The sequence below is a fragment of the Malania oleifera genome, chromosome 2 (genome assembly GCF_029873635.1).
Source record: "Malania oleifera isolate guangnan ecotype guangnan chromosome 2, ASM2987363v1, whole genome shotgun sequence".
In the NCBI taxonomy this organism is placed as follows: domain Eukaryota; kingdom Viridiplantae; phylum Streptophyta; class Magnoliopsida; order Santalales; family Ximeniaceae; genus Malania; species Malania oleifera.
Window position 1 is genome coordinate 79,609,110 of NC_080418.1, and position 144,179 is coordinate 79,753,288.

The window sequence follows — 144,179 nt, forward strand, 5'->3', positions numbered from 1 at the left end:
TGATAATGTGTTATAAAATATGTAAGAAAATAAATAGAAATGAAACATAAATTTTACGTGGTTCGACTATATCTAATTCACGGGTGGATGGAATCAAAACTTTACTATTTCGGGAGGAATTATATGATGATTTGGAACGGATCTTTTATAAAATATCTCTTATCTCTTTATCCCTTATACAAAATGTTTCTCTTCTCTTTATTTCTTTTCTTCTTTTATTTTCACTATATATCTACTTATATGAAAATATTAAATGTGTGTTTCCCAAATTGGGAAAGGAAGGATCATTTTTTCAGGGTAATAAGGATAATTAAACATTTATTGAGATAAAAAAGGTGAGATGACCTTCATATATTTCATAATAATTTTAAAATTATTTAATAAGGCCAAACCAGTCCACGTCGCTATTGGCCCTCGCGTATACGTTTCGGATCGAAAAAAATTGTACAAACGCTGCCTTAGGGAGTACGGTCTTGGAAACTTCGGCACTCCTTTCCCCCTTCCTCTCGCTGTTGCGTTTAGACACTGTTGCAGATTCAGATCTCTTCTGTCTCGCTGCTGTGTAACCTGTGTTTAGACACTGTCGCAGATTCATATCTCTTCACAATCCACCTTCTATCGACTTCAGATCTCCCCGCTTTTTCTTCATCTTAACTCTCCGCGCAAGTTCTTTGTTGATTTTAAGTCGTTTAGAAGAATTTAACGTTTTCATCTACGCAGAACAATGGCAGCGATTGCAGTTCATCAGTTTGCTCAGTGCATTACCTGCCACGCATGGAGTCCTGACGGCTCAAGTACTCTCCTACTTACCCTCCAATTTAAATTTTCATTTGTAACTGTTTGCACGCTTGTTTGGCTGAAGAGATACAATTGATAGAAAATAATTTTTTCGTTTTAATTAAATTTTCGTTATTGGTACCTTAAACCTTTGCCCATCCCTGCTTGATACAAATGTTGTTAATTTTTCCTCACTAAATCCACAAAGATGAAACGTAAAATTCAACTTTTTATTTATTTATTTATTTATTATTATTATTATTATTATTTTTGTATTCCTTGGTTTTCTTACCTTCCAAACAGGGGGTGGTGATCTGATTTGATAGATAGTTTGACTGATTACAGCAACCATTTTAATGGCTATAGAGAAATAATATTTGTGTATTTCCATTTTTTGCCTAATTTAATGAATTCTTATTATTGGTTGGAATCAAATGTTCCATTTTGGAGAATAGTGCCTCCAATGCTGCTGAGAGAAGGACATTTCTATTGTGAAGGTAGAAAAAGCACACTATGCCAGTGTAAAAAAGCCAGAGATTGGTTTGCTTTTAATGTGCAAAAAGTAATTTTATGTTGCTTTTTGTTTATGAGAGAACTTGACATGATTTACCTTTTTTTTGATTAGAAAAGAAGGTATATTAAGATAGAAAAGCAGATTACAACATAAAAGAGGATAGACAATCCTCAAAAATATAAAATTAAATAAAATAATTATTATGTTTTCTTTGAGTGCCAAATCATGCTTTCTGTTTATATTAGGGGGTGTTTGGTGTGTTGAAGAAAATTAATCGTCCCTTATGGCTCACAGGGGACCCAATAGGAAGAGCTGGGAGTGAGACTTAGTTGCTGTTGTTGTTGCAGCCTACATAGCATGTTAAGACTACAAATATAATATCCGAAAAAAATTGATGAGGCATTATAAATGAAGAGATATGCTCAATTGTAGTGGGTTTTAGAAATAGTAGGCAGTAGTTGTATAGAAGTCATTTAGGATATTGCAGTGGCAAATTATTAGTGTTAGGACTATAGGGGGAAAAAAGTAGGGATTTTCAATCACAATATGTGTATCAAGGGGTTTTCTTTGAGTTCTTATCTTGTTGCTTTTGTTATGTATGAGCTTACTAGACATATCACCAAAAGGATTTTTCATGGTGTATGTTAATGGATGATAGTGTCTTAGACTCTTAATAGATGAAACTAGAGGTGGTGTAGGATCTAAAAATTATAAATATGGGGAGAAACTTTAGAAATTGGAATACAGAGGTTTCAAGACAGCATAAATGGAACTTTAGTAATTACAGCAGGAATAATGAAGAAAATCTAAACTCAAGGGTCAAAAAATTCCCAAGAGTATTAGATTTCATTGCCTTGGATCTATTAAGCAAATTGAAGGAAAGCTTAATGATGTAATAGATAAAGTAGGATGAGTAAAAGATGGAGAACTGCATCTGAATTCTGACATGTTAAGAAGAAGATTTATAGAAGGGCCATAAGACTAGCTATGTAAATGGTAAGAAAGTTCAGCAACTAAGGAAAAATATCCAAAAAGGCATAGTTGTTCTTACAATTCCCGATTTGATTCATATAGTGTGTATCCATTCCATACCAAATCGATTCAAAACTTACTAGCAAATTAAAAATCAACTGAATTGTTGCCGAATCTATCGATTCACCTCATGAATTTATCGAATTGATCCGAAACTATCAATTCATGTGATTCTAGACCTATCATATCCTGACAAACTTGACTAGTTTGAAACCTCCAAAGTAACATTTCTTTCTTTTATTGCTCTCATTTTTACATGATTACCTTCTATTCCTTGTTTACGTCTGTTTTGTGCTTAAAAAAAAGGAGAAATTAGAACTTTGGGCCTTGTGTTACCTTCACAAAACCATTCTTTGCTCTATTAGCATAGTGCTCTACCATTGAAAAGAAGGGGCAGAACACTCACTGGCTAAGGTGGTACTGTTTCGTCGTGTTGTTAAGATTCAAAAGTCAAAAGTTAGTTCTTCTAGTAGTTTATTCAATTATTATAATTTTTTTGTTCAATTATTATCATTTATTTGGTTAATTATTATTATTATTTTTTGATTTGAGAAAGAATATCCATGAAATATTATTTTTTAAACCATTGATAAACACCAAAAGTTCAATTTTTAAAATTATTTTTTCTTGATTCCCCCGTTAAACAACATAAAGTTCATTATTTTATTAATATGTCCTGACTTATCCTCTTTTCATTTGTTTACGGAAAATATACACATGAAATGTGATTTTTTTTTTAATTGTCAAAATTTAAATGTATTTTATTACTTTGTTTGTTGTTTGTATACCATTATATGCATGTCATTTAGAATTGATTTTCGAAAATTTGCCAATTTGATGATTAGATTTGAGTCTCGATTATCGATTCCCAAAATTGGAATTTTGATTCACGATTCAAATCTTAATTTGGCAACGATGCAAAAAAGAATGTAGTTGAATGAGGATGGTGAGAAACATCGCAATATAAGAAAGGTAAAGTAAGGAATGTATGTGTTTGTAGTAAGCTAAGAGTAGCACTTGCAAAAGCTAACATAAGGATGACTAAAATAGCTTGGCCACTTTCAATCTACACCAAATAATGATCCTGAAGAGTGATTTAGCTGATGTTAGTGATTGTGGGAGGGGAGAAATGGGTACACCGAGAAGGTTATAAAACTTGGGTTGACTTAGTTAAAATGGATTGCACATCGTTCCAACTTTTTGAGACTATTGCCTTATATTGTGCATGATGGGAAAAAAAAAGGATTTATATATCTGAGCTCACCTTGTGGGCCTTAAGGCTTAGTTCTTGTTGTTGTCATATATGATATTATAGGCTCAATTATGGGATTACATGGATTTTTGTTAACTTCAAGTATCATTTACAAATTTTCAGTCGGTGAAGTTGCTCTTGGTGGTGTCTGAGTTTCTTGGGGTCTCTTTGTCTCTCTCTCTCTCTCTCGCAGGTTCTGTTCTTCATCTTCTTCTTCTTCCTCCTCCTCCTTTTCCTCCTCTCCTCTTCTTTTTCCTTTTTGTTTCTCTTCTGATTCAGCCTCTCACCTTTGTTCTGTTCTGTTCTCTTCTTTCCCTTATTTGTTCTTCTTTTTCTGTTCCGCCTCCCTACTGCTGGTGGTGGTGGTGGTGGTGCTTCTCTTCTTATTCTTCTTCTCTTTTTCTTATCTTCTTCTCCTTCTCCTTCTTCTAATAATCTCAATTCTATCAATATATATAAATTCTAATATCTGTCCTACATCAGGAACCTCCTTTCTTTCCTTTCCTTTCCTTTTCTCCCAAAGACCCAAACAAATTCAAGGATTCTTGTTTCTTCAGCCCTAAAATCATGAAAAAACAATAAAGATTTTATGGGTTGAGAAATCTTGTTTCTTCAATATTCTTGGATTTTGAATCTTGAATTTAGATTGAAGAATTCCTGCAATCCCTCATTGCTTAAATATTCTTTAATTGATTTTCGTTTGCAGCATCAAATTTTCTGCAGCAGAGACAAGAATATAGCAGCCGAAGCCATAGAAAATCAAATCCTGGTTGACCCAAAACTTTAAATTCATTTTCCATCCCAACTCCTATTTGGGCAGATTGAATAATTCTTGCAATTCCTTGTTGCTTAAATATTCTTCAATTGATTCTTGTTGCCAGAATCAAGTTTCCTGCATCAAAGGGTATTTATCAAGCAGTTGTCTTCACTTTTTTAGTTTCAGCCACTGGTGAGATTTTCTTCTCTTTTGTTATTTCTTTTCTTATTACTGTTATTAATTTTTTTTTGTTTTTTGTTTTTGTTTTTCCCAATGGTTGGTTAGCTGTGGTGATTTTGTATCTAGGATTTGTAGGCTTAATATTTGTATTTTGTGTTTTTGTGTTTTCACCGAGTCTTGGGCGGGCAAGAGACAACTTGATGAATTGAGACATCTTAGTAGCTAGAGGAAAAGAAGGCAAAAAGCGATTCCCTTGGTAGCGGCGAGAGAAATGGGAGCATCCTAAATCGTGAAAACAGGGTTGTGGGAGAGAGCAATCCAAGCGTCGTACTACTAGGTGAAGTGGCGGAGTGCTGAACCCTAGATGGTGAGAGTCCAATAGCTGAAAGCATCACTAGCTTATGCCCTAATGTGAGTAGCATGAGGCTCATGGTATCTGTGTGAATCAGCAAGGACCACTCACGGGTTATTGATAGAGAAGTAGTATTGTGACGGAAGGGTCAAAAGAACCTCCACTGGGGAGTGAAATATAACATGAAACTGTAAGCTCTCAACCAATGGGAGGAGCTCAGGGCTTTTTAACCGCTTGCGTATTGAAGAATGAGCAGACTACTCATAGGCGGTGACTTGGTTAAGGGTACCCACTAGTGCCATAGCAAAATCAAGTCTTTATAGGGTAGTTGTCATTGCTCATGGACCCGAACTTGGGTGACCTATCCATGACTAGGATGAAGCTTAGGTGAAACTAAGTGGAGGTTTGAACCGACTGATGTTGAAGAATCAGCCGAATGGGTTGTGGTTAGGGTTGGAATGCCACTTGAACCCAGAGCTAGTTGGTTCTCTCCAAAATGTGTTGAGGCATAGCAGTTGATTGAACATTGAAGGATAGAACACTGTTTCGGTGCAGATTGCCAAAACAGTACCAAATCGAGGCAAACTCTGAATGCCAGATATGACCTACCTCAAGATAATAGGGGTGAAGGTCAGCAAATGAGATGATGGGGGATATAATCAGTAATAAGATGATTCATGAATTTTCCATACAAAATCTATCTATGGATTGGACAAAGTGTCTATTGATAGGAAATAGGAAAAAGGAAAAAAAGAAAGATCTAACTGATATAACAAACACAATCAGAAGTCAAACATAAATAATTACAAAAGACAAGAAAAAAGGATTTATAGCGCTAGAGATGAATATTAGTCCTAGCAAAAGAAATATAATGCTAAAAGGTTAAAATCACCAAAAAATATTTGGCAGACTTCAGAAACAAGAAATGCTTGCTTAATTCGTAAATCACATTATTTTATAAAATTTTTGATGGACAATACATACATAGACATCTTTTTTTGCATCATTAATATTCCCAGTATCAATGCACAGCTTTTTTTTTTTGAATCAATAAAAAAAGTATTAAAATACATTTACAATAATGAAGCAAATCAAGAAAGAATGGATCAAACAAACTGAACTACAACCCTTGGTGCCTAATTTCCTTTCCTTCTTAACTGGTGGCCAACAAAATGCTGTCATTATTTGAAGGACACAATTTCTTGAAGTCCATTTTTATAAGATATGCTTTGAGCTGATTAGATATTAACTAGAAGTTGGAGGGAAGGGGAGGTGAGAATAGGATAAAGCTAGATTGAGTTTGACAAAGAAATGGAGCATTTTTCAATCAAGTTTTCTTATCTTATGGTCATCGCTTGTCTAGATATCGCATTTTGTTTATGATTACTTCCCTATTAGGTGATTTGGAAGGCCAGAACCTCTCTCGAGGTGGCTTTCAACACATGGGATGGGGTTTCTTTGGGAACACATTTTGATGTTGGACAACTTGCAAAGGTAGGGAAAGATAAATGTTTTTTTTTTTGGGGTGCAAGAATGATAAAAATATGGTCTTTTATTGTTCATTTGATGGAGGCCTTTGGAAATTGACTCATGGTATGGTGATAATTTTTTGGGTGTGCTCCGAGACCGCTCCAAGACCGTCAATCATGAGTTCTTTGCATGGCAAGGGCACTTTGGGACAAACGCAAAGGACTAGTTTTGGCCCATATTAAGGTTTGATGTACTGTGTTGTCCAATAACCTAACAACATAAGCTTTTAGGTAAAGTGGTGATTTGACATGATTAAAGCCTGGGTTTCGTCCTATGTTCTATTTTTTTTGCCCATGTTTATCATGTGGTTAATAAAATTATCTCATTTTCCCCAATGGTGTTACTCATTGTTTGTTTCCCTCCATGTGCAATTGGGCTGCATGTGTGGGGGATAAAGCCTGATCTATATTGTTGGCTCACAAACTAACAGCTTAAGCTTGTAGGTGAAGTGGTAACTTGACTGTCCAGGATCCCACTTGCTTCTTTTTTTTTTTTTTTTGGATATCATGGAGAGTAATGAACAATAGAGCTCTGAAGTGGTGGAACTCCCGCCCCCCCTAAAAAAAACTTTTAGAGGAGAAGTTGCTTCAAACTCTCTTTTGGGGATAGGAGAGGTTAAAGTTCCAATTTTATTGACCTTGTAAATTTGTAGATGACCTCCTTTTCTCCTAGTGTTTGTCTAGTTATACCTATCAGCAATCTTTGTACTCCTAAATGCTTTGCACGGCAATCCCTTTTAATGAATCTAGGAGTGGTGCTTTTTTCCAACTTTTAAGGGGCGTTTAGTTTGAGGCCTCTTTCAACATCGTAGGAATGTGTTGTCTATGGCATCTCATTCCCATGTTTGGTTTGGGAGTGAAATGCGATCTGACTGCAATCTCACATTCCCATTTCCCGCAAAACATGGGAATCCAATTCCCATCCTCCACCATGGGTAAGTTTGACAGGAATCCCATTTCCATGAGAATCCAATTTTTGGGACCAAATTACTCTTACTATTTTGGTTGGTTGAACATTAATGCCCCCATAATATAGTATTATTACTCACTATTATTATATTTAGATAATGAATTATATGAAGATAATTATAGAAACTAATGAAACTTAAAAAATGAAAGTAGTTTTATTATTATGTTATAATAATACAATATAATGGTTGAAAATTTGAGTCTATGTTGCCTCAAATTATTTCGAATAATTGGACTATTGATTGTTAAATATTTTTAATCTATGATGGTTGAAAGTTTTAGGGCATGGACTTAATTAGGTACATATTCATAGTTGGTTTTCTTGTTGAAGAAATATAATTATTCTTCAAATATTGTTTGTAGAGAGGTGGATATAACATTCATGTTCTTGAAACATCTGCCAGGATTCCCATGTTGAACCAAACACTGACATGATTGTCCTATGGACATTCCTTGGTATCTTATAATGTGAACCAAACAAAAACATTCCCACGTGGCAGGCATCTCATTCCAGAAATGTCAACCGATGGAAATATTTTTGATTCTGCGAATCAAATACCCCTTTAAAGGAGAGATTGCTTCAAACTCTTTTCTTCAATAGGAGTCAGGAGAGGTTAAAGTTCCCATGGTATTGGCCTTCTAAATTTTGTAGATGACCTCCTTTTCTCCTAGTTTTTGTATAGGGATCTCCTTCCTGGTGTTGGTGGCAAAGACAAAGGAAGTCAGCGAGAATATCAATCATGGAGCCAGGTGGCGTTGGCTGAGATGAACGGCATAGGTGGAGGAAGTAAGGGAGATAATCTTTTGTGGACAAGTTTGTGTTGGCAGAAAAATCTGGGTTGGGTATGTTGTGTGGTGGTGAGATGCAAGTGAAAGAATTTGGGCATTTATTGCTGGAAGCCTTGAATTCTTGTTTGGAGACGAGGACTCCTGTAAATGAGTCAACTAGGGTCTCCATCGGAAAGCTGCATGGATGACAGAGGCAGCTAGAGTTTCTCTTGGCGAGGGTAGTTCGATGAAGATTGGATTGAGTGGGCCAGGTTGCTTGATGATTGTTCCAGTCCTGGGCCAGTTAGTGGAAAGAAAAGGAGGATCACTTATATCGAAGGATTGGTTTGGATTATTTGGACCTGGGCCTATCTTTGGAAAGAAAAGGATGCTTACTTGTCTTCTAGATGGGCCATTCAAGTGAACAGGCCCATAATGTAATTGTTGCTGATAGATTCCTGCCAGGTATTGCAATAGCCTATTGATTTTATCAGCATTCATATGAGGGCTAGAGGGTTTCTAGATGTGGGGGTCTAAGTAGCAGTGAGGCTCAGAATGCTTCATATTTCAAGATTCCTGGCTAAATGGATCAGCGCAAAGAGCTGTGCTGTGCTCACAATGTTTCGAGTGGTGGTAAGGGCGTGTTTTTGCAGAAAGAGGAGGTGATTCTAGTGGGTCGTCTGGGTGTGCTAAATCATCTCCATATGTATTGACAAGAGATCTTTCTGTTCTTTCTGTTGAAGATGCAAAAGGGTGGAAAAACTCAGATAGAGCAAGAACATCAACCAGGAAGTCAGGATGAGGAGCGATTTAGCAATTGTCTGCCCTCAGAAGTGGTGCGTAGTTCTGCGGATGGCAAGGATCTTAATAAGGCTGTGGATATGGAGGTGTATAAGCATCAATTAGCAAAGGAAGGGGAGGATGGGTAAGAAAAATCTGCTTCTTAATAATTGTATAAACTCAAATATGTGACTGAGGAAATTTTGAAAAAGATATTCAGTTGGAAAGTTTTATGTTGAGGAGTCCCTGAAATGCTCTTACCCTGAATTAGAGAAGGATAAAATGGGAAATCATATTGAGAAGGAAAACAAATGGGGTGATAGTTTGGAGAATGACGGTGAGTACGGTAGCAGTTTTGTCTGGAGATGGTGGTCTGTTGCTGGATGGGTTCCATGAACAATTTGGTTACACTTCTGACTCCTCTGATACACTTGGGGATATTTCTCATGTGCCCCCTTCTCTGCTTGAAGGCTTGGAGGATGTACCTGTTTTGAGGAAGGGGGCTGTAGACTTGGCAGTCAGTAGTCAGTGTAGGGACGGGATTTTATCTATCCCTGTGGTGGTGGTTAGTGCACTGGGTGTTGATGCTCAAAAACACTGGATGAGATGGGATTGTGGCTGGTAAGCAAAGAAAGGACAGCACAAATTAGCAAGCTTACAGAGCTCAGTCAATTATTTTATCAGGTTTTGTGGTGATTTATTTCCTTTTCTGTTTTTTTTTTCTTTTTTTTCTTTTTATTCATGCTATGAGGATCTCTTGTCCTCTCCTAGGTTGTAATACTCTCTCTTCTATTTCTTAATATATTTCTTTTGCTATCAATAAAACAAACGTGCCTTGTTGTTTCTTTTGAACTTGCTTCCGCCTTTGCTTGTGCTTCGTGCTTATGGGCCTTCTGATATTTTATTGTATGACTCCAAAATTAGTATTCCATCACTGTCAATGTTTCATAGCTCTAATATTTATATGAGTTCAATCTCCATTGTTGCATGAATGAACTAACTTTAGTCATGTTCTCAGTGTTATTACATATCATGATTTTTATTGGAAAACTAAATATATATTTGTGCACTCTTTTTGCAGTGATTGCATTTTGTCCCAACAATAATGAAGTTCACATCTATAGATTATCACAAGACAAGTGGGATAAGATACATGTTCTTCAGAAGGTACTTTGTTTAAATTCTTTTTTTTTTAACAGAAAAAGAAATTTTCATTTACAAGAAGAGAATTTACACGAGGGAGAATGAGACATCTCCCTAAAAGGGCCTGGAACAATCCAGAAATAACAACTTATATATATCAGAAAAAGAAAATATCAGCATGCCACTAGGTTCCTTTCAATCTCTTTGTAACTCGTGGAAACTAATTCTTCTGAAAAATCCCAATCCAGTGCATTGTAGCGAGGCCAAATACTGAATTTTACCCCAAACCAGCACCACCAAATTAATTTCTTTCCAGTGAATATCTTTGCAACACTGCAAGTATTCCACACTTCTGTGGAACTGCTTTATCCTTCCTCCGGCCAAAGCCTGCAAAAGAAATAGCTAACGATTCTTCCACAGAAGAAGGGCATACCAGCTCTCTTCTGAAATACTAAACAGCTTATTCCAAATCCTCTAAGAAAATTCACAGTGCAAAAGAAGATGAAACTGTTTTGGAATTTTTGTAACAGAGCACACATACATCAGAAAGTGAGCCTTCAAAGGTCTCCTAATTTGTAGCAAAGTTATTAGTATTAATTTTATTGAGCACAACCAACCAAGTGAAAGCCTTAATTTTTGGGGGAGCCTTGGCCTTCCAAATGAAATGGTAGAGTGGGAAAGAAGAATTGTAGTGAGTCAAGAATACAGAGAAAGATTTGCAAGAATAGACTCCTGACTGATCCAAAGACCATGACCGAACATCCCTCCTGAAAGAAAGATTACTCTCATTGAATAGAGATAACTAAGTAGACAACTCCACCAACTCCCTATCGATAAGAAATCTCCTAAAATGGAAAATTCCAAGACACCAATGGGCTATTCAATTCCATGACAAAGAATGATATGGTTCTATTTTGCTCAGAGCTTAGTCGAGATAGATGAGGGATTGAAGTGGATAAGGATGCATTACCAAGCCAAGGGTCTTTCCAAAAACGGATCAGAGAGCCCCTCTCCACCTCAAATTTAGTGTGAGGGATAGAAATAAGGATAAATCTGAGATATGGACCTCCACGGACTCCCTAGAGAACATCTTAAATTAACATTAGTATCCCACCCATTTTCATCCAACTAGAACTTGTTCAAATTCTTTACCTGTATAAGTACAAAATTTTCATTTAAGGTCATTGTAAGCCGTATAAAGTTAAAGACACGATTTCTTATTGAACATCTAGGTTTGGCCCTAGTTTAGTGTATCCTGATTTTTTTGGTCTTGTCCCCTAACGACATATCCTAGAATTTTTTTTTCTTTTAATTCTAGAGAAAATTTGTATACTTTAGGTTCCTTTGTTCAAATATATTTTTTGGTAGCATTCTTTAAAGTTGACCTTAGTCAATTCATGTTTCTGTCAAGAGGTAACAACTTGCTTTAATGATAAGTTGTGTACTGAAAAGTGAAATGCCTCAAATCTTAGGACTATGGCTTGGACAGCACTTTGTACGAAAATTGATAATGCCTATGCATTTCAATCAAAAGAGGTGATCCGTGGCACATCTTTTGCTTCATACATACATGATGTGTCACAAGAGTGGAGAGATAGTGCTCATTGTTTTTTTCCCATTAATTTGTCTGTTACACATCTGTGGTGGCCTTTTGTGTATGTATTTTGTGAGTTTGGCTGCACTGCTCATATTTACTTTTGTATCGGTGATTGCCAGTCTTGGCAGAAGCAAGAGAGATAAATGCTTGTGGAGGTGACCATTCTTTTAAGATTTGAGTGATTTCAATGGAATTGAATGTTATAAAGCTAAACTATTGAAGGATAGACTTGATGACAATATGTGAGAATGTTTTAGGTTTTTTCTTCTTCCCAAGTGTTACTTGAAGATTTTTGGAGTACGACACTGATGCGTATGCCTGGGATTGGGTAGTGGCTTCTTCTTCCCAGATTCAAATATTTCAGTTTTATCCTTTTGAAAGCTTCTCCTACGAGGACTAAGTAAATTAAATCTTGATAGGTGCTCCTTGGGGATTTAGAGCGTTTTGCTGGTGGTAATGTTTTTAGGGATCATTATAGAGGATATTTCGTTCATATTCTGAGACATGATCTATGGTTAAAAGTATTAAATATCTTATAACACGTCAAGGAGGTCACTGATTATGAGGCAAGTTGAGACAGAGCAAGATTTTTTTATTGAATATCAATTATTGGTTGGGCTAGTAAAAAGGATTGATCTTATTGGAGAGATATTCCTTTCACAAAAATTTTGTTGATTCCTTAGATGAATACATCTGTAATTGTGAGGCAGAATTTTTGGCCAAAAGAAGGGCCAAAAGCTTCTGGGTGGTCTAGGGATCGCACTTACCCCTCTTTGCTTTTTCTTGCTCTTTGTTCCATTTTGGCATATTGATTTTATTTGGTAACGGCTGCATATTGCTTATGTTAACCAGAAATGACATTGCTGTTGTCCAATGTTTTGTATATTTCAACTTTTAGGCATTAACATAGTGTCCATAAGTTGATATTTTAAAGAAACCCACAATTATAGATTTAAAAAATAAAGTTGATTTTAATTTGAAATTTTTGATTTACCAATACAATGCTCCGTCATTTATGATCCAATAAATTTCCTATAGGCAATAAGGTTTAGGATTGCATTGAAATTTGACGAAAATTACCGTGGAATTTGCAAAATAGGCTACAAGGCAATAATCTATTTGAAAAACTGTTCATGGATCCATGGTACTTTGACAACCCAAAAAATGCAGTCTGGGAACAGTCTTCTTCCTTTGTTAGATATGGTCCACTTCCAATGTGTTAGACACTTGTTTCCTAATTTCTGGTGTATCATATATGGTTAGCTCAAGGCACTAATTTTTTGAAAGATTTTGTTCATTTGTATTGCCTCCGATGGTTCTTATTCCCCATCAGGACGTCATGGTGTGATGATGGGGTGTGTGTGTATGATGTCAATAATATATTGCTTTTCTTTTTCTATCACAGCATGACCAAATAGTTTCTGGGATAGACTGGAGTGCAAGATCTAACAGAATTGTTACTGCATCACATGATCGAAACTCGTGAGTATCTAGTGATTTAAAGCAATTATGGAAGTTCTTTTTGGAGTTAATATCCTCTGGAATAAAACATTTCTAGCATGACATTTTGTAATATTTTATCCATCTCTGTCATATTTTTTTTACTATTATTATTATCATCATTTTCTTAGGTATGTTTGGAATCAAGAAGGGGGAGAATGGGTACCTACCCTTGTTATTTTGAGGCTTAATCGAGCTGCACTTTGTGCTCAGTGGAGTCCAAAAGGTGTTGAAAGCACTATAGTTTTTCATTCTTTTGTCTTGTCTGAATGCTTGTTATTTGTGAAATTCCATTAATTGTGAAATCACTGTCATCAGTTTCTTCTGCTTCATATTTTTTTGCACGCGAACAGTTAGAATTTCTTGCACTCTTATCTTTTGTGAAGTTCAAATTAAATATTTTGTAGAAGTTTGGGTGTTGGGTAGGCCTACTTTATGTATGTGTGTGTGTGTGTGTGTGTGAGTGTATTTATTTGTTTATTTATTTTGAATGAAACTAGTATGTCCTTTGAAGAGGGTTGGACACATATATTGTTGGGGTCTCCAAACATATCTTGAACAATATGTAGGTGCCTCCCCAATCCCTAGTAATTGTTACCTTTTGTGATGCCCTTTCCCTCAGAAAATTAGAAATAAAAATAAAGAAAATAAAAACTTAAAATTTTTTTGGTTCCATCTTGTGTAAGACATCATTATGGGGCAATCCTTTTGCTTTCAAATATTTCCAATGATATAGGAACAGGGTTAACCCAATGGCAGGTACTTCTACCTAGGCTTAGGGTGGCAAAATGAGTCAATATTCAACACGTGATCTGTGATTTTTATGTTTAAAAGAGTTTGGGTTTAAGGAGTGACTTGTTTATATTTGTGTAAACTTTAACCCAACCTAATAACTTAAACGGGTTAGGTGGGCTTCGTTTGGGTACTCGTTCAATTGCTTGTATAAGATACAACCACTTAAAATTTTAATTAATATTCAAATTTAAGTGGCACAATTCTTTACTATATTTTATAGTGGTCAATAAAAAAATTGCAATGTTGCTGGTGCCGGCATGGGTATTATATTTGCTTATTCGCATCTCACATTTGTTTCAAACTTGAACTTTTAAGGAGAAAAATAATAAATAGGTGCCTTTTTGTTTTTTAAAATTTAACTCACATTTGTTGAAATATTAAAGAAAAAATAATAAATAGGTGTTGCTTTTTTAAAACTTAAATTCATATTTGTTGAAGTATTAAAAAATATAAATAAAATTATTATATATTTATTAACAGGTGTCTTTTATTTTATATTGAAATTGAGTGGGTTTGGGCATATGTTATACTCACCCATTTGTAAATGGCCTGAGCCCAACCCATTTAAATCCAACCCTTTAACCACTTGATCCAAATCCAATCCTTTGACCTGTTTTGGCCATCCCCCCAAATTCATGGCTTTAACTGACCCCATACCCATTGCCTTCTGCTCCCTTTTAACACACACACACACACACACACATTCAATAATATGTGGAAAATCATTGATGATAAATCCTTCTTTACAGATGTTAACACGAATTTGGATCCTTCTAAAATGTGCAAGAGGAAAAAAAAGGTGTATCAGTCATTTTTATTACTGGCTCACTATATGGTGCCACCTGTCACTTATTTGTTAAATGATAGCTTAATATTTGTGTATGTTAAAGGACGTGTAAGATATATTGCTATGATAGGGCGATTTTTTTGTTTGATTATCGCATTCGACTCCTGTTATTTTACGTTTTTTACTGAAATTCATGAATGTAATTTGTTTATATAACACATAGCTACATGTGCACATAGACGTGTGAATGCATGTGCTATATCTCTGTTTCAAGGCTTTGGAAATTGCATTGCCTGATGCCCTTTACACATGTCAAAAAAGTGTGGTACCAATTCCCGTTTCAAAATGGTTGCAATAATTTTCAGTAAGTATTTTTTTTGTCAGAAATTGTGGTCATAAACATAGAATTTGTTTTCTCATAGAACATTTATGTATTTGTTCTTTTTTTTTTCCAGAAAATAAGTTTGCGGTTGGAAGTGGGGCTAAAACTGTTTGTGTATGCTACTATGAGCAAGAGAATAATTGGTAATTAGCCTGTTTCACATCCATTATCGCTTTTATTTTATTTGTCTTTGTTTTTTGGATGTTGACTTGTTAGTGCTTCCACTTGATTATTACTTCAACCCACTTTTGTTTATTTGAATTTGCCTTTTTATGTAAATAAATTATTGCTACATTTTATCTTTATAAAGTATTGTATTTATCTTATCTCGGGTTGCAACTTGAACTTGTTAAATTCTTTCTTTTCCAACTCAATATACTTTTAGATCATGAGAATTATCAATGTAAACCAATTAAAAGAGCTATTGATTTTGTTGATAAATTTCAAGGTCAAATGAAGATAAAACCAATAACAGACATTTTAAGGATGTCTCAATCATGTTTTAAAATTTAATCCAAATTTAAGATAAATAATTAATTTTTTTTTATTTCTAATATTAAAGTACCCACATGCATGGGCTCTATGACCTACTTCCATGGTTCAAAGGGTGGGTCAAAAGTCAAGGTAGCAATCTATCATGTCTCATCATTACCTATCCTGCATTATTGATAACAGAAAAGGATACATATGGCTTGGGATATGGAGGAATGGAGGTATACTCAAAACAAAAGCTAGAAAATCGAGAGTTTCTTGTTAGGTTTCATTTTCGTGCATGGCCAAGATCTCAAGTTTGCTATTTTACTGTTTAAAAAAAAGAGATTTTATGAACAGTATCATGTATTTGAATCCAATATGATCTTCTCTTAATAATGAATTTTTAATATGAATGAACTGTAAAACATAAAAAAAAGTTGTGCAAAATTTTGATCAAAATTTGGTTTCAAAACAAACTTTTGCTGGATGGGAAGCTATATTATTTGTTTTTAATTTTCATATTAAATTTGCGAAGGGTTAATTAAACTCTCTCCCAAACATTCTTACTACAGAATTTCTTCATGAAAAGATTCGAGAGAGAGAAGACTGAATAAATCCAAGTCAAGCAGTAATCAAAGACTCCTATGAAATGAATGTCAACAATATTGCAACCCTACAAGCTCTTTAAGCTACTTCAAGAGCTTGAGTTCAACAAATTCCGCAACATTGGAATGTAATTTCAATATTGAGCCATCCATCCCGAAAGGACCATTCTTCCTCCTCCAAAGTCAAATCAAAACCCCATTACCTCTACATTTTCTTGAACTGCATCCTCATCTCAAATTTATCTGAACACTTTTATATCCTCTCTTTATTCTCCATTTCCTACTTTGAGAAACAACTTTCCAAAAGCCAATCATATGAACAAAGAATTCTTTATTCCAATCTCTATCATGAACCATAATTTTTCAATCCTAATATGTGTCAAGTACCCTTATATATCCTTCTAGCTTTCATTTCCTTCCAGAATAATTTCTGAAAACCCTCAAAAGTATAAAAATTCATCCTTATGGACAGCATTTGCACAATCCTGAGTCATATCACACTCAAGCATAGTTCTTCAAGAATAGCCCATTCAAGTGTTCAAATTCCCCGAATTATAATCCCTCAAGATTGAAAAAATTATACTCTAAAAAGGTTATCAGGAAGGCATTTGCCCCCAGAATTTTCTCATCAAGATTACAAAAAGACATGGTACAGTATATATTAGTTTAGAGTTGCTTGGGATTGTTGGCCAGATTGTTTGGATTGCTTGGAGAATGTTGTTCTGAATTGCTGTAAGGATTTTTTTTTTTTTTAAAACTTCTTTCAGAGGATTTGGAAGGACTGAAGGTGTAAGGATGCTAGTAGTGCAGTTATTCTAGTTTTGAGGGGAATTTTATTGGAAAGAAATATGCATATTTTACGTGAATAGGGTTTATCTTCATCATTGCTCTTGGATAGCAATCGGTTTTGGTTTCTCTTTGGGCTTTTCCGTGGGTTGTTTTTTTAAGGGGTTTTGTGGTGATTGGCAATCTATCTTGCGTGATTTATATTTTATTTTTATTTTTAGTTGTTTTTTCTATTTCTTTAGAAGGATTTCTTATCCTTTGTTTTATATATTCTTTTCTCGCAATGAAATTTCTTTGTTTACAAGAAAGAAAGCCATTTTGTTTTAGAAATTTTTATCACTCTTGGTTTTTCAATTTCATTATAAGTTTGGAGAAAATATTTCTTATTGGTTTCAATAATGGCAACTTTATGTCAAGCTCGTTGACAAATTTTGCTGCCTTCTGTCAAGGAAGTGTACGGGTAATGTAAATTGTAAAAAAATAACAAGCCAAAAGTGATTCCTTCACTCGAGAAATATATTTTTTTGGTCAACTTCATGGTCGTCTACTGGGATTATGCCCATGACCATCCTTATTCATTGAGTCTGAGTTAAATGGTGTGTCAAATTCGTCAAAGTTGAAACATGGTGCTTCAATGGAGTGAAGACTTGATTCCAACAGTGTCACCATCACTCAAGATTTCAAGAAGGATCTATAACATATTTCTCATCTTCAAAAGTTCAGTCTGTTGTCACCTAAACTTGCTACTCATTCAAAGATCACCAGTGCTGTATCATCAAGCTTCAAGCTAGATAAATAAGACGATTGTTCTGGTGTTCTTTAGCTATTTTCACGATTCTTTAGATTAGCTTTTAATACAGTTGTCTTATACTTTGATGGACAAAATAAAGCACTTCATTCCAAATCAAGATAATTTTTCATAATTGGACAAACGATTGGTCAATGGTCTCAATTGCCTCCGAGTACATAATACAAATATTTGGACCAATGGCCTTGTAAGGCCTCCAGTGTGCAGCAAATCAATAGCATTAAGCCTATTAAGAGCCAAAGTCAGTATAAAATCCCTGATCACGAGAGAAACCTTAGTCTTCCAAATGAAATGGTTCAAGGGAAAATAGGGGCTCAGTATTTTCAACGATTGAGAAAAGAAAATATTTTATGGAGAAAGAACCAGAAGTATCCCCTGTCAATACGTTCCAAAAGGCTCACCTCCACTGGGCTGAATCTTCGATCTGTTTCGACACAAATGATGAACTTAAAATGAGATTTTCGAGTGAGGTTGAGATATGGGTCAAAATTTATACCAATGGAGTCATCACTAACTTACTTTATATTAGGTCAGGTTGGAATACCTAATTAATTACTTTTGATTGATTAGTCAACTAGCTATTCTAAGGTCCAAGAAACGGATAGTCAAAGGTCTATGAACTTGAGCCAAGTTCAGGAGTGCAATTATGTGAAGGGAAGGTATTAGCACCCCTACACACCCTTACTGCGAATGGTACCTAATTAACCTGTGATTATCTTCAAATTCTATCCATATAGACTTTAATTCTTTTATTTTGGTATCTACCGACCCTTAATATATTGGATAAATTTGCACAAGACGGTGATTATCCTAACCTTGAGATCCTCGAAAGAATGCACAAGACACCATCTTGAGATCCGTTGTAGGATAGATTTTATCATGTGAATGTGCTTTGATGTCAATTTACCCTCCACTATATATTGGGTCAACCCCGAACAAGAATGAGATTACTCTAACCTTGAGATCCTCGAAGGTGTGCACAAAGACACCCTCTTGAGTTCTATCATCCGATTTATTAAAGTATTTTAAGGTTAAACAAGATGTTCTACATGAGAGAATATACCAAGATAAGTAATAAAACATGCACTCAAAGTTACCAAAGTAGGGGATGTTAAAAGGAGAATATCATTAATCTAAGAAAAAAATCACATGTAATATTAATCAAGTATAAACTAATCTTACTTTTCTAATTCCGAAAAATTAAAGAAGCAAAATTTGACATTTTATGTACAAGGAAACATTTTTATTTCATTTACATGGAAACTTTTTCTCGTTTCCTTTTGTCTTAAAAAACTTTCCTTCTCTTCATTTATCATTTTAAAGAAACTAGAAACCTTAATTCATAGTGAAGAGGCAAACTCTTAAAAAACCTAAAACCCTTAACCTTTTCATATCTTCAAACTTCTTTATTTTATTATTTTTTTAATTTTTTTTTAATTTTTTGACTTTTTGTACCAATTCTAAGGTTAGACCTATGCCTTAGAACTCCTAGCACTCAAATAAACTAATAAGAAATAAATAATTTTTTTGATATTTTGCCTAAATTTTTTGAAATTGTTTGGATTTTTTAATTAATTAATAGCCATTAAAATGAAATAAAATTTAATTAAATAGGTTAAATTTTAAAAATAACAAAAAAAAAAGCTATTATATATCCTAAATCATAAAAGACACTCCTAAAATAATTGATTTCTAATTAAAAGAACCAAAATTAAAGAAAATAGAAAATAAGGCATGATAATCACCACTTGTATGCACTAATGCGGCAAAGACTCAAACTTTAACACAAGCATGTTATAAAAATCAAAGCTTTAAGCAGTATCCAAGTTAAATCTCAACATTAACCTAGAATCCATGGAGCATTATACCATCATCTTCGAGTGCATGTTTCAAATTTTTCCACCAAATATTCTTGAAGACATGTAAGATACATAAGGTTAGAGGGAGTTTAGAAGCATACCTTGATCTTCAAGTTTTCTATTTTTAGCCTTGAACGTGTGGTTCCTCCTCCTTCTCGTGCCTCTCTCTCTTGGGTGAACGTGTATATTCTTGCAACACCAAAAGTGAGTGAATGTTCCTCCTTGAACATGTGTTTCCTTCAATTGAACATATCCCCCTTGGAAAGGAGGCTTGGCCTCTCTTTTATGGAGAAATAAGAGAATAAGAGTTGCCCTAATATCCCTTTTATAAAGAAATTAAATCCTCAACAAGTGAATTTGAGCACCCCAATTTTGAATTGCATACAAAATGACTTAGGGTAGAATGAAGAAACCTCAATTAATTTTGCTTGGCCAATTGCTGTCTCTTATCTTTCAATTAATCGAGGAATCTCATCTTGAACAAAATTGGGTGTCTACATACCCAATCTTTGATCCTCTAAGTACTTCCTATTTGAGGAACAAAAGACTTGAGCGCACTCAACAAAATAGTCATATCCTCAATCTCTCTCTTGTTGAGATTTTTGAAAAAATGAAAACCCCAAGAGAGCTCCCCTCAAACGAATAAGTAGTGTTAGTTTTAGAATTATCCAAGAAAGAAAGTCTGAAAAGATGAGGGACCAAAGATACCAACGAAGCCTTACCCACCCAAACATCCTCCAAAACTGAATAAGATTCCGATTTCCAACTCGAAAACAGGTTTAAGAAACATTTTCATTACCCCTTGTATCCCAACCGCTCAGATGTAATCGACAATTGCTTGTAATAACCATGTGCCATGAGGAATCAATCTCCTTAGGGAACTTTCATAACCATTTATCAACTAGTGACATGTTTTAAGACAACAAGTTCTTGAGGCCCAAACCCCCTCAAACTTAGGTCTTCTAACCTTCTCCCAACTAAAAACATGATCTCTTTTATCTTCCCTGTTATCTGACTGCAAAAAATCTCTCATAATTCTCTCTAGGCAGCAGCCACCCCTGCTGAACTCAAAAAAGGATAGAGAATAAATGGGAATACTAGAAAGAACAAATTTAACTAGAGTAATGCAGCCCTAGAAAAATGTGCCCTCATCCAACCTTCCAATCTACTACCCACGCTCTCCACCATTGGCTCCCAAGAAGCAGAAGAGTCAGGGTTTCCACTGAGAGGGAGACCCAAATAAGAGAGAAGCCAGTCTAGCATTGTACAACCAGCTAAGGTAGCAAAAGCTTCCAATTCACCCTACTAATATTCATACAAACAACCCAAATCTTTGACATGTTGATCATTAGTCCAGTAATTTTCTTAAAGATTTTAAGGTTAAAACCTTTTGAAACTTCACAACACTCTTTTGAGAAAAAGAAGGGTCTCATCAACAAATTGAAGGTGCGGAACTTCAACCTCCTTCCCCTCAAATCACATCCTTCTCCTCAAATCACATCAAGACCTTGAGCATGTCCAACACACGACTCAACACATCAACAACAAGTGTGAAAGAAAAGGGATAGAGGATTCCTATGTCTTAGCCTCCTTAAGGCCTTAAAACCACTCCCTATGATAGACATCATTATCAAGGGTAAGCACCTTTAATCCATCTCCTCCAGAGTTTAGATCCCCCTCCCAAAACCCTTTTTAGCTAGGAAATGGTCTTAAAAGCCTTAACTCACCACATCATAGGCGTTTTCAAAATCTAGGTTAAACAAGCACCAGTCCCTCCCCTCTCCTAACATCCTCCGCCACTTCATTAGTGACCAAAACAACATTTACAATCTGTATCCTTAGTGAAGATAGACTGCTCCAATGTAACTGTACTCCTTAATCTTGCATACTTTTTGACAAAACCTTAGCCAAGATATCGTATAGGCTAGTAGCCAAGCTGATTAGCTTAAGGTCTCTCACTTTCCTAAGACACTCCTTCTTAGGAATAAGGGTAATAAAGGTAGAATTCCTTCCTCACCACCCTGTTTTGATGAAACTTGTGAAAGAACCCCATAATGCCCTCCCAAATCACCTCCCAATTATCCTAAAAGAAATCTATAGTAAAGCCATTAGGGTTTGGGGCCTTATCTCTCTCCATCTAAAACACAACTCCCTTCATCTCCTGAATATTAGAAGGTCTCTCCAATCAATTGCAAGGTCTTCATCATTACAAAACCAATCGAAACCCTCGAAATAGTGTGTGCTTGAAACTCTCAATAAATTGGCTCCTATAAAGTTTTGTAATCTCCTCCCAATTGTTTGGTGTCACACACCATGCTTCCCGAGTCCAACTTCAATTCTTTGACAAAACTTTTTCTCCTCCCCTCATTGGCCAAACTATGGAGCAACTTGGTATTATAATCCTCCTCCTTCACCCACTTAACCCTAAATCTATGGAACAACTTGGTACTATAATCCTTCTCCTTCACCCTCTTAACCCTAGATTTTTGTTTCTAGCTCATGCCTTCATGAAACCAGATCAAACTGAAGTCATTGTACGGTGACCTCTCCTAATCCTATCCTGGACGCTAGGTAGACTGGCCCTCCTCCCATCTATCTAAGCATTCAATCTCATCAAGAATCACATTCTGTTATCTTTTAAGTCACCAAAAACATCTTTATTAAACAATTTCAATTTGTTTTTCACAAAGTTCAACTTGTTCATAAATTTGAAGCCCACCTACCCTTGAATGCTACCCTTTATCCACTAAGTATTAATAGACTTCTTGAAGAAAGGAAGCCTTCAGCCGAATATTTTCATATCTAAATGGGGTAGGGTCCCATTCATGGGTTAGCATCCAACAACATTGGGCAATGATAGGAAATTGGCCGAACAAGAACGTCCTAAGCAACATTTGGGAAAAAATCTTCCCAGTCATCAGAATACAGAAAGCGATAAATGCTGGAAGAAGAGAAGCATCCAAAGTAAAATGATCGTTAATCAATGCTATAACCCATCCATTAATCTTGAATGAAAGTGTCAAACAACTTCATATTGCTAGTGACCCTAGCACCCCTAACTTGTCACTAGCAAAGCGAATGACATTAAAATCCCCTCCAACCACCCAATGGTACTACAAAGGAGAAAAAGACTGGCCAACTCATAAAAAAAGGAAGCCTGCATGGCAGACAACATGGGCCCATAAACAAACATAAAACATCAATCCTCGAATCCCTCACTTTTGACAACAAGGAAATAGAAAAAGACCCCACCACACAATTCCTTATAGATGCTACCTTAGTGTTCCACACAATATTGTGTCTCTTAGGCGCTTTAGGGGAAGGATTAGGTGCCAGCATTTTTGGGATTCGATGTCTTATAGACATTTTTTCCATAATCTTCTCTTGAAGTGAGTTTAGAATTTGACGTTCCTTTGCCATCATATTTACCTTGAGTTTTAAATGCCTTTCTTCAAATTGAGCATCTTGAGGTGTTGCATTGGGATGGATATAATTATAATATAGCTAGGGCCCCATTGAGATCAAGTACCAACTCTATTGCCCATTTTGTTTATGAGACGTCCTTTCTTATGGCATTTATGCAGTACATTTAAAAAAATTGTCAACGGTGTGAGAATACCTTTTCTATTCAAGAAAAATAGAATAATATGATCAGTAATATTTGCTGACATCAATGGGTTCCAACTTTCGAAAAGCGTGCAACATGTATTCTTAGCTAGTGATGAACTGATGATGATGATGGCAATATTGAAGCTCAATAATTGATGGATGAAAACAGCCTGTTTGAAGTTTAGGTATTTAAATTTAATTGTTAAATGTAATGGGGTTGAAATTTTGAGAATTTTCTCAAAATCTAGAGAAGCTTTAAAAAAATGAAAATGGGAAAGCATTTGGGATCCAATGGCAATTCATATAAATTGATTGGTTATCGATGATGAAGGATAGCCTGGTTAATTATGTTATTTGATAAGGTCGAATATAAAGAATGTGCAGGCAGATGAAAGGCAGTGTGACACCTTGATATGTATAATACTAGAGAAGGTATTTAGAATTTCATTAAATTGCCATATCAAGATTATAAGTTACGCTAAAATCTTTTGAACAAATTATTAACGAATATGAGGGTGGGGAACATATTTCAACAAAATAAGGTTGGCTATTCTTGTTAAGCTGGTTTAAGAAGGGATTTCCAAGGGTTGTCTTAAGTTTCAAGGCAAGGTGGTTATCTAGGTGGCTGATGAGGATTTAGCGGTGGTTTCATTTGATTTGCAACTTATGAGCCACAGCTAGGCATAAACATGTTTTTTTGAGCCTTTTATGCCTGGACTTCTGAGAGGTGGGTGTGATGCAGCACAGTTGTACATCCCACCTCGTAGGCTTTGCGCTTCAGATCAACATGGAGAGAGGGGCATGCCCATGGTCTCAAATTTCCATGAAATTGTCGAAATTGCTGCTTTCCTCCACCCTCAAAATCGAAATGGCATTCAATTTATATTTTAAAAAATTTCCCTTACAATTTCCACAATCACTTGAAGTTTATTGAAGTCTCAAAATTTCAGTGAAATTTTCAAAGTTTTAACTATGGAATGAAATTTACTAGAAGGCTAGAAATTGAATTCTGAGATTCAAAACCCCAAATCAAAATTTCTGTTGTAATTTATCTTTTTTTTTTTCTATAAAAAATAAATATTATTACAAGAAGGATACGAATAGGTTTCAAATTTTTGAATAATAGTAAATAATTAAATTATCTCTATTTGTGTAAAAAACAATATTTAACTAATATATGTATTTTAGTTATATTAATTTTCAATAAGAATATTATATTATAGTTGCACTTGATGTATTTTATTTATAATATTTAAGTTCTAGATCTTGCATTATTATGCATATTAATAATTTCTAACGTTTCATAAAAGAATTCCATGCTTTACTTCATATTTCCATCATCTTTTAAAATCGAAATTGTAATTTTCATTGACATGGAAATTTCCATAGAAACTTCTGTATTTTTGAAGTCTTGAAATTTTAGTCGAAATTAAAATTTAAGACCTTGGGCGGCGTATTGACTTCATCTCATTTAGGAAAAAGAAATTTAAATTTTATTGGAAATTTTATTTTATTTTTATTTTTGGGAAGGATCTTAGGTTTGAAATGTATTTCCTAGTGGAAGTAGGATTCTCAAGCATGTTGTCCTACGTCAGTATTTTTTAGTTGCCAAACTATTGGTTTGCAATTGAATTGATTCTGGTTGGGGTTTTATTCCTTTTATGTGGGGATGTTTTGGTTTTACATCAATTGTTTTCTGAGCATAGGGTACTGCTGCCATGGGGCTTGCATGATGGACCACCATCAGCAATCTTTGAACCTACCCTTCATTCTGAAGCTTAAGTCTAAATCCTGAATTTTGCACCGAAATGAAATTCTAGCTTTAACCGTTGTTACAGAATCTTAATTGAAGCCAAATCCGAACTCTAACTCCCATAAAGGTCTAATCCAAACCCAAGCCATCCCCATACCAAACAGAAACCAGCCCCAACTGATGCGTCAAAACCTTCACCATCCCTTTGGATCCCTGCCGCTGACACCTGAGTTGGTGTTGATACCTGACTACAAGATCTCCAGCCGGGGACCACAGATTCTGTTCCAATCAGAGTCACACAGTGCAAGTTGGAGCTTCCAGCCTTAAGGTCCCTGTTGTCAAGATCCTGCCTGTGCCATTTTTTGATGCACCATCTTCCTCATCATGAGGCCTCCTTGTGGTTCAGAGATGAGTTGCAGCCTTTGAGTAGAATCGGCAGAGGAGTGAAGGGAAAAATGCGGTGTCATTTAAACAGCTTGTACACCCAGAACTGTGACCTTTCCGATTCATTTGTTCACCTGGACCAGATATCAAAGTTTACCCTACTCAGTTGATCATTCAACCCTAGATACAAGATTTAACCCGCCCTGCAATCTGCCCAGAATTATGACAAATTTAGTTTGGCCCCTGTTATATAAGAACTTTTCAGCTACATCCTGAGTAAAAATTGTGAAAATTTTTATTTTGATGCTCTTGATCGCTGCATTAAGCCGTTAATGAACCAGATGATAAGGTTGATGCTGGATATAGATAACTACATATACAACAGGAGCAGATGCAGTGCAACGCTAGTCAACAGCCATGTTTGTGAGCAGCTGATACTGTCACCGTTAGACTAGACTCCATGGACAAGCAAAAAAGAGTCATGAATCCCACTGCCTCTGGTATCATTTACCTTTTTGAGGTTACTGCTGGTAGTACGGATCCCTATTTTGAGTTTGATTATGGAATACAAATTTCATTACCTGAACTAAGTGGAGTTTGAGGACCTAATGAGCTTTTTGATAAGTTTAGACAAACTGAAAATAAAAACATTGGATTTAATCCTGTGGAAATGGATAACTTAGCTGTCTCTTGTCTCAAGGGCTATGTTAGTATATGGTGGACATGTGTCAGTATATGAAGTGCGAACATAGATACACAAGTACAGTACTTAGTTGGAACGAAATGAAAGAGTGATATTACAGAAATGCATACTGCATAAATATGTCTGGGACTTGTATGCTAGATCATGTGCACTTAATTAGCTTGAAAAATATGTTGATACATGTAGTTTCCAAAGCTCATTGCTAATTGTCATTTTGTTGAGATTGGGCCAACCTAATATTATATATATTGGACTTTGACAGAGTATCCAGGCTGAACTATATGGTGAAACTTTTATTTCGGTTAACCAAGCTGCTTCTTTTGCTAAATATGCCAAGAGGAAATTTAAATTTCAAAGAGAAGTGTCTCAGAAACCATTACAGCTTGTTCCTTCTTCTGTGTAGGCCTCATATTAATGAAGTTTGATAAGAACCCTCCGGAATGTTACACTTGTGTGAAAAACAGTTAATGGCTCTGTACTAAAAATAATTGGGTGAATTTTTTAGACTCTAAAAGAGAAGGATGATGATGAGAAGGTGACATTAATGAAGATACTTGGGAGAATTATCTTTATTAGGCAATTGAGTATTTTGGTTCTAAAGAAGAAATGGGAAAAGTTAATATTGAATTTTGGCATGTATCAGAGGAATGCCCTATATCATTTCCTTAATTCGTTTTTTTTTTTTTTTTTTGAGGGTACTCTTGGAAACTGATCCAGTGCAGACGGGGTGGGGGCCTGTAGCTCAGAGGATTAGAGCACATGGCTAGGAACCACGGTGTTGGCTGTTCGAATCCCTACTTGCCCACAACCTACCTAAAGGGGAAGGATCTTTCCCTCTGGGGTAGGAAAATCATGATTGGAATAGCGGACCCGAAGCTGTGAACTTGGGTATGGGTCTACATTTGCTACATCAGACTGGTATTGTTGTTAGGGATGAACAATGGTTTCAGTCAAACCGGAAAACTGACAAAAACAAGCACTTTGAGTTTGTTCATTTGGTTTTAAAATTGCTGTTCCTGTTACAGTTTAAAAATTTTGACAAACCAGCAGTTTGGTTTTGTTGTGGTTTGGAACATGTAAAAACCAACCCAAACCACTAAAGTATCTATATGTATTAATTTTTTTTTTTGTGTGTGTGTGTGTGTGTGTATATATATATTATATATTATATAATACTAGTCTAATATGTGCCGACTTAAAAGTTTGTTGGCCAATAGATAAGGGACACTTAACATTTTGTGCTTTTTGTCATAGACTATGTTTTAGAGTGCTTTAAATTTTTATGTTGACTTGTTTTGTATGCTCAATTTACTTAAAAGTTAACTTCAAATTTCAGATCCTAAAATGTTGACCCAAACCATGATTCATCAGTTTGCTGGTTCATGATTTGGGTAGTTTACAGTTTGGGTTCAGCTTTTAATTTCTCAATTCTGCTGATGGTTTATTTGGTTTTGGTTTCACAGTGAAACTGACCCAAACCAAACCACCTAATTGTTGTGCATAAAGGGAAATGTGATTGGGCTTGTCATATTGTTGATACAATAGTTTATGTTAATTTCATTTTGTTCTGAGTCGTCCATCAGCTTCAATTACCTCTGGTCGATCCCATCAGATCCGCTTATGTTGTATTTAGTCTAATTTTGCACCTGTTACTTATTATAGTGCGTTGGTTGATTTATGGTTCTGTAAGTTGAGCTTCCCAGTTCATTGTCATATTTGTGACGTGGATACATATGATGCTATTCTTGGACGACCATGGCAACTCAATGGTTTATTTGGTTTTAGTTTCGCAGTGAAACTGACCCAAACCAAACAACCTAATTGTTGTGCATAAAGGGAAACAAGATTGGGTTTGTGGTATTATTGATACAATAGCTCATGTTAATTTCATTTTGTTCCGAGTAATGCATCAGCTTCAATGACCTATGGTATGATCCCATCAGATCCACTTATGTTGTATTTAGTCTAATTTTGCACCTGTTACTTCTCATAGTGCATTGGTTGATTTATGGTTCCATAAGTTGAGCTTCCCACTGCATGTGATGCTATTCTTGGACGACCATGGCAACTCCAAAACCAAATGATTTATAATGGCAAAAGAATTCGTTGAATATGCTTACTGGTTTTTCAAGATATGATGTGCAGTTACTGTGAGTCATAGAGATGCCTTTGGTTATCTTGTGCAGTGAAGATCCATCTTCAACTTTTAGATCCTCTTCTTATTTGCAGTCAAACCCTCTGAAGCAGGGGTGAATGTCACAGCACTGTCCAACATCCTGTCCCATTGGCATTTGCTTGAGCTCGACTTGGAGAAGGGCATGCCCACATTGGTTACACTTATTTTAGGAGGAAGAAATTTTAATTTAGTTATTTTAATTTTTTATTGGATTTTTCTTTAAAATTTTGTTTCCATTTTATTTTAGGAAAGTATCTTAGGATTGAAAAATTTGTTTTGTAGAAGTAGGATTCTTTATTCTTAAGCAAATAGGCCTATTTAAATACTTGCCGCTGTAATTGAATGATAAGCTCGGGAATGCAATTGATTTTGATTAGGGTTTTATACCTTTTGTGTGAGGATGTTCTGGTCCTGAATCAATGCCTGTGCCTAACGCCGTTCTCTCTCTCTCTCTCTCTTTTCAATACTTCTATATATTTTTATGTAGTCATATATCATATTTTCATGGATATGCAAGAGAGTTTTAATTAGGAGGAATAAAAGCTACCAATGAGTACATGGAGAGCATCTTGTTGTGTTCTTTTTCCTTTTCTCATGCACACGTTTTTGTCCTCTTTATGCCTGCACTTATGAGGAGGTATGTCTTTCACTCCTATATATCTCCTTTCCTAAATATTTCAAGTGAGATCATGTGTCATTTGACATTTTTGACATATTCACTAACTGAACGGAAATTTCAAGGAGACGACACAGACGTGAAAACCAGGGACAACTTGCCAGCATATGTGGGGAGATTAGTCACTGAGTTAAGAAATATCTAATAGAGACCTATCATAACATGCTAACATGCTCTCTCTTTCTCTCTCTCTCTTGTATTTCGTTGTTATTATTATTATTATTATTATTATTATATTTTTTTATTTTTTATTTTTTATTTTGTTTTATAAGTAAAGGAAACTTTATTGAAGAGGCATCAAGGGGATGCCATCTTATGGTATAAATCAATCACCCTGAAGGGTGTCACACAAATCAAAGATTACATCATAACCATTAATAATGTTCCTACTATGCCAGCTATTGACTGCAGTAAACCAGTGTTCTTTGCTGATTTAGATTGTCGAGGTTGAATTTTTGAACACTTGCCTATTCCTCTCTTTCCAAATGCACTAGAAAATTGCAAGGGGAACGAGGGACATGGCCCTTTTCTTCTCCTTTGTTGCCTGAATCCCTTTCTAGGCCCAGAGTTCCCCTCCCACAGAGTTAGCTATGACCCACCTTTGACCAATCAGAGTCAACGCCATATTCTAGAGATTCCTCGTCCAAGTGCAGTGAAGGAGGATGTGCTCAACAGATTCTGCATCAGCCATGCAAATGGGACATCTGTTGGCTGCTGACAGATCCCTTTGCAAATTATCCATGGTCAAAATCTTACCATGGGTTGCCTCTGATGCAAGGAAGGCAACTTTCTGTGGGCGCTTGTCTTCCAAATCCAAGTCCAAGGGAAGTTAAAGTTGTTCGACTCCTAAGGGAAGAGCTTTCTATAGAAGGATCTAGCAGTGAAACGCCCTTTGCAGCCGACAATCTGAACTGAGGACAGGTTGTTGGAGTTAGCTCACCCTCGTGGGATTGCGACCCTTTGTCCTGACCATAGTAGCATGTGTGTCGCCCCTTCTTGTCTAAGGCCCAAATGGGAAGATTGGTGCTATTAGGGTGTTGGAAGCTGAAAGCGATAAAGGTTCGTGAGCTGTTTGAGTTCCTAATCTTCCACATTTTTGAGGAAGGGGATATTCCAAAAGAGCCTCTGATTTGAGTTTTGAAGGTGTTGACTGATGCAGGCATCTTTATCACATGTCAAGTTATAGATAGGTGGAATTAAAACACTAAGAGCTTGTTGATCGTGCCGTGAGTCATGCCAAAAATAAATGTTGTCTCCCCTCCCCCCCTTGAAATCTGATACAAGAAGTGAAATCATTCCAACCTTTCTCGATGAAATTCCACACCCTTACACCATGTGGTCCTTTGTTAGCCTGGAAGATCCAATCGCTATGTTCAAGCCCATACTTCACAGCAATGATTCCTTGCTAGAAGTGGTCTTTCTCAATCATGAATTTCCATAACCATTTCCTTAACTGGGCTTTATTGAAAATGTGGGGGACTTCAAACCCAATCCTCCTCAATGAAAGGGTTGTTTCACCATGGCCCATTTGACAAGGTGAAATCTGAATTCCGCCCCAAACCCCCTCAAAGAAATATCCTTTGAATTCCTTCATGTCTCTTGGTAACTGAATTTGGTAGGGGAAGGGGAGACATGAAGTAAGCGGGGAGATTTGTCAAGGTGCTTTTGATGAGAGTGAGCCTGTCACCTTTTGATAAGAAATTCCTCTTCCATCCAGCCAACCTTTACTCAAATTTTTCAATGATTGGATTCCATGCTCCTTTATCTTTATTTGGCACCAAAAGGTAGCCCAAGGTAGTTAATAGAAAAAGTATCCATTTTACAGCATTAGAGATTGGCGAGGAGAGGCCCATCTACATTTTTTCTCCAACTGGAATGATTTCACTTTTCCAAGGTTGATTTTCAAACCCGAAACCACCTCAAACCAGGTCAAGATACATCTTAGGTTTAGAATGTGGTGAGGGTCATCCTCACAAAAAATGATAGTGTCATTAGCGAATAGGAGATGTGTTACCTCCATGGACCTATCGTGCTTGCCAATTCTAAGGCCTTTGAGTAGCCCTTCTCCTATAGCTTTTATCAACATGAGGCTCAACACCTCCATCACCACGATGAACAAAAAGGGGGACCCCTTGCCCTAGACCTTTGGAGGAGCGGAAGAAATTAGTGGGGTGCCTATTGATTAACACTGAGAAGCTTGGTGTGTTGATACAATGAGCGATCCAACTACACCGATGCTCCCTAAAACCCATTTTTTTTGAGAGTGTAGAGAAGGAAGTTCCACTTGACGTGATCGAAAGCTTTCTCCATGCCAAGTTTGCACACTAACTTATTTTTCTTTGCCCTCGAGTAAGTATCCACTACCTCATCAGGTATTAGGACTGCATCCATGATTTGTCTTCCTGCCACAATGGTGTGTTGATATTGCCCAATGACATTTGGAGTGGCTTTTTTAAGCCTCGTAGCGAGGACTTTAGCAAGGATCTTATAGACACTTCCCACCAAGCTAATTGGACGAAAGTCCTTAATGTTGGCTGCCCTGGTTTCTTTGAGATTACGGTAAGTGGCATTGATGTTGCTCACAAATATACCCAATCTAAAGAATTCCTCAAAAGTGTTAATAAATCCTGCTTAAGCTCGCCCCAATTTGACTGAAAGAATGATAAGGAGAACCCATCTAGCCCTTGCGCTTTGTCTCCATTATGATCTCCAATGGCTTGGAGGATTTTTCATCTTCCTCAAAAGGTCTTTCAAGCCACTTTGCGCTGGAAGGGCTGATAGATTTAAAGTTGATGCTGTCCACTACAAGTCTCCAACTTTCGAATTTAGAGTTTAAAGAGCTTTATAAAAGTTACCGATTTCCCTTTTGACGTCCTCCTCCTAAATTAAGATGTTCTCCTTGATTTCAATGTTGGAAATGATGTTCAGTCTATGATGGGCATTTGCGGTTCGGTGGAAAAACACTTTTGGCCCTTTCATCAAAATTGAGCCCTTGTCTTAGCTCTTGCTCATCAAGGATCTTGATGTCGTTTAGAATAATGGTCTTTTTTGCCCAAATGTTCACAAAAATTGCTTTTATTAATCACTTTGAGCTTCTCTCTCAAACTCTTCAGTTTTGAAGCTAGCACAAAGGTGACTTTCCCCTCAATGTGCAACGTGGATCACTAGAGCTTAATGAGGTCCTCGAACCCATTTTGCTTTAACCTTTTTTTTTTTCAAAGCAGAATGGGGTTGGTCCCCATTTGGTTCCACTCATGTCAATGATGGGGAAATGATCCAACGTGGGCCTGGGTAGGAGCTCCTAAGTGGTTTTGGGAAGGTGAGTATCCAAATGCATTGAGATAAGGAATCTATCAATTCTTGGGAAAGAAGGTGGCTCCCTAGAGTTGGACCAAGTGAAAGCACCACCAATGAGAGGGAGATTAATGAGGGCATTCACATTGGTGAAATCTAGGAACTCTCTCATACATCTGTACTTCTTTGCTCTGCCCCCAGTTCTTTCATTGGGGTACAACACCATGTTAAAGTCTCCTCCAATAACCCAAGGTACATCCCAGTGGCCTTTAACCTCCAAGTCCAAGAGCTTAGTCTAACAAAAGTTTATGAGGTCCTTCACCTGGGCCATAGACGCCATTGAGAACCTGTAGAAAATTGTCTTCCAGATTTTTAAACAAGCACAAGACAGAGAAGGAGTTGATGGAATGATCGATCATCTCCACCACTTTGAGATTCCACAAGATCAGGATGCCTCCTGCATTGCCCACATCACCAAGAGAGTTCCATTCACAATTCTCCCTTCCCCAAAGATCTCTAACTAAGAATTGATCCATATTTTCCACTTTAGTTTCTTGTAAGCTGACAATGTACCTCTCCATTCTTTAAGAAAGGATTTGACTGGGCTCCTTTTATCTTTGTCGTTTAATCCTCGAACATTCGAGGAAATGAGTCTCCTTACATGGTTTGGTAGCGCACACCCGTCTATTGTTTGCCTCCACAAATCTGTGCATCCACTCAGTTTATCATAATTTATTGTACACTCCAGGCATGTCAGCTCTCTGTTTGTGTCTAGTTCCTTGTTGCTGCCCATAGGTGTTTTGGAGCAAAGCTGCACCTCCTTTTTTCTCTTCTTGTTGATCTCTTCAAACAATTTCGATGCCATTCCTTCAAAGCCATCGACACGCCAGTTGCTTCATTGATCATTTTCATTTTCCACAACACCCACTTGGAGACTTGCTCCTTAAAAAGTGTGCTTTCCGGGTCTTAACCATTCAACATGTCATAGTTGGGGTTGTCCTGTGTATCAGCTAGATTGGGTCTGGATTGAAAGGCCTCCAGGTGGTTTGAAGGAGCTGAAATTAAGGTTAAAACAGTGGCATCTGCCTGTACTAATGGAGGCCCTGATTCTGGTTTTTTATCAGTGTCGCTAGAATCAAAGATCTGGGAGTGGGGCTCAGTCGCAGGTTTTTTCTAGAAGAATGAAGATTTTTTAGTTGCCAAGGATGGTCCTTTGTGGGAAGTAAAGGGACTGTAAGCATTAGGTTTGGTTACAGGGGAAGTTTTAGGAGCAGGCAGGCCAAAGAGGAGCTCCCTTTACTTCCCTCAAAGGATTAGATAATTTGAAGTGTACAAATAAATTATGAAGGAAAGGGGTTATTTTTTTTTTTTTTTCCAATGTAATTTGATTGTGTTTGGTTCTTCTTTTTGTTTTTTTTTTTGTTTTTGTATTCATTTGAGGACTTATTGTCCTCCCTCGAGTTGTAATTCTTCTCTCTCTGAACATATTTCTTTTTCTATCAATTTTTATTATTATTTTTTTCAATCTTTTGTAGTTGATTTTAGGATAGTGTGGAATATCAAAAATAAATGTACAGAATTTTTTGCGGAATATGAATTCCCCTATCTGGTTCTCACTCTATTGGTCGTAGCCAAGGTATTAAATTTTGATTTCAACTAAAATTTCAAAGCTCCAAAAGTATGGAAATTTTGATTTCTATGTCAAATTTTCTTTCTATTTTAAAAAAAATATGATGAAAATTAGCTGTAAAGTATGAAATTATTTTATGAAACTCTAGAAATGGTTAATAGACATAATAATATAAGTTTTAGACTTTTAGGACTACAACAACAACAACAAAACCAAGCCTTAGTTCCACTAAGTGGGGTCGGCTATATGAATCATTTTCCGCCAATTTATGCGATCATGGACCATTTCTTTTGATAGATTCAAGGATATTAAATCCTTACTTACTATCTCCTCCCAAGTTATTTTAGGTCTATCCCTACCCGTTCTACTGCCCCCCACAGTAACTAAGTCACTCTTCCTCACAGGTGCACTATAAGGCCTATGTTGCAAGTGTCCATACCATCTGAGTCGTCCCTTCCTTATCTTATCTTCTATAGAAGTTACACCTAACTTACCATGAATATGTTCATTCCTTAATTTATCTTTCAATGTTATATCACTCATCCATCTAAGCATCCTCATTTTGACAACTTTTACTTTTTGGATATTATTTTTCTTCGTCGCCCAACATTCCGATCCATATAGCATAGCTGGTCTTATAGCTGTTCTATAAAACTTCCCTTTCAATTTAAGGGTATTCTACGATCATATAGCACACTTGAAGCATTTCTCCATTTTACCCATCTTGCTTTAACTCTATGCATTACATCATCTTTAATTTCTCCTTCAACTTGCATAATAGATCCAAGGTATCGAAATCTGCAAGTGTTATTTATTTCTTCATCATCAAGTTTAACTTTGTCTCCAATATTCCTCTTATCATTACTAAAATTACATTTCATATATTCTGTTTTATTTCTACTTATCCTAAAGCCTCTAGATTCCAAAACTTATCTCCATAATTCTAACTCAGCCTCTACTCCGTCCCTAGTTTCGTCAATTAATACAATATCACCTGCAAACAACATACACCATGGAACCTCCTTTGGAATACTCTTAGTCAATTGGTCCATCACTAAAGCAAAAAGATAATGACTCAAAGCAGATCCTTGATGTACACCTATGGTAATTGGAAATTCTCTAGTTTCTCCATCTATAGTCCTTACACTAGTCATTACTCCATCCTACATATCCTTAATGACATCGGTATACCTACAACATACACCCTTTTTTTTCTAAAACCCACCATAGAACTTCCCTAGGTATCCCTATCATATTCTTTCTCAAGGTCAACAAATATCATATGCAAGTCCCTCTTCTTTTCTCTTAACTTTTCCATTAATCTTCTTAAAAGATAAATAACTTTTGTGGTAGATCTCCCAGACATAAAAGCAAATTGATTTTCTGAGATCTTCGTTTCTAACCTTAATCTTTGTTCAACTACTCTCTCCCATAGTTTCATCGTATGACTTATAAGTTTAATTCCCTGATAGTTATTACAATTTTGAATATCTCCTTTATTTTTTGTATATAGGTATTAAAGTGCTTTTCCTCCATTCATCTAACATTTTCTTAGTTTTTACTGTCGTATTAAATAAATTAGTTAACCATATAATTCCATTATCACCCAAGCATTTCCAAACTTCAATTGGGATGTTATCTGGTCCCATACCTTTCCCATTTTTCATCTTTTTTAGTGCAAACTTAACTTTGTTAACTCTAATTTTGCGAATAAATCTTATTTTTTTAATCTTTTCCTCATTTGACAATTCTAAGTTTAAGCCTTCTATTTGGTTTTCGTTAAACAACTTATTAAAGTAACTTCGCCATCTTTCTTTCATATCTTTGTCCTTAACCATGACAATATCATCCTCACTTTTTATACATTTTACATTTCCTAAGTCCTTGCTCTTTCTTTCTCTAACTTTAGTAAGTTTAAATATATCTCTTTCTCCTTCTTTTGTACCTAATCTATCATACAAACTATTAAATGATCTATATTTGGCTTCACTAACGGCCCTTTTTGCAACTTTTCTTGCCTCCTTATATTTTTCAAAGTTATCTCTGTTTCTACATTTTGGCCACGTTTTATACCAAATTCTTTTTGTATTTATGCTTTTTTGTACATCTTTATCCCACCACCAACTTTCTTTGCTATTCGAGAATCTTCCCCTTGATTCACCTAAAATCTCTTTTGCTATTTTTTTAATAGAGCTAGCTAATCTATTCCAAAGAGTATTTAGCCTATCATGTGTATGAGGTGCATAATATGTGTTTTAAATATTATTTATTGTACAAATAAAGATAATTTAGATGTGAATGATTAAATAAAATGTTATTGTAAATTTAATTTTTCATATAATTTGAAAGCCCTTGTAATAATCTTTTTGTTTCAATAAAAAAATAAGATAAATCAGGAGATAAAATTTCACTTTGTGTCTAAGTACTCACATTTGAATTCCAAAGAAATTCCATTAGTTAACATTTCGACAAGTTTTGCTGAAGAGATTTCGATAAATTTCGTAGGATTCATTGAAATTTGATGGAAATTATGTATGATGGAAATCAACTGCCATTTTTTGTTGCAAGGGTAATGGAAAGCGGAAATTTAGATGGAAATTTCGACAATTTTGTGTAAATTTAAAACCATGGTCATGCTGGGTAGCGATGTTAGGTGTGGGAGCATGACTAGGTGCCAGGCTGGCCTGTTTTCTGGAGATTTGTGTCTCCTGTAGGACTACCATGCCCAGTGCTCCATGTTCGACATTGGTACTCCAGGTTGAAGTGAAGGCCATGTTTCAGAGTTTTCAAACAAAATATTACCATATGATCTAACCTAAGCATATGTTTGATTAACCCTACTGTTAGTTTTACCATTCCCTCTCATCTTTTAAGGAATGTTTAAAATGGGTTTTTGTTGGTTGAAGAAGCTTGACTGCCCTTTATTTGTGTAAATTTTCTTGCATGTTAATGTTGCATGTGCATCACCTAAGTGACTTATAATTTCCTGGGCACCAGTCTGACTAATCTGTTTAACATTTAAATGATTGGGTAAATTGAACTTTATCTTTCTTTAATTCACTTTGACTAATCTGTTTAAAGTTTAAATGATTGGGTAAAAATTGAACTTTATCTTCTTTTAATTCACTTTGGTATTTTTAAACTCTAATAGTCACTATGTGTATGTGGTTTTGCTGTTCTCTAGGTGGGTTAGTAAACTTATTCGGAAAAGGCATAATTCTTCTGTCACAAGTGTTGCCTGGCATCCTAATAATGTGCGTACCTTCTCACTTTGTTCCCCAGATACTTTATTTTATATGTTTACAATCACTGAATAAATGTACACAACTATCATATACATGTGATATTATTGGTTGAAACTGAAGTTTTGAATAATTTTCATAGAACAATCTAATAAGTACTGCTGTGTAACTTTATGTATAAGAAATGTAGGAGATTGGGATAAATGAGCTCCACTTTTTTTCCTATATTGTATGGTAATTTAGGGATCATGCTACTTGTAATGTGCTGAATGAGCGATGTTCAAGTCCTCTGTTAAATAAGCAGGGATTTTTGCAAAAATAAGCTTAGCATCTCTTCAAATTATGAGTAGTTCAAGTGCAAATTTCACCCTTAGTTGCTATTCAGTTGTTGTTTCAACAAGTCTATGGAAGGAGGTATGTGTTGTCTTCTGAGTATTTATGTCTTTTTTTTTTTAATATATACAGATTCTTCTTGCAACAACATCTACAGATGGAAAATGCCGAGTATTCTCAACTTTCATTAAAGGTGTTGATACGAGGTATATAAAACAGTAATATAGAGCATGGCTTTCTCCTGTTTGCCATAACTTAATAACTGTTTCTATATGGCAATGATCCAGGGATTCAGGGGCAGGTCCATCTTCAGATTCAAAGTTTGGAGAGGTTAAACATCTATATTCCTTCTTCATTTGAGGATACCCTTTTTGATGCAAGCACTTCTTACTTTGAAGGGATATGCATATTTGTGTTAGTGAAGAGAGATGCTTGTTTGTTGTGATTAGCAACATAATCCACTGTAGGCTTTAAAAAATTTTGTTTTCTTGTAATATAACTGAATTTTTAAAAACTAGGAGTAAGTTAGAGATCTTAATTTACCTATAGTTTTCTTTTTCTCTTAGGGATTTGGTACAACTAAATTTCCTTATCCTAACATCAGCAGTGCATCTAAATTCTTTTAAATAAGAGAAGCAATTTTCTTTTTTGAAGACAACTTCGTTTGTAGCCTGGCTTGGTGGAGCAAGCTGACAATATAATTCTCAATTTCAGCATCTTTTGCCATTGATGATGAGTTTTGTATGCAGTCTAATTTACCTGTAACAAGAATGTTATGAACGGGAATGGGATTGCAGTACGGCACATGTTCTAAAATGTGGAGCACTAGGGGTATCCTCGTATAAATATATTGTTGAGAAGTATGTGGTGGCACTTGTTTTTGTTTGGAGAGGATGTTGAGGTGTTTCTAAATCTAGAACTATAATTCTCCACTTCAACTACTAACAAAATATGTTATGTCAAAAAATATTGAATTAAAACTTTGGATCATAAGATTCATTTAGCATTCAGGAACGCTAGGGAGTTAGTGTTCTCTGGTATCTATGCACAATTTTCTGAGAAACGAACTTTGTTCTAGAGATTAAAAGGTGGAAAACCAAATCTTCCTTTTGAAAAGGCATTGGATTGTGTGGATGGAGGGGTTTCTTTACAGAGAGATAGAAGGGTTTGGTGTGATGTGGAGGTGATGGATTAGGTGTGGTCTGCCCTCTAGATGTTCTGTGTTGCCACTAATAGGAATCCTAACCCTTGTTTTGCTGTGATAATTGATGTTCTTTGTAGAATAATGAATAGATGTGTAGAGCAGGTTCTTAATTATTAGTTTGGGTACTAACAGGGTGGTTTTTTCTCATTTACAATTTATTGATGATGGCCTTTCTTTTTATCACGTCTTAAAACTGTTCAAGATGCTTGAGAGTGTTTCTGGCCTTGGGATTATGTAAGCATATTTAGATGGCATAAATTTGTAGTGTACGGTTGTTCGTAGCTTTGCTTCTCTAGTAGGTTGTAGGTTTGGATAAAGGAAGAAATATTATTAAGATGAGGAATAGTTTTAGAAAGGGAGGATGACGTAGCCTCCTATTACAAAACAATGAAACTGTAAAATTAAAGAAAAACACTAGGTCACAAAGTCCTCTGATCTCTTTGTATATCAGCAAGTCGCTCTCCTTTAAATGGCCCGAAAGCAGGACATCATCTGCCCATTGAAAATTTTGAGTTCTGCTCCAATTAAATGCTCCAAGCAAGATAAAAAATAGCATGTAACAAGGTCAGCCAATTGACATGCAGATGCCTTGGCTACTCTAGTGTCCAAAATACCAATCCTATGAGGTTAAGCTAAGAATGATATCTCCGTTTCCATGAGAACTTACCATAATGATTGGCTTGTATGTTTTCTATGATGGGGATGAGGAACGATGGAGCAGAGATGGGGCTCGAGCATAAGAGAGGTTGAACATAATAAGACATGAGAGGTTTCCTTGAACATAATAAGACATGAGAGGTTGACGATGGAGCAGAGCTGGGGCTCGAGCCAGTCGGAGAAGCGCACCTTCGCAGAGGTCATTGATGACATGTTGGCGAGGGGAAAGATCGATTCGGGAAGGAACGATGGGGAATCCTGTGATTTCAGGAAAGGTTCTTTAACTTTTCCATCCAGCCCAAATTTTAAAATTGCTTCCAAATTAATATTGGGCTCAGAAGAGGGAATTTGGGCCTGTTACCAGTGGGCCTCTTACAGCCACTAAATGGATAATTAAAGGAAAAGGGGGTAGTGGGCCAAGCCTTATCCAAAAGGGTGTTGGGCGTATATCAGAGGACAAGAAAATAAATACTTATACCCAGTCCTGAGATAACACTAAGGAGAAAAGTGAGGAAGACAGACAGGGCAGAACTGTGGCAGAAATTAAAAAAGTTAACCCAGAGGTAGAAAGTTCCAGCGAGCATACTCAGATGATTTCAACCTCAATGGATAAGATTGAGGTGCCTAAAGACCCGATGACGGAATTGGGTGAGGGGAGAAGGGTGATTTAGCTGGAGGGGAGATAGAGTTTTCAGATGACATACTTTTGTAGAGGGACAACTTGGAGGATCAAGTACAACAATCAGTTCAGCAGAAACAGGGCAGTAACTTTTCCGAAACTGATCCGAGTTGCAGCAAGGGGTCGTTTTCTGTTGAATGTGAAGATACTCAATTAGATGAGTACAGTAAGGACCTGAGGTGTTCAGAAGCAGATGATGATCTCAGCAGCTTTTGTGATTCTGACTCTGGCTTATTAGTCGATCAGTTGAGAAGTGTAATAGAGATTGGAGGAGAAGACAATTGGGAAGAACTTGCTGGGGATTTGTGCTTTAATGAAAGAATGGAAGAGATACTATGGAGTAAGAAACAACTACTTACACCTCAGTTTTTTACACATAAGAGAGCCCTTTATTGTCCTCTGATGTTGGGCAAGGGTTACAAGGTTTTGTTAAGCACAGTTCTGACCAGAGTAAAACTTTGATTGATGAGGGGCTTTTGTACCTTGTTCCTAAGCCTATTCTTAATAAGATGGATGTTGGTATTAGTCATTTATGTGTCAGGAGGGGCCATCATGAGGAGGCAATGGATCCAGTGGGCGATCTGAATTCTTTGGAACCTGCAAAAGGCATTCTTTCTATTCCTGTTCGGTCCTTTTTTCCTACAGAATTGTTTTGCCACAATGAGGGAACTAATGAGAGGAGTGACTTTGGTGTTGGCTGAGGAGCTAGAGGGAGGGACTATAGAGACCAAAATGAGGTCTTATAGGATATGAGGTTGAAGTTAGTGAGTCCTGTAGGTGTTGATGTTAAGTTGGGGTTGAGTCCAAAAACTTAAGGAAAAAAAAAATGAAGGTGGTAAAAGAATTAGAGTTCTGGTTTCTTGCATCAATTATGGGGGAATTAAGGGATAGGGTAAGGGGGTAAGGGTATTAGATTAGGAAAATTATTAGTTCGCATATTAGGGGTTTAGGGAATGCTAGAAAGCTTTGTTTGATTATGGAGGTTTTGCTCAGGAACTCCCTTGATATTATCTTAATCTAGGAGACAAAGCTTGAGTTAGTAGATGGGGAAGTCGTTAGGGATTTGGGAAGGGCGGTGTAAGGATTGGGTTTATGTACCCTCTCCGGGTGTGGTGGGCAGCATTTTATTGTTGTGGGATACTCGGCCTATTACTAGTAGAGTGGATAGTTTAGTGGGTTTTTCCTCTTTTTCTATCTTGATATATGTATGCTTTGTTTGATTGTTCAGAATCTGTTTCTCACCCTTTCTTGCTTTGAGATTTTGTGTGGAAGGTTTGGAACAAGTTATTAAATTATTTTGGAGAAAGCTGGGTTTTTCCTAGAACAGTGGAGGAGTTCTTGGTAATATCTTTTGTGGGGCTTGGGAGGAGGAACGAAGGAATTGCTTTATGGAATTGTGCTTTATTGCAGCGTTCTGGGGCTTGTGGAAGGAGCGTAATTTGCATATTTTTTCAGGGAGTAAGATTCCATACTTATTATGGCTTCTTTGTCGTCTGTGGGCAATGGAAATTTTCAAAGGATGTGCTTGACAGATGTTCAGTGGGACGGGATCGGAAGTCCCTTCTAAGGCTGTGTTGATTTTAGATTGTCCCAGGTTTTGTTCAGGAGGTGTCTTCTCTCTTGATTATACATTCTTTCTATTTCTAATAAATTTTTTTCTATAAAAAAAAATAAAAATAAAAATGATGGGGATGAGGATGACTGCCATAACTTTGTAAGACTGTTTCCATAGTCTGTGTGAACATTGCAAAGGAAAAACAATTTCTTCTTTTAGAAGGCGTTCTTTATCGCAAGGGGGCTGACAAAGTGCTTTCTAGGTGCAATTTTTGCTCAACAAGCTTAGAAAAGGTTATGGCAAGTGCAGTAGCATTGATGAGGGGAAGATTGTTATTTGTTAAAGAGGTGAATACTTCTACCCTACCATTGGTAAGTATGTTTCTCAAATTTAGAGCTTTTTCGCTAAATGTACAGAGCCTCTAGACCATGACGAGTGGAACCTTAATAGATTTGGACAACCCATATATTGACTTCCTTTTGGATGGATTACTCCTTGGCAATCAAGAAGATGCCTATGCAATCAAAAAGAAGCTCGAGTTGTTTTACTTGCAAAACAAGGAGCTTTATCGCTTATCTTTTTCTAGGAAGCTTTTGAGGCACTTCTCTTTTGTCAAATTATACCGTTGTGCATTCAAATGTTCGCAAAGAACAACAAGGGGAAAGAAGATTATATGAGCAGCCTTTAGATATCAGTTACTATTGGCTCATCATGGGGAGGGATTCTTTCGAATATGCTAGATAATGTTTACCATATCAACTTCATAGCAATGTCATCCATGCTCCATCAATTGAATTCCCTAACTTGGTAACTTTTTGGCCTTTCCCCCCTTGGATGTTGGATTTGATAGGACTTTGTAAACCCGTAGTTTGAGGGCATGCCAACTTGGCCACTATTGAATGTTTCACTAAGTTCATGGAGGCTGTACCAGTGAAGAGGGCGGGCAGCATGATCTGAAGTAATGAATTTCATCAAGAAGCATATCTTTTATTAGTTTGGAATTTCATACTTTGTATCCTCTCCAAAAATGATTCTTCATCAACACATATTCAGATTCAAAGAACTCATTCATTATGATTTTAATCAAGTGAAGTCTACGTCATACTTCAAAGGGTAATGGGCAAGAAGAGGCAACAAACAAAACTCTACTTCGGGTTCCTAGCAAGATGTTATGGGAAGATGCTAAGGAGTGGCATGACTTGCTTCTCGTGGTACTTTGGGCATTGCAGCACCACAAGGGTACCTACTAAGGCAACCCCATTCGCCTTGGTGTATGTAGTTGAAGTTGATATTCTTGTCAAGGGGCTTTTTCCTTCTCAAGAATGTCACTGGATGCTAACATTGATCATGATTATTTAGGATTGCTTGATTTAGTAGCATTAGAAAAGAGAAAGAATACATTCAAGAAAACCTGGCTAGCTACCCATGAAGGCTGAGTACTGCCTATATAAGATAGATAGAGTGATGCCTTTCTAGGAATGAGATTTGGTCTTACGGGTGTTTGAGCATGTGCATCAGACTTGTTGCACAAATTCCCTGCTATTGAGATTTTTGGTAAAATGAAAGACCTAACACAACAGTTGTTCTCTCCCTCTATTTATAATATATATCAAATACATTTAAATGACCATAATACCCTTACTAACTCTCACTTATTAACGCAACACTAACACACTAATAACATAAATGACTAAAATAACCATTAGCACTCCCCCTCAAGCAAGAGCGTAGATGTCATATGCTCCTAGCCTTTTACAAATAAATTTAACACAAGCATCCTCCAAGGCTTTGGTAAACAAATCAACAAGATGCACATCAAACTTCACTAAGTGGTGGTAATGAGCTTCTGAACAAGTTTCTCTTGAATAAAGTGGCTGTCAACTTTTATGTGTTTTGTTTGCTTTTAGAAGATCAAGTTGGAGGCAATAGGAAGAGCAACTTGATTATCATACATCAACTCCATAGACTGAGAATGTGGAGATTTAATTCTTCCAACATGTTTTTTAACCAAACAAGCTCACATGTAATGTGAGCCTTGGACCCTATACTCTAACTCAACACTTGATGCAATTTGTTTCTTACTCTTCCTAGAAACCAAGTTACCACCAACAAAGAAATAGTACTTGGTTGTAGATCTTTTTCTTGAAGGTGATACGACCCAATTTGCTTTAGTATATCCTTGAATATAAATGTGAACTTGATCTCAATATAAGATACCTCTCCCAGGTGCACCTTTGAGATATCTCAAGTGCGAATTATTGCATCCCAATGACTTGTCCTCGGAGAATCCAAGAATTGACTTATAGCACTTGTTGCAAAAGATATGTATGACCAAGTGACTATGAGATGATTTAACTTTCCAACAAGTCTCTAGTTTGGTTATGGGTTAGGCAACAAATAACCCATGTCCGACACTAACTTTCTGTTAGGATCCATGGGTGTATCAACTAGTTTGGATTCCAACAGCCTAGTCTCACCCAAAAGATCAAGAATATACTTCCTTCGTGACAAAATAGTTCCCATAAGAGATATGGGTACTTCTTTTCCCAAGAAGTATTTTAATGGTCCCAAATCTTTGGTCTGAAACTTTGTTCGTAGAAAATATTTTATTCTCGAAATACCTTGATCATCATCGCTTGTAATCACAATATCGTCCATGTACACAATAAAAAGAATCTGACTTGATGGAGTGTGATGATAAAACACAAAGTGATCCACTACAACCCATCGAATGCCAAACTCAAGCACTCTAGCATTGAGTCGATTGAACCTTGCTCTGGGAGACTGTTTTAAACCATATAATGCCTTCTTGAGCCGTCACACTAAGCTCAACTCTCCTTGAGCAACAAACTCAAGTGGTTGCTCCATATGGACCTCCTCCTCAAGATCACCATGTAAGAAGACATTCTTCACATCTAACTAAAGACCAATGACAAGTGGTGGCCAAGGAGTTGAACAATGGAAGTGTGGTGGCACATAACCCACAAGTCTAGGATTGAATGTGGCTTTGATACCACGTTGAGATTTTGGTAAAATGAAAGACCTAACACAACAATAGGTCTCTCCCTCTATTTATAGTATATAAATCAAAGAAATTCTAATGACCATAATGCCCCTACTAACCCTCTCTTATAACATAACACTAACACACTAATATTACTAAATGACTAAAATAACCATTAATTGATGCTAATTGGAGGGGCTTTACATAATCCATGAAATCAATAACAGGATGTATTGTGAGTTGATGAATCCACAAACAAAACGACCCCAATCGATTTTCAATACATAAAGAGAATAACACGTGTTACAAGAAAAGACTATAAGGCACTCCTATCATATTATCTTACACCAAGTAAGGAAATCACATAAAAGATATTTCAATTTGTATATGTTTGTAAGAAGTACTATTTATTTATAATTTACTTTAGTTTTCCATTATGACAAAAAAGAAAAAAAAATACATGGAGCAAAAGGAATGGAGAGAATAAGTTTTATTTCATTTCATCAAGCGTAACGATCCAAGTGCAATAAGAGATTATAAAAGAGTAGGATTTGTAAACCCCAACCCTCCTCTCCTCCCCACCCTCCACCCAAAAAAAAAACCTTCGACAAAAAATATATTAGTCAAATACAAGGCTAATCCTAGGGGCTTCTAGACCTAGATTAATAGCTATTGGAGGCATGTTAACGATCGTCTGGTTTAGCTCCACTAGGCCTTGATCAACCTCCTCAATGATCAATCCCTCGCTCTACTTAAGACTCAAACAAAGAGAGAACAACTCTAGATTACTTCAAAAACTCTCAAATTTGCTCATCCAAAAACTCGAAGACCTACATACTTGATTAAGAATCCAACTGCGACCTAGACATGGAATACTAAAAAATGCCTAGCGAATGGCATACCTCCTCAATGTCACTTGGAACTCAAAGAAAATATTAGTGCCGTGTGATGCCACGTAGGCCTAGACTCCCCTATTGAGCTATAAAGCTGTTGAAGAGCCTCTAAATTCTTATTGGGTATAGTAGCAATCTAAAACCACGGAGTTCCATGTATGTAGGGTTCTCTGAGCACATATAGGAAGTCCTAGTCATGTAAACTTATTGTTCCTAGGAGGTGCAACTAATAGAAGCTGAGGGAAACAACGTACTAGTTGTCACATGTGGAACAATGAGGACCATCAACCGACTAGCTAAAAGGAAGGTGAAGTGACTCTGCGCTTGAGAGGATGAGCGTGTGGAAGTTTAGTTGTATGGCTAAGTAGTGAAGGGTTCTAATAAGTGGAGAAATGGAATATCAACCTCTTCTTTGCTCCTACTTCCTCCCCGAGTTTCTCCTTAAAAACCTCATCCACTCTCCACTAGGGTGGGGAATAGTGCTAAAAGCAGTTAAAAACTTTTAGTTCCAAGTTAGTGAGAATGAGATAAGGGGACACTCCACAATTAGGGTTGATAAAAAAGTTTTTCTTTGTATTGCCTCTTGGAATTCGTAGGTAGGTTTGTTTTCTGTATCTTGCTGAAGAACAAGGAATTCTTGTGAGTTTTGAGGTCATTAGGAGTGCTCTATGAAGGAAGTTGAGAACTCAAAAAATTGGGTTAGGGGGGGTTGAAGCTCAAAAGGAGGAGGAGGGGTCGGCAAGAGCTTGCGTTCAAATGGGAGGGGTAGATACATGTGCATAGAGTAGGATTTTAGAGGTAGATGCAAGCAAGATTTAAGAATTCTCAAAGGTAACGAGAGAGCAGGCTGGTGTTGTTTCCTTGTGGTGGTGTTGGACCTTTTGATGGGACATGAAATAAATGTTGGCAACAAAAATCCTACTTTGAGCTTCATACATCTTCTGGTTTGAGGTGAAGGGGGACAAGGCGAGTGACTTCCTTAGGCCTTTAGAGGAGTGATCCTTTGTCAATGCTATTAGGAAAGCTTTGGCAATTAGGAGGAGATTCTCTAAGAGGGTTGAAGGCTGCAATTATAGGGATATGTTTTCTTATTTGTGTGCAGATCCCTTGCGTCTTGCTGGCAAGGAGGTTTCAAAATTTAAACTTGTCAATGTGCTTTTAGGATTTGATAATATTGGGTAGATTGAAATGGGTTTCTTCAAAATGGGCCAAGAAGGTTGGTTTGCAAACATTGAAAATTAAGAACAGCCCACTCTACATGAAAATACCGAGTCCTTTTTGAAATAAAGAGTTGGGCCTGGAAGAGGCACCATAAACAAAATTGAAAAGCCCTTTCAACCAAGATGACTTGGGCTGTGTCGGTGGCGAGGGAGTGGGTGTGCCATCCAACAGGGCCATGTAGAATGTAGAGGACGATATGAAGGAAAGTGGAGCCGACTTACATTAATTAGAACCATTGCAAACTTGCAGCAAAAAGAAGACATTAAAGAGTTCATTTCAACAGCTCAGCAGAAAACAATTTCCCTATTGGTAACCATTTTTCTCTTCTACACTTAGATCTTGAGGAGGAACAGAGGCTTATGATAGGGGGAGGATTAGAAGAGGGCTCATCCTTTGACTTGGAAGATGAACTGAGTTGTTTGTGTGATTCTGTGAAGGGTTTGTTGATTGGTCATTTGAGAGGCAATTTTAATTTTAAAGGGGAGGATGGCATGTTGCAATCTTATGGGGTGCTTTCGAAACTAAAGATGAGGAGTTAATGGGGCGAAATGATGTTCTCTTAAAGAATACACAACAACTTGAGAAAGATTTTCTTAATTTTGGCTTTGAACTGTGCAAGTACTAAAAGAAACTTTGGGTGAGGGCTTCTGTAGGAAGCAACCCTCACAAAGGCACCCGCAAGAGGGACCCACCTCAAGAAATCCATAGGGGTCATTCTTATAAAGGTAGCCTGAGCAGGGGTTGGCCCCATAAAGGCAGTCATGGTTTTGAAAACCAAATGTCTCTGTTTGGGGATGCAGAGCTGTGGTGGCAGACATGATATTTGGACATGCCAGAGGGTTGTTACAAGATCAAGGCCTTGGAAGAACTAAAGAGAGCTCAAGGGAAGGAGCAGTTCCTGCTTTTAGGAACGTTGCATGGCTCGCACAGGAGTCCCTGATGCAGATCGACGTTGTTCCAGAAAATCAAAGCGGAGTGGCTGACTCAGTAAGGCCACTGGGTTAGACTGACCGGTGGGTCAACCTGGTGGTTGAACAAGTGACATCAGCATGATGTCACATACACACACACACACACATGAATATGTACAGGCATATATATGTGAGTGTAAAACTAAATTACCCATTTACAATTTTCATAAATGGTTCCAAACAATCCATAAATCATTCATTCTATGCAATATTTATAATTAAAATAAAAATAAATTGATCATGAGTATTTAAAATATAATTAAAAAAAATGTCTACAAAATTTCTAAATTTTTGGAAAAATAATTAAAATCATTAAAAAAAAATCATCTTTCACTATTGTCAATTTTCATTTACAATTGGATTGTTATTAGAGCACTAGGAATGGGTTTTAAAATATAATAATTAAATAAAATTATTATAATTAATTTCTGTTTTTATTATAATATTCTATATTTAAATAAAAAATGTTCTGAAAATTTCTTAATTTTTGAAAAACTAATAAAAATTAAAGTAAGGAATGAACATATACGTAATAATTTAGGCATAGCGCCAGTTGAAAACAAGATAAGGGAGTGGCAACTCAGATGGTTTGGGCATTTGAAACACAAACCTAGTGGAGCACTTGTGAAGAGGAGTTAGTTATTGTTTTTGGCATGAAAAAGGGTAGGGGTAGACCTAAAATAAATTGGAATGTGGTAGTGAGGAAAGATTTAATAGCACTTAATCTAATAGAGGAAAATGCTCTGGATCGGGTGAATTGGTATAGCTGATCCTACCTAGTGGGACTTAAGGCTGCTTCTTGTTGTTGTTGTTGTAATAAAAATTGTTAAAAAATCATCTTTCACCATTTTCAATTCTCATGTACAATTGGATTGTTCTTAGAGCTCTAAAACTGAGTTTAAAAATAAAAGTGTAAAAAATATTTTAATTAATTTTATTTTTTATTATAATATTTTTTTTATTTATATTCTTTTTCATTTTAATCATATTTTCTAATTGTTATTTTCATTCAAGGATAAAGATAGTTCAATTAGGCTTTACTTGTCTTAGTTTTATAAATATTAACAAAACATGTAGCTAGTTTTAAGCTTCTAGTTCTGGTTTCTAGTTTCTAGTTTTCTGTTTTCATAATTTTTGACAATGATACCAAATAGCTTGAAGCACTGAAACTTCTTCAGCACACCTAAAGTGATCTCCCTAACATTGAAGTCTCTTCAGCTCTGGATTTCAAAACCACTTAACCTGCCCCCTCTCACACTTGAGCCTCCTTAGGAATTGCGTTGCCTCCTCTCTAGTGGAACATCCATTACTTGTGCATAACACAAACTCTCCTCCCCTTTTAAGAATCCTCTTTACAATTAAACAGAATCGGAAAGTATTACAGTGTCAATTCCTCTTTTTCCATTTCTTTGAGAGGATAACATCTCCTCTTGTATTTATTCCCCTCTTTTTTCATCTAATAATTTCTTTGCCCACCTCTTTTTTGGCCTATATTGCTTGAGCACAAGGCAGAATAACGTTATTTCTTCATTTGTTGTTGATTCAGGTGGTCCTTTAACCTTCTTAGGATTTTCATTTTCGGAGGTCTATCAATGATTGGGAGATGGTTGAGCTTTCTTCTTTGTTATTTTCTATGTTGAATAATTTCCATATTTCTTTGGGAGCGGATGGTTGTTCTTGGTCTTTGGATTCTTTGGGGGTTTATTCTTGCAAATCCTTTTGCAATTTTTTGACCCATTCTAATTTTTATTTTCCACTCTATTAAAAATATATGCAAGGACAAATTTCCCCCAAAAGTTAGGGCTTTTGTGTGGTTACCACTTGCTGCAGAGTAAGATACTGTTGAAGGCACTTTCTCCAGATGTTTGCTTTTTTTTTTTGCTATAACAGTTCAGAAACAGTGCCCCATTTATTTGAGCACTGTGATTTTCCTGCAAAATATGGAATAAATTATTTGGTTTATTGGGAGAGAGCTGGGATTGTCTCGAAACAGTGGAGGAATTTTTGGCAGTTTCCTTTTTTGGTTTGGAAGAAGAAAGGATTTGGCAGCACAACGGGAGTACTTATCTTGCAGTGATGTAGAGTTTGTTGTTGGTATGCAACGTGTGTATCTTTTTGAGGAAAAGTCTGAATTCTTTACTGGTTTGGGAGAAGATTGACAACCTGGTTTCACTTTGGTATGTTGGCTTTGGGTGCTTTAAAGGAGTGAGCTTCTCGGATATTCGACGGGATTGGCTTTATCTGCTGGCCAGATTTGTGTTTTTTGCTTTTGTACTTTCCTGTTTTTTCTTTCTGTTTTCTTTTAGGAGGATGTCTTATTCTCCTTTTTGTACATTCCTGATCTTTTAATGAGATCTTCTTTTTCTGCTATCAAAGAAATATATATTTGCTGATGCATATACATAAATTTGGACATGCATAAAAGCATAAAGCAGTGTAAAACATTTGTTAAAGCTTAAAACATCTGAGACAAATACCTTGTCTTGGTCTTATAAGTGAACCTAATGGACTACCTGTAAATAATATCAACAAAACTGTCATTCAATCCTAGACAAACTTTAATTACTCTATACATTGTGTTTGGCTGATTTGGAACCTTAAAACGAACAAAGCATGCAGTCCTACAAATTTGTGCAATAAAAGTCTGCTGGTTAAACTTTAATTACTCTATACATTGTCTTTGGCTGATTTGAAACCTTGAAGCAAACAAAGCATGCGATCCTATGAATTTCTGCAATAAAAGAGTGAAGGTTCAATCTGTCAAGCATAAAAAGGAATTATCACCAGATATAGATATAGAAGCTCATAGTGCAATGAACTTCTTAACTATATTAGTCAGTAGCCAGCCTTTTTTTTTTTTTTTTGTCCAATCACGTTGTACACACTTTCTTTCCACACTATTGTTTTCTTAATAGGTGCATGAAAGTTTGAAGGGGGAATTGATTTATAGTTCTGTACATTTTACATCAATCTTTTGCTTGCTTGAAAGGCTGAGTCTTGACTTTTTTTTTTTTACTTCATATCTGTTGTGCAGCAAATCATTCAGCTTGATCTCTCGTTTTGCTGGGCATTTGGTGTGAAGTGGTCCCCAAGTGGCAATACCTTAGCTTATGTAGGTCAGAAATTTTTATATATTTATTTATTTATTACTTTGCATCACCATCACAATATGATTTAGGCTGAGTTGCTGCAAATTTTAATTCTCAGAAATGTTGACGTGTAGATGATTCAAGTTTTGGTTCACTCATTTATTTAAAATTTCCTTTAGCTTTCATTGGACATGAATTTTGGCTGAAACTAGGTGCATTCCACAATTGTTCATTGCTCTTTGGATAATTGTTAGTCTCTGACTAGTTGAAATCAAGACATAAATCCTCCTCTCCCAAAATTTGCTAGCTTTCACTAAAAATGAATTTTGGTTGAAATTAAATGTATTCCACAATGATTAATTGCTATGTGGATAAATTTTAGTCTGACTTCTTGAAATCAAATTACAAATCCTTCTCTCCTTCCACCCCTCACCCTCTTGTGTGTGTGGGAGGAGGGGTGTTGGATTGGCTGGCTGTGCAGCCTGTTTAGTCTCTCTTTTTTACCTTACATGTTGCTGTTTATCTGATTGCTCAGGTCACAATTCAATGATCTACTTTGTTGATGATGTTGGTCCTTCGCCTTTGGCTCAAAATGTGGCATTCCGTGATTTGCCCCTTCGTGATGTGGGTCAGCATCCTCTCTTGTTAGACTTATTGCCCAGGGATTCTGTTTGTCCTCTTTGTTCATATGCATTTAATTCTTTCTTTAAATTGTAATCTTAAAATTCTATTTTTAAAAAAATGGTCCTTTCAGGTCCTATTTCTTTCTGAGAGGATGGTCATAGGTGTGGGATTTGACTGCTATCCAATGATTTTTGCAGCAGATGAAAGAGGAATCTGGTTAGTCAGAGTTTTGTTAGATAATTATGTCTATTTAATATATTCACGGAAGCCTAGTTCTGCTGAGCAAACTGCATATGGTTGAGAGTTTTTTTTTTTTTTATGCCTTTTGATGCAGTTCTATATCTTTGGTCATATTTCTTGTAAATGTCATTTTATCCTGCCAGCCTGAAGTTGTTGCTAACTCATTAGAAAGCTTATGGAATGATTTTAAAAAATAATAATTTAAATAATATATATTTTTTAAAAAAAACAGAGGTATTTTAATGGAGGAACTTGATTAATTGTAAGTTTATTTTATTTTATTTTCTATTTTTACTTATTTTATAGATGCACTGCATGGTCAAAACCAATAAAAATAAAAATGAAAATGAAAAAAAAAAATGATGTTAAGCTTGATATACATTGTTGGCCTACAACCTAACAGCTTAAGCTTTTAGAGAAAGTGGTAATCTAATTATAAAGAAAAGAAAAAAAAAATAGAGAGAGAGAGAGAGAGAGAGAGAGAGAGAGAGAGAGAGAGAGAGAGAGAGTATTGTATAGCCAACTAAATATGAGAGAATAACTTGCGTGGTGAAAACATAAGAAATTGTAAAAGAGGACAAGCTACTGAGCATAGCAAAATGATAACCTAGTGCTCCAACTTTATGGTTACATAGCTTTATGTTAGTGGGTGAATGGTCTTTATAACATTATGGCTGGTTAATTTGCCTTTTCTGCAGAAGTATTTTTTACTTTTGGCTGCAGACTTCTGAGTCCTAAATTTAATGAAAAATGGCACTTTTGGGGGTAAAAAATTGTCATAATATGATCATGTTGCTTTGAAAGGAAAATTCTGATGTAATGCCTTGCATTTTTCAGGAGTTTCATCAGATTCTTAGGGGAAAAGAAAACATCATCTTCAAGTTCAAAATATGGTTCGCAGGTATGTGCATGTATAATATCATGTAAAAGTTTTGGGTTAACTAGCCAATTTATTTGACTATGCTAGTGTAATGAAGACATCTTGAAATTAGATAGCTAATAGTCATTAATATTTTGTTGCTTTCCTACATTTATGAGGCCAAAAATATGCTGTACTGGCTGAGCTCAGGGTTGGCCTAGAATTCTTTTTAGCATAAAGTTATTGGGAAAAGGGAAAAGGAAAAGGTAATTTATTTTGTCTCCAACTTATATTAATTAATTTGGTCCAACTATCCTAGTGCAAGTGGAATGTAGAAAAACACCTGGCATATTTTAGCTTGCCCAGCCTCACAGGATTGTGTAATGTGCCCTTACTTTTTTGTAAATGCATGGCCTGACCAGGCCAGCAAACTGATGAAAATTGCTGAGTCTATACATATACTTTCTTTCAAGTTTCCTGATTCCAATTTTTTTTTTCCATTTTTTTAAAAATGCATATAGAAAAAGTAACATGTGATTTCTTTAGCATTGGGTGTCTAGAGAAAAAGTAAGATGGGAATTCTTTTAGCTGCAGATGTATAGAGAAAAAGTTGGATGTGAACCCATCTGAGATTAAATTAGAGAAGGAGACTTTAACATGGTTTTCTTTCTTTGGATGGCAAGTGAGAGGAGGAGATTTTATTAAAGAATTGGAGGATGAGAGGGGCATGATTCCTAGGGATCCTTACTGCATTGCTAGTATGATTATTGATTATTATAGGAATCATCTTTACTGGGGAGGATGGAGGCAGGGTTATGATCAAAGGGTTGGATTTGTTCCCTATTCTCACTGAGAAAATGGAGTGGATTGAGAGGTCTTTTGAGGAGGAAGAGATAAGAAGCGCAGTGTTTGATTTGGACACAGAGGATTCGTGGGCTAGATGGGTTCACTTTGCATTTGTTTAAGGATTGTTGGAATTTTTTGAAAGATGATCTTCTCAAAGATTTTTATGAGTTTTCCATAGTGGAATGTGGGTAGGAGCATTAATTTCATTTTTATTATCTTGTTCCACAAAAAGGACATCTCTACTAGAGTCGAACATTTCAAGCCAATCAGTCTGGTGACCAGTGTGCATAAGATCCTAGCTAAAGTATTATCCAAGAGATAGGCTAGTTTGTTGGTGGACACCTATTCCGTAGAGCTTTCATTGGTGATGGATTATAGATGCTGCTTTGAAAGCTAATGAGATTGATGAAGATGCCATTCAAAGAAAGAAAAAGGGTTTGATTTTGAAAAGTCTATGACCATGTGTGATGAGGTTTCTTGGATAGAGTGATGGACAGAAAGGCTTTGAAGCTAGATGGAGGAAATGGATAAGGGGATGCCTATCTTCTATGGTCTTGTATGTGCTGGTGAATGGGGAGGATAAACCTTGGTTTAAAGCCTTTAGGGGTGTGAGGCAGTGAGATCCTCTCTCCCCTTTTCATTATTGTGGCTGATGCTTTGAGCAGAATGATTGATGGATTGTTAGAGGTTTAGTGGAAGGATTTAAGGTGGGCCATGAGAACTTATCCGTATCACTTTTGCTATTTGCAGTCAATGTTCTTTTTCTTTTGAAGGATATGGGTATTTTTTCCAATTTGTTTAATCATTCTTCAACTGTTTGAAATGTCTCTGGTCTTGGGATCAACTTCTCGTAGACTGGCATCATGGTTATCGAGATCAACCTGAGTCCTTTATATAGGCTAGTTGGTTGTGGTGTTCTAAGGTGCCCCTTCGTCAATTTAGGTCTTCCCTTAGGTGGTAACCCTAATGTGGATTCCTTTTAGGACCCTGTTTTTGAGAGAATTAGGAGATTGGATTGGTGGAAAGGTGGTTTTTTCACTCTTCAGGATCGCATCACCTTCATTCATGCTTGCCTGTCTTTTATTCCCCTTTATTATTTACCTTCATCTTTTCAAAATTCCTGTGAGAGTGGCCAATAGGCTAGAGCAACTAACGAGGGATTTCTTGTGATTGGGAATAGATGAGCGCAATAAAGAACTTTGTTATTTGGGAGATTGTGAGCAGGTTTAAAAGGTATGGAGATGTGGCTGTCGTTAACTTGGTGCTCAAAACATCTCTTTGGTGGGGAAGTGGTTTTGTTGCTGCCCTTTAGAACCTAACTCTCTTTGGCACAAGGTCATCCATAGTAAATTTGGACTTCTTTGTAACGAGTGACATGCTAAAATTTGGATTAATATTACCTATTTGAGTCCTTGGAAATTGGTGCCTCAGATTCACTATCTGTTTATCCCTCATGTTCAGTTCAGTGTTAGTAATGGGGAGAGTCTGATTTTGGGAGGATCATTGGATTGGGGAGGCTTCTTTGGCTTTCATGTATCCTCATCTCTTTCATTTATCTTCTCTTAATGACTCCCATCCTGCTTTCTTCCACTTGCAAGAGTGAGCATTCTTGGGATTTTTTGTTTTTCTAGGAACCTTGATGAGAGTGATGATCGAGCTTGCCCTTTGATCAATGTGCCTCATTGGTTTGGATTCTTATGGGGTTTTTTTCATGCAATTCTTTCTTCCCTCATTTGACTCATGCCCCTAATGTTACTCCATTTCCTGCTTGACCCACCTGGAAAGCTAAAGTTCCCTCCAAGGTTAGCCTTTTTGTGGACAGCTATGCTGGAAAAAATTATTACCAATGATTTACTCCTAAACATAGACCTTACAAGTGCTCTTTCACCTGATGTGTGTGTCCTTTGCTTCAAGAGGTGGAAAAACTTGCTCTCACTTGTTCTTACATTGTCACTTCTTTGGTCCCTTTGAAACAAGTTAGGAAATTTGGGGAGGCTTCTTTGGCTTTCATGTATCCTCACTCTGTCATTTATCTTCTCTTAATGACTCCCATCCTTTCATGCAATTCTTTCTTCCCTCATTTGACTCATGCCCCTAATGTTACTCCATTTCCCCCTTACCCCATCTGGAAAGTTAAAGTTCCCTCCAAGGTTAGTCTTTTTATGGACAGTAATGTTTGGAAAAATTAATACCAATGACTTGCTCCAAAACATAGACCTTACAAGGCTCCTTCACCTGATGTGTGTCATTTGCTTCAAGAATGGAAAAACCTGCTCTCACTTGTTCTTACATTGTCACTTCTCTGGTCCCTTCGAAACAAGTTAGGAAAATTTTGGAGAAAATTGGGTTTGTCCTTCCTCCTTCAAGGCGTGTTGCTCTTTTGACTTTTAAGTGGTTTGGTAAGGGGAAGGAGAGAGAGGCTTTGTGGCAGTATTCAATTATATCTATCTTTCAGTTTATTTGGTTAAAGAAAAACAACAGAATTTTTGGGACCTAGGACACCCCTCTTAACTTGCTTTGGATTCGAGTGGTATTTCTTTTTTTGCTGTGAGTTTTGGTGAATGGCTTCTTTCATCATCTTCCTCTGGCAGATTTACGGTTTACTGCGGGATTGGGTCGCCTTGCTTGAGTAGAGCTGTTTTTGTAACCTTTTTGACTTCTGGAGTTTTTATTCTTGCTTCTCTCTCTATTAAATTTCTCTGTTTATCAAAAGAAAAGAGAGGGAAGGGGATTTTTTTCTTTATTCTTGAGCATGATCCAATTCAGGATTGTTGGGGCGAAGTGGTTCTCCAATGTTTTGCATTCTGCTTTTGTGATGTTGGAAAGATGCGTCAGAAGTACAAAGATTGAGAGGGCGGCAACGGCATAATTGATTGCAATTAGATCCCCACGAAAATGGATAAATTCTTGGAGCTAGGATTTGTGGAATGGAAACGTTTTCTGTGTTTAGACCAGGTGGATCTGGATGAAATGGATGGAACAGATTTGTGCGAGAATTTCATTCATTGCTGTGGTGATTTCTGATACAAATGTTGTTTGTTCAGGTCTGCAGCATGAACATCAAAAAATGGGTTTAGAGTGAGATCAATGAAAAACTCCTTTGTGGAGCGAGGTCCTGGCACAGATAAAAAAAACACTGCAAGAGATGCAGCGTGCAGGTGGAGTAGGTTGATAGTTCAGTGCTGGTGGACATTAATCTGCACATGAAGAATACATGCTATGCATCTGCAGTAACTAGGGTTTCTGTGGGGGGAGGTGATGGTGGGTTGCTAGTAATGAGTAACTACCAGATCACACATGCACACGCACAAACAACAAGTAGCTTTGCTCATCGCTGAATGTGATCCACCAAAAAGATACATAAGCAAGGAAACTTACCACTTTAAAGTTATAGATAACTCACTACTTTAGCGTGACAAATTTCAATGTATGAAGTTCACTACTCTCAAAGGTGATGCAGAACTGAAGAGAAACAAGACAGAGGCCAGAGTCTCCAATTTCATTCAAAAACACTATCTTTGAAGCGGTGAGTTATCTGTATCTTTAGAGTGGTGAGTTTCTTGCTTCTGTATGTCTTTGGTGGATCATTCAGTGATAAGCAAAGCTGCCAGTTGTGTGTGTGTGTATGTATGTGTGTTTTGCTGGTTCCTCATTTCTAGCAATCGGCTGCTCCATAAATGCAAACCTGAAATATGAAAAAATCTTGGAAACTATATCAACTTGCCAGCAAAGATTTCAGTCGAGAACTATTGTCTCTAAGATATCTCTTTGCCAGAGGAGATACTTTCTCATTCTGCCATCTTTCAATGGAAAATGGCAATTCATCCATATTTCTATCACTGCAGGAATGGTTACTTTTTATCATTTATAAACTATAGAAAAAAAGAATAGTAAGTTTGTTAGAAATGAAGTATAGGAAGTTTGTAAGTTCAATTTTCTATTTTCTAGGTCAATAAAAATAATGTGCAACCACCTCTTCTTTTTCCCAGTTTTCTCATATCCCAAAAATAGAGGAGAAAATAAGAAAAGGGAATAGCTCTGCCACTTGGGTAGCCCATAGATTTTGGGCCCTGATAGATATTGGCCTGGCCCTAGTAGACTATGGACATTTAGGGAGTGTCAATTTTCTTTGTTGAACTTTATTGCATTGCGAAGCATCTTTGTATATTACAGATAAAGAGGCATGTTCTGACTTACAATAGTATGGGAGAAAATCAGAAACTAGAATTCCTCTGCCACCTGGCCAGTTCATTCACTTCAACCATCCTTCACAGTTCAATGGCTTATCGTACTAGTGGAAACAATTCTGGACAAAATCCATCTAGTAGCCTGAAATTTTTAAAACTTCAAAGGGGTATGAAATGAATAGGCTAGACATTAAAAAGCAGCATACCATTCTGAGTTGGGTTTAAATGTCTCACATCCGGTTGTTGTTTGTGCATTTGCTTGGAATTGCAGTTAAAATATCAACTGGCTTTTCGGTTAAGCTATCCATCAAGACCAAATACTGATTGCATTTTAATAACTTGAGCTGTGGGCTTGTCTTAGTGTTGCTCTGAAGTGCTCAAAACAGCACCATCCTCTGATAGCATGACAGATCCTTAATTAGATGCGTGGAATTACTAGGGTGGGGCGTTACAATTTTTAACTAAAAGTGAATCCTAATGCTTTCCATTCATTATGTTTCTCTTCGTGAGTGTTTTTTCTTGTTTAGTTTCTCTTGTAGTCGTACTTTTGTTGTGTGAATGATTTTTACCATTCATCCCTCTTTCCCACTACCAGTTTTCTGAAGCATTTGGAAAGTTATATGGCCAGTCAAAACATGGAGTTAATGACACAAATGAACCTTCGAGGCCACGTGGAGGTGTTCACAATAACTGCATAAAGTACTTGCTCTAAATCTTTAATTTTTTTTTTATTACCATTGGTTTTCATTAAAAAAAGAAGAGAAAAAAAAGAGAGATCATTTTACTTCATTCTGATTTCCCATGATTTCAATGATGGGAATTGCAATTTCTACACAGTTGTGTTGCACCACTGAAGAAGGCAGGCGATTCAACAGTGAGGCGCTTCAGCACTTCAGGTTAGTGGGGGGAACACCTGGCTCTAAATTCTGGTTGTTACATTGCACAAGCTTTCGGGGTTCATTTGATTAATCCTCGTGCCTTGTATTGTAGGATTGGATGGAAAAGTGGTCATTTGGGACTTGGAGAACCAAGAAGATCTCTCTGTATATTTGTAAATTACAGGTTTGGTAGGTTGACTGAAGATCAACTTGAAGCTCAAGACACTGTATTTTAGTTTTTTAAGCCATTGGTGGTGTCTATTGTTTGGTCAATTTCCCTACTCCAGCCGATATTTGATATGTAAGTCCTCTGTAGCAAAGCCACGCTAAAAACAATCCTCTGTACCAGAGCCACCCTAAAAAAAAAAATCTTGTATCCATATAGGAACAAGAAAAGAAACACTCCTTCACCCTAATATATGCTTGTGAACGAAGAAAACAAATGAGAACAACTTTGTCCTTCTACTAAATTCTTAGCAGTGAATGCCTTTTCAGAAGGAGAAATAAAAATAAAAAGTACTAGTGTTTGGGGGCATAGATTTCAGGTCTTAGATTTAGATGTAGGTGAATTTGGATAAATTTTTATAAAATTTTATACATTTTATTCAAATTCAATACAACTCTAAACTCAAAACTTCAAAACTTCTCTAGACATTTTGGAATTAAAACAGTATGTGGTTTGTGGGATTTGTGGTGGGAAGCTCAAGGACTTCAGTGGGTTTTGTATTTTTCCTTTCAAGTGGTTAGGGCGCAATTTTTATTTGTGGAAAGAAAGGAAAAATATTTTATTATATTCTCTATATCAAATATTACTAGTTAAATGCTAATTTTGTGTAAAATTTAATTTTATGTCCATTTATGTGTAATTTTAATCATTTTTAAAATTTAGCAATAAAAAATTAAATTATGAATCAAATTATTGTATGATTATATTGCGCAATATTCATAGAATTACTATACATGTATATACTTTGGTGTTTTTTTTTTTATTTGTTTGTATATAAAAATTTTGTGAGTATAATATGATAGATACCTCATATGATTATGTGAAATTAAAAAGAATAGAAGCAAATCAAAATTAAATAAAATTTGTTTTATTAAACATTTTGCAAATGTATCAAATATTTTAAAATTCATCTGAAAAAAGATACACGTAATTTGACTCTATATATATATATATATATATATATATATTTATAATAAAATAATTCAATTGTAAGAGTATTAATAAAACTTTTTTAGTCTAATAAAACTCTAATTTAATATTAACAATTACACTTTATTTCTAGTATAATGTCAATATTCAAACTAAGCCTTTGTCTACAAATTACAACATTTAATTAGATGATTGACATCCCATTTCGTCTCTTATACTATTCACAGCACAATGCATCTTTCGACCTTATTTATCCACCCCTTTGCAACCCTAACCAAAGCACTTCCTAAATCCCAAGCATACTTCCAAATATATTAATTAATTAAACCTTCAATTGCACCAAACAGAACAGTAATCTTCTTGAAAATCAGGAGATTCTTACGTGTATCTATCTTTTAATATCCCGCATCAACCTGAGTAAAACATTAGCTTGGACATTTTCTTAAATGGTTTAGAACTAGCAAAAGCAAAATTTTGTAAAGGAATAATTTATAATCTAGCCGTTAATATTTTATGTTTTAAAAATATATTTTGACATTTGAAATTCCCTAAATTAAAAGTTTAACTACTTGTCTATTATAAAAATTTTGAACCACATTTCAATTAAGTCTTACTGTAATTCATACAAAGTTCATAATTTTTTAGTGTTTTGAGGAAAATATAATTTTACTTGGTAATATTTTTAAAATTTGTCTTATTTAATCTTAGTTTTCTAATTGAATATAATTATCATTGTTATAAAAACATTTTAATATGTATTGCTAAAATTTATTTATGTTTTTTAAGTGCTTTCGTGTAAATTTTAAAGTATTATATTTTATTCAAAACTATAAAAATTTAAATTTGAAGTCTAAAGTCCAAATTTCTAGAAATGGTTAGAATTTAAATTTAAAATTACTTAAAATTGAATAAAAACACATCTCACAATTGTATCCAATTTTCTTGGATATACCGGATTCGATTTTCATGTTTCTATAAGAAATCAATCTTAATGAAGAAAACTGATTTCATTCAATGAATAACAAAATAACAATACAAAATGTATATATATACATTCAGCTTAACAGATTCATGTATGAATCTGGTGAAAGAATAAAAACTAATTAACTAACTAACAAAAAAAATACAATTAGTTTTCTGTTGCTGCTATACGAATGAAGTTGTTTGGTAAGTTTGTTGTTAGGCTGCTGCTACACCAGATATACTGTTGTTGTTGTTGCTGCTGTTAAACTGAGGCTGGCTTTTCATACTCCCCCTCAAGATGGATTGATGAGGAACAAATGTTAATCAGTCCCATCTTGGATAACAATTTTGAAAACTGTTTATAACCCAATGCCTTAGTTAATAAATCTGCCAATTGACAATGAGTTCACACATGATTCAGTTTAATTACTTTACCTAGATTTGACAAAGTGGATCGGGTCGGATAATCCGTGGTAGATAAGGCGGATTATAGGGTGGAGAAATCATAATCCATATTCGACTCGTTTAAGTGGCAGATTAGGCAGTTTCAGGTCGGATAATTAATGACGGATGAACGGATAATTTGCTATTCTCAAATATAATTTTATTAATAACTTATTTCGTGTCATAATAATTTAAATTGTATACGACAGCTTGCAATTAGTTTGTGTACTAACTTTTCTAGTAATTATTTTAATCATTCAATTGTTTAAACTAATTAACAGCTCCTAATTCATGTAAGTAAAACTATAAGCATTAAAACATAATAAATTAGTCCCAATCCAACTCAAAATAGAAACTCAAACTGTGTGACTTGTGTGAGTCTCTCTAAAATCTAAATTGAATTGCTAGTCAACAAGAAAAGAGAACAAAGTATAGGCTATGAGTGCAAAAGGCAAGGGTACTTCAAATTAGAATGTCCATTATACCAAAAAGAGACGAAGCAAGGAAAAAGGGAAAATGTCATAATTGCCACTCGGAGTGAATCAAAGGCATCAGATAATGACTATGAGATTATTAAAAAAGAAACTATGAACTTATGTCTCATGGTAGATATTCGAGAAGATCAAGAGATAATGAACAATCCTTCCATAACTCCACATGGTACATGTGATGGTTTAGAAGACCTATGTCGCAAATATCTCATTCTTAAGCAAAGATTTCTTGATTTAAAAAAAAAAAATGTTGAGTTAAAATAAGCAAATAAAAAAGAATATGAAAATTTTGAAATCCATAAAATCTAACATCAAAATGAAAATAGGGTTTTAAAAAATAAATTAAAATGATGTGAAGATCAATTAAGGAACTAAGATTTGAAAATGAATTACTCGAAAAAAGGGGTTGATTTTCTAAAAATGGAATATGGATTTCAAGTCAAGGAATTTGAAAATGAAAAATACACATTGAAGAAAAAAAAAAAGAAAGAGATTTTGAGTGATGGAAGCGATGAACTATATAATCAAGTATCGACTTGCAATACCTCCTTGAAGGTTTGTCTATAAAACCATTTTCTCAATAGGCTTTGAAAAACTAAGAAATTGGATCATCCTCCAAAAAACCAAAAGAAAAATCTACTGAAAAGAGAAATTTTCCAAGGAATTGTCCATCTTCTAGCAAATATAATTTCTATGATAGTTCTAGAGAGGAAAGTAATGAAGAACTAACAACTAATATGACCAAAGGAAAACTCCTTAATACATAATATATATAATAAATGCATATATCATATATAATATAGTATATACATATAGTACATAATACATATACATATGATACATAGTATAAATTATGTAATATGGCATATAAGGCATAAAATTTATAATATATGCATAATATATATAATACATATAGTACATAATACATATACATATGATACATAATTTAAATTATGTAATATAGTGTATAAGGTATAAAATGTTTAATATATGCATATATGACATAATATATATAATACGTAATGTAGTATATATAATATAATATATTATATTATAATACATCTGGTATATACCTACAGTATATAATATATAATATAGTATATACATCATATATGTAATACATATACAAAATATATATTAGTATACATAAATTATATATACTATACACATAATATATATACTAGATACATGACACACATATACCATATACGTATTTTTATGCTCCCATGCATCATCATACATGCATACATACATGCACACATCCATGCATCATCCATTCATGCATATATATATATGCATGCACACATCCATACATCACCATTCATGCATCATAAATACATACTCACACATGTGTACACACAAAGTTATTTACACACACGTGTTGAAAACAAAGCAGGGAGTAGGGGAAGAGTGAGAAAGAGAGAGGGAGAAAGACTACTTGAAGAGAGAGAGAGAGAGAGAGAGAAGGGAGAAAGACTATCTACACAAAAAAGGGGGGGGGGGGGCTTAGGTTTTTACTATCAAATATGAGGGAAATAGAGATGAGAAAGAGAAGGTAGAGAGAAAAAGAGAGAGTAGCTAGAGGGAGAGAGAACCCCTCTTTTATAGGCAAAAGATATAGAGGAGGGGTAAAAAAAAAAAAAAAAAGTGGTAGTGTGGCAAGAGTGGACAAGGGAGGATTTAAGGACGGGGATTGGGGGAGAGAAAGTGAAAGGGTGAGAGAAAACAAGAGAAGAGAGAATAAGTGAGAAAAAAATGAGAGTGGAAGGTAAAAAATGGTGGCTCCGACAGCCCTCTGGTTGCTAAAGTCGCAGGGAAGATGAAGAGTGGGGGAAAACTCAAAACAACGTTGTTTTGAAATAGAAGAGAACAACCAAAATGACGTCGTAAGTGCCTAGTGTGTGCATGCATGCACCTCCTATTTTATTTCATTTTATTTTTTTTATAAAACCAAAATGGCGCTGTTTCTAGGGTGGCTAGCACATGCTCGCATGTGCATGCACCTGATTTTCCACTCACTGGCACATGCAACCATGCGTTAGCCCTAATTTTTTTATTTTTCAATTTCTTTTAAAAAATTAGTTTAATTTCTAATTTTTTATTTTTTAAAATTTTAATATTAAAATATTATAATGTTTAATTAAATTTAAATTTTTATTTTATTAAAATAAATAAAAAGGTGTGTGGGGTCCACTAAAAATGGCCAAAATTTTTAGAAGTGTTTAAAAATATAAAATAAACTATAGAAAAGTCAAAATTTTGCCTCAATTTTTATGCAAAATCCAAAAATTGCAGTTTGACCCCTTTTTACCATTTTGTACTGCTCCGAATAACTCGGTGCAGTTAGATTTGAAAAAAAGAGAATCAAAAAGTTAGAAATGATAGGGCTCTCATCTTGATTTTTATGTTGGACAAAATTATTGGAGGACACTATCCTACCATTTCAAAATGCTCCAAATCACTTGGTGTAGTCTGATTTGATTGAAAATGATTAGATCAAAAAGTTAGAAATGATAAGGTTTTGCCTTGATTCACATGCCTAAAATTAATGTAGTAACTCGAATAAATAAATAAATAAATAAATAATTAATTAATTCTTATTAAATTAAATTAATTAAATGAATAATATGATATATATGTTTAAAGGATAAAACTTCTTCCTGAGGATTGAATTACAATCTAGAGGCAAAACCCCACCTCAACGTTCACCTTCTCTCTCTCTCTCTCTCTCTCTCTCTCTCTCTCTCTCTCTCTCTCTCTCTCTCTCTCTCATCACGCTCTCGCTCCCTCTCTCCTCAATTTTTTCTTTGATTCTCAAGCAATTGAAGAACGGAAAATATCACTGGGTTCCTATCTCGGCAAAATTTTAACCGAAGTGGATTTTTGATTAGGGTATCGTAGGCACCACTCCTAGGATAAGGCAAACCCACTCTTTTTCTTCAATTTCTCCACAATATTCAGTCAAATTGACGATCGGACACCACCACAAGGTCCTGACTTCGATCCTTAGCAAGTTAATCGGAGCAGATTCGTGGTTTGGGGATCCTAAGCAGCACTCCTAGGAAAGGTAAGGAGAATAAATTATGTCAAAAAATTTTATAATTTAACCGATTAAATTGTAATATGAAATTATAGGAATTATATACACATTTTTCTGAATATTCTGGCATATGGAAATTGGATTTTGGATTATTATTATTATTATTATTATTATTATTATTATTATTATTATTATTATTATTATTATTATTAGGAGTTAATTAAATTGGTGATTGTGAGCTTAGGGATTTTATAATAATTGTTAATTTAAAGTTGAACCGATTGAATTAAAGTATTTGATTTTTGGATTATTGTAGTAGATTTTCTGAATGATTTGATCGGTTAAAATTATTGGTTTGATTTATTATACGTATTTTGTAAAGAAATAAAGCAAGTAGGGTTGACAATCTCAGTTTAGTAAATTATGGTTTAATGTTTAAATCATGTGGCATGAGAATAACATTTTATAATTAAACTGATTGCAATTGTTGTGGGTTATGAACATATATGTGCGTGTGAGGTTTATTTGTGAAAGTTCTGTGTGATGTGAAAGTCTCTGTGTGGGCCACGTACTGAGAAGTACGCAGTGAAATTCCCTGTGTGGGCCACTTATTGAGAACGATGGGGAGGGATGCTCAGTGCGCAGTTGTGTGATGTGAAAGTACCTATGTGGGCCACGTACTGAGAAGTACGTAGTGAAAGTCCCTGTGTGGGCCGTGTACTGAGAACGATGGGGAGGGATGCTCAGTGCGCAGTTGTGTGATGTGAAAGTCCTTGTGTGAGCCACGTATTGAGAAGTATGCAGTGAAAGTCCCTGTATGGGCCCCATATTGAAAAGTACGCAGTAAAAGTCCCTGTATGGGCCACGTACTGAGAACAATGGGGAGGGATGCTCAGTACGCAACAAGGAGGCTGAAAAGTAAAGGTGTGATGTAGAGATGTGCATTTCAATTATGGATGTACGTGCATGAATGTGAATAGAATGTATGGTAATTGTGATGTGATGTGATGTGGTAGACATGTATGCAGATTCTGTGGTATGGTTGATATTGAATTTGTGTGGGTTCTAGTTGGCAAATGAAAGTTAATTATAGCAAAGTATTAAATGTAATTTTATACTGTGGCATTATGAAGCGAGGTAAACTCTCCACCCAAGGGCTTGCTGAGTAAGGTGAGTGCCCTAATAGGTATCAATTGTAGCTAGACTCGGGCTAAATGGGCAAAGTTACATAAGGTATCAGAGCAAAGGGGAGTTACATGTATAGGCGTGTAAACTCCCTAATTCTCTGGAAACTCTCACTATAAATACTAGTGTACGTGAATTGAATGCATTGTGATTGTGGATATGTTGTGGTGTGATCTGTGATGGTGGATGTACTATGATATACGTGTGATATATGTGTATGCAGATTTTTGTGTTATGGATAATGATGTATGTGTGAGTATAGTCTATAAATGTATTAACAGTTGTTGTTGTTGATTAACAAATGGTTATATGTTTTATACACGAAACTCATTGGCCACACACTGATGATAATTTATTCCCACTTACTAAGAGGTGTCTCACCCCATCATTATCAAATATTTTTCAGATGCCATGTGAAGTATGACGGGAATTAGAGTAGCGTAGTGGAAGCATGGGTGGGGTTAAAAATAGTAGTTTAGATTAATTATTAAATTTGTTATTTGTGATTTATCTTAAAATTTCCAAGGATGTATTAAATTTTTTATTTGAAATATTCTTGTAATAAAAAGTTTTTAGTACTCTAATATATGAATATGAAGATCTTCCAATGTTTTGTTATATGGTATTAGAGATTTATTTTAAATAACACTTGGGACCCAAGTTTCGGGTTCGAGGCATTATAGTTAAAATCACTATAAGATCTCTTCTTACCATTTCAAACTACTCTAACTCATCCAATGTAGTTACATTTGGCAAAAGAAGGTTAGAAAAGCTTGAAATGACATGAATTTTATCTCAATTTGCGTGGTCTAAGTCAAAATCACTATCATACCTTCTCACCATTTCAAGTGCTTCAAATCACCCAATGTAGATTTGGAAAAAGGAGGATAGAAAAGCTTGAATTGATAGGGATTTTGCCTCAATTTGCATGCGTAAAGTCAAAATTATTATCACATCTCGTATTACCATTTTGAACTACTTTGAATCTCTTGGTGTAGTTAGATGTGGTAGAAAGAGGGCCAAAAAGCCCGAAACAATAGCGGTTTGTCTAAATTTGTGTGCCTAAAGTCAAAATCACCGTCATGTATATTCTTACCTTTTTAGACTGTTTTGAATCACTTGAGGATATTAGATTTTCCAGAAAGAGGAAAAAAATGCTCAAAATGACAGAGATTTTGTCTTAATTTGCACGCATGAGGTCAAAATCACTGTCGAACCCCACCTCACCATTTTGGATCGTCTCGAATCACTTGATAGAATCAAAAATGGAAAAAAAAAAAAGTTAAAAAGGCACAAAGAAACTCCAAAGAGCATAAAAACCTTTGAATTTCTTAGCTCCTTAGTGGAAACCGTGTTAAGACAAAATGGGCATCATCAATTGCCCCTTTTTGGCTAGTGCTTCTTTTTAAAGGTGCTAGCTAAGGGCAAAGATGTCCATTTTGGTTGAGAGAAATCAAAATATAAGGAAGAAAATACCATAACATTGTGAAAGTACAAGGGCTCGCCTTAGGTCTTAAGGGATAGTGACCCTAACCTACCTTGTGTTGAAAGTTCAAAGGTTCAGTCTTAGGGAATTGTGACCCTAAAATATCTCCTCTTAGCATAATAAAGACTTAGTACTAGGGGATAGTAATCTTGACCTACCTAGTGTTGGAAAATCAAATATTCAACTTTAGGGATTATAACCCTAAAATAACTCCTCTAACATAGTAGAGACTTGATATTGGCGGATGGTAATCCTAACCTACCTGTAGAGACCCAAAGAATTGTTGCAATTAAATAATAAAAGGAAGGAGAGAAAAGGAAATTTCAAAAGGGGACTCAGTAGGGTCTCGTCAACGAGCAAAGAGCGTTCGTCGACGAACAGTCTTCTTAGGCACGTCAACTGGGACACGTGTCTCATCGATGAGAACTTACCGAGAGGACTGATTTCAAGGCCCGAGATTCGTCGATGAAGGTTATGTGTTCATCGACGAACCTCTTTCTTGGACTCATCGGTAAGGTGTCATGGCTCGTCGACGAGGCCATGTGGTCAGCCACCTATATATAGCCGAAAATTCATTTTCAGTGAGAGAACTTCATTTTCCTATTTTCTTTCTCTCTTTAGTTCGGTTCCCTCCCCTTCTCTCTACGATTTTCGCTCCATTTCTCCCCGTTTCAACGATTAGAAGCTGCCACAATGATCCTGAGGAGATTCTCTACAAGTTTGCCGGAGTAGATTGTCAGTTTAGGCAACTTGAACACCATCTCAATTTCAGGGTAAGTAGATTATTTTGGTATTTTCAGTATTACCAAGTTCATCTGAGCCTAGATTTTGTGTTGTATGAGAATATACTGGTGTTTTGTGGAATAAAATTAGGGTGTTATGATTTTAGGGTTAGGGTGTTTTTCAAACCCCGCAGTCATGGGTTGAGGACCTTAGTGGTTATTTTTTCAGGAACCTAGGTAAATTATAGTTTAGGAAATCATGAATAGGCAGATTCAGAAAATGTGAGTATGACGATTTTTTGGGAATTTGTATATATTTAATTACAACATTCAGAGGTTGGCACGCTGAGTGCATGAGGGTTGAGTTGGAGGCAAGCCTCCCAGTCAGATAGGTAAGGGAAATATATGCTATGCTAGGAATTTTAGAATGTTTATCACTAAATTATATGTTTTTCAGATTATTATTCTGTATACAAATTATTTGTATATTAGAAGATACAGCTTTCAGGATATGAAATATTTATTTTTTTAAGTTGTGTGGCATGAGACATTATCAGATTAGTACAGAAATTCTATAGTTTTCAAATTACTATGATTTACAGTATTCATGTAGAGATATGTTATGTCATATTATACAGAATTATGAATTACAGTCTATTGTACAAATATATATTATACAGACAGATATATTTCATAAACAGATATTTTATAGCATATACAGATTACCATGATTTCCAAAATTTTAAAGCAATAACACTATGATATACAATTTAGTTTTATTGTTTCATCATGATTCCAAAATATCCATAACACTGTAAATTATTATGTAAAGACTGTAATATATATATATATATATATATATATATAGAAAATAGTATTATACCGTATCAGACCCCGATGAATTAATTCATATATCAGCAGAGCACGGTACCGTTGCCATTATAGATCAGAGTGCAACCACACATCTCAGATAGAGTGTGGAAGATTTTCGTCGACCATGCTTGGAGAGATTGCAGGCTCCCCAGAAGATTGGGTTGAGGTGGCCAGTCTGACAAGGTAGATACCAGTACCATGCCTCAAAGTGATTGCAGATGGCCGGACTGAGGATTGGTAGAGTTACAGTTGACTTATCCTGGTAGGCCAACCAGAGTTAAGTCCCGCCTACGAGCTGCACAACTCTGTCATGAGGGGTTAAATCATGACGTACAATTTTCTAGGGTAAATATCATAGTTATGTATATGTATATAGTTTTACAGAATATCAGCAGATATAGTATAATACTTGAAGTATGAAAAAGTAGAAAACTCAAATATGACAGTTGTATTTTAAATTATGATAGATGCAAGTTGTACTATATGTTATTTTACCATCTTTTACAATTTCAGATATTTATCAGTATAGTGTTTACGGAACTTAGTCGCCACACACTAGTAATAGCATATTTTCTCTTACTGAGCATTGTCTCATCCCAGTGATCCAACTAGACAAGCGGATCAGGCTTGTCGATAGAGGGGTCGTTGCACTGCCCTAGTTTAGGGGTAAGTGTTTTCAAGGAAATGTGTTTTTGGGTAGTTTTCCAGTGTCTTGGTGGATGTTACTGGGAGATATGTTTTTGTGTATTTATATTTTAAGGAATTATGGAATTCTGGTATTGTAAATATGGATGTACAGTTTTATGTTTTCTATTGCGTAGTTGTGCAAAATAAATAGGGTTTCCTCAGTGCTCATTTGGGGCCTAAGATGTTATAGTAGATAATCCAGGGGTATCATAGTAAAATAAAGTATATAGTAAAGCTTATTTATTTTTAAAAATGGTATAGATTTTCGGGTTGTTACAGTTTGGTATCAGAGCCTAGGTTGCTAGGTTCTGCAAACTTTAGAGTACAACAGAAAACAATAACAAAATATAAGAATTAGAAATTGGGATAGAACAGAATATCAGTGAGATAATGTTGGGAAATTATTATGAGAATTTAGGGTTCTGTTCTGCAGTCTAGAAGTAGGAATTTCGGGGTGGTTTCTGTATTTTCTTGAAGTAACGATTTCAGGAAAATCATAGTAAATTATTGTCAATTTCTTTTTCCATATGGTGGGACTGGACCTTAAATTAGTGATAGGAGGTATGAAGTATTTTAGTTAGAGTAGTATTGTAAGGTTCAGATTCTTAGAATAATTTAGTATTATTATAGGATGGATCTAGGAGGTAGTAGCGCACACGCTAGTGGGGACGATGGAACAGGGCCTTCTGGTGCAGGAGGCGGGGATTCAGATGTTGTATTACATAGCATAGCTTAACAGGTCATGGCTAAGATTGCACGAAGCTCTAGGGAGTAGGGAGGCCCATCTGCTACGTAAGGGTGCATGATGGAAAAATTCATGAAGATGAACCCTTCAACATTTTCGGGAACATCTAATCCTACAGTTATAAAGAACTGGATGCAGAAGATAGAAAAGATACTGACGGTGCTCCACTGCACCGACAAGCAAAGGGTCCTTTACGCCATATATAAGTTGGCAGGAGAGGTCGAGAGATGGTGGACTGCCATGAAACTGCTAGAGGAGCAGAGACCCATCCCAGTGCCGATGACTTGGGCTTGATTTAGAGACATATTCTTTGATAGATACTATCCTGCCACGGTCAGAGAGGCTAAAGTACAAGAGTTTTTGAGTTTGACCTAGGGATTGTTGATAGTTCAACTGTATGTGGAAAAATTCATCGAGCTGTCATGATTCGCTTCATATATAGTACCAGATGAAGTTAAGAAAAGCAGAATGTTTGAGCGGGGTTTGAGACGTGATATATACAAACAAGTGGCAGTATTAAAGATGCAAGATTTCTCTAAGTTGGTTGATAAAGTTGCAGTAGTAGAAGAGAGTGAGCAGATAGATGTAGGAGTACCGAGTTAGAGGAAAAGGGCCATGCCACCAGGTTTCCTAATAGGTCCCAGCTAAGGCCATGGGGAGGAGACCGATATAGAGGAGGCTAAATATAGACGATCAGGCACAGCGGTGTTCAGGGTGGGCAGATTATTCCTATCTGTCTTAGATGTGGCCGGAGGCACCCAAGTGAATATCGGTTGGGAGAGAATGTCTGCTATCCGTGCGGGAGATTTGGTCATATGGCATGATCATGTCGGGGCTGCTAATCCACGCACTAGATCATAGACCACTTCGGGGTGGTTATCAGGCGCATCGTGGGGGCTAGTAGAGGAACCCAGCATCGGCGAGGGTTTATGCATTGACGCCGAGAGATGCTAAGGCTACTAGAGACTTCGTGACAGGTATCCTTACAATTTTACCATATAAATTTGTCTTTTTATTTGATACAGGTGCCACCCATTCCTTTGTATTGGTGGGGTATGTTAAAGTAACTAGGGTAGAGGCACAGTTGTTAGATGTTAAGCTATCTGTAGCCAGGCCGACGTGATCTATTGTGAGGTGTAGGAAGGTACTTAGGAACTTTCTAGTGGGTATTCAAGGGAAAGTACTACCAGCTGATCTCATGATATTAGATATGCAGGAGTTTGATGTCATATTAGGTATGGATTGGCTAGCATCCAATCATGCATGTATAGATTGCTATCAGAAAAAAGTAATTTTTAGATCCCTAGGTGAGCAAGAATACATATTTGTGGGTTCACGTGTGCGTGCTTCGCCACATCTATTGTCAACTATTCAGACGAGGAGATTGATTCAGGGTGGATGCTAGGGATATATAGCTTATATAAAAGAGCTACCGAAGGAAGAATTGAAACAGGCCGATATTCTAGTGGTCTGAGAATTTCTAGAAATTTTGCTAGAGGAATTACTTGGTTTATCACCAGATCGAGAGATCGAATTCACCGTGGATCTGTTACCAGGGTTGGCACCAATATCTAAAGCGCCGTACAGAATGACTCCAGCCAAATTGAAGGAATTGAAAGATCAGTTGCAGGAGTTGCTGGATAAAGGGTTTATCAGGCCCAGTATGTCACCTTGGGGAGCCCTAGTTCTGTTTGTGAAAAAGAAAGATGAGACCATGAGGATGTGCATAGATTATAGGGAAATAAATATAAACTGGTGGTTAAAAATAAATATCCTCTTCCCAGAATTGATGATTTATTTGACCAACTCTAGGGGACCCAGATCTACTCCAAAATTGACCTTTGGTCAGGCTATCACCAGGTGAAAGTTAAGACAGAGGACATATCAAAGACAGCATTTCGAACCAGGTACGGGCACTACGAGTTCCTAGTAATGCCGTTCAGATTGAGAAATGCACCAACAGTGTTCATGGATTTAATGAATGGGGTGTTCCATCAGTACTTAGACCAGTTTGTTATGGTGTTCATTGATGATATGCTGGTCTACTCGAAGAGTCTTGAGGAGCACGAAGGTCATTTGAGACTAGTTTTACAGGTGATAAGGGAAAAGAAACTATATGCTAAATTCAAGAAATGTGAATTCTGGTTGAGGCAGATTACTTTCCTTGGGCATGTGATCTCTGAGGATGGTATATCAGTTGATCCGGGTAAAATAGAGGCAGTAGTGAGTTGGGAGAGACCAGTGAATATTTAGGAGATCAGAAGCTTCCTAGGTCTGGCAGGTGCTACCAACATTTCGTGGATGACTTCTCCAGATTACCACTGACTCAACTCACGAGAAAGAACGAAAAATTTTATTGGACCGATGAGTGTGAGTAGAACTTCTATGAGTTGAAGCGGCGACTAGTCACTACACTAGTATTTTCTATCCCATTAGGGGAAGTTTTGTGATATGTAGTGATGCATCCCAGAAGGGACTCAGGTGCATATTGATGCAGCATGGGAGAGTCATCGCCTACACATCTAGAGAACTTAAAGAGTATGAAAAGAATTATCCTGTGCACGATCTAAAGTTAGTTATAGTGGTGTATGCTCTGAAAATCTGGAGGCATTATCTTTATGGTGGGAAATGCGAGATCTTCATTGATAATAAAAGCTTAAAGTATTTCTTCACCCAGAAATATTTGAATATGCAGCAGAGAAGATGGTTGGAGCTCATCAAGGATTATGATTTTACTATCAACTACCATCCAAGGAAAGCAAATATGGTAGTAGATGTACTGTGTAGGAAAACAGCAGGAGCAGCGATGTCAGCAGTGGAGTTTCAATGCCCTATTTAGATGGATTTGGAGAGATTAGGCGTGGAGCTAATAGAGGGTGATCATGGGGCATTCATTGCCAACTTGGTGGTACAGCCTACCCTATAGGAAAAAATTAAAACTGCACAGAAGAATGACGCATAGTTGATAGAGAAAGTGCAGAATGGATAGGAAAAGGAGTTCAATATTTCAAAGGATGGAGCCCTAAGGTTCCATGCCAGACTATGCGTTCCTGCAGATGCTGAGATCAAGAGGACTATATTAGAGGAGGCTCACAGATCCCTGTACACAGTTCATCCTAGTAGCACTAAAATGTATCAAGATCTTCGAGAGACTTTCTGGTGAAGCGGAATGAAGAGGGAGATAGCTAAATTCCTGTAGCAGTGTTTGACGTGCTAGCAGATAAAGGCTGAACGCTAGAGGCCGGCAGGACAATTGCAGCCACTCCACATTCCTGAGTGGAAGTGGGATCACATATCCATGGATTTCATCATTGGGTTATCGCCGGCACTACATGGTTAGAATGTTATTTGGGTGATTATTGACCAATTGACAAAAAAAACCCACTTTTTACCTATTAAAGTTAGCTACCCTATGTACAGACTGGCAAAGATTTACATTCAAGGGTTAGTTCGATCCCATGGAGTGCCCGTATCCATCGCTTCAAACCGTGACCCACATTTTACATCGCAATTTTGGAGGAGCTTACAGGAGGCCTTGGGATCTCAGCTATCATTCAGCACGTCATATCATCCTCATACTGATGGGTAAACAGAGAGAATGATCTAGACACTTGAGGATATGTTACGAGCATGCGTGCTAGATTTTGGGGGTAGTTGGACCCAGTATATGCCGTTGAATTAGCCTTGGTGTATTCCCAAGAGGGGGGTGAATTGGGTATTTAAAATTTATTCCTAGGTTTAGCTAATCCAATAGTATATCCACAACCTAGGATCTGTCTATATAGTTCCAAATGCGTAGATAACTAAAACGTGCAAAAATTAAATCACGCGCAACATTCACAATATAACATACACGTGCGGTAAATAAATACGAAAAAATAAGATGCACACATGATATGTTATCGGGGTTCGGCCAACTGTGCCTACGTTCTCGCCTCTAGCTCGCAAGCCCGAGGATTCCACTAATGCTCACTTAACGGGTGGAGCGACACTGGTTACAACCGGGTCAATTAACGAGGCGAACCTCAACCTATAACCACACCTTACCAAGATGGTGCACCTAGCTTTCCTAATCAGGTCTAAGTCAATCTGGGACTATTCAACAGGGCCAGTCTCCCTCTTTAGGGCCACGCCTGGAGTAGAACGAATATGAAAATTTTCATACAAACAAATGCTTCTTACACAAGCAGATATGTACTGCAATACAATCAATCAATGCACATCAACAATATAGGAATTTATAAGCTCGGTACTCTACGTGTGCAATTAACACTCAAAGTTATGTCTATGGTCAATCAAGCACAAGAGTGTATCAACAAGCTGATCTTTGAAACTAAGCAAAGATAAAATTCCAATCTCAGTTTTGGGTTTCAAAGATTTGAACTAATAACGATTTAGAATATCTAAAAAAAATAGTTTTCTCAATATCAATGCATGAAGAGATATTCAACTCAAAGCTTGTAAAATATTTTTGCACACAAAAATATAAGTCTAATGAATCTTGCATTCCAAATGCAAAGACCCACTTAGTTGTAGGAATTTTTCCCAACCAAAGATTTATTGACAAAATCAAGGGGGAAAATTCTTTGCTCAATCCTCTAATAAAAATCACAACCACAAATGCAAGTGAGGGTATTTAGAAATTTAGAATGATGAATAAAACACTCATAGTGTAAGATTTCTCAAAGGAATGAAGATATTTGAGTGTTATGGACTTAGTATGAGAGAATAGGGTTTGGAAATTTTTAGAGGATTTCTCACTAATTACTTTGCTAATTCTTTGCTAATCCTTGCAAATGAACTTGTATATATAGGCACTGGCAAAATTATAGCCATTGGGGACATATAGGGCATTCTTAAATTTGTTTTAAAATGGTTTAGCAAAACCGTGGTAATAATATAAAATAACCCGAGAGTTTCGGGTGGCTGACCCACGGTTCGGTCGCCTGAACAGACTCAATGAAAAAAGCGGTTTTTTAAAGTTTGGGTGCTCGAGTCAAGATTCAGTTGGCTGAACATATGTGATTTCTACACTGTCCTTGGTTCGGGTGCTCAGTCTGAAGTTTAATTTAACTGAACTCATGTGTTCGGTCACCCGAGGATGATTTGAACGATGAGGTTCAGGCGCTCGAGTTAGTGGGAAAGTACTTGACACAGTTTTGGTCGCCCGTGGAATATATGCTCATTTTTGGTTTAGTTTGCCGAACTCAGGTCAACACTTTGACCCATCCACGGTTTGGTCAACCTACGCAGTTTGAACTACCAGGTTCAGTCGCCCGAATGCCTTCTAATTTTTACCTAAGGTCATTTTCTTTGCACTAATCTTTCCCTGATAATATGAGAACTATGTTAGGGCTTTGTGCACTTAAGTGTGGGAACCTAAGGTCCATTTAAGGTCATTTTGAAATGGTCCCAAAAATCCGATGTTGGTCAACCAAACCCTAAGGTTTGTCTATGGTCTTGAGCTTATAGGTTCTTACATGCATGATATATAGAGATTATTACAGATCTTTTTCCTATGTTACTATTACAAACCCAAATTAATATAGATTACAATAAAAAGGAATTCTTCTGGGTCTTTAGACTTGGAGTCTTCATATGTCATCAAGTGATATGCTCTTATGGATCTGCACATAAACTTGATAAACATTAAATACTTGAGTATTTGTCATTATCAAAATAGAGTATGACCCATAGGGTCGACAATCTCCCCCTTTTTGATGATGACAAATACTTGCCTACTTCTCCCCCTTTTGGCAACGGTAAAAAGGGTCTAGATAAATCATTTAAGTATATAGGAAAATAAAAGATAATTATCATTCAAATACAAATATGGTTTTAGGAAATCTTTAAAAATTTTGGCAGTATGCCGTTTGAAAATAAAACATTTTCTAGAAGAATATCTATATAAAAATGACCTGATTGAGTTTTAGATTAACAATTTATCCACAACTACCAACTCAAACAGTCCAGTATGATCAAGAATTATTACTTTCAGCATCCAAAAAGATAATATAATCATACAATGCACAATGAATGGTAAAGTATAAAGTATAAAGTATAACAATTGAGCATACAAACAATATAACTGGTCATTTAAATATTTAAATGACATGAAAAATAAAATTAGACCATAAATATGCACAAACTATTGCAATTGAAACATATCATAAGACCCATGAAAGATATGGGTTTAAAGCACACGACATATGATAGCAAATAGTTGGTTTGAACACAAACACGGTCTAACTAGTTGACATGCATTTTCATATGAAGTTATCGAACCAATTATGTAATTTTAGAATATATAATAATAATAATAATAATAATAATAATAATAATAATAATAATAATAATTATTATTATTATTATTATTATTATTATTATTATTATTATTATATATCCCCCTTATGATGTTTGCAAAAAGGTACTGGGGGTTGCTTGCTGAAAAGAGATCTTTTCAAATAAGGCACAAGCAAGCATCAATGTTCTGGTTTAACAATTAAGCACATACTAAAGTATAACCAAAAAACCACAACCATAATGATCCTAAAAATTTAACAAACACATGTAAGATCATATGGCAAATCAAATGATCGTGGCAAATCAACATGTTTCAATTTAAGATTTTCAATATAATCATTTTATTTAAGCACATGTCACACTTGATTCAATAACAAATCTAAGCTAAAAAGTATTGGTGAGCATAACAAGATAAGAGTTTAGTTTAAGATACTCCCCCTTTCAAATTGAATCCAAGCTTAGATGAAATAAACTGCTTATACTTAATAAGGATTGATTTCATTAAGAATGCCAAGTAGTATAAGCCATCAATCCAAATCTTTAAAATCAACTATACTGAGTATTTGTCAATTACATTTGTCACTTGATTAGCATAGTTGTCCCCATAGACCATAGAGGCATCAGAGAGTATAGATTAAGACACGCAATAATGTTCATGACCCAAGAACATTCCATATCAAATCATAGAACTTCAAGTGCATAATATAATGTTCAAGGATATCAAAAGAGCCTCAATATTTTGATAAGTGAATTGATGCATATGAGTTCTTTGAGCCTTTTCTATAGAGATGGAGCTGAGCTCCTCTAAATGTCTTATGATTATGCCAGGATGAAGTTTAATTATTTAATTGATTTTCACTCATCCTTTCAAAAATATTTTAACTTTAATTTTATTATAATCATCTTTAGACAAGGTTTTACTTGGGAAAATTCTAATGAAAATTCGGCAGTATGCCGTTTGTAAATAAGACATTTTTCCATAAAACCTGTACCTAATAGATTCAAGCAAGCAATATATAACTCAATTCAAGCATGCAAGAACCTATAATCCACTACCAGCATGCAATTCACATCAACTGCATCCGCCATGTAGGAGGCATTCTAGACTAAGCATGCATTCCAGTAGTATAATCAACTCAAGATATTTAATATAGTTCAATAGAAGTTCGTGCCAGAAAAATACATAGACTATCCATCAAAGAGATTATAACCATTCATTGAATCATGGGTAGTGCTGCAGTGCTATACACATATAGGCATAAAGACATAAATGATATAAGAATATGAGAGCATTCAAATTTATATGGACATGAACGATAAATGCTCCCCCTCAATTATGTACTCTACTCATTTTATGCCTTTTTCATAATTTTCAAATTCTTTAGCCAAGAGTTATAAGATTTTTAATGATTTAAGCTTGGCTTTGAATGCATAGGCTTTAGCAAACCAAAAAGTCATAAACAATATTCTTTCAATGTACAAAGCCTATAACTGTCTCATTTCTTATGATCTTAAAAATGTGAGAGACACAAGTTCAAATGACATTAAACTTTAGGAATTGTGCATAGGTTTCTTGAAACTTTGCATTTTCATATATGTTGAAACCATTTAACTTAATTCATGAAGATGAAGTTCTAAAGGTTTTGACTTAAATTTTGAGAGCTTGTGAAGGGAGTTTGAATTAATACTCATTGAAAATTAAATCACTAATGGGTACAGAAGAGTATTTAGGATAGGCAGAACATTTTTCAGGATAAGAAGTCCAAAGACATTGTCCTAACTGTTTTGGCAAAGGGCACTAAAGAGTATATGAATTTTGGCTGTAGCTCTTTGGTGATTGGAAAGTATCCTTTAAGTGTGATCACTATTTTGAGTAAGGATACGAACCATGGAATAGGATGAAAACTTTACCGAATGTGATCGTGGTTGGTAAAGATTTCCTATGGAGGAGATGGTGAACCAAAAATAGAGGATTTTTATTTTGAACTTAAAGGAAGCAATCCCTTGGTGGATGCCTCTAATTTTGATTATGAGGAGGATGACTTTATATTAGCACTAAATAGATATGGAATTTATTATCACTGGTGCTTTATACTTAAAGTGATGTCTTGATTTTGATTTAGGCTTTTCATATTCAAAAATGAGTTTAGGGTATAGTGATATATAATATAAGATGGATCCCTAACACTCAATCTTGTGCAATGGACAATAGTGGCTTAACTTACAAGTATTCTATTTAAGCATGGGTTAAGTAATTGAAATTAATTACCTGGCAAAGATGCCAAAAAGAGGGGTTTGTCTCAATTTGTGTGCCTAAATTCAAAATCATCGTCATGTCTATTCTTACCATTTTAGACTATTTTGAATCGCTTGAAGCAATTAGATTTGCCAGAAAGAGGACAAAAATGCTCAAAATGACAGATATTTTGTTTTAATTTGCATGCATAAGGTCAAAATCGCTGTCGAACCCCACCTCACCATTTTGGATAGTCTCGAATCACTTGATACAATCAAAAATGGAAAAAAAAAAAAGAAGAAGTAAAAAAGGCACAAAGAAACTCCAAAGAGCATAGCAACCTTTGAATTTCTTAGCTCCTTAGTGGAAACCTTGTCAAGACAAAATGGGCATCATTAGTTGCCCCTTTTTGGCTAGTGCTTCTTTTTAAAGGTGCTAGCTAAGTGCAAAGATGTCCATTTTGGTTGAGAGAAATCAAAATATAAGGAAGAAAAGACCATAACATTGTGAAAGTACAAGGGCTTGCCTTAGGTCTTAAGGAATAGTGACCCTAACCTACCTTGTGTTGAAAGTTCAAAGGTTCAGTATTAGGGAATTGTGACCCTAAAATACCTCCTCTTAGCATAATAAAGACTTAGTACTAGGGGATAGTAATCTTGACCTACCTAGTGCTGGAAAATCAAATATTCAATTTTAGGGATTATAACCCTAAAATAACTCCTCTAACATAGTAAAGACTTGATATTGGCGGATGTTAACCCTAACCTACCTATAGATACCCGAAAAATTATTGCAATTAAATAATAAAAGGATTGAGAGAAAAGGAAATTTCAAAGGAGAACTTAGTAGGGTCTTGCTGACGAGCGCAAAGCGTTCATCGACGAGATGTCTTCTTGGGCACGTCGACGGGGACACGTGTCTCATCGATGAGAACTTACTGAGAGGGCTGATTTCAAGGCTTGAGATTCATCAACGAGGGTTATGTGTTCGTCAACGAACTTCTTTCTTGGACTCATCGACGAGGTGTCATGGCTCGTCGACGAGGCCATGTGGTCAGCCACCTATATATAGCCGAAAATTCATTTTCAGTGAGAGAACTTCATTTTCTTGTTTTCTTTCTCTCTCTAGTTTGATTCCCTCCCCTTCTCTCTATGATTTTTGCTCCATTTCTCCCCATTTTGACGATCAAAAGCTGCCATGATGATCCTGAGGAGATTATCTACAAGTCTGCCATAATAGATTGTCGGTTTGGGCAACTGTGCACCATACCAATTTCAAGGTAAATATATTATTTTGGTATTTCCAGTATTACCAAGTTCATCCGAGCCCAGATTTTGTGTTGTATGAGAATATACTGGTGTTTTGTGGAGTAAAATTAGGGTGTTATGATTTTGGGGTTAGGGTGTAACGACCTCAAAATTCTTATCATTTATATATATATATATATATATATCTGTAATCATGTATCTAAAGTCATACGATAAGCATTCCTACGCAGCGGAAACATAAAGCATATCACTATTACAACATAACTGTACAATACCAGAATCCAATATATACAGGTCATATCCATACAAAGTAAACCCCTCTATCCTCATCTTTACCAAAAATATAAACTCGTCAAAAACTCACCCAAAACCCAGGGTGATCTAAATCCCCTCTATCCGCGAGCCTAATCTGCTTGCCCAACTGTCTCACCTGAAAAATGGTAATGTAATGGGGTGAGTCAATGCTCAGTAAGTGGAACTATGCTATTACTAGTGTGTGACAACTAAGTTAAGTATGCTTTTAAAATAATAACTAATCTGTAATGCAATAACAATCTGTAAATCATATCTTTCAAACATATCTTTCCTTCTCAATTTAAAGTACACTGTATCATCTGTATTTTTCTACTTTTCATACTGATAATATATCATACTATACTCATCATATACTGTAACACTGTAAATATATATATAACTGTGCTTTTATCCTTGGGACTCTGTACGTCATGATGTGACCCCTCATGACAAGGTTGTGCGACCCGTAGGCGGGACTCTATCTGGTCGGCCCTCCAAATAAGTCATCATACTCTACACTACCTCATCCCGGCCAAACTGCATCCTCTCCTAAGCTCGGGACTGGCTACTACCTCGTCAAACCGACCCCCTCAACCCAGTGTACTGGGGAGCTGCATACTCTCCGAGCACGGCTGACGGTACCCACATACTATCTGAGATATGTGGTTGCACTCTATCTGTATCTAGCAACGGTACCATGCTCTGTAATCTATATCTGTCTGTGTACCTTTCCTCAGGGATCTGTTACTATATACATATATACATATATACTCTTTTACTCTTTTACGAAGTCTACGGCCTCCTTCTGTTTCTGTATCTATTTTCCTCTCTCTTTAATATTTAAATATCAATATTTTTCTGGGTCATTACATAGGGTGTTTTTTGAACCCTGCAGGCATGGGTTGAGGACCTCAGTGATTATTTTTTCAATAACCCAAATAAATTATAGTTTAGGAAATCATGAATTGGCAGATTCAGAAAATGTGAGTATGATGATTTTCTGGGGAATTTGTGTATATGTAACTATAGGATTCAGAGGTTGGTACGCCGAGGGCGTGAGGGTTGAGTTGGAGGCAAGCCTCCCAATCAAATAGATAAGGGAAATATGCTACGCTAGGAATTTTAGAATGTTTATCAGTAAATTATATGTTTTTCAGATCATCATTCCATATACAAATTATTTGTATATTAGAATATAAAGCTTTTAGGATATGAAATATTTATTTTTTTAAGTTGTGTGGCATGAGATATTATTAGATTATTACAAAAATTCTATAGTTTTTAGATAACTATGATTTACAGTATTCATGTAGAGATATGTTTCATCAGATTATACAGAATTATGAATTACAGTATATTATACATATAGGTATATTTTACAGACAGATATTATACAGACAGATATATTTTATAGACAGATATTTTATAGCATGTACAGATTACCATGATTTTCAAAATGTTAAAGCCATAACACTATGATATACAGTTTATACAGTTTAGATATTACAGATTAGTTATTATAGTTATTACAGTTCATATATTACAGTATTTACAGAATAGTTTACGCTGTTATGATTATTTTGGAATCATGATGAAACAGTAAGATATATATATAGAAAATAGTATTATACAGTAACAAACCATGATGAATCAATTCAGACATTAGCAGAGCACGGCACCATTGCTATTATAGATCAGAGTGCAACCACACATCTCAGATAGAGTGTGGAAGATTTATGTCAACCGTGCCTAGAGAGATTGCAGGCTCCTCAGAAGACTAGGTTAAGGTGGCCGGTTTGACGAGATAGATACCAGTACTGTGCCTTGGAGTGATTGTAGATGGTCGGACTAAGGATTGGTAGAGTTACAGTATACTTATCTTGGTAGGCCAACCAAAGTTAAGTCCCGCCTACAAGTAACACAACCCTGTCATAAGGGGTTAAATCATGACATACAGTTTTTCAGGGTAAATATCACAGTTATGTATATGTATACAGTTTTACTAAATATTAGTAGATATATAGTATAATACTAGAAGTATGAAAAAGTAAAAAACTCAAATATAACAAATGTATTTTAAATTATGATAGATGCAAGTTGTACTGTATGTTGTTTTACTAGCTTTTACAGTTTCAAATATTTATCAGTATAGTGTTTATGGAACTCAGTCGCCACACACTAGTAATAGCATATTTCCTCTTACTGAGCGTTGTCTCATCCCAGTGATTTAACATTTTTCAGGTGATCCAACTAGACGAGCAGATCAGGTTCGCTGATAGAGGGGTTGTTGTATTGCCCTGGTTTAGGGGTAAGTGTTTTTAGGGAAATGTTTTTTTGGATAGTTTTCTAATGTCTTGGTGGATGTTACTAGGAGATGTGTTTTTGTGTATGTATATTTTGAGGAATTATGGAATTCTTGTATTGTAAATATGGATGTACAGTTTTATGTTCTCCGCTGCATAGCTGTGCAAAATGAACAGGGTTTCCTCAGTGCTCATTTGGGGTCTGAGATGTTATAGTAGATACCAAGGGTATTAGAGTAAAATAAAGTATATAGTAAAGTTTATTTATTTATTTTTTAAATTTGGTATAGATTTTTGGGTCGTTACGCTACCTTATTTTTAACAGAACAAAGTCAACTTAGTCTTAGGAGATAGTAACCTTAACCTACCTCATCTTGGAAAATTAAAGATTGGAGATAGTAACCTTGACCTACCTCATCTTGGAAAATTAAAGATTCAGCCTTAGGAAAATGTAACCCTAAAATACCTCCTTTAACACAACAAAAACTTGGTTTGAAGGGGTAGTAACCCTAACCTACCTCGTCTTGGAAAATCAAAGATTCACTCTCAAGGGATTATAACCCTAAAAATCCTCCTCTAACGTAACAAAGACTTGGTTTTAGGGGATAGTAACCCCAATCTACCTCGTTTTGGAAAATCAAAAATTCGACAAGAACCTAAAGTTCATGATTTTTTATGCAAAAAAGGGGAGTGAGCAGAGTTTTCCAAGTCATTAATCCCAAGATGCACCAACATATGACCTAGACCCTTTGTTATTCGAGTCTTCTGCCAACCTTGTCTACTGTGCTGTTTTTCTACTATCTACAAACTAAATTAGGTGGTTTATTAAGACTCCTACTAGGGATACGTAGCGACCTTCACCACTCTTCACTTATTCTGAGCAAACAACTTTAAATTCAATGAAAGTTAAATAGGGAAAAGAGAGTTTAAGAGATGACCAATAATGAGAGAAAGGAAGTTTCGATGCATCATGGAATGATATCAGTTGATTTGATTACGTCTTCCTACCTAGTGTGAGAATTGTCAAGCGGCCAAATCAACAAGGTGCTTCAAAGATTGCCCTTAGTTTTGGAGTCCTCTAATACATGTTATCCTTGGTTAGCCTAAAACCCTTAAAGATCCTATATTGCATTTGTTTCCAAAAAAAAAAAAAACTACCCTAGTACCGTCCCATTTTTTTGGGGAATGGAGACAAGACGTTGGTCTATTATCATCAACACAATTAGAAGTAAAATTCAAAGTTCTAATTCTAGCCATTAGTGTCATTGACCACCTAAAAATGAGACACTATCTTGATTCAAATTTCCAACTTCTGCACAAACGGGAAGCAACTTGTTTCTCTACCAACCTTCCAAAAATTATCAAGGCCTTTAACTTGCTCGAACCCACCAACTTTTAAATCAAAATTCACGAAATGAGTCCATTAAGTGGAAGGTATGAGTTGATTAAGTGGAAGGTTTCTTGTTGAAAGTTGAACTTTGAAGATTAGAAGCGTTAGTGGTTTCGCTAATTTGTATAGTTTTAATCCTTGTAATAAGGAATGTTACCTTGTCTTCTACAATATGGGGAGATCATCTAGGATTTCAATAGAAAAATTATCTCCTAATCCTCTTTGCTTTCGGCACTTTCGACTCCTCGGCAGAGATGGATTATCTAGAGTGGGTTTCCTAGCATATTTGGGACTTCATCTAGGGTTTTAATAGAAAGATCATCCTCAACTTCCACCATGTCTGTTTCCAATTTTATGGTATCGATGGTTCTTGTTGAATGGGTATTCTATCTTTAAAGCTGGGGGCTCTTGCCAACTATTTCATAATCAAACTCCTCTATCATATTTTTCTAGTTTCATGAACCATTTGGGAATTTGGAGGGATACAATTCTTTTTGACTCTTCTTAAGAATCTTTGGTGGGAATTGGAGTTTCCCATCTTGAACCTTGATGGGGATAGTTATCTCTAAAGAAGTTGAATGCTTTCACTTTTTCATCCCCAAAATGACTTTACTGGCTTTCCTTTTGACTTGGCTCGTGCATGACTACTACCTATATGGGTCTCTATTCATAATGTCGATCAAATCCTAAGTTTGATTTGTTTTTAAGACCAACGAATGTTGAACTAGAATCACTCACAAGGATATATGGTAGGCTTAATGTCTCACTTTTACTAGCTAATTGGATGTTGTGCTAGATTGAACCTCTTATTTGACAGGTTGTCTACATGCTTGAGGTGGGATCAAGTCCATATATAGTTCCTTTCAACTAAGGAAAAGATGAGTTGCATAATCCCAGAGGGCTTTTATTTTAACTTTAATAGGGCTAAGGTTTTAGGAGTTTGAAAAAGGTATTTTAGGCTCAAAATTTCCTTTTTTGTGAATTAGGTTTGCCGCCTTTCTTTTATTTTCCCTTTTGATCTTGTTGATGGTGCCTTTGCTCTTTTTTTTTTTTCTTTTCTTTTTGTTGACTTTCTTTTGGTTTGCATTTATTATCTCATTTTCCTTTTTCCTCTTTTTTTTTCTTTCTCTTTGATCCTGCTGTCTATGGTTTTAATCAAGAAAAGAAATGTTGGCTCAAAAAGGGGTGTCTAGGGATTATGATCATCTTTAAGGTAGTTGAAAGAGGACCTTTCATTATTTTGACTCCCACATTTTCCTTAGTTAAATATGGTGTTGTCATAGTTTTAGGGTTCAAAGTTGGATGCACACAATGAAGAGTAGTCACAAAAATATACTTTCATTCAAGAAATGAGGTACATAAATTACATCAGGATTCAAATTTCTTATTATAATCACACTTGGACTCGATAAATTTTAAACATAAAACCTCTTAGTTACATCAGAATTAACCAATGAGTGAAAAACTTCACCATCCATGTCTTCCAAAATTACTGCTACTCCCAAAAACACGTTCTTTACTAAGAAAGATCCTTCATAGTTTGGGATGAACTTCCCTTAGGGATCAATTCGATTGACAAGTATCTTCTTGAGCACTAAATCGTCTTCTCGAAATATATGAGGCTAGACCTTCTGGTTGTAGGCCCTTGCTATTTGTTGCTGATAAAGTTGACCGTAGTGGATAGGTCGTATTCATTTTTCATCTATCACATTTAAAAGATTCATACTTCTCTGCACCCATTATGCTTCTATTGGTTCTTTTTACATTAAGATTCTTAATGATGAAATCTCTACATCCACCGGTAACACAAAATAAATCTTACTATCTCAACCAACAAATTTTGGATTGCCACCCCCCACATACGTTATGTAAAACTTACTATGAGGTAGCAATATTTATATAAAATTCGCTAGATCATCTAGTGAGTTTTGGATGCACATTAAGTTAAGAAAAAATTTCTAGACGATTTTAAAATAAATTTTAATAAAATAATAATATTTCTAGGAAAAAGAAAAAAAAAACTCATTTCACCAAACATACGCTAACGACCCTTACTCTGGGCTTCCCTATCGAGTCCCTTCCCAGGTTAACAAAACCCCGTGGAAACCCGTGGAACGCATGGCCCGACGTGCATCTCTATCTCTGTCTCTTCAGATGCGCTCCACGCCCCAAACCCATCGCTGCCTCCTCCTCCATCAATGCCGCTTCCGCCGCCTCCTCCACACTTCCAAACCCCTCCTTTCCTCACAGGCGGTCACTCACAACTCCCATACAAACCAATCACGGCCCCAAACCCCAGCTGCCTCTTCCCAAATCCTCACCACGCGTCAGTCCCTCCTCACCGGTCGCGTCACCGCCGTCGATCTCGCTAACTCCTTCCTCTCTCGCATCAGACACACGGAGCCACATATTCGCAGCTTTCTCCACATCTCTGACACTGTGTTGAGAGAAGCAGAGGAGATTGACAGAAAGATTGAGAGGAAGGAGGAATTGGGGCCTTTGGCCGGAGTGCTTGTCGCTGTCAAAGATAACATTTGTACGGTGGACATGCCATCGACCGGTGGGTCGAGGATTTTAGAGGGCTACCAGCCGCCGTTCGATGCGACGGCAGTGAAGAAGTTGAGGAATTGCGGCGCAATTGTTGTTGGGAAGACGAATTTGGATGAGTTTGGCATGGGGAGTACCACGGAAAGGTCCGCGTTTCAGGTTGGGCTCTTGAGATTCTATCTGAATGATTTAATTTTAATGCTCTCTTCTTGAATACCTTTTTGCTTAAAATTGCTCTGTCATTGTCTATTCACAGAATAGAACAACACCACCGATACCTTAGCAAAGGAAAAAAAAGTTGTCATTGCAAAATAAATACTAATGAAAAATAAAATGTAATTAATCAAGAACATGAAATAGATGAGAATTGATTATTCCTAAATTTAACGATGGGGAATGTCTATTTGTGTTTGATTCCATTTTAGAAAAACGATACAAATTTTTGCATGAGCTGACTTTCTTGTAATTATTTATATCGATATACAGTTTCTATTCCTTTCTTTATTCCATTCCGGGTACCAAATGTATATTATGAATCAGAGTTTGAAGTTCTCAGTAATTTTAATTCAACTTGGACGAGCATCCAATGCTGAACTGAATGCTTTATCCTGTTTACTGACTTCCACTTTCAGCTCCCGCTTGGGCCTGAAAATAGCAAAAATTTAGTGGCCTTCCAATATACTGTCCTTTTATTGAATGCATGATTATTCTTATTCTTGGATTAAAAAAAAAAATTTCTTTCAATTTACATAAATTTATGCATGTTTGTTTTTATTCTTGAATAAAAAAAATTAATCATCGTACTGCCTTTCAATTTACATAAATTTTTTTATCATCAAGTACAAAGCAATTTAACTATATGGCCAATAAATGTTAATAAGTCAATCGTTAGAAATTAATCTGAAGTCTAATTAAAATGTATTAAAATAAAAATAGGGTTCACTTAATAATTATATTTTTAAACTCACAGTGATCCTATTGCTTACGAATGTTAAAAAATGGTGAAGATATTTTTACTATATTTTTTTAAGAAAAAGAATTATTTTTAGATATTTTATTAAAAGGACATAACTGAATTCATTTTCACTTTTTCCCTTGAATCAAATAACTCTTAGCAAATATGATTACAATAGTGAAAATATTATAAATAAAAAAAAAACAGTTTCAAAGGTATTATAATAAAAAATAGAAATTAATTAGATTTTTTCTGAGGTCTTAAATATTTTTAGCATGCTTTTTAGTGCCCCAAAAGAAATCATATTGGATTTAAAGGTTGAAAAAAGCAAACATTTTTTTAGAAGATATTCTTATTATTTTTCAAAATTTAGAAAATTTATGGATATTTTAATTTTAATTAAGTTTAAATTCATATGAAAATTTTATTTAAAATTTTTGACTTAAAAAATTGTGAACACAATAACTTAATCCACTAAAATGAATTTTGGATGTTGAATTACATTTTGCAATAGATTGGCACAATGATTAAAAATTAGAAAATCTAGTTCCCTTTTTTTAACATAACAGCTAAATTTTAATGATAACAGCTGAAAGCTAGCAATGCAGGCAAAGGTGTTGCCAACCACTTATTGCAATGATTAAAATACATAAATAATACCAAATAGCTTTTCAGTTTTTTGGCTGTTAAAATAGTTGAAAATTGACAACAAAATCTGAAAACAAGTAATTAGGAAAGCATGTAATTACCCATCTATTTCTTTATTGTTTTGCATAAAAAATATAAAACAAGAAATGAACATCAAACATTCCCTTAAATTTTGAAATTTCTGCATGGTAACTGGAGTTGGTTTACTCAGGTGACGATCTGTTCATTCGTTAGGTGACTGCAAATCCTTGGGATGTGTCTCGAGTTCCAGGTGGATCATCTGGGGGTTCAGCTGCAGCTGTTTCTGCTAGGCAATGTGTAGTGTCATTGGGAAGTGATACTGGCGGAAGTGTAAGGCAGCCAGCATCATTTTGTGGTGTTGTTGGATTGAAGCCAACATATGGGCGTGTCTCGAGGTTTGGCTTAATGGCATATGCATCATCGCTTGATGTCATTGGGTGTTTTGGTTCGACAGTTGCTGATACTGGGATTCTTCTTAATGCAATTTCTGGCCATGATAGACTTGATGCTACTAGTAGTAAGCAAGTAAGGTTTTATGTGTATATTTTGCATTTTTCCTTTTATAGAGTAGTTGATCCTCTATGGCATGCCTGCCTGTCAATATTACGTTATTTATTAGTACTTATTTTGCAAAGCTCTTGAACATTTTGATGCTTCCACGTGGTCTAGTTTTTTGGTGCCACATCAGAGTTCATTCATGGAACTGCTGAAAGTATATATGATTGCAGTTGAAGATTCAGATTGTTTGATGTGGGCAAGACTTATGTATTATGGAGTATATGATTGCATTTATTATTGTTAAACAAGAATTTGGTCAAAGTACCAGTATCAGATCTAAAATATCTGGTACCAGATAATTTTAACATGTTATTTTTTGTTTCTTTGTCATTGTTTTGATTTTTTGTGATATTTTAATTTTCAGGGGGTTCCTGACTTCACATATCAGTTCATGTCTGCGGATTTATTGGAATCTAAACCTTTAAATGGACTGAGGGTTGGTGTGATCAGCGAAACTCTAGATGATGGTGTTGATCCAGAAGTAATATCTTCAATCCGTGGTGCAATTTCACACTTGGAAGAATTGGGATGCACTGTGATGGAGGTTTTCCTTTCCTCTTATTTACCTTGTTGCTAGTACTGCCTGTCAGGAAACCCTAATTACTTTACCTTAATTTAGATTTTTATGCATAGTTATTTTTCTATGAATTTGCTTACACTAAAGAAAAAAAAAAAAACTTACAGGTGTCAATGCCCTCCTTCTCCCTTGGGTTACCAGCCTACTATATTCTTGCTTCTTCTGAATCATCTTCAAACTTATCACGCTATGATGGCATCAGGTAATTTGCTCAGAAAATTTTCTCATTTTTAAAATTTATTTTTTTTGGATGCATACATTGCATTATGGTTGTCCTTTTGTGTGTGTGTGTGTGTGTGTGTGAGAGAGAGAGAGAGAGAGAGAGAGAAGAGAGAGAGTGACAATGGGATAGGCTTGTGAGTTTCTTAGCTTCAATAGCTTATCAATATACAGGTATGGAAATCAAGTTGTTGCTGATGAGCTGAATTCGCTTTATGGGGATTCCCGAGCAAATGGATTTGGTCCTGAGGTATTGAACAATCTTAGCTGCCTCTGTAGAAAATTTCTGCATGATTCTACACAGCTTTTGAATATTTGGTAGATGAAAATTATCTTAGCTGTTCTAGGGCTAGCCATTACTTAAAAATGTAAAGCCTCAAACAGTTGCATCATTCAGTCAGTTTAAAGTAAAGTAAGTGTAAATTTTTACAGGTCAAAATGAGAATTTTGATGGGAACATATGCCCTTTCAACTGGTTATTTTGATGCGTATTACAAGCGTGCACAACAGGTACTTCTGTTATTTTGCAAAGCATTTTATTTACCATGTATTCTGTGTGATAACCTCATGGCTGTTGATGGGGACACCAGGAGCCCATATATTGGTGTTTTGTGGTTTCCAACTTCTAATATCATTGTCATGTGATAAATATGAACTTTTCTTACATCAACTTTGCAAATAATGATTGATGGTACTCAGAAGTTGGAACTAGGTAAACCATGGGTCGATGATGTAAAGTTCATTATGTTATTTTGGCCAGGTTTTGCGTTTTTATTTTTTATCTTCTTATTTTTCTTTTTGTGCTTGCGGTAATGATGACATCTGTATTGTCACGTCTCCTGGAACTTATGGAACAGAAATATTCTATTTCACTATATCCTGGTTATGATAGATTTTCTAATTCATAGTCCTTGTCAGATCTCTCTCTCTCTCTCTCTCTCTCTCTCTCTCTTATTTAAGAAGAAATTTATGATGTTAATAGTGTTCTAGGTTAGGACCTTAGTTCAGAAAAGCTTCAAGGCAGCGTTGGATCACAATGACATCCTAATTTCACCTGCAGCTCCATCTGCTGCTTATAAGATCGGTATGATGCGTGCATTTTGACTTTTCTGTGTTATTTGTTCTAAAAAAAATATTTACAATTACACAATTATTCATGGCATTTACAGGTGAGAAGAAAAATGATCCATTGGCAATGTATGCAGGAGATATCATGACAGTGAGCTTCTCTAAGCTGCTTAAAATAAATGTTTTTCACTGCTTTTCTTTGCTGTTGGTTTTTCACATTCATCAGTGGTTTAAGTTCTGGGTGAGCAAACTCGTTCAAAAATTCAATAAGTTTAGGAAGAGTGAGAATTAAAACCCTATGTTGGGCCAAAGTGATGGCACAAGATTTTATTTTTTATTGCTAATAATTGGGTTAATGCAGTAGATCAATTGCTTTAATTTATATAGAATTCATTTGTCATCACTGCATTGAAAATGAAGGTGTGTAATGTAGTCAGAAATATACTGCAATTACAAGATTCAATCCAACAACCAGATTAGCTGAGACCAGGAGATGGTGATAATGGAAATTTAGCTGGGATACTTTCCTTCCTCTTTCCCTGTTGAGATCCACATTTTAATCTGCCTAGGTACATGTGGTGGATTTGTGAAATAGGAGTCTGCATTCCCTAGGCTCTTTCTTTCAGATCACCATGAAAATAAACCTAACTGTGGTCCCAAGTCTCCAAATAAGTTGCATGAATGATCCACTGTCCCTGGTGCATTGAAGATTCATAGTATATATTATGCTTAACCCAGAATATCATGGTCAGCTTTAATTTATGGTTATCAATACAAGTGCTATACTTTACACAGGACTGTAAACAACCCCCCTCCTCCCCACAAGAATAATGAAAGAAAAGCCAAGCTCTTTATCAATGCACAAATGATGAAATAATAACAAAGAGCTTTTTTGTTTAGATGCAGTGGGAAAACTGATGTTTGATATCTTTGAATGCACGGTTGCACACCATATAATTATTAGAGCAAAAAGTCCAAATAATATTTTACTATCCTACGAGTAAAGTTTACATTTTTGTATTCTAGATACATGCCAGGGGATACTATCCTACGAGCAATTTGCGTGAGTTCCACATTGTGTTACTTTCTGCATTTATGTTGTGGCTTATATAGCATTCTTTATTGCAAGTGGAGTACTTTCTTGGAAAATCACTCAACTTCTCACAAAAAAAGGGCAATAGTTTTTTCTTGCTTAGCTAAGAAGTGCACCAATACTCACAGTGGAAGTATCACAATCAACTTAAAACTACTTTGCTAAAATCCAAGAAGGGAAGTTGCAAAAATTCGAAAAAGCAAGGGCTCTTCTTCTGTCTTCTTCTTCACATGCTCTAATTTCTTTTTGTGTTGATCCCATTCATTTAAAGAAATTCCCTTCATGCACCCCAAAGGCCTTGTCTAGAATTTGGAAAAACATTTGAGAAAGGAAAAGAAAATATGTAAGAATCAATTTTTTTCATTTTGTTATCAAGGAAAGTGAAAAAGGAAATAAAAATACATTATAAACAATTTTTAAGTACACATCATTAACATTTATTTTTTTATATGAATATTATTTATATAACAATAATTTTTATATTTTTAATAGTGTTTGATATGGAGAAAATACAATGAAAAATAGATTTCCTTATCTTCTTTTCCTTAAACAAAATCCTTGATCCAGTAGACCCTAATTTGAGCGAATGAGTGTTAGATCCCTTGATGAATCTGCAGTAGAAAGAAACAAGTCTATGGAAGCTCTGAATTTTATGTGGACTTCTAGGAACAAGCAACTAGTGATGGTTTCAATCTTGCATGGATCGACTTAAGTCCTTAAAGTTGCCATAAAGTTTCTGATCTCGTTAAGTCTGAAACACTTGCTTTAAATGCTCGTGTGTTCACGTGGCCTTCTTTACTCCTAAATATCATCCAAATAAACAACAAATTGACCCATTAATGGTTAAAAAAGTCATAAGGTCTTTAAAAGTACGAGGAGCGTTTCAGAGTCCATGTGGCATGACCAGCAATAGAGTCCATTCCTTGTTTTTAAAGCTATCTTGTACTCATTGGAATACGGTGACAACCAAGGTAGATCAATTTTAGAGAATACCACAGCCCTGTTAGTTGGTCAAGAAGATTTTCTTAAGTCTTGGAATTGGAAATATGTACTTCATGGTCATATTGTTGATTGCTGCTATCAAGATGCATTTGCCATGACCCATCCTTCTGCGGCACCAATAGGACTGGAACGGTGCAGCAGCTCATGCTTTCCCCCCCCTTCAAACCTTCTGCAAGAAAGTCATCCACTTGTCACTGTCACTTGTCATTGTCCTTCAGATTCATCGTATATAATGCTGTTTTGTTAGTAAGAATGCCACCAGGAACATGATCAATATATACTGCTTGATGTTTTTCGTAGGTGTTAAACCAAATGGAATGTCATTAGACATCAGGAGCACCTGCAAATTCTCTCAACAAGGGCTGTACTAATGGACATGGCATTCTCTATTCTACTTCTAATTTTTCCACAATATGAGCATAAATTTTTACTATTTCTCCATAAAAGATTTCTTAATGCTGATTTAAATATCAAATTACTTCCCTCTCAAGTATCCTGGTCTATTATATGTCCCTCTTCCACATCCCTTGCTTGGTTGCCAAAAGATCAGAGGATATTCAAAAAAGATTCCTTTGGGGAAGCATGGGGGAGGATTTCAAATACCATCATGTCAAATTGGGGGTTGTTAGGATTCAAATCGGAGGCTTAGGATGAAATCCCTCTCTACTTTCTATAAAGCACTCCTTGGAAAATGTCTTTGGATGTTCATGAAGGAGAAAAACCACTACTGGATAAGAATCATTGCTTCAAAACATGGTGTTGGCCACAATGGTTGGGTACAAGAAGTCAAAGGATCTTATGGTATTCATATTATAAAAAACTGGTTCATGACGACCCGAGTCTGTATTTTTTCAGATAAAAAATGAATATGGTGTTGGCCACAATGGTTGGGTACAAGAAGTCAAAGGATCTTATGATGTCGGAGTTTGTAGATTCTTCGGGAGAGACCGGGAAGATTTGTTTCTTATTAAATTCATCATACAAAATGGGGTTAATTATTTCTTTTGACATGAAATTTAGTGTGGCCCTTATCCCCCTGGGGCAAGGTTTTCTTCTATATTCAGCTTGACCTTTGACAAAGAAGCTGTAATCAGTAATAACACCTCCAACTTTCTGCCAATGGGATTTCCTGGAAGATTCCCGGCGAGGAATGCCTATGATTGTGAGATTGATCACCTTGTAGATCTCTCTGGCAGCTTGTACAAAGTTCTCTTTCAAAACATCCCTAACGAAGCTAAGTGGACCCTGGACAAAAGCAGTAGCTTTACAGTTAGCTCCTATAACAGGAGTCTCAATTCTCCTGTAGCACCCAGCAGGTTCCCATGGCAGACTATTTGGAAAATGGCTGCCTTGATGAGGGTAGTTTTTTAAGTATGGCAGGTAACTCTTGGGAAGATTCTTACAATAGACAACCTGCAGAAAAAGGACTGCCACTTGTTAACAGATGTTTTTTGTGCTTGGAAAATGCCAAGAAAATTAAGCATATCCTTTTGCATTGTTCTTGGTCTAGAGGTCTTTGGCATCTGGCGACTGCACTGAACAGGCAGTAGCAGTGGGTTTCTGCCAGAACATTGGAGGGGAGACATAAGGGCTAGGAAAGGCATTGACTCTAGTAAGCGAAGAAGGAAAGCCCTCTTATTCCCCACGCTTTTTTTTTTTTTTTAATGTGTGGAGGGAAAGAAATAGATGAGCATTTGAAGAATCAGCTATGCCCTTGTATATTATCGAGGACCAGATGACTACTTCTGTAACTATTTGGAATAGTGGCCTGTTCATTATAGACACTCATACAATTCTTGATATTTTTTGGCCTCTTTCAGTATTCATCCACCTGGTACCCTTTAATGAATTTCTGATAAAAGGTGCAATTTTTTATCTTTGGTGAAAAAAAAAAAATGTTTCCCTTTTAAAATGCCTAGGAACTTGTTCTGGTTTTAAAGAGACCAAAACAAAAGTGTTAAGGTAATGTTAGGGAGCATGGTTTCAGGATTTGGATTTGGATTTGCATGGGTTTGATCCGAATTCCATACTTCCAAACGTCGGGTACGTGTTTTTAAATCCATTGCAGAGACTTCCTGTCATATTGCTAATGTCTACTCAAAAGCAGACAACAAACATCCATGGGAATGACATTGAACTTGACATCATCTTTATAATTCTTTCAATAGAAGACCAAATTAAACATGTTTTGTTTACCTTCACAGAATTGCCTTTGAGAAATATCCAAAGTTTGTAACGTTGTAATGATCATTAGTTTTCATCTGCAATTTCTCCACTTCTGCTGCTACTCTATTTGCACAACTTCTTCCATCATTGATAATATTACAAACCTCACCATTTCAAAGTGCACCTTGTATGAAAAATATGTTTGCAGCCATCCATCCTTGTCTTCATCAGCTCAAGCCATATTAGAGTTTCTTTGGATGACTAGGAATAAAGCTGCAAATGAGCCGAGCCGAGTCAAGCTTCAGCATGTTCAGGATTGGCTCGGAAGAATAGAAGCGCTCGGGTTTGATTCGATTCGTGCTCCAAATTTCAAGCTTAAGCTTGGCTCGAAAATTGGATACTAGGCTTGGGCTCAGTTTGATATTTGGCTAGACCAAAACCTACCTCTGAAAGAATCAAATCCAAACCGGTTCAACATCTAGAAAACTAAATATTATAAATCTACAAACTTGTGTTTAAGCAATCTCGATTTGCTGCCATGTGAGTCTTTCAACTGCCTTTCCACCTTGATTACTAGCTTCACTGCATTGTTCAAAGTCCAGTATGGTTGTGACTGAATAACACCACTAATGCCTGAATGAACCCTTGAAGACACTGAGCAATGATGTATTTTTTGGGCTTCATAATATCAAAACACACAATAAAGTGATCAAACTCAGATGTGTAGTCAAAGTGATCAAACTCAGCTGTGTAGTCCTCTCTGTTGAAATTATAGTACCGAAAGAAAGCAGCTTGCCTATATGTTCTACGCAAACACTTCCTTTTAGGTGCTTTTGACATTTTTATTTGAGTCAAATTGGATCTTACAATATCAAGCTCTTTGTTTCTTCAGGTGTTTATGTCGTATGGAACAAATGTTTCTGATACATCCTTACAATAAACATCCCTCTCAACACTATTCAATCTATTTTGGATTCTCAGCACTCGCTTTGAAGTCACGGATTTCTACTTTATGTTGAAATTTTGCTAAAATTCATGGTTTCTACTGGCAGTGATGTGGAGACTGGAGAATTCATCCTCACTAGTTGCATGGCTTCTAATGCAATAAAAAAGGTTGACAATTGACGTTGCCATCTCCATCAACTGCAATGGCATGCTCAGAAGTAGGACGTAGTTGCTCTTGTTCAGGAGTCTCTTAAGTGCTATACAGATGTTGAATTTGCTGCAGTTTTAAATATCTCCATCGCAAATCACTTTGATCCCTTGTAGCAGAAGTTTCAACCACTCCCTTATTATTTGGATCCATAGAGTCAAAGTTCAGAACACCAGGAATAACTTCGTTCTGAAATTCTTATGCCATCTTGATACCAGGTCGTTTGGGAATCAAAATGGAATCACAAGGGAAAAGAAAAAACGAAAATGCTCACCACTCTTAAGAGTAGAGAATCACCATCCTACAGATATGAAGCGAAAAAGGTTCGCTGCTCAATGGAATCCACCAGAGAGATATGGAACTAGAGGGAAGCTAAATGCTGCAATTTCATTCAAAATAACATTTTGATTTTCCCTAGTACAGATATGGGAAATATACAAGACTTGAACTTGGAACATCCCTCCAAGCTAAGGAAAATGTCAAAACTGAAGTTTCCGAAGTTCAGAAATGAGTGCTACACTTATCCAAAAGAAAAGGTCTCATGCTTTTAAAATCTCTGCTAACCATAATTAAATGCTAGCATGCTAAAAATTGCAAATGAGTTGCTGTTCAGACAATAGCTTTTAACTTGTCTAACCTTCAAATTGCACTCTTTTTGATTCTTTGGGAACCTAAACATCAAGTGTTAAATAGGACCCTGTTTTCTGCAATTAAAACAAGATGAAAACCAATCTGTTTAGGTTCATGATCCAGAAAAATTCCACCTTGCTGCATCAGATTGGATTCCACTAAGGATTGGACTTAGAATTTCACTTGAGCTGGACTTTTGGGCTTTTTCTTTAATAGAACCTACATCATTTTCTGACGTTCCCTTGTTCCTAAATGACCCAGAATGACGTTTCTTAGGATGTCCTTGTATTGGGTGTACCAGTGGTTGACTAAGCATTAAATAAATAGTTCCACTGTAGCTTATTGGAGTTCCTTTCTCATTTCCCTATTTGGGGTAGAGCAAATGGGTCCAAATTTTATCTTGGGGGCATTTCAGGACTTAAGTGGAGTAATAGACCCGTGCACTCTTTAACCTGTGCAGACTGGTTATTGAGCTCTGATGTTCAAATAGTCGTTTGTTCAACATTCAAGGCTTACCTTCAATGGTTGCTGGTATTCATTGTGTGGTTTCACATTTAAGTGATGTTATTTTTAATATAGGTTAATGTCAACTTGGCTGGGCTGCCTGCATTGGTTTTGCCATGCGGGTTTGTTGATGGGGGGCACGCAGGCCTTCCTGTTGGTCTTCAAATGATTGGTGCGGCATTTGATGAGGTATTAACTACTTTATTTATTCATTGTTGGTGTATTTTATTGAACAAGTCTGGAGGACTGTCAGATTGCTTAGCTGAAAATCCTCCTTTCATGTTGCAGGAAACATTGCTGAAGGTGGGTCATATCTTTGAACAAACTCTTCAAGGTTGCAACTTTGTTCCTCCGATGGTGGCGGATGGCTTTGAATTATAGCTTCTCCTATTCTTGTTTGTGCGCCTGCTGGGAAGCAGAAGCATGCAAGGGTGCATTGAAATGGTTCAATGATTGGAAGATTTTTGGATATCAGTTGCAATCATGTCTGTATGTTGCTGGTTCATCACGATGTCACCCTACTTAAATTATTGGGATTATGTTATTGTCTTTGTTTTAATTTTTATTTCTATGCCCAGTCATTGTTTTGTATTACAGTTGGATAAACTGTGACATGTTTCATGCCTTGCCATTCTTTTGATAAAAGAAAAGACAACTGAAATTTTAGGTTGTAATGGAAATTATTATTGCAACTTTCTTTGTAGTTTTTAGCTGCTTTATTCCTCCAGTTATGTTGATTTTTGCAGAAAGTGATTGTGCAAAATATAGCAAAATTGTAGAAGCAAGCAACCTTCTTTTAAATTCCCTATGCATTCTCCGCTGACTTGAGAAAGCCCAAGTCCAAAGACAAGGGCTTGTGGGGAGAGTTGTATATCTGCTTGAAAAATTTAATGTATGCATGCATGTAGTTGTGCCAAGCAGTCTCTATTAATCTCCTGCTCATTTATTTTCTCTTCAGAGGCTATTGTCATTGTTCAACAGCCAAGGCTGGTGTATCTTCAGCGATGACCAAGAATTAGGTAAGCGGTGACTCTGATTAAGGCTTATAACTCTAATTTTTATTTGTTTAAATAAATATTTTTATGGGGCAGTGTTTTAAATAAAAAATTTTGACTCTGTATGTAGTTGCCCAGATGGTTTGCAAATAATTTGGTGCTTTTTCCCCGTACTAGATCAAATAATTGGGGGTTGGGGGATGTAGGCTTGTGTGATGGGCGTTTTTATGTGGATCTGGGTTTAAATTTTAACTATGTGTTTACTTAAAAAGAATGCCCTAATATGAGTTGATTTCTAAAATCCTTGAATTTTGACCTCTTTGAAATAATCGAAAGTTGCATCTTAGATCTTAAAAATAATTTGAATCTTATATTGTTTCGAAAGTTGCATCTTAGATCTTAAAAAATAATTTGAATCTTATATTGTAGTTTTAGATACTTCATTTTGTCCGATCTAAATATAATAAAGACGTCATTATTATTATTATTAACAAAAAAAAAAGAAAAAGAAATGCATCAAAATACAAAAGCCGAAATACATGAGAAAATACAAAAAATGATGTATATATGTATATTAGAAAAAAAAAAGAAAAAGGAAAAACCTATAAATAGGCAACATGCACACTATTCACGAGGGAGGTCTCCAAATCCACTGTTCATGCAGCACCTCACTGATCACTCCGTCCTCGCCTGCAACTCCAGCCCAGACACCCCTGCCTTCACTTCTCCGTCTCCCTCACTCTCTTGCACTCCTCCCTTCCCGCACGGTCCTGTACCTCCGGCAGCCCCTCATAGTCTTAACACACAGCCCCCACCATTCCTCCCTCACAGTCATCACATTAGCCGAGCTCAACTTTTCTTGCCGCCATCATCACCGTCAACCACAGTCACTCCACGTCCACCATCACAGCTGCTCCCCAACTCCCTGTGAGGATAGATCCAAACCAAGCCCTCTCTCATCTCTCCATAACTTCGCAAGCTCACAGGCTCCCCGATCTCTCGATCTCACTCCCTCTCAGCTCCATCGTCTCTCCGAAACCAACCACGGCCATAAGCAGCAAACAGAGCTCCAGAATTCAGGCCGAGGCGCTCAGTTCTCCATAGCCGATCTACCCTCAGGCTCTCCCAATCTCCTCAGATTCTCCCATTCCCTCACGGCCTCTCTCTCTCTCACTCCAGCCTCAATCTCCATTCTCCCAGCTCACACACATTCCTCACGGCCTCTCTCCCTCTCACCCAAACTCAGCCCCTCGCAACCTCGTCCATCCCAGCTTCACCTTCTCCATCACTCTCCACTCGCCCTCACCTGCCTCTCTCTGAACTCTCCACGATCTCCCAGCTCCACCCTCACTCTCTGCTCACCTTCGCACCAGCCAAGCACTTCACAGCTTGATCCCCATCTCACAACCTCAACTCCGTCTCATGGCCACCATCTCTCTATATCTCTCACCACCTCACGACCTCTCTCTCTCTCTATCACCAGAGCACCCCGTGACCACCATACACAGAACAACCGTTGTTGGTACACAACACCATTGACCTTGCTCGCTATTCATTGCCGTCACCCAACCATTGTCATCACCACACCGGCATCTCCTTCGGCTCTCACATCACTCTTGGTGTGCTCTCCTTCTCTCCCCTCTTACATTTCATTGGGGTTACATTGGGGCTTTGCTTCTTATAAAATGTTGGATTGTGTCTAAATGAAGAAAATGTGTTATGGTTGTGTGTTTCAATACTGAAGCCCAGGATACGGCTGGCATTTGGCATTATCAACAGAAAGTCTGGCTTCTTAAGGGCTTATACAGGCTAAATTAGTTTATGCAATGGTTGATATCATCACTATGCCTTAGTTCTTTACACACTTTATACACACACACACTCTCTCTCTCTCTTAACCCACTATCATACACCTTTGCACACACATTTGCACTCATGCTCATTCATATGCTAACCCATTCACACATTCGCATGCTAACTCATTCACTAACTATTACTAACTTGTACGTTAACTCTTACTAACTTGTATACTAACTCTTACGAACTTGTATACTAACTCATATACTAACTCACTAACTTATATACTAACTCACATACTTTACTCGCACACTGTAACGCCCCGACCCTCTAAGTGGGCCCGGAGTGCTACTATACATACATAACATGCATATCTCTAATACCATACATATACTATCTGCCCAAATTAGGGAAAAACGAGTGTTTCATACTAATCTGTATCAACATACATAGTGGAAATATAACAACATCTAACACTTACCAGAGTTTCTAACTGTTTTTCATATACATCCATACATAATTAAAACATAATCTATGACTATAATCCCCAAAAGATAGACACTATCTAACATCTCACCAGCTCTGACAAGGATTGTCTGCTATCTAACTCAGCTCAAAAGAATGTTAGGCTCGATCCCTTGGAGGACTTGAAACACGTTTGTATACTAGGTTAAGACACCTCTCAGCAAGATGAATAACATTATTATCAGTGTGTGGTTAACATGAGATTTTGTTTTTACATAATACTGCTAACATTAATCATTTAATTGGCATTTAAAATTGTACTCAATATATATATGAAAATACATGCTTTCATAATAACATACTGTTAGCTCAATATAGCCATTTCTATAGTAAATGTGCCCATATATGCCTAGAAGATACAACTTGGTCTGTAGGACTAGTGTCGTCACGCCATCATATAGATGTGCGACATGCTTTCCCCATAACGGGTTGTGCGGCTCGAAGACTGGACTTAACAAATAGTCGGCTGTCTAATGCTAAGTCAAACATAAAGTAGTACGATGATGCCCACTCAATTTGTACCCGAAGGCTGAGTTATTCGGGATCACTACATTGGATGGAGCCCGAGAAAACCTTTGGGGAGTACTTTACCTAGGTCACCGATCGCCTTTCCCATCCACATCCTTATGGTGTGAATTGCACTTCTCCGTACATTTAGCTATGATACTAAGTTTCAACATGAGAACTTAATAACAGGGCTCTACTATCATATATGGCAATTTACATTGTATAAAACTGTAATTATAATTCATTTCATAAAACTGTACGTACCTCTGCTACATATCTGTTAGATAATGACTCGACAAAAATTGGCACATCATAGCATATCATATCTCATATCTTAAATCTCATATTTCGTATCTCGACATATAGTCGTTACATTTCAACATTTCACAAAACTTGCTTATTTAATGCCAATTAAAAACTATACTCATGTCACACAATATTTTTCATTAGTTAATTTATAAATAAATTATCTGCTTGATAAAGTAATTTCTGCTGATAAAAATGGGGTATGAGTATCTCCAAGTTGTTACTTTATCAAATATAGATATATAGCTAAATATGAGAAAAATAGAGAAAATCAACCCTACCGTCTTTGGTTAATTTTAAAATAAGTTTATGGTTTTAAATAATGATTTTGCAACTGGTGAAAACATTCATAAAGACCAATACTACACTTTAAAAATATCATACTTAAATTTAAATGGTTGGTTTCGAAAATAAAGTCGGTTAACCGAACCCTAGGCCCGAAAACCTTAGAAAAGTCGTAACTAAATATATAAAAATCATTTTAACATTCCATTCAGTTAAAACTCTTAAATATAGATGACATAATATAATCCCCTTACCTAATTCCTAGAAACGACCTGAGATGCTCGAAAACCAAACCCGAACTTTTCCCTGAGTTCTAGAATCTACTCTGCTAGACTCGTAGAGATTTGTCCCTTGATCCTCTTGGTATCCTTCGATCGTCGAAACGGGCGACGAACAACAAACAATCGAAGAGAGAGAGAGAGAGAGAGAGAGAGAGAGAGTTTTTAGATTTCTCAATGAAGAAGCAAACAAAAATCTTATCTATATCCCCCTTGGCCCGGTCAAATTCATCGACAAAATGACGTCTTCATCGACGAACCCTAAGCTTGATATTTTTTGGATGTTCTGGATCTCTTCGTTGACGAAACTCTGAATTTCGGCGACGAAGCATAGAAAGGACTTCGTCGACAAGAACATTGGCTTCGTCGACGAATCCTGCTATTCCATGTTGAAATTTTCCTTTCTTTCTTTCTTATTTAATTTCCTTATTTTCCTAATTCGGGTCTCTACAATCTTCCCTCCTTATAAAATTTCGTCCTCGAAATTTGCTACTGGTTTCTAACACATCATCTGAATTATCACTGCTTTGACTCTAGGAAGAGCCGGCGGCCACCCACATAGCAGTCCTGTCCTAAATTTATTACCTGTCCTCACTTATGGCGGAGGAATACCGTGGTTATACATAATGTCTCGGGAAGTTACAATAGCCATACAAAACTCTCCTGAAGACCAATTATATTCTAAACCATATACAAACTTACTCTATTATACATACCGTTTACTTACTATTCTGCTTACCTACCTAGCTCTGAGCGTCTCTGAATAACTGAGGATACTTCTAACGTATCTTTGACTCTAGCTCCCATGAAGCCTCCTCTACTACGTGATTACGCCATATACCTTTACTAATGAAATTCTCTTCATACGTAGTTGTAACGCCCTGAACCCAAAAACCTGGTCCGATGCGTTATTCTTGAATAACCGTACTTCATGGTGCCCCGAACCCACCTGGTGGGACCCGGGTGTCACATAATCCAATTTTTTCTATACCTATCATTCTATTATCATTTACGCAGTGAAAAAAAGAACTACAATCTTCCAACAATACAATACTAGAGTTTTTCTACATTTATCTACATTCCATAATAAACCAATCACCAACCTACATTCACATTTATACATATCTCAAATATCCAGTATTCACAACCATCCATGTCTCAGAAGACTTAAAATATAAAATATAAAACATAAATTTATACATCTCAAAAGTATCATCAAGTTTATACCCTTTTTCCTTTCTATAACCAAAGATGCTATAATAATCCTGAGCTCTCTAAGCTCGATCCCATGGAGGCCCTGAAAAAGAAGAATTTGTATTCAAGTGACACATATCTCAGTGAGGATTCATCTACGAGTCACAGAAGGAACTTCGTCAATGAGAGGATGCGTTCGTCGACGAAACTTAAAATCTGAAATTCACTTACTCGGGGTTTCTTCGTCGATGAGGGACTGAACTTTGTCGACGATTCTATGTAAACTACTCGTCGACGAGGACAAGATATTCGTCGACGAGTTTTGCTGTTTTCTTTCCAAAAATTTTCCTTTTTCCCTTTATCTTTTATTTATCCATTCCATTTATTATTTTCCTAATTATTTAATCATTATAATTTTACAGGCCTTTACATTCTCCCGTCCTTTGGAAAATTTTTTCCTAGAAATTTCATTAATCATTCATTTCTACATTCCACTAGATTACATACCATTCCATAATATCATCAGACAAACTTTACATCATCTATAACTAAGTAAAATCATCATATAAACTTCCAAATCATCCATAATTGAATTAAATCATTATTATCTTAATCATAAACTCATACTTGCCCCTCTGGCATTATCTGGCTCAGGCTGAATCAACTAGTAAACTTGTGCTGGAGCACCTCTTCCTAGTGGTACTTACTGTTTCCCTCAGTCCTGGTTTGGTACAGATACAACAGGCAATAGTTCCTGACAATTTTTCTTGATATGCCTCGGTTTACCTCATCTGAAACAATTAGGAGTCCCAAACCAACATTCACCCATATGCCTCTTGTTACATTTATGGTATTCAGGGTAAAACTGATTACCCTGATAGCCAAGATAACCCCGATCTCCTATCTCCTTCCTCGAGCCCATAGCATCTTTCCCTTTCTTCCCAGATCCCTGACTGACCTTAGTTTAAAAGATGGATAATGCATGCCTCTTCTTCTGCTCTGTAGGCTCTGTGCTACTCTAGATGCTCTTTTCCAACACCGAAGTCTTATCAACCAAGTCTGAGAAATTCTGGAACTGGAATCCCACCACCAGCTTGTAAATTCTGCATCTTAGACATTTTTCAAATTTCCTGGCCTTCCTTGGCTCGTTTGAGATAAAAAATGGTGCAAAATGAGATAGCTCCACAAATTTCGCTACATACTCCCCAATGGTCATATTCCCATGGGTCAAGTTAGTAAACTCCTCAATCTTTTCTTCTCTGATAGATAAGGGGAAATACCTGTCAAAGAACAGCTCTTTGAATCACTCCCAGGTCAGTGCTATCTTTACCAGCCTCTGCTCCTCTAGTAGCTTCACAGAAAGCCACCAGCGTTTTGTATCTCCGGTCATCTTAAATGCGGCATAACAGACCTTCTGCTCGTCCCTGTAGTCGAGTACAACCATGATCTCCCCTATTTCTTGTACCTAATTTTCTGCAGCCACTGGATCAGGCCCTCCTACGAAGGACGGAGGATTCATTCTCATGAACTCCTTGATATTGCAACCCTTACCTGCAGGTGGACAGTTCTACTCTGTCGGATCCTTCCTCATTTCGACTTTGACCTGCCAAGCTATACCCCGCAACATTGTAGAGGTATCAATGTCCTCTTCACTGGAAGTCTCTAAATCATCCCTTCCTTCAACTTCTATGTCCTCATCCCTAGGATCTATCCTAAAAATAGGACAGGAAAGAGTTAAGAATCCAATATCATAACTGTAACAACTTGCCTATTTTTATTTTTATTTTAATAATAACATACATAATGATCCCCATAACTTGCTAAACTGATATAACTATGATCAACCCATGGGTACCAAGGATATACTTGTCATACATCTCTGATACCTAAATAGCAGAAAACATAAATTACATACATATCATCCAACAGTTACTATAATAACCTGAGGAATTTTTCAGCTCCTCGTCGACGAACACAGGGGACTCGTCGACGAGAGTATAAGAGGAGCTCGTCGACGAGGACATGATTTGTTGATGAGAAGTTACTGAGAGGGGGTTTTAAAAGATTCTGAATTTCATTGATGAGGTGTAGGGTTTGTCGATGAGTTGTTTTGATGACCTCGTCGACCAGGTGACATGGCTCGTCGACGAAGCCTAGTGTATAAATAAGGCCAATTTTCATTTTTGGCCAAAATACTGCACAAAAACTTCTCCTTCTCTCTCCTCTACGCCCCGTCTACCTTCTCTCTACGATCTTAGGCCGGATTCTTTTCGGTTCGATGATCTAAAGCCACCACGACGCTTCTGGCGATGTTCTCTCCAAATTTACCGGAGTGAATCGTCAGTGGGGCTGAGTTAGAAACCATCCCAAATCCAAGGTAAGGCTTTATACTCAATATTTGGTTTCTTGATAGTAAAAGGAAGTGTAATACGCGTAGAAATACTGAACTTTAGTTCTAGGAAATGCCGTTTTCTGGGTGTTGAATAGGGAACCCTACAGGTGCAGGATAGATTTTCTTAGCGGCTTTTCAAGAATCAAGTAAGGGGATAAACTAAGCTAGTAATTTTATGAAAAATATGTATATTGTTATAGAATTTGATTTCAGGAAGATAAATATATTTATATATGATTTTTATTTGGGAAACACTGCTGAACATGAGGGTATGTTAGATATATGAAAAACCTATTTCGTGTGGCATGAGTAGAAATTATAATGAAAAACTATTTTTTGGGAATGTGTTAATGATACAGATTTTTATAAAGGAAAATCGGCGTATGGGCCAAGATTTTGATATATTTGCCGGTGTATGGGTCGAGCTATGTGTATGATTTGCCAGCGTACGGGCCGTGCTATGTATGTGATTTGCCGGCATACAGGTTGAGTTATGGATATGATTTTCCAGCGTATAGGCTGAGCTATGGACATGTTTGCTGGCGTACGGGCCGAGCTATGGAAATGATTTTCTAGTGTACAGGTTGTGCTATGGATATGATTTTTCGGTGTACGGGCTGAGCTATGGTAAAATATGAAATACTGGCGTACGGGTCGATGATTTTCATGATATACGTATATATGCAAAATAATATAAATGATTTGATAATTAATAGTATGAAATATCAATGTATCACAGTTTCAGTATATTTTGTATGTTATCAGAACCTGGTTGGCTTAGTCTAGGCTATCACTTGCACGGTACTGATGCTATGTGTTCATGATTTATCTTGATATTTGTGTTAACGCCGTTGTATGGAGTGGTGTGAGATTGGATGGTAGATGTGATTTTAAGAAGTGTGTGAGCGCCCCGGGTGTACGGACCTGATTTGGCAGACCCATCAGACTTACAGACTATACTCTTGACTTGGCAGTGGTCGGCCAACCATTGTCAGGTCCCGCCTTCGGGCAACACAACCCAGTCATGTGGGGGTAATGCATGACAATAACCAGCTAACCTTCTAAGGATGTTTGTTTTGTATTATTATTTATATGAGATGAATTATGTTATGGAAACCATTATGTTCTGCCATGTTTTGATTATACTTGTTTTCCCAAAAATATACATACAGTTTTATTGGTTATGTTCATGACTATGTATATATATCATAGAAATGCTCATGTTACCACAAACTAGTGTTAGTTTATTTCCCTTACTAAGAGGTGTCTCACCCTGAATTTCATAAACATTTCAAGAGCCCCTGATAGGAGAGCGGGTAAAGCTTCGCTGATTTAGTGCTGTTGATCCACCCTTTTTGAAGGGTAAGTCATTTGCTAGGGTTCGATGGTGAGTTTTTGGGTATCGACCCTAGGGTTGGTTTTTGGTTTATTTTGGGATATGTATTATGGATATAGTAAACTCTGGCATTGTACTAAATGATATAAAGGTATGTATATGGTTTTATGATTTCCTGCTGCATAGGCTTCCGCATTGTGTTTCTGATGTATCCCTGGTAACCACGGGTCCAGGTGGATTATGATTTGCTAAGTTTTGTGATATTGATTTTATTATATTATGAAAAAAAATATGTGGAAATTAAATAGGTCGTCACAGTTTGGTATCGGAGCCTAGGTTACTAGGTTCTGTAGACTTTAGAATACAGCAAAAACAATACCAGGGTATAGGAAATGATTTAAGGTTGTTTTACATTCTAGAGGTAAGACTTCCATGGTAGTTTCTATGTTTTTCCTGGGGTGACGATTTCAGGAAAACTATAGTAAGCTATTGTCGGGTTGTGTTCCTAGAATGTAGGAATAGGGTTAGAAATGAGTTGGGAATGTTAAGACAAGTGGTGAGGTTAGGTGGGTAAGTTATAAGGATAGAATTTTTAAGTTGCGTTTGTTGTTTTCAAGATGGATCCAGGAGGAAGTAGTGCCCATGCGAGTGGCAGTGATAGAGCAGGGCCATTAGGTGCAGCTGGGACCGACTCTGACGTGGTATTACGTGGCGTGGCTCAGCAGGTTATGGCTGAGATCTCTAGGAGCTCGAGGGAGCAGGGTAGTCCATCGGTTGGCCATTGGTGCACATTCGAGAAGTTCACGAAGATGAATCCTCCAGCCTTTTCGAGAGGAGTCGATTATGCAGCTGCTGAGAACTGGATGCGGGAGACCGAGAAAGTTTTGGTTGTGTTGCAGTGTACTGAGAAACAGAGGGTGCTCTTTGCCACCTATAGACTGACAGGAGAGGCTGAGAGGTGGTGGACTGCGGTGAGATTGCTGGAGCAACATAGGGCGACTCCGATAGCCATGACATGGGACAGGTTTAAAGAATTGTTCTTCGATAGATATTTTCCATCTACTATCAAGGAGGCTAAAGTAAAAGTGTTCCTGAGTCTGAAGCAGGGACAACTATCTTTCCAGCAGTATGCGGCGCGTTTCATCGAGCTCTCTCGTTTCGCCCCCTATATTGTTCCTGATGAAATGAAGAAGGTGAGGAAATTTGATAGAGGCTTGAGACGGAGTATATTCAAGCAGGTAGTGGTGCTGCAGATCCAGGATTTTGCTGAACTAGTCAATAGAGCAGCCTTGGCAGAGGTTGATGAGCGGCTGGATGCAGAGGAGTAGGGACAAAGGAAGAGATCTGCATCTACAGGTTATCAACAGGGTCATAGACCGGGTCAATGGAGGAGAGAAAATCATGGCAGAGGACGGAGACAAGAGGCTAGAGGACGCGATGTTCAGGCAGTGCAGGGTCCCCTTGTCTGCCAAACTTATGGTAGGAGACACTAGGGAGAGTGTCAAGCAAGTGGAGTTGTCTACTACCATTGCGGTAGACTGGGGCACATGGTGCAAGACTGCCCTACCCCACCAGATGCAGTTCTAGCTCCTAGACCATATCGAGGAGGTTATCAGGTGCCACATGGGGGCCAATAGAGAAATACGACTCTAGCCAGGGTCTTTACTTCGACGCCGAGTGAGACTGAGATGACAGGTGACGTGGTGACAGGTATGGTTAGTATGCTTTCTTTTAAAGTTATTGCATTGTTTGATTTAGGAGCCACGCATTCGTTTGTGTCCTTAGGGTGCATTAGACTATGTGGGGCAGAAACATAGTTGTTAGACACTGAGTTGTTGGTATCTACACCGACTAGGTCGGCAATGAGGTGTAGTAAGGTGCTCCGGGGTTGCTCAGTTGATGTTCAAAGGGAAATTCTGTTTGCTGATCTAATAGTTCTAGATATACATGGATTCGATGTGATCTTTGGCATAAATTGACCAGCAACTAATTTTTCCAGCATAGATTGCCATTCACAAGAAGTGATATTCAGACCTCCGGGATGAGCAGAATTCAAGTTCATAGGGTCGCGAGTGCAATCCCCGTCTCAGCTAGTTTTAGTTATCCAAGCCAAGAGACTACTGCTGAGTGGTTGTCAGGGGTTTGTGGCAATTGTAAAGGAGGTGTCAGAGAATGAAATGAAACTTGCTAGCACGCCTTTAGTAAAGGAGTTTACAAATGTTTTTTCCAAATGAGTTACTAGGCTTGCCACCCAATTATGAGGTAGATTTCCCTATTGATCTACTTCCAGGTACAGTGCTAATTTCTAAAGTACTTTACTGAATGGCACCAGCAGAATTAGCAGAATTGAAGGATCAGTTGCAAGATATGCTTGATAAGGGCTTCATACGACCCAGTGTATCCCCGTGGGGAGCTCCAGTTTTATTTGTGAAGAAGAAATACGGATCTATGAGGATATGCGTAGATTATAGGGAGATTAATAAAGTGACAATCAAGAATAAATATCCCCTACCTCATATCGACGATTTGTTTGACCAGCTCCAGGGTACACGGGTGTAGTCGAAGATTGACCTCAGATCTGACTATCATCAAGTGAAAGTGAAAGCAGAAGACGTCTCAAAGACGGCTTTCAGGATCAGGTACAGGCATTATGAATTTCTTATTATGTCGTTTGGTTTGACGAATGCTCCTGCGGTATTTATGGACTTGATTAATAGAGTCTTCCATTAATACCTAGACCAGTGCATTGTTGTTTTTATTGATGATGTACTGGTCTATTCGAGGAACCATGAGGAGCATGAGACGCACTTGAGGCAGATTCTACAGATGCTTAGGGAAAAGAAGTTGTACGCTAAGTTTAGTAAATGTGACTTTTGGTTTGAGAGGGTCGTGTTCTTGGGGGATGTTGTATCCGGAGACTGTATTTCTATGGATCCTAGTAAGGTTGAGGCCATAGTGAATTGGACTAAACTAAGGAATGTCTAAGAGATTAGGAGTTTCTTGGGGCTAGCTGGGTATTACCGTCATTTCTTTTAGGGATTCTTAGCGTTATTAGGGCCTTTGATACGACTAACTAAGAAGAATGTCAGATTGGAGTGGGATGACAGTTATGACCAGAGTTTCTAGGAATTGAAGCAAAGGCTTGTCATAGCACCGGTATTGATCATCCCATCAGGGGGTAAGGGTTATACTATCTACAATGATGCGTCTTTGAAGGGACTTGGCTGTGTATTGATGCAGCATGGCAGAGTAGTGGCGTATGCTTCCAGGAAGCTAAAAGGATATGAAAAGAACAACCCTACTCATGATCTTGAATTGGCTGCAATAATACACACATTGAAGTTTTTGAGGCATTACCTATATGGCGAACGGTGTGAGATCTTCTCCGACCATAAAAGTTTAAAGTACTTTTTTACTCAAAAGGAACTGAATATGAGGTGGAGAAGGTGGTTGGAGCTAATTAAGGATTTTGATTGTACCATCAGTTATCACCTAGGGAAAGCAAACGTGGTAACTGATGCATTGAGCAGGAAGTCCAGGGAATCAACGTTAGCGGCCATGGAGATCAAGTATCCAACTATGATAGATCTGGAGAGACTTGGCATTGAATTAGTTGGAAGTGACTCTCAGGTATGTATCACCAGTTTAATGGTGCAGCCTACTCTGCAGGAGAGGATTAAAGCTGCTTAGAGAAAGACCTAGAATTAGCAAAGGTGATGGATATAGTGCAGATTGGTCAAGGGGAGGAATTCAGTATTGCAAATGACAGGGCTTTGCGGTTCCGTTCCAAATTATGTATTCCTGCCAATGTGGATATTAGGAGGACCATTCTAGAGGAGGCCCACAAATCTCTGTATACAGTTCATCCTAGTAGTCCGAAGATGTATAAGGATTTTCGGGAGTCATTCTGGTGGAGTGGGATGAAGAGAGAGATTGCTGAGTATGTAGCGCAGTGTTTGATGTGCCAGCAGGTAAAAGCTGAGCACCAGAGGCCGACAGATTAGTTGCAGCTATTATTTATCCCAAAGTGGAAGTGGGATCATATATCTATGGACTTCATGTTAGGTATGCCGACAGCGTTACACGGCCTGAATGCGATTTGGGTGATAGTTGACCGTTTGACTAAGACTGCCCACTTTTTACCTATCAAACTCAGCTACTCCCTTAACCATTTGGTGCAGATTTATATTTAGGAGATAATTCGTTCTCATGGGATGTTAGTATCAATTGTGTTAGATCGAGACCTGCATTTTACGTCACGCTTCTAGAGGAGCTTGCAGGAAGCTCTAGGATCTCAGTTATCATTTAGCGCGGCATTCCATCCTCAGTCAGATGGACTGACTGAGAGGATGATATAGATATTGGAGGATATGCTCCGAGCGTGTGTATTAGATTTTTGGGATAATTGGACTCAGTTCATGCCACTGGTGGAATTTTCGTATAATAATAGTTATCAGACTAATATTAGCATGGCGCCATTTGAGGCTTTATATGGTAGGAGATGTCGTTTTCCTTTATTTTGAGATGAAGTGGGTGAGCAGCGAGTAGTGGGACTAGAGCTTGTTCAGCAAGCACGTGATAAGGTTCGGCTTATCGGAGATAGAATCAGTGCAGCTCAGAGCCAACAAAAGAGTTATGCTAATAATTTCCACAGGAATCTGGAATTTGATGTGGGTAATCATGTATTGTTGAAAATAGATCTTTTGAAAGAGGTTATGCGATTTGGGAAGAAGGATAAACTTAGTCCTAGGTTTTTCGGTCCATTTGAGATTCTAGATAAAGTGGGGCCAGTAGCTTACATGCTAGCTTTGCCACCTGTGTTGTTCAGAATCCACGACGTATTCCATAATGCTATGTTGAGGAAATACATCCCAGATCCTTCTCATATCATCAGTTATGGTGAATTAGAGTTCAGTGATTCACTAGTGTTTGAGGAGGTACCAATACAAATTTTGGATAGGAAAGTACAAGAGTTACGTAATAAGGAGATTCCTCAGGTAAAAGTTTGTGGAGGAATCATGTGATAGAAGAAGCTTCTTGGGAGTCCTATGAGCAGATGAAGCAAAAGCACCCACAACTATTTGAAGAAACTTAAGTAGTTAGGTAGTATTTCTTTTGCAGGTATATGTAAAGGTTTAATTAGTAAGTGGTATTTTAGTTTTCGGAGAATTTTTCTTTTGTATATGTAATCTCCCAAGACTCAGAATGTAACCACTGTATTCATCCGCCATAAGTGAGGGTAAGTAATAAAATAAGTAGACCCTTTTCCTGTTAAGGGATGATGAGTTACGTGAACAGCAAATTTCAAGGATGAAATTTTTATAAGGAGGAGAGAATGTAATAACCCGAGGAATTTTTTAGCTCCTCGTTGACGAACACAGGGGACTCGTCGACGAGAGTATAAGAGGAGCTCATCGAAGAGGACATGATTCGTTGATGAGAAGTTACCGAGAGGGGGTTTTAAGAGATTCGAAATTTCGTCAATGAGGAGTGGGGTTCGTCGACGAGTTGTCTTCATGACCTCGTCGACAAGATGACGTGATTCGTCGATGAAGCCTAGTGTATAAATAGGACCAACTTTCATTTTTAGTTGAAATCCTACGCACAAACTTCTCCTTCTCTCTCCTCTATGCCCCTCCTACCTTCTCTCTACGATCTCAGGCCGGATTCTCGTCGGTTCGACGATCTGAAGCCACCACGACGCTCCTGGCAAAGTTCTCTCCAAGTTTACTGGAGCGGATCGTTGGTGGGGCTGAGTTGGAAACCATCCCAAATCCAGGGTAAGGCTTTCTACTTAGTATTTGGTTTCTTGATAGTTTTAGGAAGTGTATACGCATATAAATACTAAACTTTAGGTCTAGGAAATGCCGTTTTTAGGGTGTTGAACGGGGAACCCTGCGGGTGCAAGATATATTTTCTTAGGGGCTTTTCAAGAATTAGGTAAAGGGATAAACTAAGCTAGTAATTTTATGAAAAATATGTATATTGTTACAGCATTTGATTTTAAGAAAATAAATATATTTATATATGATTTTTATTTAGGAAATACAACTGAAAATGATGGTATGTTAGATATATGAAAAACCTATTTCGTGTGGCATGAGTAGAAATTATAATGAAAAATTATTTTCTAGAAATGTGTTAATGATACGAATTTTTATAAAGGAAAACCAGCGTATGGGCCGAAATTTTGATATATTTTTCGGCATATGGGTCGAGCTATGTGTATAATTTACTGGCGTACGGGCCGTGCTATGTATGTGATTTGCCAGCATATGGGCCAAGCTATGGATATGATTTGCTAGCGTACGAGCTGAGCTATGGATATGTTTGCTGGCATACGAGCCAAGCTGTGAAAATGATTTGCCAGCGTACATACTGTGCTATGGATATGATTTGCTAGTGTACGGGCCGAGTTATGGTAAAATGTGAAATATTGGCATACGCGGTGATGATTTTCATGATATATGTATATATGCAAAATGGTATGAATGATTTGATAATTAATGGTATGAAACATCCATGTATCATAGTTTCAGTATATGCTATATGTTATTAGAACCTGGTTGGCTTGGTCCAGGCTAGCACTTGCACGGTACCGATCCTATGTGTTCATGGTTTATCATGATATTTGTGTTAGCACCGTTGTATGGAGTGGTGTGAGATTGGATGGTCGATGTGGTTTTAAAAAGTATGTGAGCGCCCCTGGTGTATGGACCAAGTCTGGTAGACCCATCAGACTTACAGATTATACTCTTAACTTGGCAGTGGTCGGCCAACCATTGTCAGGTCCCGCCTTCGAGTCACACAACCCATTCATGTGGGGGTAATATATGACAATAGCCAGCTAACCTTCTAGGGATGTTTGTTTTGTATTATTATTTATATGAGATGAATTATGTTATGGAAACCAATATGTTCTGTCATGTTTTGATTTTACTTGTTTTCCCAGAAATATACATACAGTTTTACTGGTTATATTCATGATTATGTATATATCACATAAATGCTCATGTTGCCACACACTAGTGTTTGTTTATTTCCCTTACTGAGAGGTGTCTCACCACAAATTTCCTAAACATTTCAGGAGCCCCTAATAGGAGAGCGGGTAAAGCTCCACTGATTTAGTGTTGTTGATTTGCCCTTTCTGAAGGGTAAGTCATTTGCTAGGGTTCAATGGTGGGTTTTTGGGTATCGACCCTAGGGTTGGTTTTTGGTTTATTTTGGGATATGTTTTATGGATATAGTAAACTCTGGTATTGTACTAAATGATATAAAGGTATGTATATTGGTTTTATGATTTCCTGCTGCATATTGTGTTTCTGATGTATCTCTAGTACCCAAGGGTCCAGGTGGATTATGATCTGTTGAGTTTTGTGATATTGATTTTATTATATATTAAAAAAAAATGTGAAAATTAAGCAAGTCGTCACAGTTACAATACCAGAGTACTACTAATCTATAAAATATATATATATATATATATATATATATATATATATATATATATATAGACACACATCCCAAAAGACCAAAAAGGTAAATCTAGGATCATAATCCAAAAATCATATGACCCTAGCTTAGTAACTCACCCTCCCACTGGGGTAGTATAAACAGCCTCTAATGGCGCGGAGCTCGGTCTGCCTATCTAGATGGATTCCCTGAAATATTTTGTAAGCTAGGATGAGACACCTCTTAGTAAAGGAAATAAATTAAATCCAGTGTGTGGCAACATGAGTATTTTCTTGATATACATAATATCTGTACATAAATCATATCTGGTAAAAATTGTTCATATCGTATCAAAATAAAACATGATACCTTATAACATGATATAACATACTAAATTACTGTACATGAAAATCATCTTATATAATTGTACAATACATGAATAATACCCAGGATGGATAGCTAGTCGATGTCATGTATTACCCCTACATGACTGTGTTCTGCGGCCCGAAGGCAGGATCTAGCAATGGCTGGCCAACCACGCTAAGTCAAACATAAGTCTGCAAGTACGATGGACCTGCCCCACCTGGTCTGAACTGCCAGGGGAGCGCCTGCACTACCATGAAACCACATCGACTGCCATCTCCCACACTCTACATAAGATGTGTGATAACACTATCATAAACTTGTACTTGAACTTGAACTTGTAACTACGGTATCGTGCATCGTGAAAACTAAACTAAGTCATCCAGGTTTTGATGACATATAGTACGTTTCATATACTGGTATATAACTGTTTCATAATCATAATAATATTTGACATGTTAATATTTCATGAAATTTTGCATATCATGCATAATAACAACATTTGAGCCAACATGAATCACGGCATCTGTGCCAGCATATCATAACATGAAAATCATGGTATCTGCGCCAGTATATCATAACATGAAAGTCATGGCATCTGCGCCGGCATATTATAATGTTCTGAACATGAAATTCTTGTACTATTTAACATAATATTCATAAAATCATAGTTCCTGTACTGTTTTCATGGTTTTCTTGAAAACTGAGAAAAACATGCATATTTTGGGAAAATCATAATATTCTAATATAATATAATTTCACAAAAATTACACTCATGCCACACAAATATGAATAATATTTTTAAGAATAAAACCTGATCTGAAATCATATTTCCTGATAAATAACATTAAATCCATTTTCCTGTTCAATTGCAGTATTCCCAAACACTGTGTTAATACATACATAATTTCTGAAAATAAATGTTGTAATATGGTAAATAATTTCATGAAAAATTCTGAATTAGTTTATCCCCTTACCTAGCCTACTGAGAGGCCCACCAATTACTCCAAAATTTTACACGTGGTGTTCCGCAGCTCAACATCCTGAAATTTACATTTTCCCCAACAAAACTTCAGTATTATCTTTCCTAACATATTCTCCTCAGTCCAGAAACACCAAAAACCTAATAAAACTTAAAATAACTAACCTACCCAAATTTTAGGATGGTTCTCAAGTTGGCCTAACCAACGATCTACTCCTGCAGATATAAAGAGAAACTTCCTAAGAGTAGCGTGGCGGCTTCGGATCGTTGAACCGGCCTGAAATGAGGCTGGATTTCTAGAGAGAAGGCAGAGGGGATGAAGTTAGAGAGAGAGAGAGAGAGAGAGAGAGAGAGATAAAATTTGCATGTTTCCTTCGCAAGAAAATGAATTCTTGGCCTTTTATAGAATGCTTGTCTATGTGGCCTCGTCAACGAGCCACATCTCCTTGTCGATGAGTCCATGAAGTAGGTTTGTCGATGAACACCTTCTCCTCATCGATGAGTTTCATGCCCTAAGAATAGTCTCTCAATAAGTTCTCATCGATGAGATGCATGTCCCCGTCGACAAGCCCAAGAAGCCTATTCGTCGACGAGCACTCTGCACTTGTCGACGAGACCCTACTAAAACCCCTTTTTGAAAAATCCTTTTCTCTACTTCCTTTATTATTTAATTACTATAATTCTTCGAGTCTCTACATTCTCCCCTCCTTATAAAAACTTCTTCCTCGAAATTTACTATTTGTATTGCCCCCATCCTTTAAAGAAAATGAGCTACACTTATTTTATTACTTACCCTTACTTGTTGAGGAGGAATACCGTGGTTTCATTCAGGGTCCTGGGAGATTACAAATACATAAACTAAAATTCTCCCAAAACCAAAATACTACCTACTACCAAAAGATTATTACATGTATTGATTAACCTGTAAAAGGAACCTTACATATTTATTTGCATCTTTTCCTAAATACTACTAAACCCCACTAAATAAATGCGGGTATTTCTATTGTATCTGCTCCTCGAGCTCCTATGAAACTTCCTCTACCGCATGATTTCTTCACATGACTTTTACTAAAGGAATTTTCTTATTGCGCAATTCCTGTTCTTTCCTGTCCAGAATATGCACTGGTACCTCCTCATACGCAAAGTATCCCTGAGCTCTAACTCGCCATAACTAATCATATGGGAGAGGTCTGAGACGTATTTTTTCAACATGGAAACATGGAATACGTCATGTATTCTGGACAAAATGGGTGGTAAGACTAGCCTGTAGGCAACTGACCCCACTCTCTCAAAGATCTCAAACGGGCCAATAAACCTTGGGCTAAGCTTACCCTTCCTTCCAAATCTAATAACTCCCTTTAATTGAGCTATTTTCACAAACACGTGATCTCCCACATCAAATTCTAGTTTCCTGCGGCGAGTATCAGTATAACTCTTTTGTCAACTCTAAGCTACACTGATCATGTCTCTGATGAGCTGAACTTTATCATATGCCTGCTGCACTAGCTCTAGACCCACAAATAGTCGCTCACCCATCTCATCCCAATATAATGGGGAATGACACCTTCTTCCATACAACGTTTCATAAGGTGTCATCCCAATGCTGGCCTGGTAACTATTATTGTACGCAAACTCCACCAGTGGCATATACTAGGTCCAACTACCCCTAAACTCCAGCACGCAAGCCCGTAGTATATCTTCCAGAATCTGGATCATTCTCTTAGTATGCCCATCTGTTTGAGGATGAAAGGTCGTGTTGAAAGATAACTGAGACCCCAGAGCCTTCTGCAAACTCTTCCAAAACCGTGACGTGAAACGTGGTTCTCGATCTGATACTATTGACACTGGCACACCATAAGAACGGACTATCTCCTGAACATAAATCTCTGCCAGTCTATCCATGGAGTAGTTGATTTTAATGGGAAAGAAATGGGCAGTCTTTGTTAGACAACCTACGATCACCCAAATCATATTCTAACCATGCAATGCTGATGGCAATCCCGTAGCAAAATCCATAGATATGTGGTCCGACTTCTACTCCGGAATGAAAAGTGGCTGCAACTGACCCGCCGGTCTCTAGTGCTTAGTTTTAACCTGTTGGCACATCAAGCATTCTGCTACAAACTCGGCAATCTCCCTTTTCATGGCGCTCTACCAGAAAAATTACCGAAGGTCCCTATACATTTTCGTATTGCCAGGGTGAACCATGTATAGAGATCTGTGAGCCTCCTCTAAAATTATTCTCCTAATACCAGCATCTGCAGGCACACACAATCTGGTGCGAAACCTCAGAACTCCGTCATTTGAAATACTGAACTCCTCTCCCTTACCACCCTGGACTCTGGCTATTACCTCTGCTAATTCTGGGTCCTCTTTCTGAGCAGCTTTAATTCTTTCCTATAATGTAGACTACACCACTAAGTTGGTAATAAATGCCTGAGGATTACTCTCTACCAACTCTACACCAAGTCTCTCCAGATCCATCATGATCGAATGCTGAACCTCCATAGCTGGCAGTGCTGGTCCCACTGATTTCCTGCTTAGAGCATCAGCTACCACGTTTTTTTTCCCTAGGTGGTAACTGATAGTGCAGTCATAATCTTTAATAAGTTCCAACCACCTCCTTTGTTTCATGTTCAACTCCTTTTAAGTGAGAAAGTACTTCAAACTTTTGTAATCGAAGAATATCTCGCATCTCTCACCGTACAAGTAATGCCTCCAAATCTTTAACGCATGTACTACAGCCAATTCCAGATCATGGGTAGGGTAGTTCTTTTTATACTCTTTCAACTGCTAGGAGGCATAAGCTACGAACCTACCATGCTGCATTAATACACAGCCAAGCCCTTTCAAAGACGCGTCACTATAAATTACATAGTCATCACCTCTAGATGGAATCGTTAGTACTGGTGCAATGACGAGCCGCTGTTTTAATTCTTGGAAGATCTACTTGCATTCATCATCCCATGCAAATTTGGCATTCTTCCTGGTCAATCGCGTCAAAGGCCTTGATAGTCCTGAGAATCCCTCTTCAAACTGACGGTAATATCCCTCCAGTCCCAAGAGACTCCTAATCTCCTAAACATTCCTCAGCCTTTCCCAATTTACCATTGCCTCTATCTTACTGGGATCCACTAAAATTCCATCCCCAGATATAACATGCCCCCAAAACGTAACTTTTTCTAGACAAAATCCATATTTTCTAAACTTGGCATACAACTTCTTTTCCCTGAGCATTTGAAGTACCAGCCGTAGATGCATCTTATGCTCCTCAAAGCTCCTCAAGTAAACCAGTATGTCATCAATGAGAACTATAATGAACTGGTCTAAATATTAGTGAAAAAATCTATTCATCAAATCCATGAATACAGCTAGAACATTCGTCAAACCAAAAGGCATAATAAGAAATTCATAATGCCCATTCTTGGGTTCTGAAGGCTGTCATCAAGACGTCTTCTGCTTTGACTCTTACCTGATGGTACCTAGAGCGCAAATCAATCTTTGAATACACCTATGTACCTTGAAGATGATCAAATAAATCGTCTATACGGGGTAGGGGATACCTGTTCTTGATTGTCACCTTATTAATTTCTCTGTAATCTATACACATTCTCATAGATTCGTCTTTCTTTTTTACGAATAACATTGGAGCTCCCCATGGTGATACATTGGGCCGAATAAAACCCTTATACAGTAAGTTTTGCAACTAGTCCTTTAGCTCTCCTAACTCCACTAGAGCCATTCTGTAAGGAGCTTTAGAAATTGGTGCCATTTTCGGAAGTAAATCAATAGTGAAATCTACCTCGCGATCAGGAGGCAAACCAGGTAGCTCATCTGGGAAAACATCTGAAACTCCTTCACCACTAGTGTATTAGCAAGCTTTAATTCATTTTTTGACATTTTCTTTACAAAGGCCATAAACCGCTGACATCCTTCCAGGAGTAGTCTCCTCGCTTATATGGCTAATACTAACTGAGGTGGGGATTGCACTCATGACCTTATGAACCTAAATTTTGGTCTTCCCGGAGGTTTGAATATCTCTTCTTTCAAACGACAGTCTATACTAGTGTAATTAGCTGTCATCCATTCCATACCAAATATTACATCGAACCCATGCATGTCCAACATTACCAAGTTAGATGGCAAAACTTTTCCCTGAATATCAACTAGACAACCTCGGAGCACTCTACTACACCTCACTATTGACCCTCTCGGTGTAGTTACTAGTAGTTCGGTGTATAATAAGTGTGTTTCTGCCCCACACAATCTAATACACCCCATAGACATGAACAAGTGTGTGGCACCGGAATCAAACAGTACAATAACTTTAAATGAAAGAATGCTAATCATACCTGTCACCACATCGTCGGTCATCTCAGCATCACCTGGCGTCTGGGCGTAAACTCTCGTCAGAGCCATATTCCTCTACTGGCCCCCACGGACCGCCTGATAACCTCCTCGATGAGGCATATGAGCAGGAGCGATACCAGGTGGTGTAGGGAAATCTCGTACCAAATGTCCTGGTCTACCACAACGATAACAAACACCTCTCCCCATTCAAAATTCTCCCAAGTGTCTCCTTCCACAGGTCTAACTTATAGGGTGAGTCTGCACTCCCTGAACCTCACGACCCACTATCTCCTGTCTCTGTCCTCTACCATAATTTCCTATCCTCCACTGTCCCCGGCTAGATCCCTATTGGAAACCTGAAGGCGTTGATCTCTTTTTCTGCTTTGGTTCCTCAGCATCCATCCGCTCTCCGGCTTCTGCCACAGCTGCTCTATCTACTAGATCGGCAAAGTCCTATAGTTTTAGTATTGCCACCTACTTATATAATTCCCACCTTAGGCCTCTTTCAAAATGTCTTGCTTTCTTCATCTCATCGGGAATAATGTACTGGGCAAAGTGAGATAATTCAATGAATCTCGCCACGTACTACTGCACTGTCTTCTATCCGTGCTTCATATTTAGGAACTCCTCTACCTTAGCTTCTTTGGACAAGGCCATAAAGTATCTGTCGAAAAATATTTCTTTGAATCGACCCCATGTCATCTCTTTAGGCACTGACCTCTACTGCTCTAGAAGTTTCACTGTTGTCCACCATCTCTCGGCCTCTCCTATCAGTTTATATGTGGCAAACAGAACCCTCTGCTCCTCTGTATATTGCAACACTGCCAACACTTTTTCAATCTCCCGCATCCAATTCTCAGCTACTGCAGGATCAATTCCTCCTGAAAAAGATGGAGGATTCATCTTTATAAACTTCTCAATTGTACAACTGTGGCTTGCAGATGGACCTCCCTGTTCCCTGGAGCTTCTAGAAATTTTAGCCATGACTTGCTGAGCCACACTGTGTAATATTGGGTCTGAGTCGGCCTTGCCTGTACCCGAGGGCCTTGCACTCACACTACCACTCGCATATGCACTACCACCTCCAGGCTCCATCCTGAAAAGACATTAAACATGACTTAGGGACCCTATCCTTATAATTTACGTATCCAACTAAAATATCATATCATCCCATCTATCTTGACATCTTTATCTTAATTAAAGATTCAATCCTACACTTTAGAAACACAACCCGGAAATAGTTTACTATGGCTTTCCTAAAATCATCACCCCAGGAAAGACACAAAAACCACCACGGGAATCCCACCTCTAAACTGTAGAACAAAACCTCAAATCCTTTTCCTATACTCTGGTATTGTTTTTGCTGCATTCTAAAGTCTACAGAACCTAACAACCTAGGTTTTGATATCAAACTGTAACGACCTACCTATTTTAAATTTTTTTTTAATAATAACATACGTAATGATCCCCATAACTTGCTAAAATAACATAATTATGATCAACCTGGACCCATGGGTATTAGGGATACACATGTCATGTATCTCTGATACCTAAGCAGCGACAAACATAAATTACATACATACCTTCAAACATTTACAATACTAGAGTACTACTAATCTGTCAAATATATATATATATACATCCCAAAAGACCAGAAAGGTAAATCTAGGATCATAATCCAAAAATCATCTAACCTTAACTCAGTAACTCACCCTCCCACCGAGGTAGTATAAACTGCCTCTAATGGCGCGGAGCTCGGTTCGCCTGTTTAGATGGATTCCTTGAAATGTTTTGTAAGCTAGGGTGAGACACCTCTCAATAAGAGAAATAAATTAAATCCAGTGTGTGGCAACATGAGTATTTTCATGATATACATAATATCTGTACATGAATCATATTTGGCAAAAATTATTGATATCGTATCTGAATAAAACATGATACCTCATAACATGATATAATGTACTAAATTACTATACATGAAAATCATCTTATATAATTGTAGAATACATGAATAATACCCAGGCTGGATAGCTAGCTGATGTCATGTATTACCCCCACATGATTGCATTCTGTGGCCCAAAGGCAGGATCTAGCAATGGCTGGCCAACCATGCTAAGTCAAACATGAGTCTGCAAGTACAATGGGCCTGCCCCACCTGGTCCGAACTGCTAAGGGAGCGCCTACGCTACCATGAAGCCACATCAACTGCCATCTCCTACACACTACATAAGATGTGTGGTAGCACTATCATGAACTTGTACTTGAACTTGAACTTGTAGCTACGGTACCATGCATCGTGAAAACTAGACTAAGTCATCCAAGTTCTGATAACATATAGTACGTTTCATATACTGGTACATAACTGTTTCATAATCATAATAATATCTGACATATTAATATTTCATGAAATCTTGCATATCATACATAATAACGGCATCTGAGCCAACATGAATCACGACATCTGTGTCGGCATATCATAACATGAAAATCATGGCATATGCGCCGGCATATCATAACATGAAAGTCACAACATCTGCGTCGGCGTATTATAATGTTCTGAACATGAAATTCTTGTACTATTTAACATAATATTCATAAAATTATAGTTCCTGTACTATTTTCATGATTTTCTTGAAAACTGAGAAAAACATGCTTATTATGGGAAAATCATAATATTCTAATATAATATAATTTCATGAAAATTATACTCATGCCACACAAATATGAATAATATTTTTAAGCATAATACCTGATCTGAAATCATATTTCCTGATAAATAACATTAAATCAATTTTCCTATTCAACTACAGTATTCCCAAACATTGTGTTAATACATACATAATTTCTGAAAATAAATGTCGTAATATGGTAAATAATTTCATGAAAAATACTGACTTAATTTATTCCCTAACCTGGCCTACTGAGAAGCCCACTAATTACTCCAAAATTACACTCATGGTGTTCCGCAACTCAACATCCTGAAATTTACATTTTCCCCAACAAAATTTTAGTATCATCTTTCTGAACATATTCTCCTCAGTTTAGAAACACCAAAAACCTAATAAAACTTAAAATAACTAACTTACCCAAATTTTAGGAATGTGCCCAAGTTGGCCTAACCAACAATCTACTCCTGCAGATATGAAAAGAAATTTCCCAAGAGTAGTGTGGCTGCTTCAGATTGTCAAACCGGCATGAAATGAGGCCGAATTTCTAGAGAAAAAGTAGAGGGGATGAAGTTAGAGAGAGAGAGAGAGAGAGAGAGAGAGAGAGAGAGAGAGAGAGAGAAATCCTGCATGTTTCTCTGGCAGGAAAATGAATTCTTGGCCTTTTATTGAATGCTTGTCCACGTGGCCTCATCGATGAGCTGCATCTCCTCATCAATGAGTCCATGAAGTAGGTTCATTGATGAACACCTTCTCCTCGTCGACAAGCCCAAGAATCCTGTTCGTCAACGAGCACTCTGCACTCGTCAATGAGACCCTACTGAAACCCCTTTTTAAAAAAATCCCTTTCTCTAATTTTTTCATTATTTAATTACTATAATTCCTCAAGTCTCTACAATAGCTCTAAAAAAACAATCATTAAATTTAAATCCAATATACATCCAAGTTCTCCATATAAGGACCAATCTCACCGTTCAGAAACAAAATCATCTAAGGTTTACCATGGCTTTTATGAGGTCGTCGACTACTTCAGAAAAATCACAGGAAATCGTCGACATATTTTCACTTCTAAACTACAAAACAAAATCATATACTTCTCAACACCTAACCTATCCATCTAGTATCCTCATCCTAACTGATTCCTATACTCTGGTATAAATCATCCCTAAGTTTGCAGAACCCAAAAACTATTACTCTGATACAAAATTGTAACACCCCAAACCCGAAAACTTAGTCTGGTGCATTATACCTAAATAATCGTGCTTTGTGGTGCCCTGAACCCACCTGGTGGGACTCGGGTGCCACGTAATCCATTTTTTCCTGTACCCGTCATTCTATTATCATTTAGGCAGCAGAAAACATAACTACAATCTTCCAACAATACAATACCAGAGTTTTTGTACATCTACCTACATTCCATAATAAACCAATCATCAACCTGCATTCACATTTATATATATCTCCAACATCCTGTATTCACAACCATCCATGTCTCAAAAGACTTAAAACATAAAACATAAAACATAAATTTATACATCCCAAAAGTATCATCAAGTTTATACCCTCTTTCCTTTCTATAACCAAAGATACTATAATAATCCCGAGCCCTCTAAGCTCGATCCCGTGGAGGTCCTGAAAAAGATGAATTTGTATTCGGGTGAGATACATCTCAGTAAGGGAAGAAACAATATATAAAATCAGCGTGTGACCAATACGAGATTTGTAAATAACATGTATATTAATCATTTTCAAATCATTAACATAATTCTAAAATCATTTCCTGAGCTTGATCAAATACATGCAAAGTATTTTACCCACGAGAATACCTAAGGATTGGGGTGATTACCCGCCCATATAAGTAACACCCCTCTGCTCTGATACTTTAGGCAACTAATGGTCACAACTGATGCATATCAGGGCACTTACCTTACTCACTAAGCCCTCAAGTGAAAAAGTAATCTCGTACTCACACATTTCATACAAAAGTTTACCAGCGAAGGCTCCCAAGAATAAGGAAATTTACCCGCTTATACAAGTAATTTCCCTATGCCCTAATACGTTATGCAGCCTACTACTACATTTGATACCTATTAGGTCACTCACTTTTCTCAGCAAGCCCTTAGGCGAAGAGTTTGCCCCACCCATACAAGTACCATGGTATACTAGCATATATACTAATACTACTATAATACATTATTATGTCTGTCATTTATTCTGCATTTCTCGTATGTTCATGTTCTTAACTTTGACATTTCGTAGCATTTCACTTTACGTGGCTCTTTCCCATTTTATATTGTTCACATTTCATATTTCATTTCCATTTCATTTCCCTTTCATTTCATTCTTTTCATTTCATTTCATGTAGTCCTACTACAACTCCTTTTAGCTGTACATTAGTTAGTCGTACTATAGCTCCTTTTAGTTGTACATTAGTTAGTCGTACTACAACTCCTTTTAACTGTACATCAGTTAGTCGTACTATAGCTTCTTTTAGCTGTACATTAGTTAGTCTACAGCTTCTTTCAGCTGTTCATCATTTATATGGTTACGTTAACAATCACATGCAGCATAGTTCATATAACCTTTTCATTCTCATTGCATTCCTTGTATAACCCGTATCTCATACATATAACATAATTCACACAGAATTCCATTTTACTCATGCCACACAATTTAGCAATACATTTCAAACATTTTCTGTAAAATAAGCGAACCCTCATTTATCATTCTTATACTAAAAATATAGCTTTAATTTCTTACATAATTATGCTAAAAAATCTTTCACTTCCATCAGTCCATTTACATATATACATAACTAATAAAACAACCCTAGGCTTGGAAATCATAATTTAAACGGTTGGCATTTTATACCCATAAGAAAACATATACATATACACGTAAAATTATCCATTTTTATCCTATTAATTTCATAAAAACCTGGTTTAATATATCTCCCCCTTACCTGGTTTCTTGAACTGCACCAACAGGAATCCCAGAAGATGCCTGTGACGCTCACCCTAACCTTGAATCAAAAACCCTAGTTTAATTGGGTAAACCTCAAATAAACTACTATTTCTACATTTTCTCAACCTATAAACCTCAAATAAACCTTTAAAAACCCAAAAACTAAGAATCTTAACCCTTACCTCAACTTAGGAGCATTTCCCAAAAAGCCTAATTTAGAAATCTGCTCTATTAGATGTGTAGAGAATCTTCCCTAGAACACCGTAGCGGTCTCCGTTTTTGGATTCGGGATGAATCTGAGCTAGATTCGAAGAGATAAGGGAGAGGAAAAGTTTTAGAGAGATAAAGAATGGAGGAAAATGGTTTCCTTCACCAAGAAGCTTCCCTAAACCCTTTTATACTCAAAGTTGCCACGTGGCCTCATCGACGAGAAGACATGATTCGTCGACAAGTCATAGAAGGAACTTCATCGACGAGAGGATGTGTTCGTTGATGGAACTTAAAATCCAAAATTTACTTACTCGGGATCTCTTCGTTGACGAGGGACTGAACTTCGTTGACGATTCTATGTAAACTACTCGTCAATGAGGATAACATATTCGTCAACGAGTTCTGCTGTTTTCGTTCCAAAAATTTTTATTTTTCCCTTTATCTTTTATTTATCCATTCCATTTATTATTTTCCTAATTATTTAATCATTATAATTTTCTAAGTTGTTACTGTGACGACCTCAAAATTTACATCATTTATATATATATGCACTGCTCTGATACCCCGTGCTATGAAACTCGAGCCTCGGAAGGCACTGGGGTAAATATGAATATCAAATCATACCTATGCAGTAGAAACGTAATTCATACGTCCATACCCATCATACAATACCAGAAATCTGTATTTCTACAATAACTATATAATATATAATACATCTCTCTCTCCAAAATACCTGTCGCAAAATATAAAACCCTACACAAACTTACCCTCTAAACCAGGATAATTAATATACTCTCTATCCGCAAGCCTGATCTGCTCGCCCAGTTGGCTCACCTGAAAAATGTTAAAGTCATGGGGTGAAGCGACGCTCAGTAAGTGAAAATATGCTATTACTAGTGCGTGGCAACTAAGTTAGGAATATTGTTTAAATAACAACTGAACTATAATACAATAGTAAATCTGTAAAGCATATCTTTCTTTTCACAATTTAAAATATATCTGTATCATCTATATTTCTAATTTTCATACTGCTAATATCATATTATACCCATCATATACTGTAAAACTGTATACGTATACATAACTGTGCTTTATCCCTGGAACTCTGTATGTCATGATTTGACCTCTCATGACAGGGTTGTGCGGCCCATAAGTGGGACTTAATCTGGTCGGCCCTCTAGATAAGTCAATATACTCTACACTACCTTAGCCCGGCCAAACTGCATCCACTCCTAGGCTCGAGACTGGCTGCTACCTCGTCAAATCGGTGCCCTCCACCCAGCGAACTGGGGAGCTGCATACTCTCTGAGCACGGTCAACGATACCCACACACTATTTGAGATATGTGGTTGCACTCTATCTGTATTTAGCAATGGTACCGTGCTCTATATTCTTTATCTGTATCTGTTTGTAATCTTTCCTCAGGGATCTGATACTATATATATATGCATATATATTTTTTTACTGTTTTCATCATGTTTCCAAAATTACCATAACACTATCTTTCTGTACCGTAAATATTGTAATCTCTGTATACTGTATCTGTAGCATCTTGATGCTATCTCTGTATATCTATCTATGTACTCTGTATGTTATGGTAATAGGAAACATGACATACTATAAATACTTATATATTGTTCTGTATAAAGCTGTAATATATACTGATCTGAGTAAAACTGTAATATACTATTTTGGATAAATATCTGTGATATACTGATCTTTATAAAACTATAACATACTGATCTGAGTAAAACTGTAATATACTATCTATATCTGTGTAATCAGTATAGTATGATATACTGTAAAAACTATATAAGTTCTTTATCTCATAAATATCTACTCAGGCTACACAAGCATTTAAAACTCATATTCTGTAAAACAGGGTAATAAACTGGTATATACATATGTATAAAATATCTGATAACATTATAAAAATTCCTAGCATAGCATATTCCCCTTACCTTATCTCTGAAAAGTCCCTACTGTACTCTAGCCCTATACCCGCAGGGTTCTCCACTCAACACCCTGAAAACCACATCCCCCAGAAAAAAACATCAGTATTTCTTCGTGTATAGTATTTCTTATAACTGAGGGAAAGACAAATATTAAATAAATTGTCTTACCCTAAGATTGGGACAAAATCCAAACCAACTCCACCAACGATCAGCTCTAGTAGACTTGCAGAGAACTTCACCAAGAGCATCGTGGTGGCTTCAGATCGTCGATCCGGCATAAAATGGACCCGAAATCGAAGAGAGAAGAAAGAATTTTTGCCAAATAATGCTGAAAAATCTAGGTTTTCACTATTTATAGAGTCGGATTTACCAACGAGACACGTCACCTCGTCGACGAGTCCTTTAATAATTTTGTCAACGAACTTCCACCCTTGTCAACGAATTTCAGACTGTCCCAAAAAACTTCTCAATATCTTCTCGTTAACGAGGCATAGCTTCATCAACAAGGTCCCCTTATGCGCTCGTCAACAAATTCCTTGTGTTCGTCGATGAAGCCTACTGCCTCCTTTTGTTTTTGTCTCCATTTTTCCTCTCTTTTTATTATTTAAATACTATTATTTTTTGGGTCGTTACAGTTACATTCTCTCATTCAGGTGCAGTATTCTGTAATGCCCCAACCTAGGTCTACCAGGGAGCACTGCATCTCTCCTCCTCAACCTGGACTAGACAAAAGGGGGCGGGCCTTATTGGACTAATGACTGGCCCCACAGACCAACACGTGTCCTTTTCAGTGTGTTTTTTCCTCACTCACACACTTTCTAATAAAACTTTCAAGAAGGTCACCCATCCCAAGATTATCCTAAGTCAAGCACGCTTAACCGTGGAGTTCTTATGGGAAGACTCCCGAAAAGAAAAGTGCACCTTGTTGATATGGGTAGTAACATCTAATTCTTTTAAGTCTTTCTTCCACAGGGTATCAGAGTAGTTCTTGCTCTCTATAGTCTAGGATCTGAACTAGTATCTCCCCATATGCTAATGCGTCCCCAAGCTCTAATGACTCATAACTGATCACGTGCAAAGGATCTGGAACATACCTCCTAAGCATGGATACATGGAACACATCATGAATCCTAGACATTGCGGGTGGTAATGTTATTATGTACGCCATCGGACCGACTTTCTCCAAAATCTTAAACGGTCCAACGTACCTAGGGCTTAGCTTGCCCTTCTAACCAAACCTCATTACTCCTTTCATTAGAGCAATCCTAAAAAATGTAGCATCACCTACCTCGAATTCTAGCTCCCGTCGGCGTGTATTTGCGTAGCTCTTCTGTCGACTCTGAGCTGCTTTAATCCTTTCCTTGATGAGCTTTACCTTCTCTAAAGCCTACTGAACCAGCTTTGGTCCCAAAATTTTCCACTCGCCAACCTTAACCCAAAACAGCAGAGATCGACATCTTCGGTCATACAGTGCCTCATATGGTGCTACCCCGATACTGGATTGGTAACTGTTGTTGTAAACGAGCTCAACCAATGGCAGATGCCTAATCCAACTACCACTGAAATCTAGCACACACTGCATTAACATATCCTTTAAAATCTGGATGGTCTTCTTAGATTGACCATCTGTCTGCGGGTGAAACGTTGTACTAAATGTAAGCTGAGATCCCAATGCTCCCTGAAGACTCTTCCAAAACCGAGAAGTAAACCATGGATCCCTATCTGAGACAATCAACATCAGCACTCCATGCAACCTGATTATCTCCTGAACATAAAGCTCTGTCATCTTATCCATGGAATAACTGCCTTTCATCGGGATGAAATGGGTTGTCTTCGTCAATCTATCAACCACAACCCAAATCGCATTCTACCCATGAAGTGCTGATGGCAACCCTGTGACAAAGTCCATGGAGATGTGCCCCCACTTCCATTTAGGAATAGGAAGTGGTTGCAATGGTCCCATTGGCCTCTGGTGCTCGGCCTTCACCTACTGGCATGTTAGGCACTGCTCTACAAAACAGGCGATCTCTCTTTTTATGTTAGACCACCAAAAAGATTATCGTAAATCTTTGTACATCTTCATACTCCCTGGATGTACTGTGTAGAGCGAGCAATGTGCCTCCTCTAGAATAACCCGTTTAATCTCGGTGTCATTCGGTACACAAATCTTAGTATGGAATCTCAACACCCCATCATCTGAGATGTTGAAATCCAGCTTCAATCCATCCCGAACTCCCTTCATAACCTCCACCGGCTCTACATCTGTCATCTGAACTACTCTAATCCTCTCCTGTAAGGTCGACTGTACCACCAAGCTAGCAATGAAGGCCTGGTGATTTCCCTCCACTACCTCCAGCCTAACCTTTCCAGGTCCATACAGATCTAATGCTGAACTCCCACTGCTGAGACGGATGCATCAACTGACTTTCGACTCAGAGCATCAACTACCACATTAGCTTTTCCTGGGTGATAGCTAATGGTACAGTGATAGTCCTTTATCAGTTCAATCCACCAGCATTTCCTCATATTCAGCTCCTTCTGGGTGAAAATGCACTTAAGACTTTTATGATCGGTAAAAATCTCACACCTTTCACCATACAGGTAGTCCCTCCAGATCTTTAGTACATACACTACCGCTGCTTATTCCATATCATGTGTCGGGTAGTTCTTCTCTTACTCTTTGAGTTTACAAGAGGCATAAGCAATTACCTTACCCTACTGCATTAGAACACGCCCAGGACCCTCTTCGAGGCCTCATTGAAAATAACAAACCCACCAACCCCTGATGGAATGGTTAGAACTGAGGCAGTAACTAGTCGCTGCTTCAGTTCCCGGAAACTCTACTTACACTCATTAGTCCAATCATACTTCAAGTTCTTCCTCGTGAGTCTTGTCAATGGACCTGATAAACTAGAGAATCCTTCTATGAACCGTCGGCAATATCCTGTAAAACCCATAAAACTCTTGACCTCCTAAACATTCCTCGGTCTCACCCATTCCATTACCGCCACTATTTTGCTTAGGTCCACTGATACCCCTTCCTTGGACACTACATGCCCCAGAAATGCAACTTTCTCTAACCAAAACTCACATTTCTTGAACTTAGCAAAAAAGCTTCTTCTTCCTGAGCACCTGAAGTATCAATCTCAAATGAACTGCATGCTCCTCAGGACTCCTCAAACACACCAGGATGTCATCAATGAAAACGACCACGAATTAATCTCGATACTCGTGGAACACCCTAATCATCAAGTCCATAAATGTTGTAGGAGCATTGGTCAATCTGAAAGGCATAACTAGAAATTCATAGTGGCCATACCCAGTCCACATTTGCAGTCTTCGATACATCCTCCGGTCTCACCTTCAGCTGATGATACCCGAATCGCAGATCGGTCTTAGAGAAAGCTTGTATGCCTTGTAGCTGGTCAAACAGATCATCAATTCTGGGTAACAGGTATTTATTCTTCACAACCACCTTATTAATCTCTCTGTAGTCAATGCAGCTTCTCATTGACCCGGTCCTTATTCTTTACAAATAGTATTGGTTCTCCCTAGGGTGAAACACTCGGTCAGATGTAGCCCTTATCTAGTAACTCCTGTAGTTGCTCCTTCAATTCCCTTAGTTTTGCTGGAGCCATACGATATGGAGTTTTCAATATTGGTGTCATGCCTAAAGACAGCTCTATAGCGAACTCCACCTCATGATCAGGAGGCAATCCCGAAAAGTCTTCTAGAAATACATCTAGGAACTCACTTATTACAAGGATCTCCTCCAGCTTAAGTTCTCCTCTCGGTGTTTCTTTCACAAATGCCAAGTACCCTGGGCATCCCTTCAGGAGTAATCTCCTAGCTTGAATAGCCAAAAGGATATGTGGTGCAAAATGCACACACGACCCTACGAACCTGAATTCTTGTTCCCTAGGAGGCCTGAATATCACCTCTCTCCTTCGACAATTGATGATGGCGTAACTGGCTGCTAGCTGATCCATCCTCAGAATAATGTCGAAGTCGTGCATCTCAAACACAGTTAAGTTGACTGGCAAAACCCTCCCCTGAATCTCTACTAGGAAATTCCGAATCACCCCACTACACACGACTATTGACCCTGACGGTGTAGCCACTGATAAGAATACATCTAATAGTTGTACCTCTAACCCACATAACTTGATGAATCCCCAAGAGATAAAGGAATGCGTCGCTCCTGAATCAAATAATATCATAGCTTTATTCAAAAGCATATAAATATTACCTGTCACCATGTCACCTGCGTTCTAGGCGTCGCTAGGAGTCAAGGAATACACCCTCGCTTGGGTTGTATCCCTGTGATAACCACCACGTGGCACTTGAACACCTCCTCGATATGGTTGCTATAGGGGTACATTGCTCCTCGACATGCCATAATCATGTACCTGATGCCCTGGTTTACCACACCGAAAGCACACACTCAAACCCATCAGACACTTCCTTGCATATTGCTTGCCACAAGTAGGACAAGTTGAGGAAGATGTGGTACCCTGAGATGTACCACCGCCAGTATCTCGCCACTGGCCTTCGCCACCACTATATTTCTTCTAAGTGCCCTACCTCGTATCTAAATAAGAACTAGGAGGTGCTAGCCTCTTCTTCAGGTTATGGACGTCTATGTCATCCTGTAGGCTCTCCTCTTCCACAGTGGATTTATCCACTAACGTAGCAAAGTCTTGAAGTTGTAGTATTGTTGTCTACTTCTGAATCTCCTTCTTTAGACCCCTCTCAAACTTTCAGGCTTTTCTCGCCTCATTCGGTACCATAAACTGAGCAAAGTGCGATAACTCCATGAATCGAGTGGCATACTACTGAACTGTCAGCTGCCCCTGAGTTAGAATCATGAACTCCTCCATCTTCACATTCCTGACAGTGGCTGGAAAGTACCGCTCAAAGAATACATCTCAAAAATGGCCCCATGACATCGCCACCTGTACTGGCCTCTGCTCCTCCAACATTCTCACTGATTCCCACCATCTCTCGGCTTCACCCACTAGCTCATATGCCGTGTAGAGCACCTTCTGCTCATCAGTACAATGTAGAACAACTATGATCTTCTCAATATCCTGAATCCAGTTCTTTGCTCAGATCGGGTCAGTACTCCCTACAAAGCTAGGGGACTTCAATCGAGTAAACCTCTCGATAGAATCACCCAGCTCAGTCGTGGGTCAATCCTACCCTCTGGATGTTCACACCACCTCAGTCATAAGTTGTTGGGTGAAATCCCGCAATATCACTGTGGAATCACTGCCAATCTCATAGCCGGCTCCCTCACTACTACTACCTCTAGCGTTAGTAGTATTATCCCTGGATTCCATCCTGAAAAGACAATTGAGAAAATTATTCAGAATCTTGGTACCTAACACATCTGCTATCACTATAATATTATGAAATTTATCTTAATAAATTAACGCCCCTAATAACAACATACTCTGCTAATGTGATACTCTCATTCTAGCTCAAGTTCTGCCCCTCCACTTGGAAACAAAACCATAAATGGATTGCCGTGATTTTCTAAACCCGTCAACTAATCTAGAAAAACACAAAAGTCTGCCAATGGATCTCTGTCTCTAGGCTTACAAATCCAAACTCGAAATTCCTATCATACCCATTTCTATCCTTGTCTTACTCTGACACCTAACCTCTGGTAAGACTCTCTAATTTACTCTATAGAACCTAGTAGACCTAGTGCTCTGAACATTACCAAACCCAAGCGATGTGAATCTCATCACATTTTCAGCTGGGTAATAGCTCTGATACCATTTGTAATGCCCTGACCCTCTAAGTGGGCTCGGAGTGCTACTATACATACATAATATGCATATCTTTGATACCATACGTATACTACCCACCCAAATAAGGGAAAAATGGGTGTTCCATACTAATCTATTTCAACATACGTAGCAGAAATATAACATCATCTAACACTTACCATAGTTTCTAACTGTTTCTCATATACATCCATGCATAATTAAAACATAATCTATTACTACAATCCCCAAAAGACAGACATTGTCTAACATCTCACCAGCTCTAACAAGGACTGTCTACTATCTAACTCAGCCTAGAAAAACGCTAGGCTTGATCCCTCGGAGGACCTGAAATACATTTGTATACTAGGGTGAGATACCTCTCAGTAAGACGGATAACATTATTATCAGTGTGTGGTTAACATGAAATTTTGTGTTTACATAATACTGCTAACATTAATCATTTAACTGGAATTTAAAATTGTACTCAATATATATATATATATATATATATATATGAAAATACATGCTTTCATAATAACATACTGTTGGTTCAATATAGCCGTTTCTATAGTAAATGTGCCCGTATATGCCTAGAAAATACAGCCTGTCCTGTAGGACCAGCGTCGTCACGCCATCACATACACATGTGATATGCTTCCCCCCATGACGGGTTGTGCGGCCCGAAGGCTAGACCTAGCAAATAGCCGGTTGTCTAATGCTAAGTCAAACATAAAGTAGTATGATGGTGCCTACTTAATCTGTACCCGAAGGCCGAGTCATCTTGGATCACTACATCGGATGGAGCCCCAGAAAACCTTTGGGGAGTACTTTACCCAGGTCACCAATCGCCTTTCCCATCCACACCTTTGTGGTGTGAATTGCACCTCTACATACATTTAACTACAGTACCAAACTTCAACATGAGAACATAATAACAGGGCTCTACTATCATATATGGCAATTTACATCATATAAAACTGTAATTATAATTCATTTCATAAAACTATACATATCTCTACTACATATCTGCTGGATAATGACTCGGTAAAAACCGACATATCATAGCATATCATATCTCATATCTTAAATCTCATATCTCGTATCTCACTATATAACCATTACATTTCAGTATTTCACAAAACCTACTCATTTAATGCCAATTAAAAACTATGCTCATGCCATACAATATTTTTCATCAATTAATTCATAAATAAATTATCTTCTTGATAAAGTAATTTCTACTGATAAAACTGGGGTATGAATATCTCCAAGTTGTTACTTTATCAAATATAGATATATAGCTAAATATGGAAAAAAATGGAGAAAATCAACCCTACTGTCTTTGGTTAATTTTAAAATAAGCTTATGGTTTGAAATAATGATTTTCCAACCAGTGGAAATGTTCATAAAGACCAATACTATACTTTAAAAATATCATACTTAAATTTAAACGGTTGGTTTCAAAAATAAAGTCGGTTAACCGAACCCTAGGCTCGAAAACCTTATAAAATCCGTAACTAAATATATAAAAATCATTTTAACATTTTATTCAATTAAGACTCTTAAATATAGCTAACATAATATAATCCCCTTACTTGATTCTTAGAAATGACCCGAGACACTTGAAAGTCAAACCCGAACTTTTCCCTGAGTTCAAGAATCTACTTCACTAGACTCGTAGAGATTTGTCCCCTAATCCTCATGGTATCCTCTAATCGTCGAAATAGGCGACGAACGGTGAACGATCCAAGAGAGAGAGAGAGAGAGAGTTTTTAGATTTCTTAATGAAGAAGAAAGCTAAAATCTTATTTATAGCCCCCTTGACCCGGTCAAATTGGTTGATGAAATGATGTCTTTGTCGACGAACCACAGAAGGTTGTTCACAACGAAGGAAGGACCTCATCGACGAACCCCAAGCTTGATATTTTCTAGACATTCTGGATATCTTTGTCAATGAAACTCTGAATTTCGGCGGCAAAGCACAGTGGGACTTCGTCGACGAGAACATTGGCTTCGTCGACGAATCCTGCTGTTCAATGTTGAAATTTTCCTTTCTTTATTTCTTATTTAACTTTTTTATTTCCCTAGTTCGGGACTCTACACACACTATTTACACACACTTATCCACACACATCTACGCACACATTTTACGTGTATTTTTTACACACACTTTACTCACACACTGTTTACACACCCATACACACACTTACTCACACTCAAGCACACACTTACACTTACTAAGTCTTACACCCACTTTGACACACAACTACAAACACTTTCACGGTCAATCCCTAGAAGCAGTTTCAAACCGATCTTCTCATTTTCTGTATTTGTTTATTTTTTGTCTTTTTGTTATTTAATTTAGGAAAAAAATGAAAAAAGTCACCAAAAATTCAGAAAAAATCTAGAGAAAAGTCCAAAAAATGTTTTTGAGGTCCAGAAAATTGTTTTGTAAACTTTTCATCTCAAATGAGTCCATAACCTCCCAGAAAAATTTGGAAAATACTATTTGATATTTTGGAAAAGTTCTATGGAGTTTGTGAAACAATTCTAGGAGATATTTTTGTACAATATTTTCTCGATTTTCATCCCTATGATTTCAAACAAAGGGCATGAGTTTTTTCAAGCTCCGTGTGTTCTAGTTCTAAGGGAATATGTACATATTGTATATTATGTGTATATTTGTGCGGCTCATTTATTTGCATGTTGTAAATTCACAAAGGGAGTAAAATAAAAGGCTTTTCAAATTTAACCAAACTCCCGATCCCTGCTTTGGTAACGCATACCGATTCTACCCTTAATTGGGTAGTAATTAAGTATTTTAACCACACTCCAAAAGTTTAGTGGCGACTCCATCATACCTTATTTTCCACGAAAATATTTTTAAAACCACCTTGTCCAGTTCGCCTCGGGAATGTCGCGACAGCAGTTCTTTGTCGGCATAATTGATTTAATGAGTACAAGTTAGTATTTTTTGAATGAAATACCTTAATTATATTTGCTTAGTATTTTCTGAATGAAATACCTAACTTATATTTGCTTTTGTTTTTTTTCTTTTTACATTTTGTTTGTAATTTTTTAAATTTGTTTTAAAATTATATAATTTATTTATATTTATTGTTTTTCAAAAAAAATAAAATTCTTATTAGACATATAACTCAGCCTCTTAAAGGTTAAAATGCCTCACCTTCTGGCCTTTGCCTTCTAAAACGTTAGTAAGAGGTAAGGGTAGGTATGGCCATTTTAAAATTTGTACTTAAAATCATAGTTCTAAAATTGATTGTAAATGCTAAAATACTATATGCTTGTATTGGGGAATGGGGAATATCAATTTCAAGCATTCAATTTAAGTTTGTACAAATTTAGATGCATAATTTTGTATTGTATTTTATGATATGAATTTCAAGTTCCCAACCCCAGAGTATATGTACAAGGAATTTGTTAACTAGATTAATTAATTGACAAAACTCCAAATTACTTTGGCTGTAGAGGCATGTATTGCTTGTTCTCTAATACCTCTATTAATTCTTGATACTGATAATTTTTCTAATACCAAAATACATTCATGAGATAGATTAAGAATATATAATCAAGAGAAGAGATCTCCTTAGCGAAATTTGGCAAACCCTAGAGAAAAAAAAAATAAAACTAAAAAGTGCAAAGAAAATCAAAACACCCCAGGAAGTCAATAGAGAATGACAATCTGTTGAATATATGAAAAAGCAAGCATATCCCCTTGAAGTTTCCATTACTTGCACACCGAAGAGAAGTCAAAAAATGAATCTTCCTCCACACCAATGAAAATGATAACTTTTTCACTAAAAGTATACGTTTGGTTACATTCCTTCCACAAACCCCAAAATACTGCAAATAAAGCACAACTTCATAACCCCAAAATAATGCAAATAAAGTACAACTCCGTAGCGCTATTCCTTCATTCTTGCTGCTAAATCCAATAGAAGATATTGCTAAAACTCCTTCACTATCATTGGACACTTCAAAATAATTGAATAGCTTGTTCCGCATCCTTTATGCAAAATCACAATGGAAGCAAAAATGCAAAGTAGATTCTGAGCAATTAAAACAAAGTGCTCATTTATCTAGAGAGAGGGAGAGAGATCCTTTGAAGGCATCCTAATTTACAACAAGCTATTAGTGTTTATTCAATTAAGTAGAACCAACCATAGAAAAGCTTTCATTTCAAGGGGGGCACTGTGGCCTTCCAATTAGATTTGCAGAGTAGAACGGAAAGATTGGTATTAACCAAGAATTCACAAAAATATTTGCAAGATTAAATAAATGAGGGATCAAATGACCAGGATTGACTATCGGAGGATACTCAATAATTATTCAATAAGATCAATAACCAAGATAACTCTTCTATTTCCCTATAATTCAAGAATCTCCTAAAATACAAATCCTAATAAGAAAAAGGACCACTAGGATCTACACTAAAAATAGAAATGGGATCATTCTACACTAAGCTCAAACAAAATGCATGTGGAGAAATGGTGGACAAAATTACATTCCCCAACCAAAGCTATTTAAAAAAAATGGATATTAGAACCCTTACCGCACACAAATTTAGTATGTGGAACAAAGAGAGGGTAAAATATAAGAAATAACTTCCATAGACTTCTCGAAGAACATTAATCAGTACCTCGCCCATTCCCATTAAGTCCAAACTTACTTTCAATAACTTTATGCCACAAGGAAATCCTCTAATAGGAAACACCAAAGCTATTTGGTCAAGAGAGCCTTGTTCTTAGTGTTGGTGTATATATGTGCAATGTCCACCTCCCATGAGTTAATTAACATACTTACTTGACGTGTGGTTTAGATGAGGTCGAAGCAGTAGACCGCAATGGTACTACGAAGACAAAAGACGTTCCCCTCCGAGACATTGGGGTTTAGGGGCAGTGCCCCCGGTGGGGGGTTGCCCCCCCTGAGATGGTGTGGCCTATCCAGTGTGAACGGTGGGCACAGTATGTCAAATACGACCACTAAAGTCAAAGACGACCACTAATGTCAAAGTTGGCAACTAATGTCAAAGACGGCCATTAATGTCAAAGTCGGCCACTAATGTCAAAGTTGGTCGTGGTAGGTGAGCTACCACCACCTACCATGGTAGGTGAGCCACCCATGTGCTTCTTCCACAGACTAGAGGCTATAAATAAGACCCCCCCCCCCCCACCGGAGCACTACACACATCTCGACTGCAAGATTGTCTCCTCTTTTGTTTTTCTATTTGTTGTCCTTTCACCATTAAAGCTCATTTAGTGAGTGCGTGGCTTGACAGATTGTTGTAATCCGATTGTTGTAACAAAACATTGTGTTATCTCTTCAATCATTTCTTCAAAATAGATCTTGGTGTTGTTATTCTACATGGTATTAGAACTGAAGGCTACTAAGAAGAAATAGCTATAATTGTTAAGACGTTGCAATGGCAAGAACTTCATCTTCCGCTACTGCATCTCTACCAACACTTCGGATACATCCACCAGCATTCACGGAAGGAAAGCTAGATGGCACGAACTACATTTTGTGGAAGTTCAAGATGAGTGCTATTCTGGATTCATATGAACTACTTGATACAGCTCAAGGTATGGATCCAGAACCAATTGGCACGCCTGATCCCACCAATCTTAAGGTAATCATCCCTCCAGATGCTGCCCTCGCCAAAGCATGGAAGAGGCTGAATGCAGATGCACTTTGTGCTATTGTCACAAGTGTATCTGATTTTGTACTTACGTTGATCCACCATACATCCAAGGCTACAGATGCTTGGAAGGGTTTCAAGAATCAATATGAAACAAGGAACCAGACACGCACTCAGAACTTGGAGAATCAACTTGCTGCAGAAAAGTTACATAACAGAGAATTGGAAGAAGTATTCGTCACCAGAATCAAAAATCTGTGTGATCAGATGGCGACATTGGGCATAGCAAAGAATAGTGAGGAGTTAGCTCGAAGATATATTTGAGTGCTGCCATCAAAATATGACAGTCTAGTAACTGCTCTTAACACGCAGATTAGAACTCCTACACTAACCTTTGAAGAATTTTGTGCTTTACTACTAAAGGAGGAGATGAGGTTGAGAACTAGAGAAAATGAAAGCAGTAGTGCTTTCACCGTGCATATCAAAGGCAAGGACAATAATGTTGAAAAGAAGAAAGGAAAGAATAAGAAGAGATTTTCTGGTACGTTCTACTACTACAACAAAAAGGGGCATGTAGCCATGGATTGCAGAAAACGTATCCACAATGAAAAGAACAACACATTGAAGCCTACGTGGAATGTCAAATAGGTAGCAAATTGTGCTAAACCAGAATTATATCTTTTCATGGTTACAGAAGAAATGTGCTCAACTGCTCAAATAGTACTAGTAGATTGCTCATGGTTACTTGACATTGGTGCTTCTCGACACATGACCAGCAAAAAGGACTGGTATGGTTCCCTTAAGCCTCTACATAAATCTATGAATATGATTGTTGGAAATAATGCAAATTGTCTAGTAGAGGGCACTGGATCCATTTCCTTAAAAACCACAAATGTCCAAAGTAAAATTCTTTCAGATGTCCTTTATTCTCCTCAAATTAAGAGGAATATTTTATCTGTAGCTACTATCACTGACCGTGACTATGAAGTACGATTTATGAAAACAAAAGTTGAGATCATTAATAGCAATGACAGCATTGTGGGTGAAGGTATTCGAAAGAATAACCTATATGAGTTTGTGGCACTTGCCGCCACAACTAGAGATACAACAAGCATACTTTGGCATGAAAGGTTTGGACACATCTCTTATGCAGTTTTGAAGGAGATGCAGAGAAAGGAAATGGTGGTTGATCTGCCTATAGTAGTTGATACTGTAGAGCCTTGTGCAGCTTGCATGTTGGACAAGCGACATCATATGTCATTTCCACAAGAGAGCAACAACAAATCAAAGCTTCCTCTAGAGGTGGTATATGCAAATCTTTGTGGTAAAATGACTACTCCTGCACTAGGAGGATCTTTCTATTTTATGCTGTTAGTCGACGATTATAGTAGAAATATGTGGGTGTACTTTCATTGTGATAAGGTTGAGTCTTTTGTAAAATTTAAAGTGTGGCATAAACTTGTTGAAAATGAGACAGGTTTGCAGTTAAAGAAACTTTGAACAGATAGAGGAGGTGACTTCACATTAGGGGAGTTCAACAATTATTACAGTGCATTTGGCATCAAGCACCATTTGTCAGCACCAAAAACTCCACAACATAATGGTGTTGTGGAATGGTGAAATCACACTATGATGGAGATGGTCAGAGCAATGATGAAGGCAAGACCTTCCAAAATCGTTTTGGGCAAAAGCTGTTAATATAGTTGTGTACATCCTCAACCGATGCTTCACTAAATCTTTGGGGAACAAAACACCTCACGAGGCTTACTCTGGTAAGAAACCCTTTGTTTCTCATCTTAGAACATTTGGTTGCAGATGTTTTGTGCATGTTCCAGATGACAGTTGAAGGAAGTTAGATGACAAGAGTCGCAAGTGCATCTTCTTGGGATACAGTACAAAATCAAAGGCATATCATCTGTATGATGTAGAGGCTAAAAAGATAGTCACAAGCCAAGAAGCGGTATTTGATGAAGGATGACACTCAATGGGAGATAGAGATCGGCCCACTTTATCATCAACCGATAAAGTAACCCACTATATGCCTCACTCACAGCAGCATATTGAGGTGAATGATGAAGAAATTCAAAACAAGCCTGTTGCACTAATAGCACCTGCTCAGAAGCCACACCCCAGGTGGGTACAACAACTCTTTGATGAAGGCAATCCAAAACCTGTGAATCAAAGTTCATAACTTGACAGACCTCAAAGGTCGAAGAGAATAGAGGAACAACAATGATCAGCAGAACACTTGGTAAATATGGCCTTAATGGCTGATATAATCAGTACAATTAAGGAACCAAGTAGCCTAGATGAAGCACTGGCTGATCCAAAGTGGAGAACGGCTATGGAAGCTGAATATGAAAGTATCATGAAAAATGATACTTCAGAGATCGTGGATTGTCCCCCTCATAGGAAGGTAATCGGCACAAAGTGGATATGGAAGGTAAAATATAAAGCTGATGGTACTTTATAGAAGTACAAAGCACGCCTTGTTGCACAAGGATTTTCTCAGGTGAAACGTTTTGATGTTACTGAAACCTTTGCACCAACAGATTGCATGGAAACAATCCGTTTGGTTTTGGCTACTACTGCACACAGAGGTTGGGTGTTATTTCAAATGGATGTGAAGTTTATATTCCTCAATGGTCATCTTAAATAGGAGCTTTATGTGATGTAACCACCAGGATTTGAATTGCCAAATTCAGACAACAAAGTATGCAGGTTGAAGAAAGCCTTGTATGGGCTGAAACAAGCCCTCAGAGCTTGGTACCAGAGGATTGATTCTTTCTTCACCAATTATGGATTTTATAGAAGTGCCTCTAATGCAAATTTATATGTACTGAAAGAGAATTGGATGTATGTAATAGTTGTACTATATGTAGATGATCTTGTGCTTACATGTGACCATGAGGAGAAGATTAACAACATCCGTTAAGGCTTATGCTCATGATTCAAGATGACAGACTTGGGGCTACTTCTTCTTATGCATTGAATTGTGGCAACATCTAGGAGAAATCTTTATTTCTTGGCAATGATAGGCTCAAGAGTTATTGAAGGCATTTGGGATGGCAGAATGCACTCCAGTGATTACTCCAATGGAAGTAAACATTAATCTCTCCATTGAAGATCCCTCTCCACTTGTTGATACAAAGAGGTACAGAAGCCTAATTGGGAGTTTGGTGTACCTGTGCAACACAAGGCCCGATATCAGTTTTGCAGTTGGTATTCTTGAGTATATTTGCAAATAAGTCACGAAAAATTCACTGGAAGGTTGGAATGAGGGCCCTCAAGTATATAAAAAGGACTCCTTATTTTGGAATTTTCATACATCGGGGAACTCCCTAATTGGATATTGTGACTCCGATTGGGCATGAGATATTGATTCCATAAAGTTAGTTTCTGGATATTGTTTTCTCTTTGGGAATGAAATTATCTCATGGACAAGCAAGAAGCAGCCAATAGTGTCGCTATCATTCACAAAAGCCGAGTAGAAGTCAGCTTGTCTCACCTCATGTGAAGCTTTCTAGATAAGAAGAATTCTTATTAATATTGGGATAACAATAAATATTGCAACTCTGATTCACTGTGACAATCAAAGTTGCATAGCTATCAGTAAGAACCCGATGTTCCATACAAGAACCAAGCACATTAAGATTCAGTATCACTACATACAAGACCTCATTGAGGATGAGGTTGTTAAGATGGAGTATTTCCCAAGAGAAGATAACCATGCAAATATCTTCACCAAATCATTAGGCAGTTTCAAATTCCAAAAGCATAGAGATGCTCTTGGTATTGGTTCAAGAGTGTAGGTGGACATTAAGGGGGGTGTTGGTGTATATGTGTGCAATGTCCACCTCCTACGAGTTAATTGACATACTTACCTGACATATGGTTCAAATGAGGTCGAAGTGGTACACCGCAATGGTTTACGAAGACAGAAGATTTTCCCCTTCGAGACATGGGGGTTTGGGGGCAGCGCCCCTGGTGGAGGGTTCCCCCCCCCCCCTCCGAGAGGTATGGCTAATCCAGTGTGAACAGTGGGCATGGTATGTCAAATACGGCCACTAATGTCAAAGATGGCCACTAATTTCAAAGACAACTACTGATGTCAAAGATGGCCACTAATGTCAAAGTCGGCAACTAATGTCAAAGACAGCCACTAATGTCAAAGTCAACCACTAATGTCAAATTCGGTCATGGTAGGTGAGCTACCACCACCTACCATGGTAGATGAGCCAACCATGTGCTTCTTCCACGGACCAGAGGCTATAAATAATACCCCCCCCAGCGAAGCCCTACACACATCTCGACTGCAAGATTGTGTTCTCTTTTGTTTTTCTATTTGTTGTCCCTTCGCCATTGAAGATCATTTAGTAAGTGCATGGCTGGATAGATTGTTGTAATCCGATTGTTGTAATAGAACTTTGTGTTATCTCTTCAATCATTTCTTCAAAACAGATCTTGGTGTTGTTATTCTACACTTAGATGCCAAATTTCCAATACCCAAACTACCATCCTATTTATCCTACAAACCACCTCCCATATCACCAAATGATTCCTAAAGCCCCCTACCTCCGACAAGAGAAAGTCTCTCATAATTCTCTTAGCCTTACTAATGACTCCTATAGGAATTTTGAAAATAGAAAGAAAATACAATGGGATACTAAAACTTAAATTAAGGTAATCTTAACTCCCAAAAAAAAACTCCCTTCCACCCATCTAAAGGCTGACACTCTCCCGACCATCGAATCCCAAAAGCTAATTGATCTAGATTTACCCCCCCAGGGAACCCCTAAATAGGACAACAACCACTCTAGCTTAGCACACCCTGCCTCCAAAGATCATTCCCTAACACACTTACTAGGCACATTAATTTTCGTGATACCACTTTTCACTATATTAATATTAAGCACGGAAACCCTTCAAAAAATATGGAGAAGCCCTAAAATATTCAAAAGAGAAGGTATATGATCCTTCACTACAAAAAAATCAGGGTATTTGTAACAACCCGGAAATTTTAACTACTAAAAATAAGAAGGAAGATAATAAAAGGAAAAGGGGGAAAATGGAAGAAAAGGGAAAATAAATTTTAAAGGGTAAAAA

The 144,179-nt window shown here is 37.0% G+C and overlaps 2 protein-coding genes across 4 annotated transcripts; both read left to right on the forward strand.

Moving 5' to 3' along the window:
• The first annotated feature begins 409 nt into the window (after window positions 1–409).
• LOC131149480 (actin-related protein 2/3 complex subunit 1A-like) lies at window positions 410–58,823 on the forward strand. Of its 2 annotated transcripts, none has more exons than XM_058099936.1 (15): window positions 410–794; window positions 9,992–10,077; window positions 13,056–13,132; window positions 13,282–13,376; window positions 15,188–15,257; window positions 37,056–37,125; window positions 37,579–37,652; window positions 37,734–37,776; window positions 50,665–50,746; window positions 51,255–51,343; window positions 51,474–51,559; window positions 52,421–52,484; window positions 58,071–58,174; window positions 58,313–58,371; window positions 58,466–58,823. In XM_058099936.1, the coding sequence occupies exons 1-15, from the start codon at window positions 725–727 to the stop codon at window positions 58,528–58,530; spliced, it is 1,134 nt and encodes a 377-aa protein (XP_057955919.1). In that variant the 5' UTR covers window positions 410–724; the 3' UTR covers window positions 58,531–58,823. The 2 variants fall into 2 exon arrangements, with proteins under 2 accessions (XP_057955919.1, XP_057955920.1); XM_058099937.1 differs by having other exon boundaries at window positions 442–794; window positions 58,104–58,174.
• Window positions 58,824–85,970: 27,147 nt separating this feature from the next.
• LOC131148887 (glutamyl-tRNA(Gln) amidotransferase subunit A, chloroplastic/mitochondrial) lies at window positions 85,971–97,772 on the forward strand. 2 transcript variants are annotated; one of them, XM_058098845.1, is made up of 10 exons: window positions 85,971–86,645; window positions 88,324–88,635; window positions 89,033–89,212; window positions 89,353–89,447; window positions 89,639–89,714; window positions 89,897–89,974; window positions 90,455–90,548; window positions 90,634–90,683; window positions 97,156–97,269; window positions 97,369–97,772. In XM_058098845.1, exons 1-10 carry the CDS (start codon window positions 86,058–86,060, stop codon window positions 97,459–97,461), a joined length of 1,680 nt encoding a protein of 559 aa, XP_057954828.1. In that variant the 5' UTR covers window positions 85,971–86,057; the 3' UTR covers window positions 97,462–97,772. The 2 variants fall into 2 exon arrangements, 1 of the variants encoding a protein (XP_057954828.1); XR_009135080.1 differs by lacking the exons at window positions 97,156–97,269; window positions 97,369–97,772 and having other exon boundaries at window positions 86,024–86,645; window positions 90,447–90,548.
• The last annotated feature ends 46,407 nt before the right edge of the window (window positions 97,773–144,179 follow it).

Bases quoted from the DNA above. Each gene is read 5' to 3' on its own strand.
- LOC131149480 (XM_058099936.1), top strand. From the start codon at position 725: ATGGCAGCGATTGCAGTTCATCAGTTTGCTCAGTGCATTACCTGCCAC. The intron at 50,747-51,254 runs GTCAGAAATTTT...CTGATTGCTCAG, and splicing joins CAATACCTTAGCTTATGTAG to GTCACAATTCAATGATCTAC. The intron at 58,175-58,312 runs GTACTTGCTCTA...ATTTCTACACAG, and splicing joins GTTCACAATAACTGCATAAA to TTGTGTTGCACCACTGAAGA.
- LOC131148887 (XM_058098845.1), top strand. From the start codon at position 86,058: ATGGCCCGACGTGCATCTCTATCTCTGTCTCTTCAGATGCGCTCCACG. The intron at 88,636-89,032 runs GTAAGGTTTTAT...TTTAATTTTCAG, and splicing joins ATGCTACTAGTAGTAAGCAA to GGGGTTCCTGACTTCACATA. The intron at 89,213-89,352 runs GTTTTCCTTTCC...AAAAACTTACAG, and splicing joins TGGGATGCACTGTGATGGAG to GTGTCAATGCCCTCCTTCTC.